This window comes from Micromesistius poutassou (assembly GCF_964030765.1).
Source record: "Micromesistius poutassou genome assembly, chromosome: 2".
Lineage (NCBI taxonomy): Eukaryota > Metazoa > Chordata > Actinopteri > Gadiformes > Gadidae > Micromesistius > Micromesistius poutassou.
The window spans coordinates 6,813,158-6,952,177 of NC_140272.1; the positions used below are offsets into that span (position 1 = coordinate 6,813,158).

General features: G+C 48.2%; 12 protein-coding genes across 16 annotated transcripts in view; 7 read left to right on the forward strand and 5 right to left on the reverse strand.

Annotated features, from left to right (window-relative positions):
• Positions 1 to 4,355, forward strand: part of mettl1 (methyltransferase 1, tRNA methylguanosine) — a 5,513-nt gene extending 1,158 nt beyond the window's left edge. The window contains exons 3-6 of the mRNA XM_084464699.1: positions 398 to 582; positions 1,728 to 1,841; positions 3,236 to 3,337; positions 3,848 to 4,355. Of these exons, the coding sequence (XP_084320825.1) occupies positions 398 to 582; positions 1,728 to 1,841; positions 3,236 to 3,337; positions 3,848 to 3,964 (518 nt within the window). The 3' untranslated portion in view covers positions 3,965 to 4,355. The remainder of the gene's footprint in view (positions 1 to 397; positions 583 to 1,727; positions 1,842 to 3,235; positions 3,338 to 3,847) is intronic.
• A 2,265-nt stretch (positions 4,356 to 6,620) lies between these two features.
• Positions 6,621 to 12,013, forward strand: cyp27b1 (cytochrome P450, family 27, subfamily B, polypeptide 1). The gene is made up of 9 exons (XM_084464050.1): positions 6,621 to 6,869; positions 6,971 to 7,161; positions 7,452 to 7,642; positions 7,882 to 8,082; positions 8,615 to 8,778; positions 9,024 to 9,190; positions 9,695 to 9,776; positions 9,965 to 10,162; positions 10,657 to 12,013. Exons 1-9 carry the CDS (start codon positions 6,660 to 6,662, stop codon positions 10,771 to 10,773), a joined length of 1,521 nt encoding a protein of 506 aa, XP_084320176.1. The 5' UTR covers positions 6,621 to 6,659; the 3' UTR covers positions 10,774 to 12,013.
• A 609-nt stretch (positions 12,014 to 12,622) lies between these two features.
• Positions 12,623 to 18,418, forward strand: mcrs1 (microspherule protein 1). Of its 2 annotated transcripts, none has more exons than XM_084464870.1 (14): positions 12,623 to 12,772; positions 13,301 to 13,461; positions 13,584 to 13,722; positions 13,834 to 13,998; positions 14,404 to 14,513; positions 14,620 to 14,728; positions 15,193 to 15,331; positions 15,625 to 15,700; positions 15,817 to 15,845; positions 16,600 to 16,692; positions 16,778 to 16,860; positions 17,189 to 17,276; positions 17,722 to 17,849; positions 17,932 to 18,418. In XM_084464870.1, exons 2-14 carry the CDS (start codon positions 13,310 to 13,312, stop codon positions 18,016 to 18,018), a joined length of 1,398 nt encoding a protein of 465 aa, XP_084320996.1. In that variant the 5' UTR covers positions 12,623 to 12,772; positions 13,301 to 13,309; the 3' UTR covers positions 18,019 to 18,418. The 2 variants fall into 2 exon arrangements, with proteins under 2 accessions (XP_084320996.1, XP_084320997.1); XM_084464871.1 differs by having other exon boundaries at positions 13,310 to 13,461.
• A 3,125-nt stretch (positions 18,419 to 21,543) lies between these two features.
• On the forward strand, positions 21,544 to 30,731 carry suox (sulfite oxidase). Of its 2 annotated transcripts, none has more exons than XM_084464357.1 (5): positions 21,544 to 21,909; positions 23,996 to 24,072; positions 24,600 to 24,777; positions 25,908 to 26,162; positions 28,522 to 30,731. In XM_084464357.1, the coding sequence occupies exons 2-5, from the start codon at positions 24,011 to 24,013 to the stop codon at positions 29,749 to 29,751; spliced, it is 1,725 nt and encodes a 574-aa protein (XP_084320483.1). In that variant the 5' UTR covers positions 21,544 to 21,909; positions 23,996 to 24,010; the 3' UTR covers positions 29,752 to 30,731. The 2 variants fall into 2 exon arrangements, with proteins under 2 accessions (XP_084320483.1, XP_084320482.1); XM_084464356.1 differs by having other exon boundaries at positions 21,545 to 21,909; positions 23,999 to 24,072.
• A 5,048-nt stretch (positions 30,732 to 35,779) lies between these two features.
• mmp19 (matrix metallopeptidase 19) lies at positions 35,780 to 40,680 on the forward strand. The gene is made up of 9 exons (XM_084464276.1): positions 35,780 to 35,987; positions 36,063 to 36,148; positions 36,331 to 36,461; positions 37,011 to 37,223; positions 37,564 to 37,809; positions 38,608 to 38,730; positions 39,270 to 39,434; positions 39,541 to 39,668; positions 39,934 to 40,680. The coding sequence occupies exons 1-9, from the start codon at positions 35,892 to 35,894 to the stop codon at positions 40,162 to 40,164; spliced, it is 1,419 nt and encodes a 472-aa protein (XP_084320402.1). The 5' UTR covers positions 35,780 to 35,891; the 3' UTR covers positions 40,165 to 40,680.
• A 1,262-nt stretch (positions 40,681 to 41,942) lies between these two features.
• On the reverse strand, positions 41,943 to 56,147 carry LOC311339306 (transmembrane protein 198-like). Of its 2 annotated transcripts, none has more exons than XM_084464687.1 (5): positions 55,854 to 56,147; positions 44,784 to 45,060; positions 43,099 to 43,674; positions 42,289 to 42,437; positions 41,943 to 42,147 (listed from the first exon to the last, which is right to left on the reverse strand). In XM_084464687.1, exons 2-5 carry the CDS (start codon positions 44,935 to 44,937, stop codon positions 41,998 to 42,000), a joined length of 1,029 nt encoding a protein of 342 aa, XP_084320813.1. In that variant the 5' UTR covers positions 44,938 to 45,060; positions 55,854 to 56,147; the 3' UTR covers positions 41,943 to 41,997. The 2 variants fall into 2 exon arrangements, with proteins under 2 accessions (XP_084320813.1, XP_084320814.1); XM_084464688.1 differs by having other exon boundaries at positions 41,977 to 42,147; positions 42,360 to 42,437.
• A 1,534-nt stretch (positions 56,148 to 57,681) lies between these two features.
• On the reverse strand, positions 57,682 to 73,669 carry timeless (timeless circadian clock). 2 transcript variants are annotated; one of them, XM_084464012.1, is made up of 29 exons: positions 73,610 to 73,669; positions 72,821 to 72,925; positions 72,253 to 72,406; positions 71,939 to 72,053; positions 71,767 to 71,829; positions 71,417 to 71,674; positions 70,953 to 71,086; positions 69,961 to 70,048; positions 69,431 to 69,607; positions 68,689 to 68,906; positions 68,119 to 68,222; positions 67,574 to 67,743; positions 67,021 to 67,143; positions 66,249 to 66,400; positions 65,795 to 65,892; positions 65,470 to 65,590; positions 64,678 to 64,879; positions 63,888 to 64,027; positions 63,545 to 63,630; positions 63,335 to 63,455; positions 62,807 to 62,889; positions 62,492 to 62,670; positions 61,854 to 62,064; positions 60,513 to 60,581; positions 59,872 to 59,990; positions 59,509 to 59,764; positions 59,337 to 59,394; positions 58,242 to 58,318; positions 57,682 to 58,158 (listed from the first exon to the last, which is right to left on the reverse strand). In XM_084464012.1, the coding sequence occupies exons 2-29, from the start codon at positions 72,900 to 72,902 to the stop codon at positions 58,040 to 58,042; spliced, it is 3,777 nt and encodes a 1,258-aa protein (XP_084320138.1). In that variant the 5' UTR covers positions 72,903 to 72,925; positions 73,610 to 73,669; the 3' UTR covers positions 57,682 to 58,039. The 2 variants fall into 2 exon arrangements, with proteins under 2 accessions (XP_084320138.1, XP_084320137.1); XM_084464011.1 differs by having other exon boundaries at positions 62,462 to 62,670.
• A 1,073-nt stretch (positions 73,670 to 74,742) lies between these two features.
• On the reverse strand, positions 74,743 to 80,016 carry prph (peripherin; the record flags this gene model as incomplete). Its single annotated transcript, XM_084464729.1, has 10 exons — positions 74,743 to 74,826; positions 75,075 to 75,148; positions 75,282 to 75,346; positions 75,548 to 75,768; positions 76,287 to 76,412; positions 76,680 to 76,847; positions 77,274 to 77,369; positions 77,663 to 77,723; positions 78,210 to 78,308; positions 79,436 to 80,016. 10 exons carry the CDS (start codon positions 80,014 to 80,016, stop codon positions 74,743 to 74,745), a joined length of 1,575 nt encoding a protein of 524 aa, XP_084320855.1.
• A 6,758-nt stretch (positions 80,017 to 86,774) lies between these two features.
• Positions 86,775 to 92,222, reverse strand: pmela (premelanosome protein a; the record flags this gene model as incomplete). The annotated part of the gene is made up of 12 exons (XM_084463702.1): positions 86,775 to 86,922; positions 87,078 to 87,168; positions 87,415 to 87,620; positions 87,764 to 87,866; positions 87,976 to 88,137; positions 88,259 to 89,209; positions 89,388 to 89,672; positions 89,777 to 89,938; positions 90,216 to 90,356; positions 90,676 to 90,822; positions 91,069 to 91,164; positions 92,165 to 92,222. The coding sequence occupies 12 exons, from the start codon at positions 92,220 to 92,222 to the stop codon at positions 86,775 to 86,777; spliced, it is 2,550 nt and encodes an 849-aa protein (XP_084319828.1).
• Positions 92,223 to 94,754: 2,532 nt separating this feature from the next.
• cdk2 (cyclin dependent kinase 2) lies at positions 94,755 to 98,231 on the forward strand. The gene is made up of 7 exons (XM_084463911.1): positions 94,755 to 95,142; positions 95,552 to 95,629; positions 95,718 to 95,835; positions 96,186 to 96,356; positions 96,563 to 96,664; positions 96,792 to 96,995; positions 97,417 to 98,231. The coding sequence occupies exons 1-7, from the start codon at positions 95,027 to 95,029 to the stop codon at positions 97,519 to 97,521; spliced, it is 894 nt and encodes a 297-aa protein (XP_084320037.1). The 5' UTR covers positions 94,755 to 95,026; the 3' UTR covers positions 97,522 to 98,231.
• A 15,516-nt stretch (positions 98,232 to 113,747) lies between these two features.
• On the reverse strand, positions 113,748 to 132,722 carry LOC311338809 (growth/differentiation factor 11-like; the record flags this gene model as incomplete). Its single annotated transcript, XM_084464133.1, has 3 exons — positions 113,748 to 114,128; positions 116,528 to 116,901; positions 132,305 to 132,722. 3 exons carry the CDS (start codon positions 132,720 to 132,722, stop codon positions 113,748 to 113,750), a joined length of 1,173 nt encoding a protein of 390 aa, XP_084320259.1.
• Positions 132,723 to 136,123: 3,401 nt separating this feature from the next.
• Positions 136,124 to 139,020, forward strand: part of LOC311338736 (uncharacterized protein) — a 7,136-nt gene continuing 4,239 nt past the window's right edge. Inside the window, exons 1-5 of the mRNA XM_084464051.1 lie at positions 136,124 to 136,320; positions 136,588 to 136,662; positions 136,754 to 136,792; positions 137,215 to 137,376; positions 138,543 to 138,626. Of these exons, the coding sequence (XP_084320177.1) occupies positions 136,222 to 136,320; positions 136,588 to 136,662; positions 136,754 to 136,792; positions 137,215 to 137,376; positions 138,543 to 138,626 (459 nt within the window). The 5' untranslated portion in view covers positions 136,124 to 136,221. The remainder of the gene's footprint in view (positions 136,321 to 136,587; positions 136,663 to 136,753; positions 136,793 to 137,214; positions 137,377 to 138,542; positions 138,627 to 139,020) is intronic.

Sequence of the window (139,020 nt, forward strand, 5' to 3'; positions counted from 1 at the left end):
CACACCTGATGACATAACATCCCCCATTTTAAGCAATAAAGGTGGCATATCATACCACCAGGTGTGAGTGTGATTAGCCATTACAAGCTGTTTGGAAAAATCTGCATCATAGGCGGGCATGTCCACCTAGATGTACACTGGCTAGATCAGTCTACCAGCCTACCCAGTGGAGTGTAGCAAACGTTGCTCATCTATCCGTCACACATCTAGGTGGACACGCCCACGTATGATGTCAGAAGAGGCATATTTTGAAACGGCTTGTAGCAGCTGATCACACACACACACACACACACCTGGTGACATAACATCCCCCATTTTAAGCAGTAACTTGGTCGATGGTCTGCTGGTGTTCTGTACTACGCGTGCCTCTGATGACGTCCCTCTCCCCTGTTCCCAGTGGAGCTGTCTCCACTCTTCCCAGACAAGCTGATCCTGGGTCTGGAGATCCGGGTCAAAGTGTCGGACTACGTCCAGGACCGCATCCGCTCGCTGCGCACCTCCGAGGACGGCGGCTACCAGAACGTGGCCTGTCTCCGTAGCAACGCCATGAAGTACCTGCCCAACTACTTCACCAAGGGACAGGTGCGTCTACAGTAGACTGGGTAGACTGGATCTGGATTTAATGGACTGGTTAGAATGGTTCTGGATGTAATGGACTGGTTAGAATGGTTCTGGCTTTAATGGACTGGTTAGACTGGTTCTGGATGTAATGGACTGGTTAGAATGGTTCTGGCTTTAATGGACTGGTTAGACTGGTTCTGGATGTAATGGACTGGTTAGAATGGTTCTGGCTTTAATGGACTGGTTAGACTGGTTCTGGATGTAATGGACTGGTTGGAATGGTTCTGGCTTTAATGGACTGGTTAGACTGGTTCTGGGTTTAATGGACTGGTTAGAATGGTTCTGGATTTAATGGACTGGTTAGACTGGTTCTGGATGTAATGGACTGGTTGAATTGATTGTGGTGTCACCCTGTAATCAGTCCCCTGTTCGTCCGTCTCCTCTGGCCTTAATTAATGGAACTAATGAAGGGTACCTGTCTGATGATTTAAATTCTTCAGACACTCAATTAACCATAGCTGTATTGTTGCGATTGTCTATCTCACAGCAGACACTGAAAAATGGTCTAACGTGAGCGTCGAGCTGTCCCTGAGCAAGGTGCCTCAGCCTCACTGCTCCTGACGAGCTGGCTGTCGCCTTGCGTGGTTGACACCGCTGTCGGTGTGTGAATGTGTGCATGAATGGGTGCATGAATGGGTGAATGTTGGTGGCCTGTGGCCACTGGTTAGAAAAGAGCTGTATAAATGCAGTCCACTACTATTTATTTACCATGACCTTCATCCATCTGAGGAGGTCTTTCCTCACCCCGTGGTGTTCCTCCCTCTGAGTGGTCTTCCTCACCCCGTAGTGGTCCTCCTCACCCCGTGGTCTTCCTCACCCCGTGGTGTTCCTCCCTCTGAGTGGTCTTCCTCCCTCTTAGTGGTCCTCCTCACCCCGTGGTCTTCCTCACCCCGTGGTCTTCCTCCCTCGGAGTGGTCTTCCTCACCCCGTGGTCTTCCTCACCCCGTGGTCTTCCTCACCCCGTGGTCTTCCTCACCCCGTGGTCTTCCTCCCTCTGAGTCGTCTTCCTCACCCCGTGGTCTTCCTCCCTCTGAGTGGTCTTCCTCACCCCATGGTCTTCCTCACCCCGTGGTCTTCCTCACCCTGTGCCGTCCGTCCCTCTGCAGCTCAGCAAGATGTTCTTCCTGTTCCCCGACCCTCACTTCAAGAAGACGAAGCACAAGTGGAGGATCATCAGCGCCACGCTGCTGGCCGAGTACGCCTACGCACTGCGGGTCGGGGTGAGTCCAACGCCGCTGTCACTCTCTCCGTGGTTCGTGTGTGATGCTGTCATTTGGCCGCTGAGGGGGAACTCCTGGTTCATCTGAGCAGAGGTCGGACCACATGGTCACATCCTCAAGGCTGTGGTTGAGTTTAGTGGAAGAGTTGACTCGTCGTTTACCAGTAATAATGAAGTCAGCTTAACCGTGTGTGTGTGTGTGTGTGTGTGTGTGTGTGTGTGTGTGTGTGTGTGTGTGTGTGTGTGTGTGTGTGTGTGTGTGTGTGTGTGTGTGTGTGTGTGTGTGTGTGTGTGTGTGTGTGTGTGTGTGTGTGTGTGTCACTTTGCCTAATGTGGGTGTAAGCTGACCCCTGGCTTGGAGCCCACCTTGTTCCCTGGATGGGGGGGTTGGTGGAGGAGTCAACTGGGGATTTGCTTTAGAAAACTTGGGTCAGACACTCCAACCTCTCAATCTAGGGCACATTTGTATCAGGGTCGTAGCTTTCTCTACATTGTGTCGATGTCTCTGGGCGGCGTGTGGCTCAGGAGGTAGAGTGGGTTGGCTGGTCACCGGAATGTTGCTAGTTCGATCCCCGACTCCTCATAGCTGAGTGTCGAGCTCTGTACCCTGAGCGAGACGCCCTCACCCTGACTACTCCAAACGAGCTGGCTGTCGCCTTGCATGGCTGACTCCGCCGTCGGTGTGTGACTAGGTGTATGAATGGGTGAATGTAAGGCCAGATCGTACAGCACTTTGAGTGGCCACTGATTAGAAAAGTGCTGTATAAATAAGTAGTCTGTTTATCTTCGCCGTTCACTCTCCTGGCTTCACAGAAAGGTAATGGACTTCAGAAGAGCCCCGTGGGATTCTGAGAGCCCTATCAGGTCTGGTCTAAAGTCAACGGAACACGTTGGGGTGACTAACCTCTGGTTTCTGCGGGTTATTTTAGTCTGCTCGATAACGACACCTGTGGCAAGATTAGTGGAATGGCTGCCCTGGAGTTGGCTGTTTAAAGTGTTAACAGTCCAGTTAACATGACATTTACATTTAGGGCATTCAGCAAACACTTCTATCCGAAGCGATTTACAATAAGTATATTTGTCAGAAGGAGAAACAACATTATATCGCTGTCGGTACAGTAAGATGTTGATAGAAACAAGAGCCAAGCACTAACAATCACTAGGTTAACCCATTCTCAGTGTACAACAAAGCTAGCTAGGATAAGATCGTACACTATGCTAAGTACTATTTTTAAGTGCAAGGACGTACAACATACAATAAGTGTATAATAAAATGTATATATCTCAGTGCAGTGCTTAACCTGCATCAGAATAATCACTGGATCCTAAATGTGTTTTCTCTCTGCTGTGTGGTAAATGTTGCTTCTTCACCTAAGCCATCTCCTGCGCCCCCAGGGTCTGGTGTACACCAACACGGACGTGGAGGAGGTCAACGTCTGGATGGTGAAGCACTTCACCGAGCACCCCCTGTTCACACGGGTTCCTGAGGACCAGCTGGTAGGAGGAACCGCACCTGCTAGAACAGTACAATACCAGCAGAACGACTCATGATGTGGTGTAATTTAACACTATTATATTGACACAATAGTCGTCCATATTTGCCCTGTAGTTTAGTTTAATTAGTCCAGTGTTATGCCGTAGTTCTGCATACTATTATTATATAAGAATACCAATTCCAGTCATTTGAGACTGGGTGCTTGGGAGCAAGCATGTGAATGGCTGGATGCATGTGTGTGTGTGTGTGTGTGTGTGTGTGTGTTAAAAGCTTGACCTGAGGTCTGTGTTAAAACATGACCGAGGTCTGTGTTTCCCTGGACATACTGGATACATGTGTGTTAAAGCCTGACCTGAGGTCTGTGTTTTCCTGGACGGACTGGATGCATGTGTGTGTTAAAGCCTGACCTGAGGTCTGTGTTTAAAGCCTGACCTGAGGTCTGTGTTTCCTTGGACGGACTGGATGCATGTGTGTGTTAAAGCCTGACCTGAGGTCTGTGTTTCCCCGGGCAGGTGGATGACGTGATTGTCGGCCGTCTGGGAACCTGTACGGAGGAGGGGAAGAAGGTGCAGAGGAACGGAGGGAAGAACTTCCTGGCGGTCTTCCGACGGATCGAGGAACCAAACTGACTTTGTGGTGGACCGTGTTATAGAAGTTATGTAGAGACGCTGCCAACAGGGGTCTGGTGAATCCAGGACGGGTCAGGGGTCTTCATGGTGGGGCTGCTGGGTGACTGCTGAACCTAACGTCTGAATGGTCATTTTGGAGTCGCATCATGACCAGAGATCTGGCTTCTGGTCCAATCAGATGTCTTGTTTGAAATCTAGCACTAGAGGATTATTTTATTCCCACTCTGTTTTGGAGCCCATTTTGTTTTGGTTTCTTACAGAAGGATGTGCATTTGCTCCAAATTATATTTCAAAATATTTTGTATATATGTTTTTCTTACAACCATATTGTGTGCCTTTTTTATTTTATTTGTGGACTGCAACTTATTCTTTGTAAATAAAGTGTCAGTACCAACCTGATTCAACACTTTCTCTGTATATCTTTGTGCTACTACAGGGTTGATCGGATGATGTTTGGGCATGGTCGGGTAGCCCTGAGTCCAAGCGTACATTAAGGGTTCAGGACTTGTGCTGGACGTTAGCATGTGCTGTACGGTACCTTCTGGAAGGGTGGGAAACACCCTAGCTCTTGCACTATCCAAGTGATAGACATGCATGTGGCCTAAATCAGAGTGGCAGATACTTCATGCATCTCCATAGCAACGTTTAACATGCCTAATGGCATGTGTGCAGGTAAAATTACACGTTTTCCAGGTGAACACAATGGAAAAGAGACAAATCATCTGGACCCTTCTTGTTATCGGTAATTCCCTTTAAAAAATCTATGCAGTCACAGTCCTTGTGTAATATTACCTCACCACTCGTCATCTTGAATACAGCGAAGCTTCTTTCTAGGTAAAGCTGCATACTTTCACATGGAGTTGGAACAGGAAGCCGGGATGTTTGCTGTGATGAGCATAGCTGTGCTGCTGCCCAGACAGATAGCAGCCATGACCTTTATCCCAGTCTGCAGGTGCATGCTCCCCTTGGCCACGGGCCAACGTGCTACAGAGACCTGCACTGTCCCCGTGCATCGTGCTGCCATCACGTCACACCCGCCGCAGAGCAGAGACCACACCCACTGTGGCAGGACGTGCGTGACATGTCTCCCGCCATTCTCTTTATACTCAACAATCAACGTGAATCATGGGATTCTTTTTGTTTCTTGGCAGTGTGGTTTCCCTATGTGCATGCAAACCTGCAGGACCAGAGTATGCAGGGAATCATGTCCACTATAAAACGTGAAGATAACCAGACATATAAAAAGCTATGACACTTCCATTAACAATATAGGGGATGAGCTGTCTATGCTAGCTAGCTATATGTTTACTTAACCCTAACATGTTGCAACTGACAGTGGTTGAGGGGCGATGGTTTTAGAGTTGTTGGTGTAGAGGGTCATTCGCTTCAGAGGTCGTCGTCTATCTCTCACACTTGGAGATAACTCCACATTGTCCATTGAGAGACAGAATGACCGACCCTCCTGCTGCTGTGGGAGGTCTTGTGACCTTGTCTCGTGCATTCAGCCAATCAGAGGTTATCAGTTCAGCTCTATGCTGACCTTTCCTTCTGTTATATAATTTAGAAGAGTTAGTGTGTGCAAGGTTTTACAGAGCTTTAGGAACCATGGAGATATAACCAAGCATTGTTGAGGTGGACTTGAGAATATTTGACTTGAAATGCAACACGTGTAAACATTAAGTTTGCATGAAAAGGTCTGCAGAAGTTTGAATTTCCTTCTATATTCAGGCTTCCTGGATTCCTGACTGTCCACGAGCTGTGAACCAGCTGGACACATGAGGATGCAGCAGGTGATTGGTGGAAACATTCGGGGGATATTAGATGTTGTGACTGTTGAACACTGAAAACACTCTCAACCATGATCCTAGTTTCTGACGTTTACTTCTCATCCTGCCGTGGACAAGTGGACAACCGGCCGAAACATTGACCTTTGGTCCTATGCTTTATTCATACATTTTTTACATTATATACATTACAATTATTATACATTTACATTTCGTTTTGGTTTGTAGGCCTTTTATACAATAGTCAACTCATTGTCATGTTTTAAGAAATTCAGTGACCACACAAATCATGTGAATCGAATCATAAACCATAAAAAAGAATGATGATGTTCTTTATCAGATTAGATTCAAGGTCTAAATAATAAGGCTGGTGGGCCTACTTAACAAAGCCTAGTTCATCGCACACTGAGAGCTACTCAATGCCGCACTTTGTCTCCAGAGCTCAAGTGATTATAAGGTCAGAAGATCGAGAGTCAGCTAAATATTTGAGATGACTACAGCCTAATTTTTGCAGTAAGCGGATTGCATTGAGCTCTAGTGGCCTCTATTGTCTGTTGCATTAACAGTCTGCACACAGACTATTTGCATGTCTCCATATGTGCTCTGATGTAAGCCGAGTTTCTCTGAACACCAGGGAGCAAAGTCTGGCGGTGGAATACTCTTTTGGGGATGATCCAACATCAGCCTCATGATTGGACACACCTTCCAAATAGTTCTCAGACTTCTGGTCCGTCTGTAGGCGGGACATTTTGTGGTACCACGCCGTGATTGGCTGAGCGTGAGAACTGCCATCCTTTCATAGTAGAGCAGAGTTGTGCATTATAAATGCGAGGGCCCCCCAGCAGACAAATGTACTCTGATACCAACGACCCTTGTTGAAGCCAGGGGCCAGCTACCCAGGAGCCGTCAGGATGTTGCAGCAAGCCCTCAAGGTGTCCACCCGCAGCGTTTCTCCTCTCATAAGGTGGATGGAGGGATGGGCGGAGATCACCTCCACGGCCATCAAGAGGCGCACTGAGCCGGTGGTGAAGACCCTCCGGGAGATGCCCGGCCCGTCGATCGCCAACTTTGCGTGGGACTTGTTTGCAAAGGGAGGACTGTCGCGACTCCACGAACTACAGGTGGGTTGAATTAATAACTTTGCATATTGCAAATTGCACAAATTTCAACGTTGTTTTACCGTTTTTACCGCATGCTAATGAATCTGTTCTCCCCCGGCCAGCTGGAGGGTCTGCGGCGCTACGGGCCCGTGTGGAAGGCGAGCTTCGGGCCCATCCTCACCGTGCATGTGGCCGAGCCCTCCCTGATCGAGCAGATCCTCAGGCAGGAGGGCCGTCACCCCATGCGCTCAGACCTGTCCTCCTGGAAGGACTACAGGAAGCTCAGGGACCACGACTACGGCCTGCTCACATCGTGAGTCAAGCGCCTCACACCTCATCGAGAGTCATCTCCTCTGACCACGCTGTAACCTGTTTTTATTTTGCATGTTTTGAACGTATAACTCTACTTTTGACTGTTACTATGCTGTGCACGGGTACAGATATCATATGCAGTATAATAAAAACGTTGTGATGCTGAGAAGTAGTATTTCCCATATGCATGGTTGTAACTTTTTTGTGTGCGTGTATCTGTGTGTGTGTGTGTGTGTGCGTGTGTGTGCGCGCGTGTGTGTGTGTGTGTGTGTGTGTGTGTGTGTGCTCCAGTGAGGGCGAGGAGTGGCAGGCCGTCAGGAGCCTCCTGGGGAAGCACATGCTGCGGCCGCGCGCCGTGGAGGCGTACGACGGCGCCCTGAACGCCGTGGTCAGCGACCTCGTCCTCAAGCTCCGGCACAGCCGCCGGCCGGACGGCCTGGTCCCCGACGTGGCCCAGGAGTTCTACCGCTTCGGCCTGGAGGGTAAGGGGGCACTACCCTCCCAGTTTACCATTACCCTCCCAGTCCTCCATTACCCTCCCAGTCCACCATTACCCTCCCAGTCCACCATTTCATTTCCCTCCCAGTCAACCGTAACCACCCCAGTTTACCCTTACTCCTTAATAATTTCTCTCTCTCTCTCTCCCTCTCTCTCTCTCTCCCTCTCCCTCTCTCTCTCTCTCTCTCCCTCCCTCTCCCTCTCCCTCTCTCTCTCCCTCCAGGTATCTCCTCAGTGCTGTTTAACTCCAGGCTGGGCTGTCTGGAGCCGGTGGTTCCTGAGGAGACGGAGCGCTTCATCCAGTCCATCAACACCATGTTCGTTATGACACTGCTCACCATGGCGATGCCCAATTGGCTGCACCGCCTCTTCCCCAAACCCTGGACCACCTTCTGCCAGTGCTGGGACTCCATGTTCGCCTTCGGTCAGTCAATTCAATTACATTGTATTTCTATAGCCCTTTATCAAAGGTACAGTCTCAAAGGGTCTAACAGGCCGTTTGTTGATGATACCCCCCACCTGACCCTAGCCCCCCAAAGGGCTAGGGTCAGGGATGGGCAGGAGTGCAATGGGGGCCATAATTTACATTCATACATGCAGGCAAAACATTTTAAATCACTGATGGGTTGCTGGCCGGTCAAACATAAGGAGAAAGACAACTGATAATTTTTGAATTTCTAGTTGGTTGTCCATTCTCAAAGATGATCATGTAAATACATTTTTGTTAAGTCCTTCTCCATTGCCATTGAGGCAACGCAATGGGGAATGAGCCTACAGCCCACTGAGGAATGCCCTTGCGTGTACAGTTTGATGAATGTTAGCAACTGGGTGTCGTACTGCTTATCACCAGAGGCGTCGCCAGAGAGAACAAAACAGAGATAATTAAGCTCACTCGTTTAAAAAAGACTCTGAAACTGACCGGGCCCCTTTTGTATGTTTTTTTTTTTTTGCTGTAGCTAAAGGTCACATCGACGAGCGTCTGCAGAAGGATGCAGCGAACATGGCTCGTGGCGAGAAGGTGGAGGGAAACTACCTGACCTACTACCTGACCCAGGCCGGCCTGCCCATGAAGACCGTCTACAGCAACGTCACAGAGCTCCTCCTGGCTGGAGTGGACACCGTAAGAACCCTGCAGCTCTCTCTCTATACTATTAGAACATCTCAATGTTCACCTAACTAGAAACCATCTAAATATAAACTAGAAACATCTAAATATTAACTAGAAACATCTAAACGTTCAGCTCACTAGAACCATCTAAATATTGACTAGAAACCTCTAAATATTCAGCTTACTAGAAACATCTGCCCCCTTCCCACTGATACCGTGGGTGGAGATGTTAATGTCTCCCTGGTCTTCCCTCCCAGATCTCCAGCACCCTGTCCTGGTCGCTGTACGAGCTGTCTCGGCACCCTGAGGTGCAGACGTCCCTCCGAGAGGAGGTGCTGTCCGTCCTCGGAGATCGTAAAACACCTGAGGCCGCGGACGTCGCTCGCATGCCCCTCCTGAAGGCCACCGTCAAGGAGGCCCACCGGTACGAAGAGCCCTGACTCAACCATAACCATAACCTTAGCGTAACCATAACCTAACCATAACCTAACCATAACCATAACCTAACCATAACCATAACCTAACCATAGCCATAACCATAACCTAACCATAACCTAACCATAACCATAACCATAACCTAACAATAGCCATAACCATAACCTAACCTCGACCAGCTCTGAGTTCACACTATAACCAACCAGTGATCGCTATTCAGCAGCTCTGAGTTCATACTGTCAAAATACTATAACTATTACACTGGTTTCTTCAGGCCGTTACTGTGTTTCTTCAGGCTGTACCCCCGATTGTGGTATAATGCAAATTGATTATTGTCATCGTTGCATGGGGGGCGCTGTGGTTATATAAGATGTGCTGATACTACTGGAGGGGGGTGAGGCAGAAAATAAAGAAACTGGCATGTTTTGAAACGCAGTGAGTGACTCACGCATATTTATTATCTTTTTTAACCATTACCCATGTGTTTCTTCAGGCTGTACCCGGTTATCCCCGCCAACGCCCGGGTCCTCACCGAGGGAGACATGGAGCTGGGAGGTTTCCTCATTCCCAAAAATGTAAGCTCATCTTTTGTTTTGTCCATGGGGATTTAAAATACTCCATCTGCTGGCTTCCATCCATTCTTCTTAAGACGTTAACCTGGTGCAGTGCAATGAATTAAATTAGACTTCACGCACCTCACGGGGTTGTTAAAATGGGATGTGTGTAATATGTAGATCACTAATCCTACGTCTGATCTTCCCAGACTTTGATCACGCTGTGCCATTTTGCGACGTCCCGGGATCCTGCGATATTCCCAAACCCGGATGAGTTCCAGCCCCGGCGCTGGCTGAGCCGGGATCAAAGCCACCACCCGTACGCCTCGGTGCCTTTCGGCGTGGGGAAACGCAGCTGTGTGGGGCGGCGCATCGCGGAGCTGGAGCTCTACCTCGCCCTCGCCCGGGTCAGTTGGGTTCACGCCTCTCTTTCTCTCTAAACGGATTCCAGAACATTTACTCATATCCCAGAACGTTCTTCCTGAAATGTATGAACAGTCTCTCAATAGTAATGTTAACTGTTTGTTGCTAATTGCTAAGTGGATATCACAATAACAGAACATGTTGGACCTATATCCATTGTATTCGGGGAATGGGTTAACGTAACAATTTTTTGTACTTGGTGCTTGGTTCTATGAACATCCTTACTGTAGTGACAGAGATATACTGTTGTTTCTCGTTCTTCTGACAAATGTACTCACTGTAAGTCGCTTTGGATAATAGCATCAACTAAATGCCCTCAATGTAATGGAAATGGACCTGGTTCAAATGTTTTTGTTGAACATGCTATAGTTCGCCCTTTAAATGGGTAATCCCCTTATTCAGAAATACAACAACAGTATCATCTGTGACGTTATATTGCTGACCATTAATGAGTAATTGTTGTTCCTGGTTCCTCCAGATTGTGATGGAGTTCGAGGTGAAGCCAGACCCAGCAGGAGGAGATGTGAAGCCCATGACCCGAACGCTCCTGGTCCCTGACCGGGAAGTCAACCTCCAGTTTGTTGACCTGTTCTAGTAGTTCTGACTGCTTCAGCTAAGGGGAAATCGATGAGACTAGACTAGTCCTACCAAGAGAAAGATACTGTGAAGAGGACTTCTCGTAGCTGATGCTAGTTCTAGTCTCATGATAATAACAAATAACCTGTGTTTTGACTCTCAACATGTGATTTGAGATGTTTCTTTGTGTCAGTTACGGGGAAATCGATAAGACTAGACTAGTCCTACCAAGAGAAAGATACTGTGAGGAGGACTTCTCCTAGCTGATGCTCGTTCTATTCTCATGATAATAATGAATAGCCTATGTTCCAACTCTCAACATGTGATTTGAGATGTTTCTTTGTGTCAGTTATGGGGAAATCGATTAGACTAGACTCGTCCTACCAAGAGAAGGATACTGTGATGATGCTCCCTTCAGACGTATACAATAGATTCAGGCCATGGGGCTCTTCTGATTTACTCGTTAAATCACTTGAAACGACGGAACGGGCCAAGGCATTCTGTAATTCCTTCAGGCCAGATGTAGCTGTGTGTGTTGTAATGTTTATTTTTTTAAGATGATCATGATGAATTATCAGAAATATTTTGTCTTTATGTGTCTAACTAGTATGTAAATACTGTATTACTAGCAATGGCAGCTGTTACTTGAAACAAATCCCTTTTAATGATACTTATTGCCACATTTCAAAAGTCCGGAAAACAGAACAGTGGACTTTCTGTATATATTATATTGTCTGTAAATGTATATATGTGCACACAGTGCAAGTGTTTATATGTATTTATCTACCTTAGAATCATTTTTAATGTCTAAAGCTAATGTGCAAAGTGACAGTGGGTGCTATTTTGTAAACATTTTTCGAACATTCTCGATCTGAAGTCTGTATTTAGTTTGATGTTACACATTATGGAAATGTGTGTATTCAATGGCCGTCCAATCAGTTTGTATAAACTTGTAGCATGATGGTAATTTACCAGACCTTTATCATCTTCTAAATAGTAATTTGTGTAAATAAGAGTTTGTGTTACTTTGAGGTGTACCTGTTAATATTAATTTTTAAAAAAGACTCTCTTTCCCCATGTTTACCTGGTTGCTCACCTTGAAAGTCTGATAAGCTCCTGTTTAGACACGTAGGCAGTTATTTCTAAGAAATAGTGCTGAGGTTTCTGGTTACTGTAGGGCACGGCCATGAGCCTGGACATTGTATTACAATGCACTCATTTGCAACTGCAAACCAATATCTTGCAATACATGTCTCGTTCTGTTCCACATTGTTTATAATAAAAACATATGCCCAGAAAATCACCATTGGTACTGTTCTTTATCTATTTGTTAATATACATGTCTTTTTGTCCGTCTGCGCTTCCTTCTTCCTCTTTGTAATACTGAAGAAAAATCATAACTTTGAAATAGACAGAGCATTGATGCAACCTCCATTTCTCTTCGCATGTTTACTGTATCATTCAAAGAATTAACCACCTCAAACCTAGAAATTCAAATAGCAAGTTGTTAGAAGTAGTAAAATAAGTCACAGTAGTATAGCAGTAGCAAAGATGCAAACACACACACATACATATATATATATATACACACACACACACACACACACACACACACACACACACACACACACACACACACACACACACACACACACACACACACACACACACACACACACACACACACACACACACACACACACACACACACACACACACACACACACACACCAGTGCTAACAAGTCTGAAGTATTCAGGTAGTATCTATAGGGTGAAGTCCCATATTTCTCCAGCAGGGGGCGAGAAGGATCTGTTGGCGGCACATCTCCTCCCAGTCACCAAATAAACCAAAAGCGGTAGAAGAAGAACACGTAGCTAACTGTAGCTAACAAAGCTAAATATTTTAGCTTACCTCCTCCTGTTGTTATATTAATGTAAAACAGACGTAGCTACTGCCTGTGATGCTACGACTCTAGGGGCACTGAAATCTGTCGGCTTACAAAAATATTTAACCGAGGTGAGTGATTTGGCGCGATTAATCAATATATATTCCAGCTAAGGGAGCTAGCTGATGCTAGTTCCAGTATCATGATAATAACGACAGTAGCGCCTGTAGCTAGCCTGTGTTCTGACTCAACATGTGATTCGAGATGTATCTTAGTGTATCTGATGCCAACATCACACTGCAGGCTCCGACGCTACGCGAACTAACGTTAACGATGAAGGTGTTTTTAGCTATGTAGCTACTAGCACCTGCTGTGTCTGTGTGTCAACAACAGCACCAGCCCAGACACACAGGCGTGCTCAATGTCGGTTGTGGGAGCACACACATGATATGTTTATTATGGGAGATCATGCATGTGTGTCTCCGGCCCACTTGACCGGCATTGTGCTGCTGGGGTTCTGGAGCAGAACCTGCTGCATGATCTCCGTCTCTTTAGTCAGTTCCGTGGGTCTCTAGGAACCTAAGAGTAAAGGTTTATTCAGGTCACAATAAGTCTGGCTTTCAGCCATGACATCTGACGTGTCCTCCTCCTCCTCCGAGTGGGACTAGATGCAGGCGGGGGGCCCTGCAGGCCCGCAGATGGCAGCGGCCGGAGCTCAGAGTCGGTCTGAGGACGAGGAGCCCGCAGGGAAGAAGGATCTGAAGAGGACAACTACTCAAGCCTTTGGCGGAGGGATTCCTAAACGGAGGAGTTCGTCCAGGTGTGATTGCATTTCCATATGTGTCGTATAATTAAATGAGCATAAAACCACAACATTGTCTGAGACAATCAAACCATGTCAGATTTACTTGTATGAATGCAAACCATTTTCACCTTTTGTAGGTCCATTAAGAGGAAGAAGTTTGACGATGAGCTGGTGGAGAGCAGCCTGGTGAAGTCCTCAACCAGAGTGAAAGGCCCTCCGGTCATAGAGCCAATCCGCTGCTCAGGGAGCGAGCCTTCGTCCAATGAGAAAAAGAAGGTAACTGCGATATCAACAACGCTCTAAATTATAAAACTACACTTTAAGAACAGACGTTTAGAGCTTTTGGATTGATTGTCTCTTCCCCCATTGTTAAACCCTTCATGTCAGGTGACAAAGTCCAGCACTACACTGACACCCCCCCTAACCATGGTGGTCACCCCCCCTCCCATCACCAAGAGGGTGAAGAAGAGCAAGCAGCCGCTGCAAATCACAAAAGACCTCGGCCGCTGGAAACCCACCGACGACCTCCTGCTCATCAACGCTGTCCTTCAGGTGAGTGGTTGCTGTCCTGCAGGTGAGACTAGGACCCAGTCCTCTGTGCTGCAGGTGAGACTGAGACCCAGTCCTCTGTGCTGCAGGTGAGACTGGGACCCAGTCCTCTGTGCTGCAGGTGAGACTGAGACCCAGTCCTCTGTGCTGCAGGTGAGACTGGGACCCAGTCCGCTGTCCTGCAGGCAAGGGCTTTGTAAGATGACTCTGGAGAAACGACATTTTCAACTAATAAGTGGAACTGTAGAATGTTTCCCTCTTATAAACCTAAATAAAAAATATGCATCTTATTTGAAAGGGTCTCTCTGATGCATATGGGTTCTTCTGCGTCTGATGTATATGGGTTCTTCTGAGTCTGATGCATATGGGTTCTTCTGAGTGTGATGTATGTTCTTCTGCGTCCACCAGACCACAGACCTCACCTCGGTCCACCTGGGGGTGAAGTTCAGCTGTCGCTTCACCTTCCGGGAGATAAAGGAGCGATGGTACGCTCTGCTCTACGACCCGGTCATCTCAAAGTAAGACGAGTCAAAACGGCTCACTGCATCTCTCTCTCCTTCCACATTTTTGTACTCCTGCTGGTCTCATCCTAACCCAATCCTTCCTCCTCTCCACCAACCCCAGGCTGGCGTGGCAGGCCATGCGGCAGCTGCACCCGGAGACCATCGCTGCCATCCAGAGCAAAGCCCTCTTCAGCCAGGCAGAGGAGGCCCTGATGGCCAAGATCGGCTCGGTAAATACCAGAAAGATCCGTGGATGGAATGATACTTCTGGATTTAATCATTTTTGTTTGATGCAGCGATGATCATAACGCTCTTCCCATCTTCATGTCAAACTCAGTATCTTATATGACATGTTGTACATGATCAACAAACTGTTTGGCTAACATTATAAACCTTACACTTGTTAAGGCGAATGGGAGGCTGATGACTTGCATGTACACCTTGAAAGTGCTTGTAACAACACTAAGGGGCGCCGTTGTCTCATATAAACCAACATGGCAGTTCACTGTGTGAACGTGGATGTGAATTTACAGTATGGATGGATCACCTCAACAGCACACTTGTGTTATAATTCTAATATTATGTTGTTATTTAGCGCATTTCATCAACTGTGATGAAATGCATATCGGTCTACATGTCTAAATTATATCCCAGAGTCAAAACATGAGATGACTTTGTCTCTCCAATCTCACAGACCAGTCAGCCGAAGCTGGAGGTGTTCCAGGAGCTTCTAAGCAAGTACCCCAGCGTGTTCCACCCCTCCAGGACCGCCAAGAGCCTGCTGGTCCACTGGCAGCTGCTCAAGCAGTACTACCTCCTGGAGGACCAGAGCGGTGGGTCTCCTCCTCAGTACTGGACTAGTATCACCTGGTCCTCAGTCTCTATGAGGATCTGGTTTCTGCTGCAGTTCCACTGTTGAGGTTTCAAAACCTGATTCATGTTTTGGATTTATAGTGTTGATGTATTTCACTAATTAGGGGAAATACAATTGATCAAATGTACTACATATTTAGAGAATTAATGGAATAGGACCTAAATTAGGCTGTCCAGTCAGGGCAGTGTGAGTGAATGAATGGAGCGACTCTAACAGCCTCATAATTTCATGTCTGATGGTGTTGTGTTACAGTCCAGCCCCTACCGAAGGGGGACCAGGTCCTGAACTTCTCGGATGCTGAGCAGATGGTCGATGAGGCCAAACTAAAGTAAGGGAGTCGACTCGTATTCTTTTAATCCCCTTAGTGTTGCTCTGGTGATACAGTTCAGTGTGAATATCATGCGTTCGGCTCACCAGTTTGTGTTCTCTGTGTGTTTCACCTAGGGACAGCAGGGACGAGGTGTTGGAGCACGGTAAGCGTTCATGTTCATAAGTAGAACATAGAAGGGTGTTATATTTCAGCTTATTTCTAAACTGTTCGTATAGACTCTGCGTTGTGTAGTTTTCCGTTGTAGTAGTAATTCTTAAAGTGGAGATCAAGGCAACTTGACAGGTTGGATCAGAGGGTCGAATAGATGGTTTATTCGAGGATGTAATTCAGCACAGATACAGACTTAGGTGGGATAGTCTTAGTATAGGTGGTGAGGAGCAGTCTCCAGGCGTGCTTCTTGGCTGTCGATCCCTCTTCTCACCGAACCAAAGGTTTGGGGTGAGTATTATAGGAAAGAAGGCGTGAATAACATAATCACAGATGCAGTGTCTCCTTTGATAAGGTATATGGCCTTGGCTATGTCCCAGACGGACAGGTTGGTTCGTCCTTGTTGGGGCACAAACAAATGGTGGATTGTTGGAAATAACACCTTGTATCAGTTGGAGAGGCACTGGCCTGTCCCCACACTAAGAATTGTGAACACAGAGAGACACAAAAAAATGTCAACATTCTACAAGGGGTTAAAACGTCTTGGGTAACCTTATTTTACTTTTTGTGAAATAGTCAAGGTGTCTTTCAGCTACATGTTCGGCTACATTGGCTACTGCCCTCTATACTGTGATGTTATCTTCCTGGATAAGCCTATGACGGGCTGTCTGGCAGCAGGCCTGTGGCCTGGCCAGGTGGGTCTCTGATGTTTTGGACGGGTTCATTCATGGCTCTGTTTGCTCCCTCAGAGCTGATGATCTCTGACCGGCACCAGAAGCGGGAGATCCGCCAGTTGGAGCAGGAGTTGCCCCGCTGGCAGGTCCTGGTGGACAGCATCACCGGTCAGTAGGCCTCTGTTTACCGCCTCTCTGGCCCCCGTTGGTTTGCCGTGGAGAGACTGTATCTTCATGCTGTGGTTCTCCTCAGGAATGAACGTCCCGGACTTCGATAACCAGACCCTGGCTGCTCTGAGGGGCCGCATGGTGCGCTACCTCATGAGGTCCAGAGAGGTAAACCCACTCGGCACACCATGCCTCAACAGCGTGGGCTAGAACATCAGTATGATTATGTAACAGGTAATGGGTCTGCTCAGCTCAGGAGGTAGAGAGGGTTGGCTGGTAACCGGAAGGTTGCTAGTTCGATCCCCGGCTCCCGGGTGTGTGTGTCAAGGTGTCCCTGAGCAAGACACGTCACCCTTACTGCTCCTGATGAGCTGGCTGTCGTCCTGCAACTGTGCCGTCGGTGTGTGAATGTGTGCATTAAACATTGCTTTGGATAAAAGCGTCTTCTAAATGCCCTAAATGTAAATGTAATGTCTCGTCTGTCTGTGTGGGCCAGATCACCCTGGGCAGAGCCACCAAGGACAAACAGATCGATGTGGACCTGTCGCTGGAGGGGCCCGCCTGGAAGATCTCCAGGAAGCAAGGTGGTCCTCCTGCTTCTGCTTCCTGTCATTTTATTAAATTGTATTGGTTTTCTTTATCTTTATTTTTTATTCCTTTTCCCATAAATATTCCCTGTTCTCATGCACTGTTTTTCTTCCTTATGCCATTTGATTTGTATTGAATTTCATTAGGCTCTTCGTATTACATCATGATGATCCTAGTTTTATATGACCTGTTTTTTATCCCCCATCCACACTATTATACGTCTTGTATAAGGCTGCTACATAAAATGTGTTTTATTTTCTTATTACATTGGACGGTCTGGAAAGCCTTCTGTGCTCATGCATAATAAATAATCATTGTTATTGGTTATTTATAAGTATATCACCCCGCTTATCAATTGGTTTCCCCAGGAATTTCCCTTTTTATTACCCACAATCTCTGACTTCCTTTCTGTATCTATATCTGAAATATTGACTTTTACAGGAATTATTAAGCTGAAGAATAATGGAGATTTCTTCATTGCCAACGAGGGTCGTCGTCCGATCTACATCGATGGCCGACCAGTTCTGTCCGGCAACAAGTGGAAACTTAACAACAACTCTGTGGTGGAGGTGGGAAACGCGCCTTTACCGTCTGAAACAAACACTAACCGTTATTCTGCGGTACCTTAAACCACGTGTTTGTCTTATTCAGATTGCAGGGCTGCGATTCGTCTTCCTCATCAACCTCGAACTTATTTCACTCATCAAAGCGGAGGCGGCCAAGATGACTCAGCAGTGACCCCTTCAGGTCGGGACTGGAACTACACGCTGAGGCTGTTTGGTCGCGGAGATGGAAGCGTGATTAACAGTAGCCTTGGTGAAGACCATCAAGAACTTGTATCTGCAGTGAGCATCTTATGGACCTAAGGCGGGCATCTTGGGCTGCTCATGTGTCTACACCTAACCTTCGGGAGCGAGAGAGAGACATGTTTCGTACTACCACGATTTAACTAGTCTTTTTTTCTGTATTGTTTTTTTTCTGGATATTAAATTGTATTTAAACTTGACACAACGTTGTGGTCTAGATTTGAACAACTTGCAAATAAATGTACTAGCTTGCCTTTTTTAAGTTCTGAATTAAATATGGCCAAGGAATAGAGCTGCAAAGCAGTTTGCTGGTGATAAATCAATGTAAAGTGCTTAAATGGTGGGAGTTTCATGAAATTATCCAGCTAAATATTACACTAATCATGTTCATCTTTTTGGCTGTGGCAGGGTTTGCAAGTGTTTCTAGTGTAAATATTCGTTTTTTTGATAAGCGTAGATGGCATTTAAACACTGAACAACACACAAAGTGATGAAGTTTCAAAGTAAACGGCCCCAAATGGTATTTGGAATGTAGGCCTATAGGACGTTTTTGGAAATCGTAAGAAAATCCAAATAGACTTATGTCTCCAAACATTTCCTATATTTATGTGCATGTTGAAGTGAACCACCTTAAGTTGAGCTGCTCTGGGCCCCGTTTCCCGAAAGCATCGTTAGCCTAACGACGTCGTTAACACCGTCGTACGATCATCGCAGAATTTTCGGACCGTTTCCCGAAAGCATAGTTACGTAACGACGTCGTTAAAACCCTCGTAGCTAACGACGCCTACAGGGGTACTCGTTAAGCACTAGGATGCATCGTTACTATAACCTCAGTGGAGTCACCAGCTGGACATTCCGTGTATTGGATGTGTTTTATTAAAACACGTCATCCAATACCACTGAATGTCCAGCTGGCGCTATTTCGCACTACCCCAAAAACAGTGGTTCCCGCATATATATTACACGTAGACTACTGTTAGATTTAAACAGCAAAGACAGAGACATAGAAGTCAACACAAATATAATTTATTGCAGCAATTTAAAATTCCAAAAATAAATGTAGGCCTACCGATGAAACGCCACGTCACAAGGCAACCCTATCACAAGGCATGTAATAAAGTCAAATGATTCCGTTGCTCGTGTGGGAGGTCGCTTGCGAGCGGCACTTGGTGTCTTCCTCTGACTTTAATTCAACCATCGTGGTTAAAATGTCCTCATATTGATCAATGACAGAAGACATACTGTAGCCTACATGAATCATGCTGAGACCAGCGGGTGTCGGATAATTTCGGCGTTTTTTGTTGCGATTGTTTGCCATAAAGCACTGTAGGCGCGTCGGTGAGGCTGTGATGAAGTTCACTATTTATTGGACTGTGTCTAGACAGTTACGAACATCCCTGACCTTAGTGGAGTGCACAATCGCCAAGTTGAGAGCGTGGTTTCTGCAGTGAACGTAGACTGCTGCGGGAAACTGTGCTGCGATGCGTGCCATTCCCGCTTACATTGCCCACATCATCATCATACCCCTGCCCAACAATGTGGGCAGGAATCGATCTAGACCAGCAAGAGCAATAGCCGTGTCAATGCCTCTGCGTTTGAATGATAATGAATGAATGGAACGTTGCATTTTTAATGTTGACACCAAAGTTTCTAGAGAGTGCGCGGCGCGTCAATCACTGAAATCAGAAATCAGCACATTTAAATAAATGCTATAGGCCTAGTTGTCACACAGACACATGCTATTTTTTATTTTTGTAATATGGAATTATTTCAGTGGAGAAAATGCCGTGAAACAATGTACGCACGGTGCGTTCGGGATTAGGACTGATATAGCATATGTCGGCCTAGACCAAATCAATTATGTTTTAATATTTGTAGCATTCATATTAGTCTATTCTTTTCGTAGGCTACTTTGCTGTTGGCCTTGATGGGGAGATATTTTTTTGCTGCCACAAAATATAGTTTAACCCAACAACATTCCTGCGTCTCCACCTCATACGGAGCCCATTTCAGCACCGTGTCAGTAGACAGCTACAATCCTACGACGTCGTAAGAGCAGAGCACATTTTTAAAATTTATATTTATATTTTATATTTATCAAAAAATTTTGGGGGATTTTTTTTTTCCAGATAAATTTTTTTTTTATATATATGGCCTTGCTTTTTCTTTGCAGAAAAATAAAAATTGCAAAAACACCAATGATGATTCATAATGTTTGTCAATCAGATGCTTAATAGTTTTCTGGGGAACAGCCTCCTATCAACTGTATCAATCATTAAAACAAAGTCCTCATCTTCAATCATTGGGACTGCTAATCCTGTGTGTACAATGCATTTTGCTCTGGCGTCCTCCTTGGTCTGTTGTTGTTCTGGGATGCACTAGCTTTATTTGCACTCAGTGGCCCATCCTTGTCGGAGGCCTTCGGTACCTGTGAGGTAGAATAGAATCGATTTTTCTGTCTCTCATCCACTCCCGTCTCTCACTCAAACATACGCGGACAAGTTGTCTCTATACTAAGCCTATATTTCTGCTCCTTTCTCCCGTCATAAGAACATTACTGTATGTAACCGTGGCTATCTGTTGCGTGGCTTTCCCACTAAGATAGCTTTCTTTATAAAACATTAGTATTCATTTTTAGTGTTTCTCATGTCACAGAAACCACAGTGAATCCTGTGTTTCTGTGCCCCGCTGTGGTGTCGACAGCACAGAGCTCCGGTACCGTTACAGGACAGCGGTGGTTTCTTTCAGCTTGTATTGTATTCCAATTTTAGCGAAAACACACATAACATTAGCTTGAAAGAAAAAAACTGTTTAAGTATGCTTATCTTTGCGTGGATTTTGGGATGACTCGTCTGCCAATGACTTCAAGTTGGTTGTGTTTTAATCGGTGATTGTTGCGCCAAACTGTTTACTTTTTAAGGGACACTTGCTTGCGACGCAGCAAGTGCCTGCTAGTTGACCTGCCGGGCGGGACGATCAGTACTTCCCCACATAAAGAGCTTAGTTCTGATTGGATCGCTTCCCAAATCGTCCCGCTTACATTTTCGTCTCGTTTTTATTCGTTGACGAAAGTGTCAAAAGATTTCGTCGTAGTTTTTTTCATCCTAAATTGATTTTTATTTAGTCTCGTTTTCGTCAGACTGTAGACTACCGTGACCAGATTTCTGAGACAAAATCCGGGGACATTTTGGGTTCTGCGGTGTAAAAGCCTCCAAACGTGTAGTGTTTTTGTCATAGAAAACTAAAACGGGGACACTGCCCTTAGGATTGTTGACGGGGGCTGCGGACAGGATTGTTGACCGGGGACGACGACGGGGGGGGGGGGATATGAACTGAAACGTGAATATCTGGATGTCTCAACAGTGATTCATGGTGTCCCACTTTGATATTGCAGATACAATAATCGTAATCGGGAAGTTAGTTCAAAATAGATGACGAGCAGAAACAGAAGGGTCATAATTGTGTACATATTGCGGCGCGACTGACCATAGAATTTCTGTCCAAAACATGAGCGTCGACCATGGACCTATAATGAAGGCGTCGACCTGTAGCGGTTGGTGTGATTGGGTACTGAATTGTAAACAGTAGCGTCGTAGCGGTTTTGAACGTCCTTTCAGTCCAGCTGCTCTTTGTGTGAGTGGGTAGTGAATTGTTTAACAGTAGCGTCGTGGCGCTCTTGAACGTGTTTGTCCACGTGTTTCAGCAGCTTCTGGTTCCCAGCAAGAGGCTGGGTGTTGTTAAACTCTCTGCTCTACTCTGTGCATCGTGGATAGCATCACTGGGTCCGACTTATCCTGTCACCACGCGTTTTTAGGAGATAAAGGTCAGTGATGTATTTCGTTTGGATGCAAAAAAGCTAATATTGAGTTGTGTTGAGTTGTTGTCACCATATAGGGTCATCGACCTGTCAGATGAGGTGTTGCACAACAGTAGCGGTAGCAGCACAACTCTGGGAATTAGCTGACAATGAAAGTGACTTATCACTAATACTGTGAGTGCATGAGCCAATACCCGCTCTGTTTATCTGCCCAGTTCCCAACTAGTTCAGTATTTGCACATATGTCTGCAGGAGCGATCTGGGCGCATGTTTTGTTCTCGTACAACGCAAATATGTTACCAGATTTGAAACCTATAAGTTAAGTTCGAAATAAATTACAGCTTCTGAAACCTCGTTGAGAAGATTTAGATGCATTAGAAAGTATGACCAAGTATGAAACTATGGCTGCCATGCATTCATTAAACCAAACCCTTTTCAAATGTCGACATACTGGGAGTTGAACGGACAGGACAGTCCGACAGAACAGTCCTACTGGGTGTTTAACGGACAGAAGAACAGTACTACTGGGAGTTAAATAGACGAACTATGAACAGGCCTCCACCCTCTTCACCAAATGGTTTTATCTGTTTACATTAAAGGGACTTCATATATATTGTTGGGAAAAACAGTCTGTCTAGTTACTTGAGCAGATAAAATGAGACGGAGAGGTAATAAAGTCTGTCAGCACGAGGGCCTCGGATTTATTGAGTAAAGTAGCAAAGGTAAAGGTAAAGTCCCTAACAGCGCTGAGGTCATCTGGAGCTTCGCCTCCGTGGAAGTTCTGCTTCAGAAGAGCATGAGGTGTTTCTGTGTGATGCAGTCTTATGCTGTATTTTCCCTCCCAACGAGGTGTGTGCGTTTCGAGGTGTGTGTGTTTCTGATTGTTTAGCTTGACCTTGAGCCTCCGGGCTCTGATGTCTTTAGGAGTGTCTTCTGTGTTTCTCCTAACCAGCTGCGAGGGCTTCTCGAGGGGTATCTTGACCCTGAGCTGTGGCCGAATGTTATCGGCAGACTGACTCCTGTTCTTGCGTATGTGTGGTGCATTGTATGAGTCTCCAACATCTCCCATAGTTGGGATATGCGGCCTCCGGCTCAGGCCTTGACCTGAAGAAATAGCTGACTATATTCGTAATGTACATGTGATGTGTTCGTTAGGTTAGAACAAGAGTTGACTATATTCGTAATGTACATGTCATGTGATGTGCTCGTTAGGCTGTTTTGCCCATCAATATTCCACTCAGTCGACTGCCTGTTCTTTTAAACACAACGAGCTGGTGGTATACATACATGTAGGTTATAATAATACAATAATGCAGTATAATATAGTAGCACTAGTCAAAACGAGTGCTTGTGAAACACTCCAGCAAATCAAGCAGGTGAAAGACTGTAAGGTCCAACCTGTAACCTAGCGCTTTGCATTTGGAAATCAAATTTACTTAAAATGATACCATACATGTTACCAAAATTATTTTTTGCATAATAAAATTACATATTAACATCTGCAGGACATCGACAGACGCCGACTGGATTATGAGACTCCCACCCCTCTGAAGGAACCACTAGAATCATAAAGGTGTATATTACCTAAGGACTGAGTTGGGAAGTCGTTATCCATTTACAGCTCCATTGACTGATTATTTGAAATCTGCTGATAATGGGGCTGTCATGCCAGCACTTCTGAAAATGCACTTTCGAATGCATCTCTGTCCCCAGCACATTTCAAACCACCACCGCAAGAAAACTAGAGCCTATTTACAAGACTTCGTCCCAGCTTGTTTCCACATACAACAACATGTCACTTTACCCTCTGTGGGACGTCCTGTCAGTACCCTCTGTGGGGCTGACTGGAGGTGGTCAAGGTGCTGTGGTGGTGTATAGCACCAACCTTTGGAATGTCTTAATGACAAATAAGCAAATAAGGCGTCCAGTAACTCCTCTGGAACCCTCTTCCTCCTCCTGATCCCCTCCCTGACCCACGGGCTGCTGGTCTGAAGATGAGACCACCGTGGATCTCCACAGAGGACCTGAGGGATGGGGATGACCTCTCTCTGCCTCCAGTGTGTGTTAACGTAGAACCGTCTTTATCTCTCAGCAGTACATCAATGCGATGCTGCTGCTGCGACGCTGCCGACGGCTGACTGCAGGGCTGACTCCTGCTCAGGCTCAAAGGTACGTGAGTCAAAGGTTGTCAAACATTTTAATGGTTTCTCATTCATTTGGCCGGTGACTCACACACCTTGTTCTCCGTTGATTTTTAGAATCACACAGGACCAATGATTTGTCAGAGGAATTCATGACATACACAGGTTTTTTTCTTCATCTCCAGCCTTTTTTAAGCTAACCTTTTCTAGTGAATTGATTCAGCCTTCTTTACAGGTAACTCATTATCTAGCATTAGCCAGCAGGAGCAGCAGCTTCTGTATGAGCTGGCTTCTGCTTCGTGGACTATCAGCCCGGCACTCGTCTGCTAAACCCTTCTTCCCCTGATAAGACTGTCTGGCAGTGGCAAAGCTACAGAGATAAGGTCTAGTCTGAGGAAGTCTTCTATCCTGAAGAGAGAGAGAGAGACTCTGAACCTTGTGTAGTAAACCAAAGCTACAGAGATAAGGTCTAGTCTGAGGAAGTCTTCTATCCTGGAGAGAGAGAGAGAGACTCTGAACCTTGTGTAGTAAACCATTTGTACTAATTAATCCCAGGGCCAGACCCTCGGCCTCCCCAGCCCCGTCATGGTCCGGGGTCGGGTGGGGCAGCCGGAGCAGCAGTGGTGGGGGTGAGGACCGGCAGACCTCTCAGGACCCCCGCTGGAGGCCCGCACTGGCCGGCCTGCTGGCTGGGACCGGGGCCGTCCTGGCCTACGGCCTCCACCACCACCAGGTCAGACGCCCTGTAGGACTCTCTGGACCCACAGTCGGCTGTAAACCGCAGCTTTGCATTTCCATTTCCGTTCAGGGCGTTTAGCAGACGCTTTTATCCAAAGCGACTTACAATAAGTACATTTGTTAGAAGAAAGAGAAACAACAATAAATTAAACAAAGTCAAAGTCAGCTTTATTGTCAATTCCAAAATATATGCAAGACAAATAGAGGTCAAGTGTTAAGCACTAACAATCGCTAGGTTAACCCATTCCCCCTATACAACAAAGCTAGCTAGGGTAAGATGCGACACGTTTCTAAGTACTATTTTTAAGTGCAAGGACGTACAACATACAACAAGTGCGTACATTAAGTGTCAAGACGTACAACATACAATAACTGCGTACATTAAATGCCAGGTACAACATAACGTACAACATACAATGAGTGCACAAGAGGGGGGTGGGGGGGTAAGGGGGGAGGCTATGCAGAGTCTAGGTGAACAACTGAGCCTTCCGTCAAAGATTGTCCCCAGTACAAACATGTACTTTGGGACCGGTCGAATGAGGCTGACAGGCGCATGACAAATGTTAATAGAAGAGAAAAATGTTAACGGCCCAGTCAGGCAGTAAACTGTACAAACAGAAGATGCAGTGGTGTATGTTTCATCACAACCACGGCCCGCGTTATGCTTCACAGGCGCTTTTCTAAGCGCTGCTCACTATTACCGGATCATGATTCACTATTACCAAGAATATGATGGCAATACGACTCCCTGACCCAGAGGAGATGTTCTTCTTCACTGGAGAGCCCGTGCGTTTTAAATAGAACTGCATTTATACAGCGCTTTTCTAACCAGTGGCCACTCAAAGTGCTTTACAATATTGCCTAACATTCACCCATTCATGTCCACACATTCACCGATGTGGTGACAGCCAGCTCATTAGGAGCAGTCAGGGTGAGGCGTCTTGCTCAGGGACACCTCCACACTCCGCTAGGAGGAGCCGGGGATTGAAACTAGCAACCTTCCGGTTACCAGCCAACCCGCTCTACCTCCTGAGCCACATGCCGCCCCTGCTTCAAACTGCAGCTTCCTGTCAATAGCTCCATAACCAAACATGAAGGGATTTAACCCTGCGTTCTGTTCCTCAGGCAGAGCGGCCGGCGGCCCCCATGGAGCCCGCGCTGCCCGTCTTCAGCCAGGATGAGGTGGCCAAGCACGGCTCACTGGAGGCCGGCGTCTGGGTCACCTTCCGGGGCAGCGTCTATGACATCACCGAGTTCGTGGCCATGCACCCCGGCGGGGACAAGATCCTGCTGGCAGCGGGAGGGGCCCTGGAGCCCTTCTGGGCACTCTACGCCGTCCACAGCCAGGACCACGTGCTGGACATCCTGTCGGAGTACAAGGTGGGCACAGAGGGGCTTAGTTCTAACCCCGGTCTCCGCAGGGCTGCTCCTTAGTCCTCTACCTTAAAGGTGCCATGACATGCCACCAGGTGTGAGCGTGATTAGCCGTTAGAAGCCGTTTTGGAAATCTGCCCCTTATGACATCACATCTAGGTGGACATGCCCACCTGTGATGTCATAAGGGGCAGATTTCCAAAACGGCTAGGTGGACATGCCCACCTGTGATGTCATAAGGGGCAGATTTTCAAAACAGCTTGTAACGGCTAATCACACCACACCTGTGCCCTGTACTACGAACCTCATTAGTGGGTTAGCGAGGTATGTTGCGCTCAAAGCCTGGGTTAGCTGGGACACGAAAGTCGATCTCTTTTAGCGTCGCTGTATCACCATGGTGACTTATGCTGTCAACCAAACCTGGTCAGGAGCAGGTTTTCAGTTAAGATAAGTGCAGCTTCCTCGCCCCTCCGTTGACAATGACGTCACCATTTGTGGGTTTCCCCGTAGACCTCGGAGCCCGTATCGTACAGGGGTCTCTCCGGAGACAGCTAGGGTCTTTTGGGACATATCCGATCCCTTGGCATTGCCTGAGAATATTCTTTATGAGAGATACGGGTTCTCATCAGAGGGTATTCACTACTTTATCGTCCTCGTTGGACCTTATGTAGACAATGCTTACTGTTGTGCAGTGTGTCTCTGTGAGAGAGTGGTAGAGTGGAGGTAGCGTGTCAGTCTTGAAGTTCTACGTGCAGGGTTCGTCTCCCAAGTGATGCGCATTTGTGTGAAGTTTAAAAAATCACAAGTCATATGGAAAACTAATATACTGAAGGTTATGGAATTATTTTTTTGTACTTATTTCAAACTTGAATCCATGTTCTCACGACTGTGCTGACACCACAAGTATGGGGGTAAAAGGCATGATGATGGACAGGCGAGATTTGAACCCCGGTCGCTGGCGTTCGGGTCTTATCCACTACGCCATCGCCGCTACCTCACAGTGGTCGAAAACATATGCAACAAGAACATATAGAACAAGGCAGGTTGGACGTTGCTCATGCATTTTGAAATCATCACTATATTGGGATTAATGGCAAACAATTCATAATTTGGCAGTTATTTTAGACTATATGCAGAATCCTTTCACTTATACGAATTTACACGATCAAATTGACACTATTTTTTGCCAGCACGCCTCCCTAGCCAGTATGTGCAATTGTGTTGCCCCTAGCTGTTATCAGATTTTTGAACTCCTCATAGGAGTTAATTATGACAATCTGTTCCTCTTTAGTGAAATAGACTGCTCTTGCTCTATCCATTTTGTAGGTGAGTAAAATGACGCGATAAATGCCCCTTTCACGTAATCGCGTGTTGAACCTAAAGCGGAAAACCTGGCTCGACTAATCGAATCCTAAGTGAGTGTCGTAGTACCATTTAACTCTGATCGTGAGTTGCGTCTCTGTCGATCCAGGTTTTCCCAAAAAAGCCTGGGTATGTTCAGCGAGGTTTGTAGTACAGGGCACTGGTGGCATGTCATGGGACCTTTAACACACCTAACACTTCCTTCGTTTAAACAGGCCCTCAAAACCCACCTTTTTAAGATTGCTTCCCTTCTCTCCCTACCTCCCTTTATCTTTTTACTTGTATGTGTTCTTATTAAATGATTCTACTACTTTGTGTTCACTCTGTAAAGCGTCTGAGTATTTAGAAAAGCACTATTTAAGTCTAATGTATTATTATTATTATTATTATTATTATTATTGTTATTACCTTGGGTCAGGAGTAAAGATTGTTCTGTGATGATCCACCCTGCTGTGGATCCTGAGGTTCTTTACTCTCACTGAGGATCCGGACTGACAGAGGGGGGTCTGGTTAGACTCATGGGGGAGTGGAGCTCCACTGCAGAATGGAAATATGTCACCTCCACTAGCTACAATTACGTAAATTAACAGAACATTCCAATACCCTGATGTTTCTGCATTAGTTACGATCTATTTCACATACATATAGTGGTCTTGTTATTGTTTCACGCTGTATATACAACTTACTTCCTTATTGAAGTGAAGGTGACATATTTCCGTTCTAGTGGAGCTCCACTCCCCCGTGACTCTGCAACCAGACACTCTTGAACTGACCCTCTACAGGAAGGTCAGGTTTATATCTGCGCTCTCTCTCTCTCTCTCTCTCTCTCTCTCTCTCTCTCTCTCTCTCTCTCTCTCTCTCTCTCTCTCTCTCTCTCTCTCTCTCTCTCTCTCTCTCTCTCTCTCTCTCTCTCTCTCTCTCTCTCTCTCTCTCTCTCTCTCTCTCTCTCTCTCTCTCTCTCTCTCTCTCTCTCTCTCTCTCTCCCCCCCCCCCCCCCCCGGAGGTGGGAGAGCTGGATCCTGAGGACCAGAAGCGCCAGCGGGCGGTGGAGCCGTCGGACCCCTACTCCGGGGACCCCCAGCGCCACCCCGTCCTGCGCGTCAACAGCGCAAAGCCCTTCAACGCCGAGCCTCCGCCCGAGCTGCTGGGCGACAGCTACATCACGCCCTCCGCCATCTTCTTCAAGCGGAACCACCTCCCCGTGCCACACGTGGACCCGGCGTCGTACCAGCTGCGCGTGGAGGGGCTGCCGCGGCCCCTGAGCCTCTCGCTGCAGGACCTCAAGAGCCGCTTCCCCAAGCACACCGTCACCGCCACGCTGCAGTGCGCCGGCAACCGCCGCTCGGAGATGAACGCCGTGAAGCAGGTCAAGGGGCTGAACTGGGGCATCGCTGCCATCAGCAACGCCACCTGGAGCGGCGCCCTGCTGAGGGACGTGCTGCTGGAGGCGGGCTGGGGCCCCGAGGCGGTGGTGGCGGGCGGGGCCCGCCACGTGCAGTTCGAGGGTCTGGACGCGGACGCGTCAGGGACCACCTACGGGGCGTCCATCCCCCTGAACAAGGCGCTGAGTGAGGAGGGCGACGTGCTGCTGGCGTACCAGATGAACGGCGAGGACCTGCCGGCCGACCACGGCTACCCACTGCGCGTGGTGGTGCCGGGCACCGTGGGCGCCCGCAACGTCAAGTGGCTGGGCAAGGTGATCGTGAGCAGGGAGGAGAGCGCCAGCCACTGGCAGCAGAACGACTACAAGGGCTTCTCCCCCGGCACGGACTGGGACACGGTGGACTTCCGGTCGGCCCCGGCCATCCAGGAGCTGCCGGTGCAGTCGGCCATCACGCAGCCCACCGAGGGGGCTGTGCTGGAGCGCGACGCTGGCGAGGTGACGGTGCGTGGCTACGCCTGGAGCGGCGGCGGGCGGGAGGTGGTGCGCGTGGACGTGTCTCTGGACGGGGGGAAGACATGGCAGGTGGCACGGCTGAGGGGCGGCGAGGAGGAGGAGGAGGAGCAGGGGGAGGCCCCGCTCCCGCCGCCGCTGCCGGGCCGCGCCTGGGCCTGGAAGCTGTGGGAGGTGGTGGTGCCGCTGCCCCCCGGGGAGCAGGAGGTGGAGATCGTGTGCAAGGCGGTGGACAACAGCTACAACATGCAGCCCGACTCCGTGGCGCCCATCTGGAACTTGAGAGGCGTGCTGAGCAACGCGTGGCACCGGGTGAGGGTGACGGTTAGGGAGGACTGAGCACCCAGACACCCTCAGCTCTGAAGACTGGGATGTTTGTGCAGGGCCCAACGGACTGCGGGGGGGGGGGGGGCCATGGGAAATTGAAAAAAAAAAAAAAAGGGCTCTGGCTCTCAAAAGGTGAAGGAAGACAAAATTGAGGAAGTCAGGTTCTGACTAACTTATTTTCTAAGAAAGCTGAGAACAAACGTTTAAACACACAAGATGAAACCCCATTCTTAACTCCGTTATCATTGCTAAAACAAACAGAGACAACCCAAAGCAAGAGCAGACAATTGGCTACATTTTCAAATGAGGCATTGGTTATTAAGGTAAAGGATAAATAAAGTGTACAGTAGGCTAATATTGCAACAGCAGGCTACTGATATAAAGTAACCTAATATAAAACAAATACTAAGCTGTTATTAGGCTACATGATAAATAATAACCTATGGCATATAGGCTAGTTAGCCGCAGACGTCATTGCATTACAAAATGGCTAAATGTGCTACACCCCTGTGTTTGTGCAGCAACAGCCCTGCTGTCCTCATCTGGATACATGAAGTGCTTCTAGAAGGCTGCTTATCATCAGATAGTCTTGAGGTTTAAACAAGGATATAGGTGGGATGAATGATGATGAAAGATCAGAATGTAATCAAAACAAGAAAGTATTATATACGACTTGAACAACTGATTTGTGTTTTTTTTAAGAAGTGTATTTTTCTAAGCCTGACTTGAGTCAGGTCCGTAAGCCAGCATCTGAACACTTTGAATCATTGTTTCTTAAATAAGCTTTTCAACTGCTGTGGGTCTTTTTCCCTTCCTTTGTCTTTTTTTAAATGTTAAAAGTAGACTTACTTAACTCTTAATATTTGACATGCTCAAGTAAATAATTTTCTGTTTTTCATGTTAATGTTTGATCTGTATATTCAGTTCTGTATTAGTACTAATTTATTTATTCAACTTCTAAGATGGTAAATAAAGTGAATGCTGATCACATGGTTTATGAGCGTTTTTGATCGCAGAATGGATGTTTCTCTGGTTGTTTTGATCCTAGCCAACCTAACTCATCCAATGTATCAAACAACACCTCTTGGCTTTCCTATGAGATATTCAGGAATTATTTGACTGATAAATGTTCCATAGAGAGAAATAGAAACATCCAAGTCCTCCACATGACACCAGGTCAGAAACGTTGATATTCAGTCATAGGAAAGTCTTTTAGCCACATCGTTTTAAATTGTTACATTTTCTAGGATATAGCCTACGTGTTTTGTTAAATGTCATAAGCCTAATAAGATACATTATGTACAAAGTTCTCAGTTATAGCGTAATATAGTTCAATGTAAGTTCAGTAGATGCCAAATAGATTACAAATTCTTCATTGGTAGGCCTACAAGCGGTAGTGAATCTAGGTCAGTAATCAAGAGGTTGCTAGCTCTCCTCAGTAAGATTTATTTTTGCTCTTTAATCAAACTTATGGACGGAATCGACCTCTTTCATTTTAACATTTTAGTATGATTTAGTAGGCCTACGATAGTATGATAATTATACGACGTAATGACGGGCTGCGACGCTTGGCTGGTGTCGGCTGGCTGGGCTGCGACGCTGGCCGCTGGCTACGGCTGGCCGACTAGGTCACGACCATAAAAGCGTCGCAACCCTTTTGGCGGCAAATAGGTCGCAACCAACCAGAGGTATGGCTGAATGAGCGACCCGGGGCTGTGGCAGCCAGCCGCTGCTTTCACAACCAAAAGCCTATGTTATCAGTTAACGTCTCATTTAACAGAATAAATATACATGCGTCAGAATAATAATAAAAACGTACATACAATCACATATAGATTAGATATTTAACTGATTAACAACCGTCCAGAGACTTTGAGCGACCAAGCTAGCCAGCGACCACAGCGATCAAAAGCAGGCAGACGAGCGACCAACACAGCGACCAATGTGACCTACGTCGCGACGCACGTCACTCACGGAGCTCGGCCCTACTGATGAAAAGGGCCAACTTTATGATAAGCTCTTGTAAAATAATTAAGATGATTTATTACAGATGACGAAAGAATAGTCCTTATCGCTGTGCTGTCCTTCGCATTATGTATATAAAAGGTATTGCAACGGAACAAAGGTCGCGAAGCAGTCCCACTCCATTCATGGAGCCACTGGTTCACTGGCAACCTTGTGTTTCTCTGTGGTAGAGGCTCACCAACGTGAGGAATGTCTCTCAGCTCGGCCCAGCAGATATCCTCAGACTAACTCTCAGCAGTCCATCTCTTAGTAAAATTAAGCCTCCAAAGACTGACCTTAGATCAGTGTAGGTGGGACCAGACAGCTTTAGCTGCAGACCACTCATCCCAGATACTTTGCACGATTACGGGATGGCTGAGTTGTTGGGGGGGGGGGGTAAAAAAAAAGTTTTAAAAAAAAAGTAAAGTAGGTAAAGTAAAAAGAAGTTAATGCTTTGAATTAAATCAGTTGTTTTAGGCCTTCTAAAGTAATACATTAATTAGGTACTCGTCAATACTTAATCATTATCCCGCCCTTCCAACCAGCTCACTGAGTTCATCAGTTCCCAGCGAGGGAAGGCCTTCTCTCCATAGACATCTTATAAGTGGTGTTGTGTTAGGTCTTAGTGGTGTATCCGGTTAGCCTGGTCGTTTTGTCATTTCTTTGTCGCCCCCTAGTGGTCATGGGACAGTAAGACAGAGGCCTCTTTACATTAGCAACACAGACCGGTTTTCTGTTCAGACACATTAGAGTGTTGCTACCAACTGTATTTTTGGATTAGCGTAGGATAGGACAGGTAACTAAACGTGTGGTCTATACAGTTACAAAGCTTTGCTCTCGTGTTGTTAGCTGCTAGCTTATCTCTGTGTTGTTTTGTTCTTTTATTTGGCAACACTTGATTCCTGAGACCCAGTTGCATGTCCTGTGGTGTCTAACTTGTTTTGCGTTTTATGTTCACTGATCCCCCAGTAAACCCCTTTTCATCATCTGTTGTTTCCAGTCCATTGTTAGTCACCAACAACATGCTCATAAAATTATCCATAACCCACACATTTCACATCCTTTACCAACCCCACCGCCCGAGACAGTGGAGTGGCAACATATTGGTAGATACTTGCATTCTACTGGTCACTACCTGCATTCTTAATAAAGTATTGGCCAATACCTGCATTCTTAATAAAGTACTGGTCGGTACCTACATTCTTAATTACGTACTGGTAAATACCTGCATTCTTAAAGGTGCCATAACATGCCAGGTGTGGTGTGATTAGCCGGTGTGATACAAGCCGTTTTGGAAATCAGCCCCTTAGGACATCACAGGTGTGTGTGTCCACCTAGATGTGTGACGGATAGATGAGTAACGTTTGCTACAGTCCACTGGGTAGGCTGATAGACTGATCTATCCAGCACACATCTAGGTGGACACGTCCACTTTCTGCCCCTGATGTAATAAGGTGCAGATTTCACACCTGGTGGCATGTCATGGCACCTTTAATTAAGTACTGGTAAATACCTTTGTGGGAGTGTGTGTGGCTGGCTGGTTGAAGCAGCCTCACCTGGCCCTGGTCAGGCTGATTGATTGGACTCTGGGGCTGGGTGAGGCTGCACACCCTGTTGCACATTGATTAATCAGTGTGCTCAGCAAGGGGGCAAAGGTCATCTATCACCTTTTACAATAAACCAGTCTACCAACACCACCACCCTGCGTCCTTGGTTGGATCAGCAGTTAAAGTCACCTAGATGGAGTGTAGCATGAGAATTGCTACAACCTGGTTTCTTCAAAAATTGAAAACAAATTTAAATTCTAAAATTGTAAAATATACACTAACACGATACATGAACTTTGGATGTTTTTTTCAGTCCCTCTGCCGCTGCAGTGCGTTTGTGTGTTTGTGTGAGAATGAGCTGTTTGACAACCCTGGGGGTCAGACAGCGCTCAGTCCCTGAGGAGTGGGATGTCCTAAGGTGGTCGGGGAACAGATGTGCTGCATGGGCTTTTCAGATCCTCCCAAAAAACTGAGTGGATGGATGGATAAATATGGTAGAGTGGACGGAGATAGATGATATGAACAGGGCCCTTATAAAGGCATCCATGTATGCATTTGATACCACCGCAGTCCACAACCTCATGATGCAGGCACTGCTAGAGCGATCAATGCAATACTTGTTGTTTTTTTGTATTGCAAGCTGTAAATGTCGCAAGTACCACTAAGAACACGGGTTCTATCGTAAGTCTGCAGTTTCTTCCCTGGATTATTCATTACTTAATAAATGTGGTGGGGATGACGTGATGGTGACGTATAAATACACCCAGCTGGCAGGAAAGGGGATGGGATGACCAATCAACAGTCACAAGCCAAGAAAAGGAAATCTGTGTTTAGCAGTCCAAATATAAAAGGAGGAATATCGGGGAGGGAGGATTCACACTTGACGGCATGGATTTAATGGAGCAATAATATGTTGGATCAGCATGTTTGCATTTGGCTACACGCAAACTAGTTCTGCTACTGCACTGACTCACCACCTGTTGCAATCAAAGCCAACGATAAACGCAATTCATCAATTCTCCAGTTCTTAAAAAAAAAAAAAAGAATAGATGAAATGCTGCCTCCATTTATTTATCCATTCATTTAGACTCAGAGTTGATGACTGTGTGTGTGTGTGTGTGTGTGTGTGTGTGTGTGTGTGTGTGTGTGTGTGTGTGTGTGTGTGTGTGTGTGTGTGTGTGTGTGTTCTTTGGTACTTGAGTCAATCTTAGTCCATGTATGTCAATCTTATCAAAGATATCTTATCAACGATAGAAGGAGGAGGAGGATCCAGGGTGGGCAGAGCAGTTTGAATCACCAGGAAATGGGTTCCTTCAGACCTTGTTGTTGAGCCAGATTGTTTGATCTTTGGTGTCATCTTGATCATGGTTCAGTAGTTTGATCATCTGATCAGATGGAAACCGCAGAAAGCTTCAGTTGTCTCACCATACGTCTACTGGACTGGTTCTAGACTGGTTCTGCCCTGTTTCTGGACTGGTTCTAACCTGCTGGTCTGGGCACATGAGGCTGGCATCCATACCTGTCTCAAATACCCCCCTGTAGTGAAAATACGATTTCATACAGTTACATAAACACCGCTTGTTTACAGATAAATTATATCTCAGAAACTCACTTCCACTTCACCAGAGTGGCCAGCAGGGGGCAGTAAAAACACGTTTCAAACGGATTATTGAAAGAAGACTAAAGATTATACAGGAATACTATATTATACAGGCTGTTTATTATGGAATACTATATTATACAGGCTGTTTATTATGGAATACTATAATACAGGCTTTTATTTTGGAGTACTATATTGTAAAGGCTGTTTATTATGGAAAACGATATGATAAAGGCTGTTTATTATGGATACTATAAAATAAACTCAAACTGTCCCTGACCATTCACTTGTTTTGGATTTGTTTGGCTATCAATGTCGATGTAGTTATTTTATTTTAGTGTCGTTATTGTTTTCATTTAATTGTATCTCGTTTCTGTTGTCTCTGCTGTTTGGTTTGGTCTAATTTGTGGATTTGTTTTACTTCTCTTTGTCTTGTTTTTTCTGTCAGTGTGTTTTGTGATTACTGTTGGTCTGTGTTCAAGGGTCTGGACCCTAGAGGACTAGGTGGTCGGTGTGTCAGCGGGCGGTTTTAATAGGCTAATTACACAGTTCTGAAGATTAACGTTTGCGTTTGTAAACGCAAAGCATGTCAAGTTCTGTCAGGTGGACTTGGTGGGAGAACTGTGGCTTGGCCAGCTAGATAAACTAATTCATCTGTAATAACCGCCAAAAACCATGTCGACCAACTTCTCTAAAAGCTCGTTATGGTTTCTAAAACACCGAAACACCGATGTTTACATCATCGTTTGTAGAGCGGAAGGAGGTCGACCAGCTGACGTTCCTCATTCCCCAAAAGTTCATCATGTTGACTCATCCTCTGGTAAACTCCAGGAACCACCAGGCGGACCTCAGAGCCTTCTGCTGCCTGCCAGGAGTACAAGAGGAACGATCTCCAGCTGTACTCACTATCACTCCAACCGAGGAGAACCGATCACCAGCTCCACTCACTAGAGCTCCAACCGAGGAGAACCGATCACCAGCTCTACTCACTAGAACTTCAGATGGAAACTTTACTGCCACTGGCGCTGCTGGTCGCTGCCGCGTTTTGCGCGAATTCGGCTTCAGTGGAGCGATGGCCTGAACTAGAAGAAGCGAAGGTAGGCTGACCCGGAGTGGACTCGCTGCAGGACTGCAGATCAAGCTTCATCTCATGTCTGCCTTTTACCTTCCAGGACTATCTATCCAAATACGGCTACTTGAGAAACGACACCGACCTCCTGGACGCGTCCCAACTCCGGGATGTGATCGAGGCTCTGCGGTAACGGGACCACATCGAACGAGACGCACATACGTTGTAAACAATCAGGCGAGAACACTGCGTGATGCTGTCCCACGGTTATTGAGGGAGTAGGACCAGCATCCAAACGGAGTATCCACAGGACTGTGTGTGCACCGTTTGCCTGAGCTTAATATTTTTTAACTTGTGAACGTCCCATGCAGAGTGTTCCAGCGGGTGAGCGACGTGCCCATCACAGGGGAGGTGGACCCCGCCACCCTGGACGCGATGAGGGCGCCCCGCTGTGGCAACGAGGACCCCTTCAACAAGAAGATGCTCAAATACAGGATCCTGAGTGAGACCTCATAGCTTCTTCGTCCGTCAGTCTGAATCATTGCTTCACTTCGATAAAAAAAATAATAATATTAAAGGATGAACTTATGACAGTGAACAAAAAAAAAGCAGTCCACTTAAATTAAATTAAAGAAATGATTTAATTGTGAAATAAATGACACGTGGGACAGGGTGCTGAGACCAGAGTTAAAGGGGTGATATTATGCCACCAGGGGTGGGTGTGATTAGCCATTACAAACATCCTTTCTCTGCGGTTTAGTGACATCATAAGTGGGCGTGTCCACCCAGATGTACCCTGGATAGATCAGCAACATTTGCTACAGTGCACTGGGTAGGCTGGTGGAATGTATCCAGCATGCATCTAGGTGTACACGCACACTTGTGATGTCACTAAAACCCAGAAAAATTATGTTTGTAATGGCTAATCACACCCACCCCTGGTGGCATAATTTCAAACCAACCACACTCACACCTGGTGATATAATATCCTCCCTTTAATAAACCAAACATGCTTCGTCTTTCTTCTGTTTGCTCGCATTCTCAACGTCAGGTCGCTGGCGCAAGAAGAGCCTTACGTACCACCTGTACAACTACACCCCCGACATGAAGAAGACCGCCGTCCAGACTGCCATCAAGGCCGCCTTCAAGTACTGGAGCGATGTGACCCCGCTGACCTTCAGGGAGGTCACGTACACCAGGGCCGACATCAGAATACTGTTCCACAGGAACGACAACTTGTGTGATATTCCGTTCGACGGCCGCGGTGAGTAGTCCGGCTACAAGCACTTGCACTTAAAAATAGTCACTTAGCATTCTTTAGCATCTTATTGTAGCTATCTTTGTTGTATACGGGGAATGGGTTAACCTAGTGATTGTTAGTGCTTGGTTCTATGAACATCCTTACTGTACCGATACCGTTACTGTTACTGTTTCTCTTTCTTCTGACAAATGTACTTATTGTCAGTTGCTTTGGATTAAAGCGTCTGCTTAAACTCCCTAAATATAAATGTACAAGCATCAGTGTCACATCATGGATATTGACATGGATATTGACAATAACTACACTAACAACACTTTCTTTGTGTTATCGATATCCCTCCCAGGCGGGGTGCTCGCTCACGCTAAAGAACCAGAATACGGCGTCGTCCATTTTGATGAGGATGAGTTCTGGACGGAGGGCAGATACTACGGCACCAACCTGCGTATCGTCGCCGCCCATGAGATAGGCCACGCCCTCGGCCTAGGCCACTCCCAGTACAGCCAGGCTCTGATGGGCGCTCGGTACAACGGCTACCGGCCCAACTTCAGACTGCACCATGACGACCTGAAGGGCATCCAGTTCCTGTACGGTGAGTGGGTTCAGCTGCCCTACTGTCCTACTGCCCTGCCTCTTTTTGAGAAAGAATGCACAATGGAGTTAGCCTGGAAATCCAGACCCACATCTAGAAAGCTAGATGGAATTGGATAACACTACGACCAATCAGAAGAATACAAGGGGTGACGTATCCAGACCAGCGGAGCTAACCAATAGAATAGAGACTTGCCATATCCGATCAGATGGGATAAAACAGCAACGCTTTTGGCCCGCCTATATCAGATACACCGATGTGATTGGTTAATGTTCTGGGTTTGGGCAATCGGGGAGTGAGTAAATTGCTCATTCCCAGAGTGACTCGCTGAGCAAATTCAAATTGTGCTCTCGCGAGAACTCTGGATTTCCAGGGTACAATTCAGTGAGAAACATGGGCCTGTGCTTCAAGCAACTGTTGGCTAATTTCTCCCCACAAAAGAAGCCCAACGCCAGGGGAGGGTCAGAGTGTGTAGAGGTGAACCCCATTCAAATATATTCCTCCTGAAACTGACCACATTTTCGTTGTTAGTAGGTGTTAGTTTAATGCAGGAGTACCTACTGCAGTACTCCACAGTACCCCTAGGGAATGCATACCCCTATATGAGAACCACTTTTCTAGAGTTTAAACCTACCCTGTCTCACTGAAGGGCATAATCCCAGCTGGGCTAGACTAGTATTTGTAGCCCTACTATTGCGAGGACAGAAACTCTTTAAATGTCTACGTCTGTCTTCTTAAAGCGGCGGTATGGTTCATGCTGTGGAGATGCATCCTAATATTTGACTCCTCTCTGTGAAGGTTCAAAGCCCCCAAATGGGTTGGGTTCAGCGGCCAATCATCTGCCACCCCCAGGGGGCCCCACCAGCGGCCCCGAGCAGGTTCCTGACCCCTGCACAGCCAGACTCGACGCCATGATGCTGGGTAAGACAGCAAAGATGTTAGCATAGTTTTAAACACCAGCCTCTTTCTTCACTTCAGTCACAACCACCGCCGCTGTAGCTCTGAAAGTAGCGATGTTCCGATACCATTTTTTCCTTCCCGATACCAATTCAGATTCCTGAATTATGAGTATCGGCCGATACCGAGTATATAATTAGCGCTAATAGCACTTCTTCTTATTGAAGGGTTCTCTTACGATGACAGCAATGTATATATTCGGATATTCACTTACTGTCTACATTTATTTTTTTCAGAACTAGATCATTTACATTTATAATCTATAATTATCTATGATTATCTCAAATGCACGTAGGTCAGAGTTGGTGTTTCCCATTCCGACTTCCCAGCTCCCACTCAGCTCTGCCTGTGTAGTAAATGAGTCACGTGATGTATCGGAGCGGTGCATAGACTTGCACACTCGCCGATATCCGATACTGCATTTTAGGCAGTATCGGAGAAATTATCGGTATCGAAACTCTGAAGCACCTCCAGACCCGTGAAGCTCCTGCTCTCGCCCTCAGGTCCCTGGAAGAAGACGTTTGCGTTCAGCGGGGAGTATGTATGGACCGTCTCCGACCTGGGCCACAACAAACCCCTGAGGATCCACACGCTGTGGAAGGAACTCCCGGGGAACCTGAGTGCTGCCGTGTATTCCCAGAGGACCAGGAAGGCCTACTTCCTCAAAGGTAGGACCTCAGGGACCCCCCCCCCCTAACGCAGCCTGTGTTTGGTCCAGACCCCACTGGTGTCCTGTGGGACCAACGCCCTAACGTGGTCTGTGTTTGTGTGCAGGCGGGACGGTGTGGAAGTACAGTGACTTTGTGCTCGACCGGGGGTACCCCAAACAGATGAGCCGTCTCCCCACGGATATAGACGCAGCGTTGTACCTGGAGAGGAACAAGAAGCTGGTCTTCATCAAGGTAGGGAGGCTGCACCATACACCATACACACCATCTGCTGCCCCGTACACCAATCAGTGGTATACTGGGTAAAATACTGTCTCTCTATCAGTCACAAAATACTGTCTCTCCGTCAGTCACAAAATACTGTATCAGTCACAAAATTCTGTCGCTCTATCAGTCACAAAATACTGACTTTATCAGTCACATACTGTGTAATGACAGTCTCTCTGTCAGTCACAAACTGTGTAAAATGACGGTCTCTCTTCCCCTTGCCTCCCTGCAGGGCTCCCAGTTCTGGCAGTGGGACGAGCTGCAGTACAACAACCTGACCTTCTACCCCAAGCCCCTCTCCATGCTCTTCAGCGGGGTGCCCGCCAGCCCAGACGCGGCCCTCACCTGGACCAGCGGGAAGGTGTTCTTATTCAAGGGCGACGACTACTGGCGGCTGAACGACAGCCTGAGTGTGGACAGAGGCTACCCCAAGAGCACAGCCAAGCACTGGATGCGTTGCTAGGGTTGACCAGCAGGTGGCAGCAAAGGCCGGAACGTTCCTCGACACTGTGCTGGTCGGACACCAAAATGGGGCATAGACAAATACAAGTCTTCCAACTTACACTGAAGCGTACTTCACTGAAGAACACATCGTGAGAAAGTATACTCTCAGCTGAAATTCCTGAAATAATGCTGGGAACTGTCTATCAACAACCATGCATAGAACATTGTACAACCCTCCACAAAATGCAGAATATTTTCATAGGTTACTTTTTCTAAACATGTGTGTATGTGCATCTGTATGTATGTGTGCGTGTGTATGTATATGTGTATGTATATGTGTATGCGTGAGTGTGTGTCTCCTCTAACGACCTCAGGGAGCCGTTGGAGTCTCAGGTCGGTCTGTGCAGCAGATGTTCTGCAGGGGACTCTAAGCTCCGCCCACTCTAAGCCCCGCCCACTCACTGAGCCGCTACGTTGGTGCTTCTTCATGTTCACTTTTTACTTTTCTACTGTTGTTCAATGAACGCCCTCTGGTGTTTTTCTTTTAATAAATACCCTAAAAATAAACTTGCCTACGTATTTAATATCTTTAAAAACATTATTTGAGTCATCGGCATTCTGTTCGTCATCACCTGCTGCGTGAAACTGTGTCTTGAGATCTTGAGATGCGCAACAGTTGATCCTCTAAAACCAGCTGATCCGACATTACACACGGTAAACAACCTTTAGTCTCCTCTTAGTCATGGGTCTATGTCTGCTAAATAACATCTCAGCCGCCATGGCAACAGCAACCAGGACCTCCTCCCTCCCTCTGGTCCTGGTCTGAGATAGACTGCTGAGGCCCACCAGACTTCGGCGTTGCTATAGGCAACCAGGGTAGAGAAACAGAGGCCGCTTCCTGGTCCAAGCTCTGACTCAAGTGTTTAGTTCTTTATCAAAGACATTTATTTGACTTTGACAAACTCTATCAACAATTCTGTACACAAGAATCTAACATGAGAGGGACTCACTCCTGCTCAATAACTCACACACACATGCACACAAAAGATGATTATCACAATGAATCTACGAATGAAGAGAAAAACATTTTCTGAGGTTGTCGTGTTTCTTCCTTTTTCCTTATTGCGTACGGTCGTTGGGTGTGATATGATTGAACGTTCTGAGTCCAGGGGTTTGGGTTCAAATGTTGTTCTGCCGGTTCAGCTGCAGCAGAACATTGATAACAGAGGACTTGTAACGGCCCCTCTGCTCAGACTTTAAGAACTAGTAAAACACAGCTACATTTACCTATTCATACTCACCTATTCCTCTCAATCTAGAAATATTTTAAAAAAAGATCCAACTCCCAGTAAGACAGGTTCAGAGAGACAGGTTGTCCACAACTTCCAGTAAGACAAGATCAGTGAGACGGGTTGTCCACAACTTCCAGTAAGACAGGGTCAATGAGACCGGGTCAGTGAGACAGGTTGTCCAGAGTGAGTAACTTGAGGAATCGGCTCCATAACGTTCGTCATCACCCCTCACTATAAAACATGTTCCATCATGAGATAATGAAAGATGTGAGCTGGGTTAGTATCTACCTCTAATGTCATGGCCCACGTAACTCCATCTCTCCCTCTCTCCTTCAGTGTCCCTCTCCCTCTCTCCCTCAGTGTCTCTCTCTCTCTCCTTCAGTGTCTCTCTTCCTCTCCCATTTAGTGGTTCTGATGTGTATCAAACGGACTCTCTCTCCCCTCCTGCCCTGTAGTCCAGGCGATGGGGGATGGGGGGCAGGGTTGCGGTGGGGGGGTCCTCAGACCCGGACCACGGGGGTGTTGGCGGTGGGGGGGGTAGGGTTGCGGTGGGGGGCTCCTCAGACCCGGACCACAGGGGTGGTGGCGGTGAGGGGGGCGGTGGAGCCCGTGTCGTAGTCCATGTCGATCATGCTGTGGTTGGTGGCCCCCAGGCTGCTAAGGGACGTCCCGGTACCGCTCTGCCGGTCCCGCAGACTTTGCAGGTAGCTCTGGAGGGGGGAGACAAGGGGGAGACAACAGGAACAAGGGTTAGGGCGCGTGGGATAGGACGCCGTGTGACATCATCAACGTGCTCTAGGGTCTACGGCACCGCGCAAGGGGGGGGGGGGGGGGGGGGGTCTGAGACTGACCGGCGCCAGCAGGTCCCCGGCGTAACGTTTGACCGGGGGGGCTTTGCGGCGGTACGTGCCTTCCTGCCCACCTGTCTGCTGCCGCTTTCTTGCCTCCTTCTCCCGGATCCTCATCAGCTGCACGCGCTTCTGCCGGCGGCTGATCACCACTAGGGGGCAGCAGAGAGAGGGAGGCACCGTGAGGCAGCGGGCATTATGTTCAGTAACGCTCACGTTTCACATCTACAGCTACATCATAAGGGCATGTAGCTTTTAATATAAAGCGACTTACAACCATCATGATTCATATGATTCATACACACGTTCACACATCGACGACTGTCAACCATGCAAGGCGACAGCCGGCTGGTAAGGGTGAGGGTGTCTCGCTCAGGGACACCTCGACACTCGAACTAGCAACCTTCCGGTTACAAGTCAAGTCAAGTAAAACATTTTTTATTTCTATAGCGCATTTGCAGACGGCTGAGCCGCACCAAAGTGCTTCACAAGAAAGTGCTTAAGCGCAATAAACAAAGAAATCAAAAAAAGTCAACCCGCTCTACCTCCTGAGCAAAGCAAACCCTTTCATTTCATCTCCTCTACTTATATTTATTGTAGTTCTTTCGTTTTCATTATTTAACACAGTGCAGTTCTGCTGCTGTGACTCCCGTTCCTGATGGGGATAATAAAGTCATCTTGTCTTGTATTTTCTAAATTAAATCCAATACTGGAACATATGAGCTGCACTCACAAACCAACAACGACGCCATCATCAAACCCCACACATCCAACCCCCCGACAGAGCCCGCCCCTTCCCGTTTGACCTCTGACCTTCGGTGTGGGAGTACCCCTCGTCGGTCAGCTTCCACTGCACCAGCACCCCCATGAGGCTGAGCACGGGCCAGACCCCCAGCACCACCCAGCTGTACCAGCAGAGCGGCGGGCCGGGCGCCAGCCGCAGCACGCCGTATGCGTGCAGCGTCAGCGTCAGCGTCTCCACAAAGTAGTCGGCGCACACCGTCATGATGGCGGCGCCGAACACCGCCGTGGACAGCACCGTCAGCGGCTTCTGCCACTGCAGCGTCAGCACCGAGAACAGCATGCCCGTGCCCAGCAGGGAGCCCAGGGGCACCCAGACCGTGGCGGGGGCGTAGAACTGCTGCGCCACCAGCAGGCCGGCCAGCGCCAGGAGCAGCCCCAGCAGCAGGCCGGTCATGAAGAGCCCCACACTGCGCACCAGCATGGTGACCAGGCCGCACAGCAGGCCGATGCCCAGGCCGATGCCCGCCGAGGCCTCCACGCTCAGCTGGGTGTCCAGCACCCGCTCCTTGTGGCACAGCAGGAAGATGATGACCGAGCCGAACATCAGGCCCGACAGGAACATGACCGCCTTGAAGCAGCGGTACCCTGGGAGGGGGGGGGGGGAGGAGGAGAGGACGAGGAGAGGGGAGGAGGGGAGGGGGAGAGGGGAGAGGAGGGGAGGAGGAGAGGAGGAGAGGGAAGAGAGTGGAGAGAAGAAAGGGAGGAGGAGAGGGGGAGAGGAGGAAGGGAGGGGGGAGGGGGGAGAGGAGGAGAGGGGGGAAAGGAGGGTGGGAGAGGAGGAGAGAGGAGGAGGGGGGGAGGAGGAGAGGAGAAGAGAGGAGGAGAGGAGGGTAGAGGGGGAGGAGAGGAGAGAGGAGGGGAGGGGGTGGTGGAGAGGAGAGGGAAGAGAGTGGAGAGAAGAAAGGGAGGAGGAGAGGGAGAGGAGGGGAGGAGGGGAGGAGAAGAGGTGAGATGGGACAGGGGAAGGGGAGGAGGAGACAGTGTTATGGTTTTGGCGAGGTGTGGGACGGGGGAGTCTTGAGAAGCTCTTGAGAGCATGAAGTGGTCAATGTACAAAGTCAACACAGCCTTGACAGACTGTATGTTTGTGTGTAGTTCGCAATATTAAAACACAAAAATATCAGTCGAACCAAGGATCGTTTCGCTGTGTTAAAACCAACATTGTACACTTCGCAATAATATATGCATTACAATGCATCTTACAGAAACCGATGCAGGCAAAAACATAATCTCTAAACAAGGATGTCTGGGCTCAATGTAGGTTTTGCTAGCTTTAAACAAGTCAAACACACAGTTCATTAAACATCTAGTGAGTCCAACCCAGGCTGCGTCCTTTAACAGAGACATCAGCCAACACTAGACCATCAGGTTGGTGTCTTTAACAGAGACACCAGCCCACACTAAACCATCAGTCCTTTAACAAAGACACCAGCCCACACTAAACCATCAGTCCTTTAACAAAGACACCAGCCCACACTAGACCATTAGTCCTTTAACAGAGACACCAACCCACACTAGACCATCAGGCTCAAATGGCCGCCCTGTAAGATGAGCTCATAGAGATGTTGTGTTTGTATGCTACGAATGGGCAGATGCTCTTTATGGGGCCTCATGTCCCCCGGTTCAGCGCTCCCCGGGCCCCCAGCCAGCGGGGAGTGTGTGTGGGGTGTGGGCGGGGGGGTTGTGGCCCTCACCGAAGAAGCAGTAGATGATCCCAAACAGGCAGCACATGGAACAGATGACCGCCGGGATGACCTCGTAGTTCCTCTCCAGCTCCAGGCTGCAGATGTCCACCTCGGCCACGCCTGCCCCAGACCCCTCCAGACCGAGCTCCGTGGGGTCCGCCATGCTGGGGCGTGGATCAGGGAAGGGGGGGGGGGGGGGGGGAGGGTGTGTTTAGGGGGAGGGGGGGGGAGGATGCGGCTCCAACTGGCGATGAGGGGTTTATCTGAAATCCATCCGGGTCACCGGCTGTGGAGACAGAGAGCGTTGGGACAGACGTCAGACGGATGCTTTGGTTTATGAATGTTTTTACGACGGTTTGGATTAAGTTTGAGCGCAAAACAAAAACGAGGTTCTCTGGTTACTGCTTCTTTTAGGAATGTCATTTTTCCCTCCTTCTTTCACACGGTCTTCCCAAAACAGGGCTAGGTGTTCCCGGACCAGGCCGCCCACCCTCCTCTCACACAGAACCGCCCTAAGAGGGTCGGGGTTCCTGAGACTGAGAGGGTGGTGTGAGATCTGCCTGTCAACTGTCTGGGACTTCTCCCTGGTTACACACACACACACACACACACACACACACACACACACACACACACACACACACACACACACACACACACACACACACACACACACACACACACACACACACACACACTTTCCATGGAGTATAGACATAGAAAACACTCCACATCTCAAGGATCCAACAAGGTGATTCTCATTTCTCAAACCCGTTCAGTCCAGTCCGACCCTCTCGTAGGTCACAGGTCATGACCCCACCTGGTAACCCCCCCTAACCTGTGACCCCAGGAGGCCGTGGCGGGGAGCGATAGCTCCTCCCCGCTGGGTCTTCCTGACAACTATTCAGTTTTCCGCCCGCAGCGGTTCAGCAGTTCAGCGGTGAAATTAGTTGTTTGTGCTTCCTAACCGACAGGCAGAACCTGTCCGGGCGGACTCCCTGTCAGACATGTTGGAAGAGGTTCAGAGAGGCCTCCCACAGACAGCCCCGGGGGGTCTGGGACGAGGCTGGGCTAGACTACTACGCTGGTCTACTACGCCATACTACTAGGCTGGACCGCTAGGCCGGACCATTAGGCTAGACCACTACACTGGAGTACTACCCTAGATTACTGCCCTGGAGTACCATGAGCTCCACGTCAGCTCTCGGCTCTCTCCTACATGAGCTCACCAGAAGCCTGGCTCAGATTACAGCCCCCTCCGCCCTGGTCCGGTCAACAACAGACTCTCCCCCCTTCTCCCCCTGTCCTCCTCACAGACCTCTCCGCGGGCCCTTCTCATGTATGGATGAACCCGTCCCCCATGTCTCCTGAGAGGAGAAGAGAAGCTTCCAGAGCCGCGTGCGAGCCTCTCGCTCCGCAACACGCGGACACGTCTCACAGGCAGCCCGCCTCCACATGGAAAGAGTGAGGAGGCACCACCGCCCTGCGCTGATAGTCTCCTTCCTCTGTCTGCTATCACTTCTTCTTCTGCTGCTGCTGGGGAACATGGAGAGCAGACACAAGTCTGGGGGGGTTCCCGGTAACCCTTTCACAATAAGGGGACATTAATCCACCATGGGTGCACATTAGTTAATGTAGTTATAAGCATTAAGTTACAATTAACTAACAGTGAATGAACGGTTAACTTATGTTCTAGTTACCATTATCCAACATAAGCTTGTTAGCGTAGGGGTTAGCGTTAACCCTAGCACTCTTATAATAATAATAATAATGTATATATGAACACCATTGGTAAACATACAACACCATCAGTAAACATGAACACCATTAGTAAATGACTACTCAACTATGTTGTTTAATGATGACTGCATTAACTGATGCTAATGAATGTACCCTTATTGTGCGTTACCGTGGTTTCACATTCAAAAGGGCTTTCAATGCCTCCTCTATGGAGCCACTCACAGGGAAGGATTGTGAAATAAAGCCCTTGGGTCTGCCCATAAACCTTACAGAACACTGGGGATTATTCTCATCTGAAGTCATGCTAATAACAGGTCTGAAAAACCTAAAACGGCACAACATGTCAAAGCTGAAAGTGCACAAAGTATCCTTAGAGCAAAAAAATCTTCTTTTTATGTCTAAACTCCGACCAGAAAATCAGCGAGGCCGGGGACATGTTTACACAATCAGGTCTACGGTATAATCTTCACGTGAGACTCGAACCAGCAGAAGAGGAGGAGGAGGAGGAAACGGCCGCTGTGGACAAAAACAGCCTGGCGTAATGGAGGAGTACGCCGGCTAACTTTAGAACTAAAGGGTTCCCTCCTCTCTCATCTGCCCTCTCTGCCCCCAGAACCCGACCACAGCTCCGGCTCCGGGTGGCCTCATGTTTGGGCCCTTCTATCCGGGGGCCACCTGGCGACCGGGCCCCGGCTCAAACACCTGTGCTGCCGGCCAGCTGGCCTGAGGTCATTTGCAAAAGCCGTCCGTGGGGAGATGGATGTGTTTTCACGGGGCGCAGTTCAGAGCAGAGTGCTCCTCTCGCCTCTTTATGGCAGTCAAATGACCCTTTGTTATTTAAATAATTTGTCAGGGCTCGTTTTCATTTCTCTGTGGTGGAAGCTGAGGACTCTAAGCACTGGCTACTTGTTAATGGCTTTAGACTTGTGCTGCCGCCTCGCATTGAGTTACAGCCTTCTCTTTGTGCTGCTAAACCGGGGCCACTGTCACAAGCAGGGTTGTCAACTACTGTATGTGTGTGTGTGTGTGTGTGTATATATATGTGTATATATGTGTATATATATATATATATATATATATATATAATGTTGTACTTCTACATGTGGCTAGGACTTCTCCAGTGATCGTTTCGTTGGGAGCATTAGGAGAGCAGCAAATCAAAGCCTCTCCCCCAACTCCACAACAGGATGGGAAGATCATGTTGCTAATCCTGCTCCATTGTTGCTGCAGTAGATCTACTGTACAGCGTGGGTCCTACTGTAGGGTAGTCTATAGGCCCGGTGAAGCAGCATTGTGATGAATAAACCTGTCCCAGCACAGGGAACGAGTCCATGCTCTGGTGTTCCCCACTGTTCACAACGTGTTGTGACCCAACAGCTCAATCTTCTCCTTAGGATCCATTAGGATCCATTCGGTCGAATGAGTCGTAACGTCACCACAGGAGATCAGAAACCCTTTCCTAAACAGAGGACCCAAGGAGGTTCAGAGATGATCGTTTCCAGGGCGCTGTGTGTGGGGCGGTCCTCAGTGAGTCACAGTGGTGTCCTCTGTCTGCGAGGACTGGAAGTCCGTGCCTCCCGAGGAGAATGGAGCCATTATGGGGCCGAACAAAGACTCAGGGGCCCGTGGCCTGACCTCCTCCCGGGCACCCAGAGCAGGCAGCGCTGGGGGAGAAACGGGCAGCGTAGAGAGAGGGACAGGGGCGCTAAAGGAGCCGACAGCTCCATGGGCCGCGGCCTGAGATGGACGCGGCGGCGCCGCCTCAGCGTGTTTGTGAGCGCTAGGGAACAGAGACGTCTGGATCGCAGCGCTGAACCCGCCGTCACGTCGGTTCCCAGCCCGACGCTAAGTAGGCTGATGTCGCCCTGGCAACACACACAATGCCTGCTGCGGACAAAGTCTGGCGAAAGGTCTTTGTTCCGCAATATGAACGGCGAGTTCAGCAGAGGAGCGAGAAGGTTGGGGCTTGGGGCACCAACGACATGTTTGGTTTAGCAAAAGCATTATCGTTGATCAAACGTGCTAACGATTATCAAACGTATTATCGTTGATCAAACACATTATCGTTGATCAAATCCATTATCAGCCATTATATATATTTATAACGGCTTGAGGGGCGTGAGAGATGAACACATCCAGTTCTCAGCTTTCAAGGAATAGAACTGGCCTGACGAGTTCCACATAGCTTGTTAAGGTCGGTGTGTGTGTGTGTGTGTGTGTGTGTGTTTTAGGACCCACACCAGCTGAACCAAGAAGCCTAAGACCTCACAGAGGGTATGTCCTGGCTGCGTGCTGCCGGCATGTTTGGAGGCAGCCGTGGCCTCACCCTGTTGTGAGGACACACACACACACACACACACACACACACACACACACACACACACACACACACACACACACACACACACACACACACACACACACACACACACACACACACACACACACACACCTTCTAAAAAAAATCATTTGTGTTCTCCCGTGGTGCTCAGCTGAACCTACAGAGGCTTCAGGCCGGACTCGTCTTGCTGTCACGCTTCAAACGCCATGGCCGCTCGCCACTTCCTCTGCAGCACCGCAGGGAAGCGGCGCCACAGGAAGTGGAGCTCATCAGGACCACGTGCTGCAGCGGGCACTTCCTGTCGGGCCGCAACGCCAACGCAGCAGCGACCTGGTGGCTTCCTGTTCTGCCCGACGACAATATACTAATATATATATATATATATAAATATATATCATACTCAGTGTTGTGCAAGTTCACACTTCACAAGAGCTAGCTCAGAGTTCAGTTCACACAGACTAAAATGAACTTAAAACACAATTTCGTCCCAGAAAATGAACTGTTCACGTTCATTTCTTCTTTTTTTATTCTATTCTTTATCAGTAGAACCTCCTCCTACCCGTCCACCACCAGCCCCCCAATCACAGCCACTGCCCAAACAAACGGAACTACTGTATACTACTATAGATTCAAGATTACTTTTAAAAGCCAAGAAAAACCATGCGAGTACATGTTTTAGCACTTAAACAATGCGTCATATAACGCAGAAAGTGATAAAACAAGGCAAGTAATTTGCTAAATGTTTGACTTGGAACCCCGCGGCTGTTGACTCAGCCTTGACTCGCGTACCCTTCTAACCCTTCTTCCCCTTCTGGTGATGATCGTCATTAAGTATTTATGCAAATATTTTCCCTGACTCATCAGATTCTTCAATTCGATACCTCTATTTTAATTAGTTGCCGATGACATTCAGGCTCGTTTCCTCAGACCCGGAGGGTTCCATTTGCATTTAAGCGTGTGGTTTTAACAGTTTTATTTAAATGCACTATTGGCTTCAGCGGTAGCTACGTTGTTGTTATTGTTTTTAGAAGCCATGCTGGCAGCCGGTTACAGTGAATTCTCGGGTGCCGGTAAACTGCGTGATTGTCGTTCACTATGGCGTGAGCCTCCGAGAGTGAACGACGCTCACCTACACGTTCAATAGCTGCAGACGGGTTCGTTCAGGTCACCGTTCAACAAATATATTCAATGAGTGACGCTCTTGTCGCGCGTTCATGCACAACACTGATCAACCATATATTATATATCCTACTATGATTTATTAGGAAAAGACAGTTACCTTCCCGGCTCTAATTATTACTTTGAAAACAAACCAAAGAAAGGACATAACCTGTCCAGGGGAAGGTTCTCAAGCTTCTGAACACAGACACAAAGCTCAGATCGGACCAACCTTCAGATGAAAGTCGCTCTCAAGTGAAGACATGCAAACAGGATGTTAACTAATGGCCCGACCAACTGCCGGTTTGATATTTGAATTCCCTCCATAATGCCCTCATTAGTGATGCAACAAAAACATGGCAGAGTGTGCAGACCGAATAACAACGACCCACAGCCTGGGAACCCTGACCTGAGAGAACCCTGTCCTGAGAGAAGTTCCTGACCTGAGAGAACCCTGACCGGAGAGAACCCTGTTCTGAGAGAACCAGTTCCTGACCCGAGAGAACCGGTTCCTGACCTGACAGAACCCTGTCCTGAGAGAACCCTGTCCTGAGAGAAGTTCCTGACCTGACAGAACCCTGACCTGAGAGAACCCTGATCTGACCCTCCACACCTGACCTTCCAGACGTACTTCCAGGTCCTGACCTGACCTCAGGACGTGGGCCCCTAAACGAGGTGAACCGCTCGATCCATAGCAGACTTTCCGTTCATTGGGTTTACTTTAATGCGTTTCAGAGCAAATCTGACTCTTTTGATACTAGTCTGTAATAACCCCCTTACCTAGAGTGATCATCATATTAAAAGGTGCCAAGTACTACTATAACTCAGGTTCTGTAGCAATGGTTAGTTGGATTAAATATTATTCACATTGTAAGCTGGTTTGAATTTGTGGCCTGGTGCATTGCATACGATTCCTGGAAAATATTAAAATACTGGGCAAGGCATGATGCGTTTCCAGCAATCAGGACAGATCCAGAAACAGAGAGGGCTTCTTTTACATGAATGCATTAGGCACCGTCAGTAAGACAGAGGATAGGCCTCCTACCTTAGGCCTTTCTGTATAAATACATGCAGACAGATTATAGGCTATAACAGGGTATCATACTGAATATTACCTTTCACGAGAACTAATCAGAACTGTGCCAGCTTGTTCGTTCTCTGGTCTAAACGGTGGATTTGTGTTGTTCTGAAACCTTCACAGACACTTATAAGGTCGACTGCTGTGGGCCGAGTTTGTGTTCCCACTCACAGATCCTTCAGACTTTTGGTTTCTTTAAATGGAAGTGTCAAACAGATATGTCAACACACACACACAACTTTTAAAATGTATATACGTCTCTGGTCTAAACCTGTGGTTCAAACCCTGAATATAGGTCACGCCAAATAAATGACCATATCAGGTAACACTATAGGGTATGGATTTCCTTCTGCATCTGTCACGATAAGCTTTGCCACTCTCTAAATGACACACACATTGTAATACAACACCCGGAACGTAGCTCCTCTCATCACCTCGTGTTAAACCTTCCTTCACCTGAGGGGGGAGTGGACACGTCCGTCTGTCCCTCATATGTTTGTCTGTCCGTGCCAGGACTCCAGCCATGTACATTTAAATTTACATTTAGGGCAGACGCTTTTATCCAAAGACAATAAAGTTCATTTGTCAGAAGAAAGAGAAACAACAATACATCGCTGTTGGTACAGTAAGGATGTTCATAGAACCAAGAGTCAAGCGCTAACAATCACTAGGTTAACCCATTCCCTGTACACAACAAAGACAGCTAGGATAAGATGCTACACAATGCTACTGTTTTTAAGTGCAAGGATGTACAACATACAATAAGTGCGTAACAGGGGTGTGCAGGGGTGTGGGGGGGAAGCTATGCAGAGTCTAGGTGAACTCTGAACTCGGCTCTTCCTAGCCGAGTGTCGAGGTGTCCCTGAGCAAGACACCTCAGCCTAACAGACAAGCTGGCTGTCGTCTTGCCTGGTTGACACAGCCGTCAGAGTGTGAATGAGCGCATGAATCGGTGAATGTATAAATGCAGTCCATTTACCATTTACCCTGACCGGTGAAGCTTTGGTTGACATTGAGGAAAGAACAGAGCAGAACAACAGAGTAGAACAGGGGAGGGTGGGGTCGTAGTTTGAGGCCACCAGGAACCAGGCAATGTGACCGGGCCTTGCAGTACCAGCACCAGAAATGTTACCAAACAGGTAAACCAGGAGTCTACAGGTGATCGGAAATACACGGCGGGTCCACCAACGCAAAATCTGTGGCCAACTAACTATTGTTGAAGAGATAGTTGTAATGGAGAAACTAACATACAAACTGAGAATTCAAGAAGCACAACACAAAAAATTTACTCTTTACAGGACTCAAAATGAAGACATTGAATTGCTATTTGTAGATATGGTATAAAGTTGTTGTTACTGCCATGTTAATGTGAAAAAACTGTCAATAAAGATCTAAGGGGAAAAATAAAGGCGAGAGATTCACACCATCAAGACCCGTTGTGGATCAAAACCCAAAGAAGCTGTAGGGTGAAACTGAATTCAGTAAACTCATGGCGACCGAAAAAGCCCTGAGCCGTTCGGTATTAGCAGTCGCCTCATAATCCCCTCGATCCATGATTAGAGAGTTGATGGGGAACAATAGGGCCCTTTCAATGCAGGGCCGTTGGGCGCTGCTCACAGAAAAAAAGGCAGAAAATTACAGTCCGTTAAAGACCAGCGGCACAATGAGCCTGTTTCAAGAGGGTCACATGCCTCATTCTGCATGCTGGGGTCGGACACACACGGGCACGCGCACGCACGCACACGCACACGCACACGCACACACACACATAGCTGTGGGTCTCAATAGCGGTGATCAGTATTCAGAACGCTGGGTGAGGCGCGTAAGTAAACTTAAAGTGTATGGGGGGGGTGGGGGGGGCAGGGTGAGCTGTGTGTGTGTGTGGGGGGGGGGGCAGGGGGAGATGCAGGGTGAGCTGTGTGTGTGTGTGTGTGGGGGGGGGCAGGGTGAGCTGTGTGTGTGTGTGTGGGGGGGGGCAGGGTGAGCTGTGTGTGTGTGTGTGTGTGGGGGGGGCAGGGGGAGATGCAGGGTGAGCTGTGTGTGTGGGGGGGGGCAGGGTGAGCTGTGTGTGTGTGTTGGGGGGGCAGGGTGAGCTGTGTGTGTGTGTTGGGGGGGGCAGGGGGAGATGCAGGGTGAGCTGTGTGTGTGGGGGGGGGCAGGGTGAGACGCAGGGTGAGCTGTGTGTGTGTGTGTGGGGGGGGGGCAGGGTGAGCTGTGTGTGTGTGTGTGGGGGGGGGGCAGGGGGAGATGCAGGGTGAGCTGTGTGTGTGGGGGGGGGGGCAGGGTGAGCTGTGTGTGTGTGTTGGGGGGGCAGGGTGAGCTGTGTGTGTGTGTTGGGGGGGTAGGGTGAGACGCAGGACGAGCTATGGCGGGAAAGCCACGGGGGGCATGGCGTTCAGCTCTGCCGGGGCGTCCTTAAGACCCCCTGGTCCGCACGGCTTTCCTGTGAGCTCGTGGTGAACGTGGAAGTCTGCCTTTGTGGCGCGGCTCTGGGTTGTGGATGAGGTCCCAGACAGCAGCCGTACTGACGCTCCTCAAACCCACGTCTGCTCTGCTGCTAGGGTGTGTCTGATCTGGGCTGAATCAGGACGGACCGCATGGACACACCCTGGTCCGAGTGTCAACTGAAATACGTGAGCTCATGCAAATATCCTCGACTGTAAGGAACTCTCAGTCTGCTCACTCGCTGAAGTGCAAAGCGTCGCCTCAAAGCGTCGAATCAAAGAAGGGAAAAAACATCTCGACTCAAAACATGAAGTGAAACGGGGAAGAGAGATGGGTCTTCATGCTACAGCGGGCCGTGTTGCATCGCAGGGCTCCAGTAATGGATCCCCCAAGTAGGCCAGAGAGTGATACCTCCTTGCATCAGCTTGGAGCCGTTCCATCTGTGACTAATGAAGCCTCCATCCTGTAGCAGACCAGCTTGAAGCACCACCCCCCCCCCCCCCCCCCCGCCCACCCTATGTTCTTCATCATCCAAGACATCTTCTCAACACAGCCGCCTCCTTCCTAAACAAACGTAACCAAACGCTTCAATGATGACCAGTTTGGTCTCCACCACTAGTTTGTCTAATTGCCAACTTCCCACTGTGTTCCATATATGGTCCCCTTCCTGGAGAGCAGCAGCAGCAGCGGCAGGTAACCCCTGACCTCTCTTGACGTGCAGCAATGTGCTGAGCTGGAACAGTTCAGATCGTCTTACGACTCGATTCCATCGGACTCTGAGGAACGATACCTTTTTTCCGGGTCAAAGTACAGGGCGTGGAGACGTGGAGCAACTTACTCATCACCGGTTGAATCTCGTTTGCTTTGGAAGAGTCCTCGTTACCAAGGAGACACGACTACACTTTTTAAATGATACGGCACGATACAAAAACTGTAACGCGTCATCGACATCGAACCGATGTGGAAACAACAGCCCTCGTGGTAAACGGACTGCATTTATACCGTGTTTTTCTATCCAATGGCCACTCAAAGCGCTTTACAATAATGCCTAACGTTCACCCATTCATGCCCACATACACACACCAAAGGCGGAGTCCACCATGCAAGGTGACAGCCAGCTCGTCGGGAGCAGTTACGGTGAGGCGTCTTGCTCAGGGACACCTCGACACTCAGCTAGGAGGAGCCGGGCATCGAACTAGCAACCTTCCTGTTACCAGCCAACCCCGCTCTACCTCCTGAGACACATGCCGCCTCTAATGTTCTGTTCATGGGACCAGACATATTTAAAAATGTCTGCATTTTACACATTTAATTGAATAGCATTGAATTGATGTTACACCACATCAGTTCAACCTTTTGAAAGTGACACACACACGTCACGATGAAGGTTAGATCCATTCATCCGTAGGGGTATACATGTGCGTACATGTGCGCACACGTACGTTCACTGAAGAATGCCGCAACACACACATGGATCAGTCAAAAAGGTGAGCCAACAGTTGCTCCTCCACATCTCACTTCCGTCCCCTCTCCCCCGGGCCTGGAGCAGGGCTGGGTTTCCTGGGCTGTTTCCCAGGGATAGCACATCTGGCTCCAGCTAGTAGACTAGCGTTTAGCTCCAGTGGATGGGGGGTGTAGGGGAGCAGAGTAACTACAGACTAGCAGGCCTATCATCACAACGGCCTGAACACAGAAATAGCCTGTCTCTCTCCACTCTGGAGCACAGCAGAGATCAGAGAAAGGATTTGGGGGTTTACTTCACAGTGATATACTGCAGAAGTCAAATACAGGACAAGAAATGTATAGGAAGTTAGTTAATGAGCCACATATGACCATCGACCACCACACATACTGTCTTCCTAAGTAAACTGTTAACTAGACTTTATGCATGAGGGGAATCCTTGCATGCTGCCAAGTCAGTAATCACTAGAATAACGCATGGTTGGGTGTCTGGTGGGAACCAACACGGTTCAGTGCATAAAGGAGTTGTTGATTTCAAACAGGGAGAGAGATGAGCTGCATTGTTTTCTCAATGAGGAGACTATGACATCACGCCACGCCGTGTGTAAGAGAAGTGTAACAGCAGAGATATTAGGTTATTCTCTCGACTTTGGGTGGGCCCGTACAATCAATTATCCACGTCAGTGAATGAAGAGAGTATTGCTGCATGTCTTGACAATGAAAAGCAGTCGATTCGCCACAAGGACTAGAAATTCCCAAAGTTTCTAGAGGGGGATAAAACGTCCTCGTTTTCTTGAGGACAGTCTGCAGACCACCACTACGAGAAAGTTGTGAGGTATGAATAAGTTTAACTCACCCGTGAGCCAAGGGTCGGCCGCGACCTACTGCAGAACGCACCGCGGTTCAGAGACACAAGCGCGGCGGTGGGCTCCAGGGAGGACCGGGTGGGCTCCAGCCGGACGAGCTCTCCTCTGTGGACTCGGGGGCCCCGACCGCTCATCTGACACGGTCCAAACCTCTAATCCAGAGTATTGATCCAGATCCCTCCAGCGCACAGCCCGTCTCTCCTCGCTGCAGGGCTGAGCTCGGCTCTAAACTCTTCTTCAAATCCAAGGAGCTCGAACCAACGATCCCGTTGTCAACAAGTACAGGCTCCTCTGTCTGTAGACTACCTCGCTAGACTGACGCGTCCCTTCCTTCATGAGGTAGAAGGCGGTGGGAGGCTGTGGGGTCGGCTATTAGATCAGCTATGGGAGGCTTCCCAACTTTTCTCTTCACTCCCCCTCCCCTCCGGAGGGGCCCCTCCTCCAGATGTCTGTGTCTCCACGTTACGACATCAGACTGCTTAGGTCATCACTGATGTGTTCAATTAAGTTGTATTCAAATAAATCAATCATGTATTTTTTTCCTTAAATAAAGTTGGATTTTTACCTTAAGTCCCCGAGTAGCCGCTTCCCAAGACAGATGAAATTGACGGTTTTTCTATGGCATTCATAATATTTACATTAATGAGCAAATATTTGACATCTTAAAATTATATTTTTATTTTCTGAATAATAATATGTGATGAATTGTAACTTTATGAATTGTAACTATGATTTTTTTTCAATTGTTAAATGCGACCAATCAGAGAGTTGTCTCAAATGTAATGTATCAAAGTGACATCACTATTGTTGTTGTTCAACGACACGCGTCTTCACAACGCTGATGGCGATGAAGAGGGCCAGAAACTTCACTTCAAATCCATCCCTAAAACTCAATCTTATTTATCTGGCCCTGGTCGATCATACCAATGAGTTAAAGACAAAGAGACTAATGTAACATGATCTCCATCTCCGTCTGCCAACGCCGTGCATTCTCAGCGGACGTCTGAGGGAACCACAATAACGTGCATCGACATGCTGCAGGTTCGAGTCTCCTTTTGTTTTCTTCATAATAAACTTACGTCTCTTAGAAAAGCATACATCACCACACATCTCCTCTACTCTGCTTGAACAAACGCTGTGACCGGAAGTTACTAACATGGTCCACATGTGAAGATCCCCCCCTAAACGGGACCTCACTAACATGGTCCTCATGTGAAGATTCCCCCCCCCCCCCAACAGGAAGTCACCAACATGGTCCTCATGTGTAGACCCCCCGCCCCCAAACAGGAAGTCACAAACATTGTCCACATGCGTAGACCCCCCAACAGGAAGTCACAAACATTGTCCACATGTGTAGACCCCCCAACAGGAATTCAGTAACATGGTCCACATGTGTAGACCCCCACCCCCCCCCCCCCCCACAAAGCTGGAGAGAGTGGGTTTGAGCGCAGTGATGAAAACATTAAGGACCCCAGAGCAGAACTGGGATTAAACCAAACAGCCAGTGTCTAGAGGTAAAGCCTATAAGATGTACCGTCCCGCAGCACTGGGACAATGCTCATTAAAATACACCCAAAGCCATTGAAATGCGTTTTAAATTGCCAATTTATACATGGGATGAATAGAGGTAAAGTTTTAAAACACCCGATGTAATAACCACTATCCCCAGTGACGCCATACGGGCTTATTACATTAGGACTGTTTGGTAAGGACAGAGAATGAAGCAGAATCTCAATTAAGGTTTAACCTTCTGCAGACAAGTGATACATGATTAAACTGACATGAAAACAATCCAGAAAGTACATTTCTTATGAAAACACTACCCGTTTATTAATCAATACATATTTGTTTTGGTCTCAAATTTTTTTTCCTATACAAATATAATGATTCAACAAGGACCTGTCATCCGTAATGACCTCATCGTAAGTGAAAGTGTAAGAATATATAGAAGGCATGCAGATGGACACACAACATAAGCATTAACAATGCCGGCCAAAAACAAAAATAACACAAAACACACCTAGCACAACTACAGGAAATGTAGAGATGACATGACCTTAATACAGTTATGTACAACTCGTCTTCACATGAAAACCACCAGTTGAGTTTAAGTCTTCCTCAGGCTTCATGTTGGACCTCCTCTTCACGAGGGACCCAGTCCAGGCCTGGAGCTCCCCTACTCATCCTCATCATCCTCATCGATGAGGGCCGCCTGTCTGCGTCTCTTGGCGGGGGCAGAGACCCTCTCTCCGTCAGAGTCTCCATCACTGTCGATCACCAAGGGGCCCGGGGCCCCTGCAGACATCAAGGGGTTAGACATTAACATTCCCAGAACAGACCAACATTAAAGTGAAGATCACAACAGCAGGGGAACATACCTGTGTCCTCGTCTTCATCTTCATCGTCCAGAACTCTGCTTCTTTTAACGGACGGCTTCTCCTGATTGGCCCTGCGGCTACAGGAGAGAACCACAAGACTGGTGTTAGACTGTCCAGGGTTCACTAGTGAACCACACAAGACTGCGGATAGACTGTACACTAGTGAACCACACAAGACTGGGGTTAGACTGTACAGCTTCACTAGTGACCAGCAGACAGGTACTAGTGGACATGCAGAACAGTTAGAATGAACAAGTACATGGGTGAACAAGCAGACAGGTATTAGTGAATGGGTACTAAAAGAGTACTATGCCGCTTTTCCACCGCCAGTACCAACTCGACTCGACTCGCCTCAACTCAACTCGGTTTGGCTGCGTTTCCATCTAAAAAAGTACCTCTTCAATGTGGGCGGGTCGTAGAAAAGAACCTCTCCACCATGGGCGGGTCGTCATTAGGTTTTAATCACGGGAGACGCGATTCCCGGGAAATCTGAATCTGATCAAGACTATTTCCTGATTCCCGGGAAAGGTTATGATGGGAAATAAAATAAAATAAAATAAAAAGCGCAATGACTGCACGTCTATTGTTGTCATACGGTAACGTTGATAGAGGCGAAACTCGAGCCCTAGGAAAGGAACGACACTGAAACGAAACAGCGAAACACCGGTCCGTGGACTCCAGCCACGCCGGACACACACAACCACGCCCGACACACATAACGACGCGCAGCCTAACTCTAGCCCCGGGAAAGGAGCGACACACACGGCGAAACGCTGATCAGTGTCCCCCTCGGGAGCGGGTTCGTGGACTCCAACCACGCCGGACACAACTTAACTTGAGTGAATATTCCCATTTACAGCCGCTGGCCAATCAGTTACCAGCAGCCTGTTTACGTCACACAAAAGTACCTACTCCGCTGGCATGGAACCTCGACGGAGGTAGTACTAAAAAAAAGTACCCGGTACTAGGTACCAGGTACTTTTTTTTGCCAATGGAAACGCAAATAAGGCGTGGCGAGTCGAGTCGAGTCGAGTCGAGTAGGTACTGGCGGTGGAAAAGCGGCACTAGAGACCAGAGGACGGGGGTCTGGCTCACCTTCTGAAAGGGCTCTGTGTGACTGCGGCCCCTACACCGTCATCCACTTGGGGGGAATCTATGAAAAACACAAAAACACATTAGGACATCTATTAACGAGCTGTGGCTGTGTGCATTATGCTTTGAGAAGGATGCTCATGGTTTAAACATGTGCAGGCATGTTTAAAACTACCGTCTGTCTCCTCGGAGCGAGGTTTCCTCTTGCGGGCGAGGAGCAGCGCCCGAATGGCCTCTGATCTCTGCTCATGTGAAGAGGCCCCCACCTCCACCTCCTCCTTCTTCTCCTTCTCCTGGGGCTCCTGCTGGGGGCTCCCAGGTCCCTGGGGCTCCTGGCCCCCAGCAGGGAGCTCCTCTCCTGGGGTGAGGGCTGCAGCCGCCCCCCTGAGCTGGGCGGGGCTCAGCCTCTCCGGGATCCTCCAGAAGGTCTCCTGACGGACGGCAGGACGGGAGGTTCAGTGAGGCTCTGACATGTGACATCTCTCCACTTCCTGTCCTATCGTGTAGGTGATTTGTTGTGAACTGTGTCAAATAGGACCTGCTCATTGGCTGGGGCTCGCAGGCCCAACTTGCGGAGAAGCTTCTGGAAGCTCCTCTTCTCCATGGCGTCCTCGTTGTCCTCCGAGAGGGGGACCAGAGGCACGGGCTGAGACAGACCTGGTGGAGAACATCACCAGGGTGAGTCAGACGTCCCCTGGTACCCCATCATCACATACATTTGGAACAACATCAAGGTTTTCAACTGAAGTACTACCGGCACTGGGCCCTTTATAATTTATGTTTATACAGTTTGTCCTTATTTTAGCATCTATTTTAGTTTTCCTTAGCATTACTTTGTTTTTATTGTATGGTATTATATCCTGTGTCTTAGGGTGCACTCACACTAGCCCATCTGTACAATTCCGTGGCCTCAGTACAACGCAACCTGTATGTACAAGAGGCAACCGTACAACCGTACAACCAGTTGAGATTGGCAATTGTACTTGAATAGGGTACAGGGCAACTTTGCCTAGTGTGAGTACGCCCTTACACTGCTGCTGTGCTGTAACACAGGAATGTCACCTCTGGGGGATTAGTAAAGTTTTATCCATCCATCCATCCAACATCAAGACCATTGCATTAAAACGTTGCACACAGGGGAACACAGATGAATATGTCCTTTGTTTCGGTGTCACGTACCGTCTTCCTCCCGGTCGTCTGCGGTCCTGTTCAGGCAGTTCTGCAGCCACAGCAGGGGTCCAGCCAGACCTGGACACAACCACAACCAGCCAGCATTGAGAAGTCTGGACATTAGTACTAACATGAAGAGGTTAACGGGTATGATAAAAGTAATGCATGTAAGTACATTGTGGTTAACTGTTAAGATTACAGATACATGTGTGCATTTCTCGAAAGAGGAAGTATATATATTTCCAGCGGACCGAACACTTGGACCGAAAAAGTAAAGGGCTGATTATGCTTCCACATCGACGCAAAGCAAGGGGGTTTCCGGACCCATTATGTCCTTGCGTCCACCGCAAGGGCCCAACGTGCGCCTCCCAAAAATTGTAACCTTGCGTCAAGGCAAGGGCTGTGATTGGTCCGCTAACTAAAACCCGACGCAGAAGCAAAACAAGTTCCCGACTGCGTCGAAGGGTCTGTTTGGTCCTTGCGTTGCGTCGACGTGGAACCATAATCAGCCCTTAAAGGGATAGTTCAGGATTTTGGACATCGGGTCTAATTTCCAAGTGAGCCAGTGTGTTATTTATCATTGGAGACCGTTTAACACTTTTCATTCAGTCCTTCTATTTGCAGAAATCGCTGGTGCTAGGCTAGCGCAACTCAAGGGGAACTGCTAGCCTGCCAATAAAAACAGTTTTACCCACTCCCGAGGCAAACCAATCATAATGCCTGACTATCGATGTAAATGTCTGTGTTGATAGAATAGTGTTAGAAATAAACTTACCCTTGCATCGCATTGCATTTAGTTTATAATCCCTGTAGTTGGAAGCAAGCTACGGCAGCGGCGGACTGATATTACCTGGAGTGTGCTTCTCTGTTTACCTTCTGCTGTAGTGAATTGGTTGCTACACCGGAGCAAAGTGAAATTCCGCCACTGCTGAGAGTAGTAGTCCCCCAAAATGTAATGTGATCATTGCGATACAAGGATAGTTTTATTTCTAATATTATTCTATCAACACAGACATTTACATCGATAGTTGGGCATTATAATCGGTTTGCATCGGGTGTACTTTGGAGTGGGTTTTTATTGGCAGGCTAGCAGTTCCCCTCGACTTGCGCTAGCCTAGCACCAGTGATTTCTGCAACTAGAAGGACTGAATGAAAAGTGTTGAAAACAGTCTCCAATGATATAAATCCTGAACTATCCCTTTAAGATTCACACGTCGAAACAAGAAGAATATAGTGAAAGAAAAAGAGAAAAGAAAACCGTTTGATTCAGGTTTAGTTGAGGGGTTTCTAAACAAAGTGCTTCACCTTGAAATTCCCCTTGGGGATCAATAAAAGTATCCATCTATCTACCTTCTTGTTGGAGCGAGTGCAGCATGTTTCCCACGTCCAGCCTGCTCCCCACGCTGGACTCCTGGGTTCTCCTCCTCGCTCCTCCAGCAGAGGAGGTGACCCTCTCCCGCCGCTCCTCAAACTCCTCCTCGTCACTCTCAGAAGAACCTTCGTCCTCTTCCTCTTGATCAGCAAAATCACCCCCTAGGTCGGCCAGGAAGTCCTCTTCAGTCTGCCACAGAGGAACAAGAATCAATTCACTCATTCATACACTGCGCTGATTCACTCATACACAGTGCTGAGGATTCACTCGTACACACCCAGCTGTGGATTCACTCATACACACCCAGCTGTGGATTCACTCATTCATACCCAGCTGAGGATTCACTCATTCATACCCAGCTGAGGATTCACTCATTCATACCCAGCTGAGGATTCACTCACACACAGCTGAGGGGATTCACTCATACACCCAGCTGAGGATTCACTCACTCACACACAGCACGGTGGATTCACTCACACTCACAGTGCTGAGGATTCACTCATACATAAGGGCATCCAAAGCTGTCATAGCTAAACGTGTGACAGTCTTTCAGAGAAGTCACAAAACCAAAACAAAAGGTCCTCACCATGCTGTTACCAAAACAAAAGGTCCTCACCATGCTGTTACCGGAGCTTTTACCGGCTCCTTTAGCGGAGGTCTTCCGGGGGCCGGCGCTGCTGCGCTTCTTGTAGAGCTGCCGTCTCTCCGACACCAGCCCCATGCTGAGCAGCTTGTCCACCACGCGGGCCCGCGAGCGCTTGGCCGTGGTCTTCTTCAGAATGTTCCCCAGCACGTCTGCACACCCAGAGGGAGAACCCGTTACCCCCCCCACACAGACCCTCTCACGGTGGGTCCGGACCGACGGTACCGAGCATGGAAGACCTCCGATCACTAGAGCTTGAACCGGTCTTAGGGAGGAGAACCGTCTCACCGTCTGAGTCTTTGAACTCCTCGTACAGCATCTCCAGCTCCTCCTCCTGCTGCTCCGTCCACAGAACGATCCCTGTGCCGATCCTGGGGGAGGAATCAGGGATCAAATCAGCATATCAGGAGCAGAACAACCGTTGAATTCAGGTACTGCGTGCAGCGCCTGAATATGAATTCAGGGGTTGAATAGAGTGATTATGAATTTGTGATTATGAATTAGGCGTTTCCTACAGTGGGTGATTATGAATTCAGGTGTTCATAGAGTGCTTGAATATGAATGCAAGCGTTTCCTACAGTGCATGAATAAGAATTCAGATGTTCATAAAGTGCCTGAATATGAATTCAGGCATTTCATAGAGTGCATGAATATGAATTCAGGAGTTTCAACGTGAATCTGAATTTGGGTGTTGACTATAGTCTGTGAATATGAACTCAGGTGCTTCCTACAGTGCACGAAACACAAATGCATCCACACAGGAAGGACCACACTGAGCCCGGCGCCCACCTGGCCTCTAGAGGGTGCAGGACCTACTTGTGTTTCTTGAGCTGCTTGGCGCTGTCCACCAGGCCCATGTGCACCAGCTGCACCACCACCTGTCGCCGCGACCGTGTGCTGCCCAGCAGCGGCAGCAGGGCCTCCACCGGGTCCGGCGCTGGGGAGAGAGAGAGAGAGAGAGAGGGGTCAGAGAGAGCCGAGCCACCCACCGCAACACCGAAGCACTGGAGCTAGAGAGACCGGCACCTTCTGAGTCACGCTGCTCCAGGAACAGGCTCCGCAGCTCCTCCTCCTCCTCCTCCGTCCAGGACACCTTCGTCTTGGAGCCGTTCCTGAGGGAGCACCGGGGAGAGACCAGGGGGGAGACAGGGAAGGGGAGACCGGGGGGGAGACCAGGTCAGATGGATGCAGGACATTCAGTGGTTCTGTTAATTGAGACGTACGTGCCGACAATGAAGACAAAGTTGTCAGTGTCCATTTTATTTTCACTTAACGCAAACTTAGTTTCTCAACAAGCATCTCAACAGTCATTACATATATACAAAATAATGATAATAAAATACTACATCAGACAATTAAGTGACCTCACCCCTCCTTGCCGTAGCCCTCGGTCATCTCGTGCACCGCTCCCACGTTCTTCCAGAACAGCAGCTCGATGAAGGCCTTGTCGTTCCTCGCCGCCACCACCAGGAAGCGGGAAACCACAAACTTAGCGAAGGTCCCGAGCTCCTGGGGAGAGAGACCGGGTCAGGGAGACAGAGACCAGGTCAGGGGGGAGAGAGACCAGGTGAGACAGAGACCAGGGGAGACAGAGACCCGGTCAGGGGGGAGAGAGACCAGGTCAGGGGAGAGAGAGAGACCAGGTGAGACAGAGACCAGGTCAGGGGGGAGAGAGACCAGGTCAGGGGAGAGAGAGAGACCAGGGGAGACAGAGACCCGGTCAGGGGGGAGAGAGACCAGGTCAGGGGAGAGAGAGAGACCAGGTGAGACAGAGACCAGGTCAGGGGGACAGAGACCGGGTCAGGGGGGAGAGAGACCGGGTCAGGGGGGAGAGAGACCGGGTCAGGGGGACAGAGACAAGGGGAGACAGAAACCAGGTCAGGAGACACAGACACCCAGTGAGGAGACAGACATTCATTTTTAAATAAAAAAAATACATTTTCTAAAAATTTTATAATCCTATTTATTAACCTATTTATTCTATATTCATAACCTATTTTTTTAGTCATATGCTAACCTGCCATATTGCTGGTCCTGGGAGGGAATTTCATTTTCCATGTGTCTAACATGCTGAATGGCAAATAAATGAAACTTGAACTTGAGTGAGGAGACACAGCCCCCCAGTGAGGCGGTCCCCCAGTGAGAAGTTCCTAGGGCACCTTGTAGGCAGCGGCGGCCGGGTCGCTCAGGATGCGGTTGAAGGCGCTGAACACGGACAGCTGGTAGAGCAGGGCGTCCATCTTGAGGTCCACGGCCAGCCGGTGCAGCATGCGTACGATGCAGTGGTTGGTGTGCGGCGAGTTGGTGGAGTAGGTCCTGAGCAGCAGCACGTAGGGCCGCACGATGGCGGGCTGGGCGAACCTACGAGCGCCCGGGGAGGGGATGAAGCAAAGGGGAGATGACGGAGGGGCATCGCTAAGAGCAGACAAGGTCCATCATCAAAGTCACAGCTCTTCTCTGTTTGGGGCACCGCAGTGGTGGAACGAGCTCCCTGCCGACATCAGGACCGCAGAGTTGCTCACCGGCTTCCGCAAGAGACTCAAGACTCACTTGTTCAGAGTTCACCTGGACTCTGCATAGCCTCCCCCCACACCTCCACACCCCTCTTACGCATTTATTGATTGTCCTGGCACTTAATGTATGTTGTACGTCCTGGCCCTTAAAAATAGTACAAAGCTTGGCACTTGGTTCTATGAACATCCTTACTGTACCAACAGGTATATTGTTTCTCTTTCTTCTGACAAATGTACTAATGTACTAATTATCCAAAGCGACTAAGTCGCTTTGGATAAAAGCGACTTAGATCTGCTATACACCCTGAATGTAAACAAAGGGATCCGACGACTACGTACTATTTAGGAGACTAATTGTACAAACGTAAAGATTACTGGAAATGTCTGTAGATTTGAAAATAAATTAGGTTATTCTACAGCAGGTGGTCACTCGCTTACCGCTTGATGAAGTCCAGGAAGTTGAAGTCCGTCTCAGACACCTGGACCGACTCCAGCTCCTCTTCCTCGTACTCCGGCCCGTCCTCGTCTTCCTCAGCCGGTACCTCTGGGTGGGCGGACCCTGGGGGGGGGGGGGAACAGACAACGTAGAAACGCCACGACTCAGATTACAGCTCTGCACTACACAGGCGAAGAACATCACAAACTCATGCAGTGTAATGCTGCGTTCGTTGATGGTTGGAGGTGGAAAGTGGGAATGGGAAACGCCTATCTGGAAGGAAAAATATTGTATTGGAACTGTAGTCAGAGCGGTCGCTCGACTCACGGGGCAACGTGGCGTGGAGGATCTGCCTCAGCAGCTCCAGCTCGTCCTCTGGCTCCACGTCGGCCGGCCCGAACACGTCCCCCTCCGGCCACACCTCCCTGGGGACACGGGGAGCAGTGGGGGGCCCGGTTAGAGCCACAGACAGACGGGGCCCCACAGGGCATAAGACTAGAGGCTGGGGGCCCGGTTAGAGCCACAGACAGACGGGGCCCCACAGGGCATAAGACTAGAGGCTGGGGGCCCGGTTAGAGCCACAGACCGGCGGGGCCTGAGACTCGGGGCTGGAGGCTCTGTTAGAGCCACAGACCGGCGGGGCCCCACTGTGCGAGAGAGAGAGAGTGGAGGCTGGGGCCCCGGTTAGAGCCACAGGCCGGCGGGGCCCCACAGGGCGAGAGAGAGAGAGAGAGAGAAGGCTGGGGCCCCGGTTAGAGCCACAGGCTGGAGGGCCACTGACCTGGCAGCCCGCAGCAGGCCCAGGGCTTCAGGGCCCAGCCGGGCCATCAGGGCGTCCTGCACGCGCACCATGGTCTGGCTCCGCTGCTCCTCCAGGGAGACCTCCGAGGCGGCGTCGAAGGGCACCACGGCCTCTGTCACCCCAGCGGACAGCTGAGGGGAGAGGGGAGAACGCAGCGGGTCAGCGGGATGAACGCCCAACCCAAAGGGTTCACATTCTAAAGTCAGAGGATACGGACAGATGGAAGGAACCGGACAGACGGAAGGACGGATGGAAGGAACCGGACAGACGGAAGGACAGATGGAAGGAACCATCCCAAACTGGTCCAGGCCGGTTCCTTCCATCTGTCCGCAGATCTTTTCTGTAGGGGTCATTACTGCTCACCTTCATGACATGAACCTGTTAAAGCCCAACATATTATACACTGAATTACATCAAATTAAACCATCAAGGCGACCATTTTAACTATTGGTCTACATTTGAGCATGTTACAGTCATTCACGTTAAGTAAAAGTAGACTCTACTTTAACTTAGAAGACCCTACTTGAACTTGTGTCTGACTCTAACATGCTCAAATGTAGATGTAGTACTTAGTAGAGAATATAATGGAGCAAATACTGCAAACAAACACAACACAGTCCTTTGGAGCTTCAGATAAACTTGAGGCCCTGTGAGGAAAAAATGTTGACGAATTGAACCGAGAATGCAGTCCCCAGTTAACACAGAGGCTGTGGCAGCAATGTGCCCCCTAGTGGCGACATGGTGGAACTACCTGGAAGCCAGCAGCTCTCAGCTCCTCAGACACTATCTTCCAGGTCTCCTCCAAGACCTCCGGGTCCGTCTCCGTGGTGGACTTCTTCTGGGGGCGGTTCCTTCTCTTCCTCACCTTCTTCTTCTGTGGTAGAAGAAACAACAGTTCAGAGTTCACCTAGACTCTGCATAGCCTCCCCCCCACACCCCTCTTACAAACTTATTGTATGTTGTACGTCCTAGCACTTACAGTACTTAGCATTGTGTAGCATCTTACCCTAGCTATCTTTGTTGTATACGGGGAATGGGTTAACCTAGTGATTGTTAGTGCTTGGGCCTTGGTTATATGTACATCCTTACTGTACAGACAGCGATATATTATTGTTTCTCTTTCTTCTGACAAATGTACTTATTGAAAGTCGCTTTGGATAAAAGCATCTGCAAACGCCCGCAATGTAAATGTAAGCTGTGACGTGTGTTAAAGTCCTCCAGAGAAATCCCCCACAGAGCCCTGATCCCCTGACCCCACATCAGTTAAGGTGTAGGAGGTGCTCCGTCTGGGCGTGGGGGCTCACCTGCACCATCAGGTTGTTGCGCCCCTTGCAGAAGCGCTCCAACATGCGCAGGAAGAGGTGTGTGGACTCCACCAGGTCTTTGAGGAACGACTGGGGCTGCTTGGTCTCGTCGTACTTCCTGAGCAGCGTGAGGAAGATCTCCCTGTACTCCATCATGTAGAAGATGTTACCTGGAGGAGGTGCGGATATGAAAGACATGAAACCACTACAGCTACCGCAGGGTATAACCTGACATTGGACGCTGGGCTTTGGTAATGTATATTAAAGAAATAAATAATATAGCAACTTAATTTCAAACTTTAAGGCACTTTATAGCACTTTTCATACCAGGGCTGTCTCAAAGTGCTTCACACACAATAAAATGAAATAATAAAATAAAATAGCAAAGTTAAGAAATGCATTGTAGAAAGTGCAATGTATTTAAGATTGAGCAGAAAGCTAAAGCAAACATAAAAGTCTTAATTTGATGTGAAAAGAAACTGCTTGATAACTGCTGCCTGATTAAAGAGTAATTTAGTAGTTTTTAGTTTTTTTTGACATGGTACTTTTGATGACGTTGGAGCTCTGTCGGATGGTGTCGTCACGGGAACGGTCCATCTCATTCACCGTCAGCAGCAGCTCCTGGTACGCCTTCAGCGCCAGGTGCATCCTAGAGGGGGTCAGGGACAATGGACCGGTCTCAGATCAGCATTCAGAGTTCATCTGGACTCTGCATAGCCTCCTCCCTTACCCCCTACTGCACCATATCCTCCCTTACTTTCTTAAAAACTCCCCTCTTACACATTTATTGTATGTTGTACGTCCTGGCACTTAAAAATAGTACTTAGCATGGTGTAGCATCTTATCCTAGCTATCTTTATTGTATACGTGGAATGAGTTAACCTTGTGATTATTAGTGCTTGGCACTTGGTTCTATGAACATCCTTTCTGTACCGACAGCGATATACTGTATTGTTGTTTCTCTTTCTTCTGACAAATGTACTTATTGTAAGTCGCTTTGGATAAAAGCCTCTTCCAAACTCCCCAACAACAGCGTCTCCCTGTAGTCATCTCTCTGGGGCTGGGGGCCCCACAGCGACCCTCTCAGGGGACCAGCTCCAGACCATGGACCTCACCTTCTGGACCAGGACGTGGCCTCCTTGCGGTCGGTAAGCATCATCTCGTAGTAGTTGGTGACGTTGCGCTCGATGAAGTGGAAGGCCCGGATGGACATGGTCTCCGACACCAGGTCGGCACGGAAACCGTTGCCGCGGTTGAAGGCCATGAAGAAGTTCAGGGCCCAGAGGAAGTAGGTCTCATCGTGCTGCTGCGCCTGCTCCCGGATCAGCCCCTCCTGGACAGAGCCACCGGTCGGGGTTAGGAGGGGGGTGGGGAGGTGGTAGTGATGTGGTAGAGCCTAGTGGTGTAATGATGGTGGTGTTGTGGTAGTGTGATGGTGGTGGTGTTATGATGGCGGTATCATGGTGCTGGTATCACGATGGTGCTGGTATCACGATGGTGGGGTTACAATGCTCAGAAGATGAAACTGATGCTCTACTACTAGGTGGTGTTATGAAGGTGATGGTATCATGGTGGTGATACGATGGTGGAGTTAGAATGGTGGAGTTACGATGGTGGAGTTAGAATGGTGGAGTTAGAATGGTGGAGTTACAATGGTGGTTTTGATGGTGCTGGTATGAAGGTGGTGTAACGATGGTGGTGTGGCGCACAAAATGCTCAGAAGATGGAACAGAGGCTGTAATACTAGCTACAATCTAATAATGCTTTGTTTAAAGTATGGCATGGTCAATTAAACAATTCCAACCAGCCTGTCTCACCTTCACTAGGTACACCAGAGGGGGCGTGGCCCTGGCTCACCTTCACTAGGTACATCAGGTGGTTGTAGCAGTTCTCCAGGAAGTCCACGCAGAACTCCCGCAGGAAGAGCCTGACGTTGAGGGCCGAGCGGCGCTGGCCCTCGCTGTCCCGTGCCCGGCGATTCTTCTTGGGGATGCGCCGCACCTCCTTGCCCGAGTCGTGGCTGTAGTTCTTGAACTGGACAGACAGCGGCCATTGGTTAGTGATTTCCCAGGTCTGCAGTCTGAAGGTCGGCTCAGCTCAGGAGGTACAGCGGGTTGGCTGGTCACCCGAAGGTTGTAACCCGAGTGTCGAGGAGTCCCTGAGCAAGACGCCTCACCTTAACTGCTCCCTGACGAGCTGGCTGTCGCCCTGCAGGGTTGACTCTGTCGTGGGTGTGTGAATGTGTGCATGAATGGCTGTAAGTGGCTTTGGATGACAGCTTCTGCTAAATGCCTTAAAAGTAAGTGTTTGACCCAGATGAGGGCGTGTTCATCGTGGGGGTTTACTGTGGATGAGCTAAAAGAACCGGGTCCTGCTGCTTGACTCACGTTGTGGATGCCTCTGTGGTAGATGACGTCCTGGTTTCCAACCGATTTGAGGCCCGTGATGACGTAGGATCCTCCGAAGCGCGAGTGTCTGAAAGAGACCGCAGGGGCCGAGTTCTTTAGAGGGGGTTGTTATATATATTATTATATGATAAATATTTAAGCAATAGATCACTTCAGTCAGTGGTATACGGTCATTATACCACAGTTAAGGGGGTCGCCGTCCCGACGCGCATACCACTGACTGAAGTGATCTATTGCTTTTATAAAACGGTTACGTAAGTATGGCGAAATGAAAGTCATAGACACCCTCAATTTTGAAAAAGCTAGAAAGTCGGAAAAGCATTTTTTTTTTACGAATACAAAAAAGTAGTTCCTCCTGGCTGCCGGCAAAGTGTACGGCGGTTGCTATGCAACACACTGTAGCGTCCTTCAGAGAGAAGGCTAGGCTAAAGACGGTAGCTTGGTTCTCCGGCAATTTAGCCTACTATCGAGTTCACTCACCGTGTGCCTATTGCTTTACAACATTTCCACCCTCTCCATCAATCAACATGTTTTTTAGGCTTCAGTGAACTATGCTATTGCTTTTATATATAAATAAACAACAGTTCAAGTTAGGCGCGGAGTGATACTGAACTCCATAAACTGAACGGGCGTCATAGCTGTGTGTATACGCTCAATATACAACAGTTGGGAACCAATCAGATCGCTTGATTTAAGCCACCCATTTTATAAAATAATATATATAACAATAACATAATAATAATAATAAATAATAAATATATATAAAATAATATATTTGTATAATACATATATAACAAAAACTTCTAATATATGTATAGTTATATATACGTTTAATAATATACAACAATAACATATAAACCATAATGATATGATATATTTTCGTGATGCACCACTGCAAAGATGGACTCCACACCCATTTGAAACCAGTCCTACTCCAACATAGACCCCAGAGGAACCAGCACTCGGCTCACCTGGTTCCTCTCTGCAGCGTGCGGCTGCGCTTCTCTGCCTGCTCCTTCTGCCGAAGCACCTCCAGCTCTGTCAGGTCGCGGCTCTTCTCCTGGGCCGAGCGGGCATGGCCGGCACTCACCAGGGCTTCTGGCGTCTGGAGGAGGAGGAGGGGAGGAGTTAGGGTCCGACCCATCAACGATGGGGACTGGGGGGTGACTTTGAGCAAGATGCACTAGGAGAGACGTCTATGATGGCTTTATCCCAGACTTTGGATGGAAGCGTCCACTAAAGTACTTAGCATTGTGTAGCATCTTACCCTAGCTGTTGTTGTTGTACACAGGGAATGGGTTAACCTAGTGATTGATAGTGTTTGGCACTTTAAAAGCAGTGCCAAGCACTGCTTTTAAACTGCTTAACGCCCTGAATGTAAATCCCTGCGTGCGGTTCTGCCTCAGGCCGCCCCGGACAGACGGGGGGTCCCCACCTGGTCCCGGAACAGCAGGGAGACCACCTCCAGCACGTGCATGCACCACTGCTGCTCGCTCTGGGCTGACGCCAGGAACTTGATGAGGTCGTCGAAGCCGCTCATGTGGACGGCCCACAGCAGCTTGTCGTGGACGCTGGCATCGTCATCCACGTTCTTCTCCTCGTAGGGGTCGGCCGGGACGTGGAGGACGTTCCTGACCAGCAGCAGGATCCTCTCCACCAGCAGGTTGTCCTCCTCCTGCCGCTGCTCCCAGTCCTGTGAGGAGGAGGAGGAGGAGTAGTCACTGGTGTCAGTCAGCCTATCAGGACTCAGAGTCGGAGTCCACACTACCATCAGCATGAGCTCACCAGCTGTAGCAGGTTGTACAAGGTCTCACTCAGAACACCGAACACCTTCTCACTGGCGAACGCCTGCAGGACGAGACATGAAGAAGGAGATGAGATGATGACAAAGACATCCATAATTTACAGTTTCCGTCCAGAGGATGTTTTCATGACTTTAGTGAGGACATCATATTACCTCTTTGTAGGCCTGCAGGTAGGAGGTAACCTGCAGGAAGTGATGTCTGAAGGCCGGGTCGTCTGGGACCTTCCCAAAGCAGAGCAGCGCCGGCTGAGTGAGGTTCACCATCAGCCTGGGGATCACATAACACACTCAGAGCCAAACAACACACAACACAGAGACTCAGAGATGCAAGCCTTCATCAATGCTCATGATCATAACCCCCACTGATCCAGCTTGTAATACATGTATGATGCTGGTCCAATAACACGCTTAACTAAATAACGGGAAGCATCATCATACTCATGGTGTTATGATTCAAGGTCCAGTACCTGATGCACGCGTCAAACAGGGGTTTGTCTCCACCATGCTGGGAGATGATTGGCAGCAGGTCATTCTGCAAGATATGTCCCGCCCCCAGCTGCTGGCGGATGTCCCGGGTGTCATCCTCATGTCTCAGGTACCTGATGAGGTCCTTCACGCTCTCTGCAACAGACCGGTCCAGAAAGTATCAGAAGTGTGGGAGATCCTTCTTAACTGGTAAATGCATTTGTACGTGTATTGTAATGGTGTCTTGTAAGCCCTTGTGGGCTGGGCATCACACAATAGTAAAAATTGCGCTTTTCTAACCAGTGGCCACTCAAAGCGTTGTACAATATTGCCTGACATTCACCCATTCATTCCACCGACGGTGGAGTCAACCATGAAGGGCGACAGCCAGCTCATCGGAAGCAGTCAGGGTGAGGTGCCTTGCTCAGGGACACCACGACACTCAGCTAGGAGGAGCCGGGGATTGAACTAACAACCTTCCAGTTACCAGCCAACCCGCTCTACCTCCTGAGACCCACGTGTTCTCCCTGATCGTCGTGTATCTGGGAGATGACATGTTGAGACACTCACCCAGACAGTCAGCCTCTTTGTGGTACGTCTCCCCCTCTAGGTATCCCAGGGCGCTGCACGTGGCCAGGACCTCGCAGTTCATCCTGCAGTCTAGATCAGCTACCGCTGGGGAACGCGCGGTGGGGATCAGGGGGTTCCAGAAGTTTCCATGGATGAACGGCAAACGAAAGCAAGTCAGACCCAGTAGCCACAACAGAACATACCCACAAGAAAGAAGGTATAAGGGTGTTTTAAATTCAGCACTCTAGTTATTGTATGTTGTTAACGTTGTGTTGTTTTATTAATACATGGGACTAACTGTCTGAGGTCATGTTATTTTACATGTGACAGTCATGTTTAGGCCAGCTGAGAAACCAAAGGAGGCATAATGTTGGTGAAATATGTCAACAGTTAGCGTAGACTCGGACTGGACTCGGGCTAGACTCAGCCTAGACCAGATCCAGCCGTAATCCACTTCTGTAGATAAGAACCCACCTCTTCCAGTGTTTCCTTTACTCTCTGAACATTCATTTCAGAGATATTAAACCGGGTTATGGAATCATAACAGTCTATATGATAATATTGATAACAGTAATCATACTGACGTTAGAAATAACCCCACACAACGCGATAATCAGAGTCTACTCTGCAGGGCGAAGACACCATCAACAACATAAAAGTCCTTCATACTATCATATAATCAGTCTACAATCACAGTGTTCAGGTCCGAACTACAGCCTGGAAATGTGTTGACTCCAATGCTTAGTTTATGACCAGCAGACTTTAAAATAACATTAAACAACGTCTTACCATGTAGTCTTACAGCTCAGCTGATGAGTATTCCGAACACTGGATCCAAACTCCCGCGGAAAGACGCGCACTTCCTTCCGGCTGCCACTCATGACGCACTACCCTTTTGTTCTTGTAGGGGGCGGTGTTCCTTCCCCTCCTGACGCAGTACCTATTTGTTCCTGAAGGGGCGGTGTTCCTTACAACTATTCTGATATAATTAACTTATAATTAACTAACTGAAACCCTCCGAACGATAATGATATGTGAAATATATATTGTCCTCCCTGTGTCTTGCAGATACAGGTTCAATCCTGTGTGCAAGATATTTCAGGAAACTACAATGATACACTAAACGAGTAACTTTGACTGATGCAAAATAACAGTGGCAGTATATTTAACATTGGAAAAAAAGTAAATAATAATAATCAATGCAGTTTTGTGACTGGTTGTTCCAAGACCCACACACTTAAGTCAATGTCAATGAGGAATTTCTAATTAATGACACAACACACATCTGCTCTTAATGACTTTATTTAAATCTCTGCTTCCGGTTGCTCAGTAGACATTGTTACACATAGTTTTTTATGTGAGGTGTGGTTATTGTTGTTCTGGTTATGGTTAACCAGGATGTATTTAAATGAGAGCTCTGCATGTCTAAAGAAAACGCAAACATGTTCACCATCGTGTGACGTCAGCCGTGACGTGGTGAACCTTTCACGGTCATGTCTTCAGTCACACAGACGTGTCTTTAACGACCACCTCAAAGCACCCTGCCCTTCACTGCCCCCTCACGCCTGGCCTTCTTTCATAATGTTATCTTTGTGAAAGAAATAGTACAGACCGGCAAATGTTTCAGGGTATGCACGTAAACAAGGCCCCGTGGCACGGTAGTGGTTCGGCTCGGTGGCTCAGGACTGTGGACTCGTTTCTGCAGCGAGCATGAGCGGTTATGACTAAGTAGCACCAAGGTGACCCTGCCTCAAGACACATTAATGTTTCTAATATTGCACCGTAAACAGTAAGCTCGACATTCACAAAAACAATGAGCGGAAAACGATGAGCTAACCTTCTACTGATTGTTTAACTTTTTAGGCAACCTTTTTTTTTAATACTATATTATTAGTGGAAGCTGGAGTGTGTGGAGTCATGAGCTACTCCTCGTTGGAGGAGTCCTTGTCCTTGGAGTTGTGTTGGTCGGCCTCTCTCTCCTTCTCTTTCCTGGACTCCTTGATCACCTGCAGAAAAAACAACCGGTCAGATATATTTGATCCACTTTACCAATACGTATTTCTACAGAAGAGGATTAGGGCCACACGTGAAGTTTTATGAGTTCCAGGTTTAAAGTCAGATTTCTGAAGTCAGAACTCCAAAAAAGTATGATTTTTTTAGTTGTGGCCCTAGTCCTCTACTGTATATTCCTATTGCTCCTGCAGAGCTCATCTCCTTGAGGCGAGGAGCAGCTCTGATCTGCAGGTGAACCCACCTCTCCATCGCGGGTCTCCACGGTCTTGATGACCACGGTCCGTTTGCTGGAGGCGTCCGGGATCATCTCATACTCTGTGGATAAAAGAAAAATGAATCGTCCAATGAAATACTTTTGGGTAAGTTTACCCTTTGATTGGTTTCCTGTTTCCTTCCTGTTTGGTCATTATGCTGGTGTAAAAGAGTATCCCTTTGAATCAGATCTCACCTCTGTCACTTGATTGGTTGCTCATGCTGAACTGATTGCTCATGTTGAACATGGGGATAGTGATCCTGTGGGGCAGAGGGTGATAGGTCAGTGACATGTGTCAATCAAAAGTCAAATATACTGGGACTTAAACCATGAACCATGGAAAACATCAGAAAGTAAAACTAAAAAAAAACTTTATTTGAAATAAAAAACAAAAGAATATATAGAGTGAGACAAATCCAATAAAAGCTCTATCTTCCTCTGAGGACTTGGCGGTCCCTCACCGGCTCTCCTCCCCCTCCAGCAGCTTGCGGTAGGTGGCGATCTCGATGTCCAGAGCCATCTTGACGTTGAGCAGGTCCTGGTACTCCCGCAGGTGGCGGGCCATCTCGTCCTTCAGGTGGCGGATCTCGTCCTCCAGCCGGCCAACGCTGTCCTGGTAGTTCCCCACCTCGTTCCCGAACTGGTCTTCCATCTCACGCATCTGCCTCAGCAAGGACTCGTTCTGACCACCGCACGGGAGGGGGAGAACGGGGTGAGTGTTGCATGTCATCTAGTATTATAGTGAACTACAGGCAGTATAGTATAGCAAGCAATCTAGCATTGTAGTGTAGTGTAGTATAGGTAGTATAGTAACACATGTCATCTAGTATTGTAGTGAACTACAAGCAGTACAGTATAGCATGTAATCTAGTATTATAGTGAACTACAAGCAGTATAGTATAGGAAGTAATCTAGCATTGTAATGTAGTGTAGTACAGGCAGTATAGTAATGCATTTCATCTAGTATTGTAGTGAAGTACAAGCAGTATAGTATAGCATGTAATATAGTATTGTAGTGTAGTGTAGTATAGGCAGTATACTGAAGCATGTAATATAATATTATAGTGTAGTGTAGTATAGACAGTAGAGTAAAGCATGTCATATAGTATAGTATTAGTAGTGTAGCACATTATAACAGTACAGTAGAAACAGTTAAATATACATGTAATCAGTACAGTGAGGCCCCTAGGTGTGTCTCACCGTGTTCTTCAGGGCGTCCACCTCACAGTTGAGGGACTGGATCTGCCTGCGGGACTCGTTGGCCTCCTGCTTGGCCTGTCTGATGGAGTCGTTGTTCTTCTTGGCCGACTCGGTGAGGTCGGTGAACTGCAGGACGGAACCACACGTCAACACAAGGAACCACAACGCTCACCACTCTAGAGTTATTCCGATAATGATACCATTATCGGAAATTCCTCCGATACTGCCTAAAATTATATTGGGTATCGGCGAGTATGTAAGTCTATGCGCCTGTTTGATACCATCACACAACCGTGAACCGATACTCAAGTTCGATCGATATCGGGAAGGAAAACTGGTTTGGGAACATCTCTACGCTGTATGTCTGGGGTCCGGCGCTAGGCTCCTCCCCACCTTGGACTTGTACCACTCCTCAGACTCCTGCATGTTCTTGCTGGCGATGGTCTCGTACTGGGCCCGGATGTCCCTCAGGGCGGCCGTGAGGTCGGGCCTGGTGGTCTGCTCCACCATCTCCATCTGCTGGTGCTGCGTCTGCACGTTCACGTGGACATCCTGGATCTCCTGGGGCCGCCACCGGGGAGGGGAGACACGCACACACATGCACATGGACATACATTCACACACAGAAACACGCACGCACACACACACACACACACATGCACACACAAAAAACCAACACACACATGCACACAGACACACACACACACACACACACACACACCAATTCAAACACGCACATACAAACACATACACACACATACGCGCACACACACACATGCACACAAACACGCACGCACAACCACACACACACACACACACACACACACACATACAAACCAATAACAGGTCAATAGGAGATGATCAAGGTCAATATTCTCTTATTTTCTATGCTGTGTCATTGAGGTGAAAAGCGACGCACTGATCCGAGTGTTTTGAACTATTGCACCAAGAGCAGACTATGGTCAGGGGTCCCTCCAGAGACGTTACCTCATCATGGAGCTTCTTCAGGAACTCAATCTCATCCATCAGAGACTCAATCTTTCTCTCCAGCTCCAGGCGGGCCAGCGTGGCGTCGTCCACATCCTGGGGGGCGGAGGAGGACATGTTGGGGGGGTTTAGTGTTATCGTCCTAAAGACACGACTCTTTAACCGTGGGGATGGAACATCATATAGAACAGTGGTTCTCAAACGTTCTCTACTAGTGTACCCCCCTCCCCCTCTAAGAGTACCCCATTCACCGGCAGAAATCTTCTTTGGGATAAAGTAAAATAAAATGAACATAAATAAGCAGTACTGCAGTACTTCAAAATACCCCTAGGGGTACGCCTATCTCCATTTTTGGACCACTGGTATAGAACAAGCATCTGGTTGTTTACCTTGCGGAAGATAATCAGGTTGCCTTCAGCTTCGGCCCTCTTCTGCGCCTCTTCGTCCAGCCTGTAGTGAGGACAGATGAAGGAGGAGGAAGAGGAAGGGGAGCAGCTTTAAAGTTTCACCTTTTTCAGGCACAGTAAAACCCTTCCTGACATGGAAAAGGTTTCACTGTGATTCTGCATCAGTCAAAGCATCAGCTGGCGAAAAGCCATCAATTTGATCAATTTGCGGAGGCCCTACTCCCGGAATTACGCAGGGTCCTTTGGGATCGCCGGCCGGCCTTTTCAGCTAATTTGGTTTGCTGATGGGGTCGTCTGTTCGGACACAACCTCTCCTCAGCACTTCCTCTCCCAGCGCACTTCCATCTCACTTTCTCACTTTTCTGCTTATTATAAAGGTTATCATCTCATAACGAAACAACGTGATGAGAGACGACCCAGATAGAAATTAAGTTTTATTTCATGCGTTTTTGGATTTAATAACTAGGTTTTCAGTCTACTAACTAAATCCCAGACTAACAGTGAAACCGTGGAGAACTGGAAATCCTACAGCGTAACCGGGGGAAACAGATATGGGTGGAAAGCATCTTGTCTCCTGGTGGTCCTCAGCAGGCACTGGGTGTGTCTCTGCACCGTGAGGCTGCTGCTGCTGTCGCGTGTCACCCAGCGAAGACGCAAGAGGACATAAACCAGATTAGTGGCATGACATCACCGGTGTGGTCAGGCCTCCTCATCTTTAATTCATGCCCCGTCCCGTGCAGGGTTGTTATTCCCTAATGGGGTCTCTGGCACAGTCCCACCGGAGAGGGGGAGATGAACGACCCCCCCCCCCACCCCCCCCGCCCTTAATGGAGCCATCAGACACATTGATTTTTCCACAAGCTATTTCTTCCCCCTGCTCTAAACCAACACCACATCTTGCTCCCTCGCCCATCCTTCATTCCCCCTCCCTCCCTCAACCACTCCCTCAACCACTCCCTCAACCACTCCCTTAACCCCTCCCTTAACCCCTCCCATAACCACTCCCTTTTCCTAAGGAGGCTCCGCCCACTCTCCAGTGTGTCCACTTTGCCATCAAGCCTTCAGAATGGACATAATAATATGGAAAAAAACGTTGCCTTTGCAGTGATAATCTTGCTGCTTTGCTACATTCTCAAATCTATTCAGTAATCATCCAATTATAACCCCTGTTATGTTTTCTTCCTAATCATTATTAAACTGAATCAATATTAGACACAATCCTATTAGTCTGTTGTACCCATTGTGTAATGCAATCAAGTAGGGTGGAACTATGACAAATCGTGGCCTGAATGCCATGTAGTGCTTTGTCATTCAGCTCCACCATCACACAGCCAATTACGTGAGAGTATCACCAGAGGTCCTACGGTGCTAAGTGCATTACAAGAGATCCCACAGAGCTCAGTGGATCTGTTGCATGTCCTCCCTCCGGGCCACGCCCTACACCACTGCGAAAAACCTCAATGTCGAATGTCACATCCCTGGATTACATGTTTACATTCGGGTCAATGTGCATCTGCTCTATCTGTCTGTCTGTCTGTCTGTCTGTCTGTCTTTCTGTCTGTCTGTCTGTCTGTCTGTCTGTCTGTCTGTCTGTCTGTCCATCTGTCTGCCGACCGGCCGGTGTGTCTTGTCTGTCGGCCGACTGGGCCGGTGTGTCTGTCTATCTCTCCGCCTGTCTGTCGCTGTACCCATTCAACCAGCAGCAGCAGCAGTGCATCACTCTCATCACACTTGACTCATCACTGGGTGGCCCACCTCTGGCGGAGCAGGCCCAGGTCCTCGGCCAGGTTGTCCCGCTCCACGTGGTACTGGTCACGCTCCTTGCCCACGTCGTCCAGCTGCCTCTTCAGCTCCCTCAGCTCCTCCTGGAAGAGGTCGGTGGCGCGGCTGGGCTGGCCCTGCTGCTGCTGGCCCTTGAAGGTGTTGAGCTCCTGCTGCAGGCTGCTGTTCTGCTGCTCCAGGTAGCGCACCTTGTCAATGAAGCTGGCGAAGCGGTCGTTGAGCTCCTGCAGCTCCTGCTTCTCGTTGCTGCGCGTGGCCAGGAACTCCTGGTTCACCGCCTCCGCCAGGGTGAAGTCCACCTTCTCGTAGGAGAGGCGCGGCTGGTGGTGGCTGCTGCTGCTCCGCCCGCGCTGGTAGGTGGTGGCAGAGCGGGAGGACACCGCGGGGGACATGGAGCGCATGTAGCGGCCGCCACTGCCTCCGCCACCGCCTCCGCTGGCGCCTCCGCCTGACATGCGGCTGGAGATGGGGGAGTAGGAGGACATGGAGATGAGGTTGGGTCCGCCGAAGGTGCGGTGGTACGAGGTGGAGGCGCGGCTGGAGGAGTGACTCATGGTGGATCCGGACGCGGCGGCTGGGGTCAGAACCTGGACGACTGGAGAACTCGGAGGTGCAGGCACGGAGCAGCGGGATGTCCGGCAGAGAAGCTCTGGGGTTTTATACCCTGGATGTATCCTGCTGCCTCACGCTTCCTCCTCCTCCTCCTCCTCCTCCTCCTCCTCTCTCCTCCCCTCCCTCGCTCTTTCGGCCCCACCCTCAGACCCGTCATCCTTCAGTCCCGTTCCCCGCTGCATGTCGGCCCCTCCCCTCGTCCTCTGGTGAGACCAGCCCCGACGGGCCGGTCTCTCTCTCTCGCTCTCTCTCTCTCTCTCTCTCTCTCTCTCTCTCTCTCTCTCTCTCTCTCTCTCTCTCTCCCTCTCTCTCTCTCTCTGCTGCTCTTTACCAGTTCCATCCTGTCTCCACCGCACTAGGACATGGAGACGGACAGATGGTCAGTGTGTCCTCCATGGGTTGCTCTGATACCTAAAGAGGTCTCCATGTCCTTATCACTTGGATGGATGCCTAATCAAATGCTTCCTCTAATGCTGAGTTGAGACTATTATCAATTCATGCTAAGGCCTTTCTCTGGGAGGTTTTGGGCCTTTTCATAGAGCCTAAATGCTACCGCAGATGAACGTGCTCTGTCATCTTTGTTCATTCCTCCTGAATTCTCCTTCCTACCTCCCTTTCCTTCTTTCTTTCCCTCTATCCTTTCCGTCTTTGTCTCCCCCACTCTCCGATAATGGAGCGCAGTATTGATGTTATGACGGGTAATGGCAGAACCATGACTGTGCAGTTATTCTATCCCTTAGAACCAGTGTGCATTACATCCAGTAATCCTGGGTGGCTTATTGATATTTAATAACTCATGCCTTTAATTAGCTTAGTTCAAGCGGTAGATGAAGAAACAATTATTGTATTTGACATTTATTTCACATTTATATTATCATGCCGGAGAATACTATTTTCTTTCTTTACTTTTAAGATAAATATTTCCCTATCTAGCTCCTAAGTAGGATAACTGCCCACACACAAGTCACAAGTACACTCCATGGACAGCTGTTGTACAAGAGTGGTAATAGTATTTAAAAAAAAAAGATGATTCATGAAATCTAATTCATGAATTTCTAATTATTAACATTGCTTATCTGGCTCCACATTGTGTAGCTTTTACATCAAAAGCAAAGAAATTAAGCAGCAACTTATTAAACCAGTCTATGTGAAGCATTGCAGCAAATATGATACATGTATGCACAGATGTACCACACTGTGTGTATGCTTGTGTGTGTGCTTGTGTGCCTGTGTGTGCGTGCCTGTGTGCGTGTGTGTGAGTGTGTGTGTGTGTGTGTGTGTGTGTGTGTGTGTGTGTGTGTGCGTGCCTGTGTGTGTGTGTGTGTGTGTGTGTGTGTGTGTGTGTGTGTGTGCATGCCTGTGTGTGTGTGTGTGTGTGTGTGTGTGTGTGTGTGTCCGTGTGTCCGTGTGTGCGTGCCTGTGTGTGTCTGTATGTGCGTGCGTGTGTGTGTGTGCGTGCCTGTGTGCGTGCGTGTGTGTGTGTGTATGTGTGTGCATGCCTTTGTGTTTGTGTGTGTGTGCGTCTGTGTGTGTGTGGCTCTATTTAAAACGCTGACAGGCTGCTGATCCGATATACAGTAATGGTAACGTACTTCTGTACATGCGCTCTGCTCACTGGGTGGGGTCCTTTCTTCCACTCCTCCACCCTTCGTGCCTCACATGCAGCACTTTCTCCATGCTTACTTTAATTAATTATAACGTCCACACATGTCGAATGAAGGTTTATTGATGGCCAGGCAATAGCCATGTTTCTCCACCATTAACCTGCTACTGCGGGCCCCACATTAGAGCCCTTAGTTTAATGAAAAAGCTTCACACACAAGTGGCCGGCTTCCTGGCCTCACCATCCCTCTGGGAGGAGCGCAGCCCACGTGACGCCAATAAAAGCTCTCCCTTTCTCCCCCTGGATCTCTTCCTCTTCATCTCTGTCTCCTCTCTCTCTCTCTCTCTCACTCTCTCTCTCTCTCCCCCCCTCTCTCTTATCTCTGTCGCTGTCTCTCTCTCTTTCTCCCCCTCTCTCTTATCTCTGTATCCTCTCTCTATCCTTCTCTTTCTATTCATCACTTCCTCCTCTTTCTCTCTCCCATCTCTCTCTCTTCCTCTTTCTCCTTTCTCCCTCTTTCTCTCTCTCTATTCTTTATTATCGCTCTATCTCACCTCTAACTGTCTCTGTGAATGTGGGAATTGATGTCTCTCTCCCTCTCTCTCTCTCACACACACACACACACACACACACACACACACACACACACACACACACACACACACACACACACATGCTCTCTCTATTCTTTCCTTTCTTCACTTTTAAATGTCTGTGTGTGTATTTGTATGTGTGCGTCTCTCTTTCTCCCGTAGTGTTAGTTTCTGTGTGTCTCTCTCTCACACACTACACGTACACACTAACGCACAGTCCCCGTTAGCGTTCTTGTGAAGCTGTTCAGGACGTCTGGTTCCTCATAACAAACGTCCTCTGGAGCTTTAATCATATCAGCCTCATGGCCAATAACTCTTCTAACGCTCCCACTCTGCGTCTCTCTCTCTGCCTGTCTGTCTGCTCTCTGCCTGTCTGTCTGCTCTCCGTCTGTCTGTCTGTCTGATCTATATCTGTCTGTCTGCTCTCTGCCTGTCTGTCTGCTCTACGTCTGTCTGTCTGCTCTACGTCTGTCTGTCTTCTCTCAGTCTGTCGTCTGCTCTATGTCTGTCTGTCTGCTCTCTGTTTGTCTGTCTACTCTCATCAGTCAATCGGTCTGCTCTCAGTATATCTGTCTGCTCTCAGTCTGTCTGTCTGCTCTCAGTCTGTCTGTCTGCTTTCTGTCTGTCGGCTCTCTGTCTCTCTGTCTGTGTTTGCCTACTGAGACAGGGCATCACGCGGTGTCTCACTTCTTTATATATCAATAAAGTTGTAGATCTTCATTATCAATGAGCCATTGTGGATGTTGGATTCTTGAACAGAGTTCAGGAAAGGTTAAGTGATTGTTCGTATTGCGCAAAAGGAAATCATAAGACACTCTAAAAACAACATCACTTAGAAATGCAATCCCCGAAAAGGCTTTTAACAGATTAAGATCAGATCACTTCATACTACCACACACTTTCCTGGTCTGAACCGAAGGACCTTTCCTGATCCTTCAGAATAACCTTTCCTGGTCTGAACCGAAGGACCTTTCCTGGTCCTTCAGAAGAACATTTCCTGGTCCTTCAGAAGAACCTTTCCTGGTCCGTTCAGAATAACCTTTCCTGGTCCGATCTGAAGAACCTTTCCTGGTCTGATCTGAAGAACCTTTCCTGGTCTGATCTGTAGAACCTTTCCTGGCCTGATCTGAAGAACATTTCCTGGTCTGATCTAAAGAACCTTTCCTGGTCTGATCAGAAGAACCTTTCCTGGTCCTTCTGAAGGACCTTTCCTGGTCTGATCAGAAGAAACTTTCCTGGTCTGATCTAAAGAACCTTTCCTGGTCCGTTCTCATCTGATCAGAAGAACCTTTCCTGGTCCGTTCAGATAGACCTTTCCTGGTCCGTTCTGGTCTGATCAGAAGGACCTTTCCTGGTCTGATCTGAAGGTCTGTTTGCTGCAGTGATCTCAGTCCTCTCTCTCTCTCGCTTGCACTGCACTGTGTCATGTGACCTGCATGTCACCTGCATGACCATGTGTTCTCAACACATGGCTAAAACACGTGTGCGAAATACATTGAAATGAACGTTGTGAAAAGCATTTGTGTTGGCTCTTATAGCCACAACCTTTATAAATACTGTTGTGTATCAAGCCTTCACAAACAGAGATGTACAGACGCTTATAGCCACGACTTTTATAAATACTGTTGTGTATCAAGCCTACACAAACAGAGATGTATCGACTCGTATAGCAACAACCTTGATAAATACTGTTGTGTATTAAGCTTTCACAATCAGAGATGTACAGACTTATAGCCACAACCTTTATAAAGGCTTTTGTGTGTCAACAATCACATATGGAGATGTGTGGACTCTTATGGCACACCCTTTTAAATGTGGGCGTCTCCCTACTGTTGCACTGCCACCATGTGGACACTTTTTGGAAATGTTGCAATCACACATATGCAGCGCTAATGTTGTGGAATGGTGAAATACCGCCAAACTCCATCCAAATCTGTAAGGCTTTCATTTTTAGCAATACGAAAAAGACTCTTTCCAATCACATCCTTTTCCTGGTTTTAAACAGCACTCATTAACTCATGGTACAACTCATTATTTTCCATCATCATGTCTCCACAGGTCTTCTGTCTCTACAACACACCCAGCAGGCTCACTCCTTCTCGTTGGTTCTTTCTTTAGCTGTTCAGATTTCACCTCCTTGCTGACTGAGCACTTATCTGTTAAATACGGCAGAATGCGTTGGGCTGGAGTTCTCATCTTACCAGGCTGCTCAGATGTCCACTGTAGTACGTGAGCCTTATCCCTACATCTGCCTCCTCGTGGAGCAACACACATGTCAGGGATATCTATGTCTCTCTATATTATACATTGTTCCTACCACCATCTTGTAAGAAGGATAAGAAGGATTCCTGGACTTCTGAAGGGAGGATCTATAATATCAAGGTTTCGCTGATGTACGTGATAGAGAGCTTGTTCTGACCCTTGGTCATAGTGGAAAGTTATACGTGTTTGTGTTAATATCCCTTACTGTGTACATGTTTCCTTGCATGCTAGTCTGTTGATACGTTTGTTTGAGGTAATTGGATGATGAGTTAATTGGTGTGCATGTTTAAGGTGTGGCTGTGATACTACCGCTTGGCAGCTAGGCTTGTGTTCATCTAAGTTTTTGACCTACTTAGTTTCATTCAACAAATGTCTTCTGTTCTGTCTTCTCTTTATTTGTGGGAATCTAAGCAGGGAGTGGAGAACTTCCGCTTTACTGGCCGTTTCCCTCGGCCGGCCGTACCAGGGCTGTTGGATTATGTGATGGTGCACTATGTATTGATCTGTCTGGGTTCCAGACAAGCTGAGTTGTGCTCAACTCATATCCTGTTCTCACTGGCTCTTGTGCCCAGTCATCTGGGCTGGGAGGACTCACCACAATGCTGCTCTTAATGGCTCAACTAAGAAACGCTTGTGTTAGACTAAAAATCGAACAATAAGTTTATGGCCTTCAGTTTGCTGATCAGGAGGGTGTGATCAGGGGCCGGAAATGTTTACGGTCTTTTGAATATATGAATGGTCAGTTGAAATATGTTAACGTTCTGTTCAAATATGTTAGTGGTTTGCCCAAAGCTAAATATCTGGTTTGTGGATCGATGCACTGGGATCAATGATGGCAATACACTACGATACACAAAACCAGCCGTCCACTAGTGATGGGTCGTTCATGACCGAATCAGTTCGAATGAACGACTCTTTAACAAGAAGAACCGACCTGATTCCCCATTTCAGTTTGTCTCATTCGTCTCGTTCGTTCTCCGAGACTCGACTCCCAGACCCACCCACTAGTCGCTGAGTCACTGACGTGCTGGCTTGCGAGTCGCTGTTTGTTCGCTGAATGTGTTGTGAAAGGAACTTAGTTAATGTTGTATTGTTGTGTTAATTGATGATAATTTGCACTATTGCACGACCGTGATTCGTTTGAGAATGAGAATGAGGGAGGAGCTGAGTCTGACTCAGCTGAGAACCGATTCACCGCTACCAGAAACGTGACTGAATGAACGATTCTTCTTGGTGCACTGACCGACGCGAACTGATTCAAGTAATCAAATCATGAAATCCATCACTACCGTCCACCTAGTACTGGAGTCCTGAGAATGATCCATACAGCTACATCCACACAGCACCAGGGCTCAGGCCCATCTGGACCGGATGCCTTGCCGTCAGAACCTGTGGCAGCCATGGAGAAGGATTGAGACGAGGTCAGGGATGACATCGTTAGGGTTGGGGTTGGGGTTGGGGTTAGGGTTTGGGTTAGTGTTAGGTTAAGGGATAGGGTTATGGTTAGGGTTAGGGTTAGGGTAGGTTAGGGTTAGGGTAAGGGTTGGGGTTGGGGTTAGAGGAGAAGCAGGAGAAGATAGAAAGGTAACCAACAGTAACTGGTTGAGCTTACTCATATTTTCTCCTTGCTGTGTGCTTGCTTCCTGATCATAATGTAAGTTAATAGATTCAGCCAATAATATAAGAATATTAGTTAGTAGAATGTTAGAATGGACAGAGGTCACTATTTAAATATGATCAAATTTATAGGAAATGAAGGAAATTTAAATAACAACAAGATGATGAAACACGATGATGTAAGTCTTAAAGTTTTATTAAGTACGGCAAACATGGAAAAGGGCAAATTATTTAAACTACATTGAAATAGGAATTGGAAAGAGGTTAACATTAATAATGGTGAATCTTCTCTAAGGACTTAGTACGTCACAAATAAGTTACAAAACAATCTATAAACTATTAGTGCCATTAAATAAAAAATAAGTGGAGTCAAAATAAATACACAATTTTCTCACAACGGAAGCATTTATTTATCAGACGCCCATCCGGGTTCCATGGAAATTATTTTATTTCATCTGCGAATGAAGTAATTCCATTTCTGCATCTGGTTTGTTCATCACGCTCACAGGGGATTCTGGGAAGGTGTGTTTCCGTATGGTTGTGTTAGAACAGGGGCCTACACGTTGGGCTATAGTGTGTGCATGTCCTCTGGGAAAGGGGTGGGGTTGTGATGGCTGGCCTGACCCTAGACGCCTCGGCCCTGGAGCAAGGGACGACTCTCTCCAGGAGACTGGCGGCTCAGCAGGTTCCACAGCAACAGGGGCACAGACGTGACGGTGGACACCCCACTGCCCTCACCCTCCTCCCGCAGGGGCTGGTACTGCTTCACCCGTCTGTGGAGTGGAGGGGAGGGATTGTCATTGGCTAAAGGATAGCTCACCTGTACATCAATCTCATTGGTCGAAAGATAGCTGACCTGTACATCAATCTCATTGGTTGAATAATAGCCTACCTTTACATCAATCTCATTGGTCGAAGGATAGCTCACCTGTACATCAGTCCAATAGTGCCCATGATGCCCACGATGACCATGACTCCCAGTACTGTAGCGGCGGTGCCAGCAGGAGAACCCGATGAACCTGCGGTTCGATTGCAGAGAGTGAGAGAACAATAACCCTGATGCTCTCAGCTTCCTGAGGGGACGCAGATGGGCACTCTCTCTTTTTATACGACTATTAAAAAATCAATCCCTCCCATACCCGTGGCACCTTACTGTACCATCAATATGATTTGTTGTGACGTATTGTATGACTGCACTTGATAAGGAAATATAAAATAAGTAAAAAAAGGTTTTGATTAAAAGTAAAAAAATCAACCCCACTTACCGACTGTCACGCTGACTCTGGCGCTGGTCACGGCGAGGCTCACGTCATTGGTGAGGGACACATTGACGCAGAACTCGCCCGAGCCGTTGAAGAACTGGCGGAGGACCAGCTGGCAGTCCGGGGACGGGAGCGCCACACCACACACCGTCTCCATGGGGGTCACACAGTCGGCGTCGGAGACCACGGTGCAGACCTCGCTGGGCAGGCTGCGGGAAGTCACATGACACAGTGGGAATACATCCCAACCAACCACAGTCCTTTATAGGACTAGGTACCTGTGCTGAGGGTAAACCATCAGCACTGAGTAGGAAGGGGAAGAAGGAGGAAAGTGAAGGTTGTGATTCCTCACCTTCCTTGACAGCTGATGGTCAGGTCCACAGCATTCTGCTCCAGCTCAGTAGTCAGAGACACTACGTTGGTAACTTGTAGGATCTCCACACTCTCAATCCCCTCTGTTGTGTAGAGAGGCCAAGAAGTCAACCATGAAGTCCTTCACATCCACTTATGACGATCCCAGTATCATGCATTGAATTCAGACCACAAACCCCTCGCTTCACTCACGGATGATCTCCACCGAGGTGGCCAGGGAGCCGTAGCGGTAGACGGTGCAGTCTGCGGGGGCTTCCGGGGCTTGTCTCTTAGTCAGGACCAGGGCCACCTGGGCAGGCTCGTTCTCCGCGGTGACCTCCACCTCAGCCGCCACCTCCACCGCCACTTCTCCAACTTGTTTGAGGGGAGAAAATGGAAGATCATTTTTAGGATTGTTTAGTGAGTTATGTGGCCTGAGATGCTTTCATGTTGATGAAATGTGAGTGATGTAATGGTATGAACATTAATTGGTCACCTGTTGGAACTGCGCCCTCATTGACCGCCTCTACTACTTCCGCCTCAGCATTGACCGCGGGTGCGACCTCCACGACCACCTCAGTGCTCTCAGTGACAGCAGGAACCAGGACGTTGTCAGCCTGGGCTGCCTCTGTTACCACGGTAACCGCCTCCACCTGCTCCACTGCCTCCACTGGAGCAGCAGTGGCAGCCTCCACCACCAGGGCTTCCTCTGCCTCAGCAACAGCGACCGCGACCGCAGCCGCATCGGTAGGTACTGCGGTTTCATCTACAGCGGCCACGGCGGCCTCAACAACCTCTTCTGCCTCAGGGGCCACGGCGGCCTCAACAACCTCTTCTGCCTCAGGGGCCACGGCGACCTCAACAGCCTCTTCTGCTGCAGGGGCCACAGCAACCTCAACAACCTCTTCACCTGCGGGGGCCACAGCTACCTCGACAACCTCTTCATCTCCTGGGGCCACGACGATCTCAACAGCCTCTCCTGCTGCAGGGACCACAGCTGCCTCCACAACGGCCTCAACAGCCTCTATGGTTGCAGGGGTCACAGCGGCCTCAACAACCTCTTCACCTGCAGGGGCCACAGCTGCCTCAACGGCCTCTTCATCTCCAGCGACAACGACAGCCTCCACAGCCTCTACGGTTTCAGGGGCCACAGCTGCCTCGACAACCTCTTCATCTCCAGGGGCCAAGACAACCTCAACAGCCTCTCCTGCTGCAGGGACGACAACGGCCTCTTCATCTCCAGGCACCACAACGGCCTCCACAGCCTCTACGGTTTCTGCCTCCCCCTCTGCTGCAGGGGCCACGCCAGCCTCAGCCTCTGTGTCCACAGCGAGGTCGGTTCCTGGCTGGACGGAGGCAGCGAGGGCCAGGTCGTCAGCTGGGATGGTGCTTGGGGTGGAGGCCACGACAACAACTACAGGGGCAGCTGAGGGAGCGACTGGGGCCACTGAAGAAGGTAAAAGGAGTTTTTTTACCTTCTTTATGTTTTAATGGGTGACAATACATATAATTACAAATATTTAATATTTAATATATGATTTAAAAGTAGCAAAGAGTGATAAAAAGAAGGATGAGTGGGAGGATAAACAAAGGAGGATTTGGATGTTGAGATCATGGCATTGTACCGGCAGTGGTCTCGGCACAGGCGTTGGGAATGGTGGCCATCAGAACCACCTTTGGTTTGTAGGCGCCTGGCAACAGGTAGGTGTGAGTCACACTCAGGTCCCTGGAGATGAGGGTCCCGGTCTGGTCCCCAAAGTCCCAGTTGAAGGTGATGTCGGAGGAGCCGAGGTACTGGCTGGGATCGTGGAGCCTGACGTTGAAGGCGATGGCTCGGTTCTGGATGAAGCTCTGGTCGTTCTGGTTGACGTCGTTGATCTGGTTGAGCGAGATGGTGAAGGGGATTTGATCTGATGGGGAATAAACAAGATGTTATGACACAACCATGAGAGGATTAAGGAGTTGCAGGGTGTTGATCATAGAGGAGTATAAAATGGCGGTACAGTAGGGTTACCGGTGATGGAGAACTGTGTGGAGGCGTAGCCGAGGGGGATGAACTGGTCGTCTCCACGGCTGTGGTAGATGACCACCTCCATTTTGTAGGAGCCCAGCGGGACCTTGTCGGTGTCAACGATGAGGGAGGAGGAGGGTCCGTCGGCCACCTGCCAGAAGCGTCCTTGGAGGAAACCAAACCGTCAGAACACTAGAAGCCTTTCCCTGAGCTGGTGCAGTCAGTTGAGCGACACTTCTGAATCTTTAACACCAGATGTCCATTTCTAAAGATTTCTAACAATGTTTACCAATTCATTTTGAACACAAAGATGATAGATTTGGGGAACAAAAAAATTTTTTCATTATGTTTCATTACTTCACTGGGGTGGATAAAACAATGGGCGAATCATAGAATAAGTTTTTTTTCTCCATTTGAACAGCGAGTTTTAGGTCATCTTTACCCCATGTTTTCCACACAAACACGTAGCGGGGCTTCCTGTCCTGAGTCCTGTTGAAGAGGGAACCATCTGGGAACACCCCGACTCCTCCGCTGCCCGAGGCCCGGTCAGCATACACCGCCTGCCCCTCCACATACTCCCTCCCTGGAAGGAACCAATCAGAAGAGTACAAAAGATGAACCAGAATACAACTCTAGGCCACAAGGCCCCGAACGCAAAGAATGATGACCTGCACTTGTACACACTTATTGTATGTTGTACGTCCTGGCACTTTAACATAGTACTTAGCATTGTCTAGCATCTTATCCTAGCTGTGTTTGTTGTATATGGGGAATGGATTCTATGAGCATCCTTACTGTACCGACAACGATATATTGTTTCTCCTTCTTCTGACAAATCTACTTATTGTAAGTCGCTTTGGATTAAAGAGCAAAAATGTCAAAGAAAGGAGAAAATGGCTGACCGTCGATGGTGCAGTTCCTGGCCCAGACCACCTGGCCGTCGGGGAGCACTGATTGGTTGGTGGGGAAGCGGAGGTCGATGTTGAAAGTTGCCTTGGCACCCGTCAGGGTGGGCGCGTCGTTTCGGACATCAAAGGACACGTTACCGCCTAGAACCCCGCGGAGCCACGAGGCGTTTAGGGGGAGGGAGATAAACGATGTCAACGTGGAACATTTAGGTAAACCTCTGTTCTAAACACACAGGAAATAACCCACAGGTTTATAATGTACATCGAGCTGGAGGAATATAAGGTTTTATAAGAATTAACATTTTATCAATTTGTAAAGGCCCATAGTCTCAGAACAGCGAGTGAAACCTTTTAGAGTTAAACATGTATTGGAATAAATGTTCTCACCAGTCCAACAGTTTCTGAATCTTGAGTCTCCATCTCTCCATACGGGGTACATTCTTGAGTTCCATGAACGAAACCGTGTGAACTGAACCTTAGACCCTGAAAGACAAAATACATGAGGCCTTCTGAATGCTCCCAAAGGCCTTTCTGACCTGAGTGGGTTTCGTTACTTAATTTATCTTTCCTTCCCTGCATTTTTGAAACTTATTATTTAGCCTATAACACAAAAATCACATGTTCTATTTGAAAATCCCTTCAGGCCCAATTTCCAAGCAATATGTTTATTCTTTCAAATGTTCCTCAGCAAACACACTTAAATGTTTCCATTTAAAATGTGGTGTTCTGTAAACTTGGCAGGCAGAGCACAATGGTAAATGGTGAAGGTATGACGTGTGTTCAGGTCTAGGGGCGCGAGTCACAAGACCGGGCTGAAACCCCCCAATCCTTTTCATGTGACCATCATCTGAGCAGCAGTAATCCCAGCGGTGGAGTGAGAGCTCAGACGTGCAGCCACCTTCCCTTCAACTTGACTGATGATCTGTGTGGGAAACCTCATCCACAACTCTATTCATTTGGTTTAACGCATTGGTTTAAAGTATCCAAATCAGAGTCAACTAATTAAAAGTATCCTGAATGTAAACTAATAGAAAGATTCAAAGTTTCATTTTTTAAATGATTGCGTTTCAATTTGTGAAGAGCGACGAATTGTGTGGCCATGAAATCAGTGTAAAATCTTAGACAAATTCACCACACAGTTCAATGAATAGTTTACTATAGTCTCAAAGAGATCACATTTAACCTAACAAGCGTGAGACCACTGGTTGACATGGACGTTGAGATGATTAGTTACAGTGGTCAAATCTAATTTATAGATTTGATTTATAGATATTTCCTCATATTGCCTTTGAGCAATATGAGGAAGCTCAAATTATCAAACCATTAACAAACAACAGTATCGTTTGTTGAGGAGGTGTTAATACCATTGTTTTTTAGTCACAGTAGCAAAACAAATCAATTACACGAATTGGGAACTTAATGAGCAAGACAAACAACCATGCAGCTATGAACCCTGCTATCTAGGAACAGGAGATGTACTCACTTGCCACAGTTGTAGATGTGAAAGCCAATACCAGAACCAAAAGAGTTACCGTCCCCATTTTAGCACGACCGTCTGAGCCTACTTCTCACCTGTTCTAAACCCCAACAACTTCCAGACTGAAGAAAGAGAGGACTTCTGAGCCTCTTTAAGAGAACCTCTGGTCCTGAATTACCATAAACATTCCTATCATCTCTGACATCATCGTCCAGGCTGCCCGTTGGCCCCACCCTCATTGATAAACTCTGGGTTCTGTTGTAACAGATCAGTTCTGTACTCCAATAGATGTTATTGATCACTGATCATTGACTAATCACATTTGTATTATTAGTTTAATCTTTTAATGATATATATATATATATATATATATATATATATATATATATATATAATTAATCTAAGACTCAAAATGTGATCAAAAACAGAACTAATAATACAAATGTGATTAGTCAATGATCTGTTTTTGATCACATTTTGAGTCTTTGATTAATTTATGTGATTTAATGTCTATTAGAATAAACGGTAAATAATGAGTTTAAAATCGAATTAAAATATATTTATTTTTTATTTAACTGGAATGCTTGACACTCAACACTTAACTTTGCGTTAATTTTCTTCCGAAAGATCACATGTCATCACATATTTACACACCCATGATTCAAGGAAATGTATGAGGATATATCAGAGGATTTGTATAAAGTTGACAGGATTGGCGTCTCGTGTGAATACAACAGCATACAGTAAATACACTGGGCCATGTCTGTGGCCCATCAAGGAGTTAATGGAGCTGTCTTAGTCATGCAAATCACATCTGACCTTTAAGTCTGCAAGAGGGTCACAAGATGAGGGTGAGCATAGCCAATCAATAGCTTCCTTTTGTTTCCCGAGCACAGGAGTGTCTGTCTGCAGGCCTTTCGTTGAGACGGGGGCACATCGCTGTGAGCCCCACACACCCGTGCTGCTTCAGTGAGCCTATGAGGCCGTCATCAGGCTAGCTCTATGCTCCTCATTCGCAGTTTTCTAAAGACTATGTTATTATGAATTAACGTCAATGTATTAAAGTCATTGTATATAAACAGCATGAAGCAGCCCCAATTAAAATGACTTACTCAATTACTATTTCTGGTCAATTTATGTTCATTTTAATAGTAAGAAAGTGTTGTTTTCATAATTGAATGATAATATTCCCAATGGTTAACGATAATCAAAGCCACAAAATAATAGAATTTTATTTTTATTTGTCATCTTGCGGAATATTGTTTTTTCTATGTTGTGGGTAGAAACCCATAGACATGTGATGAAATGAAGAGTAGGTTTTCCCATCTAATGAGAATCAATCATTGACCAATAATAATTAACCCAACACGTTACCTCTAACCCAGATCTCAATGAGTGCTACATTACGAGTGAACTCTAAATTAGTCCACTCCGGTATCTATATAATAGGTGGTGTGCTCTATAGGCCAGAAGAGAAGAGCAGTTCTCGTGAGCAGATGATCCGGAGCCTGGAGCGGCGCAGCCCTTGCTGGAGAGCAGAGCTCAATGGGAACTCTGTCCGCCGGTCTTCGAGACCAGGAGGCTGAGCGCTGTCTCATGTCTGGGAGACCGCTACAGCGGGCCTGCATGTGATCCCTCGTGTGCCTTGCTGACAACAGAGCTTACACTGGTAAGTCCTCCCCATAAATCACCTGACCTGAAATACCACGAATACCCAGGCTTCACCCCAGAGTGAAGTATTCACCACAAGACACGCTCAATTGGAACGGGTTGTTACATACTATATTACTTATTTATATTTGTTAATGTAGAATAACCTACATTTCTGGAATATTTTGGAAAGAATATTTCTAAAATATTTGAAATAATAAGAGCCCATCACGTTTTGTGGTGAAATTAGGTTTTTTTATGCTTGTATGTATGGAGCCATTAACCGTAACTAGGATAAAGTAGCATATAGCATTATTATATAATTATTAAATTACACACACACACACACACACACACACACACACACACACACACACACACACACACACATATATATATAAGAGAACGAAAAGATAGAACATGGGAGAGACTGTCATTGCTGACTCTCAAACTCGATAGGCTTCTTAAACACATTAATACAGCCTATACTAAGTTATTATTCACTTATTACAGTTTAATTATTGTTAATATTGTGGTCTGGGATCAGCCTCCCAGACCACTGTTGAAGGTGACGTCACGGGACAGCTGGTAAGTTTTCCAAAGGAGGCGGGGCCTTAAGTCACGTGAAAACCGCAGTTCCGTGAATGCTTGTTCTTAACTCCAGCTCTTGCCGCTCTAACTCCAACAATTCGGCTTTTTGCGGTTTTACAATGACTTACTATAGGTCTTACACTACGTTACTACTATAATTTCATTTATAGTATGTTTTATAGTCTAGCTATACTATAATTTATAGTTTATCAAACGAACAGAAAAGTGTAGCAATGCAGGGTTCGTCTCATTTCGGCCCCGCCCGGCTGGCATAGCCGTCCCGCCGCTAAAAAAAACGAACGCTTCCGGGAGAACGCGGGAACCGCTGATAGGTTCCGTCCCGTTCGGAGTTGACGCGCGCTTATCCGTTTCTTTCTTTATTATTGTTTCCCGTTAGTATTCACCCATGGCAAAGCTAACATACCTACCGACACTTTGAGTTTGTCCAACAAAAACTCATAAGAAGTGTCTTTCATAGAGGAACTACAGCCGTGGGTCGTATAGGTTAAACAAATAACAAATTAGCTGGGGGATTTGTCGGTGGTTGTGGTCGTGAGGTAACGCCGCCGTGTAGCTAGCGTCTGTCGAGGTGTTGACTCCCGGATAGCCGCGCCAGGAGCCTTCAGGATGGACTCGTTTCAGAAGGTGGAGAAGATTGGCGAGGGGACGTACGGCGTGGTATACAAAGCCAAGAACAAAGTCACGGGCGAGACTGTTGCCCTCAAGAAAATCCGACTAGACACGTAAGTCCCGACTGCTGCTGCTGGGGTAACACTACTGCTGCTGGTTGGGGTAACACTACTGCGGGGTAACACTACTGCTGGTTGGGGTAGCACTACTGCGGGGTAACACTACTGCTGGTTGGGGTAACACTACTGCTGGGTAACACTACTACTGGTTGGGGTAACACTACTGCTGGCTGGGGTAACACTACTAGCAGGGGTAACCCTACTGCGGAGTAACACTACTACTGGTTGGGGTAACACTACTGCTGCTGGTGTAACACTACTGCGGAGTAACACTACTGCTGGCTGGGGTAATCCCACTTCTGGGCTAACACTACTCCTGGTTGGGGCAACACTACTACTTATATCATAGCGCATCATTTGTCTCATAAGTCCAACATGTCGTTTTGTACTTTCTGGTTACCAGGGAAACAGAAGGGGTGCCAAGCACGGCCATCCGGGAAATCTCCCTCCTGAAGGAACTCAGTCACCCTAACATCGTCAAGTAGGTCTTCACCCACTACCGGTCAGCACCAGGTGTAACGCCAAGGTGACCTGCTGAGCTCACCCGTCTCTCCCTCTCTAACCCCTAGGCTGCTGGACGTCATCCACACAGAGAACAAGCTCTACCTTGTCTTTGAGTTCCTCCACCAGGACCTGAAGAAGTTCATGGACTCCTCCGTCACCGGCGTCCCTCTTCCCCTGGTGAAGGTAAACACGACCGTCATCCCATAAGTTCTCTAGAAGATGAGACGATGAGCTGGAACGTGTCGTTGGGGCTGAATGGAGCAGACTTATTGTATGTTGTACGTCCTGGCACTTAAAAATAGTACTTAGCATTGTGTAGCGTCTTATCCTAGCTATCTTTGTTGTCTACGGGGAATGGGTTAACCCAGTGATTGATAGTGCTTGGCACTTGGTTCTATGCACATCCTTACTGTACCGACAGAGATATATTGTTGTTTCTCTTTCTTCTGACAAATGTACTTATTGTAAGTTGGTTTGGATAAAAGCGTCTGCTTAATGTAAATGTAACTGTGCTCCCATGTCCCTCCTGGCAGAGTTACCTCTTCCAGCTGCTGCAGGGCCTGGCCTTCTGTCACTCCCACCGGGTCCTCCACCGAGACCTGAAGCCCCAGAACCTTCTCATCAACGCCCAGGGAGAGATCAAGCTGGCTGACTTTGGCCTGGCCAGGGCCTTCGGAGTGCCGGTCCGCACATACACGCATGAGGTCAGAGGGGTTGGGGATCACAGCAGCACCGTCCAGCTCCATTGTTATCTCCTAGGGTGGTTTAACGCCATACTGTTACTGTAATACGTTTTCCTGTGTTGCTGGAAAAAACTGTTGGATAAATTATATAATTCATCCTTTGGTCCACCCATCTTCTGTCTTGGTCCTGTTCCTAAACCTCACAGCTGTGATCTCTTCCCCTGCAGGTGGTTACTCTCTGGTACCGAGCTCCAGAGATCCTCCTGGGCTGTAAATACTACTCCACCGCCGTGGACCTGTGGAGCCTTGGCTGCATCTTCGCTGAGATGGTACGTCCTTCAGTGTGGACCGCAGCGCTGTCACCCCGTCTTGGCACGTTCTCCAAATGAGAAACGTTCCAACAGAAAGCTGAGCCGCACTCTCCCCCCTCTTCCCCCTCTCCCCCCTGTCCTCCAGATCACCAAGCGGGCCCTGTTCCCCGGGGACTCGGAGATCGACCAGCTGTTCCGGATCTTCCGGACGCTAGGAACGCCAGATGAGACAGTGTGGCCGGGCGTCACCAGCATGCCCGACTACAAGCCCTCCTTTCCCAAGTGGGCGCGGCAGGACATGAACAAGGTGGTTCCCCCGCTGGACGAGGACGGCCGCGAGCTGCTGGCGGTAAGCACCCGGGTCTCAACTTAAGCCTACGATCCTTAATGTAATGTAACCGCAAGGTTGCTGGTTTGATCCCCGGCTCCTCCTAGCTGGTGTCCCTGAGCAAGATGCCTCACCCTAATTGCTCCTGAAGAGCTGGCTGTCGCCCTGCGTGGTTGACTCCGCCATCGGTGTGTGAATGTGTGCATGAATGGGTGAATGTCAGTCAACACTGTAAAGCGCTTTGGATAAAAGCTCTATATGAATGAGGACCATTTACCATTTAATGCCGTGCACCACACCCTGGCTGAGTAGGGAACTACAACAACAGTAGCGAGCTGCTCACCCTCAGTGTCGCACACAGTGTTCCTAACGCATGCCCTGATCTCCAGTCTCACCCTCTCATGTTCATCCTCTCACGTTGTTCTCTTCTTTATCTTTGCAGCAAATGTTGAGTTACGACCCTAACAAGAGGATATCGGCCAAAAACGCTCTAGTCCATCGGTTCTTCCGTGACGTCACTATGCCCATCCCTCACCTGCGGCTCTGAGGGTGAAAACCTTGTTCTGGTTCCTACGACAACGGAGTGCTACGGACCGCGGCTCCACTTCGGTGCGTTCCCTCGGTCTCTCTCAAGCGGACATGGTGGGGGGGCATCACGATAGAACCAACCGGTGCCTTCACACTTCTCATTCCTACGATCCTTCTCATTCCGACGTTCCATCAGTGTTCCTCAAGTCAGTCCCGAGCTGGCGTGGTTTCGTCACCCTGATGTTGATGGCAGTAAAAATAACTTCAGAGTTCTCCAGACCGCGTGGTTGTGTTTGTGTGTTTGTGTGTGTCCTCTCCGCCCATTGGTGGATAACTTTGTTTGAGAAGTTTTACGGTACGGTTGCTGCTCCGTTCCTCGGTTGCGTTCTCCTGGGCGTTTCTGGATGAATGAGAATGTCAGCCTTCTGTTGGAACGTTTTCCGGAACGTTTTCCGAGAATGTGCCGAGTTCATCGTTTTATAATTATTGTTATTATAATTCAGCTTTCCGCATTGTGTAAAGGTTCTAGGTTTTATTTGTTAAGAGAATTTGTAAACTTTTAAAAATTGTGTCTTTTTACAAATGCTTAAAATAAACATGTTAAAAATACTCCGCTATTAATGTTTTTATATATTGGTAGATAAGTCTAGCTCAGTCTAATGGGACATATTTAATTTTGAACTTAACATCTTTCATGTATAGTCACATCTTTCACACAATAAAAGATTGTTTTAAGCATGGCTTGCATGCATTTTATTTTATATTTCAGAATGTTATGTAATCAAATCATAACTAACTTAAGCTATTTTAGTCTACCTCCCCAGTTTATCAAAGAAAGGATTTGTCATTTTGATGATAATTTATCAGATGAGATGAATCACAACCCACAAGAATCTCTTCCCAAGTTACTACGATTACTCTTGTGTGTGTTGAATATGTATGGATCAGGCATGCAAACTGGTAAAAATAATTTTTTTAAATATATATTTAAAAAATATATATTTAAAAAATAAATAAAAAAATTGACCTGTGCGCAAAAAAACAATTTTAAAAATATTTTTTTAGAATATAAAAAAATGTAATGTATATATAATTTGATATATTTATTTATTTATTTATTATTATTTTTTAACTCCCCAGAGTTTATTTTTATTTATTTTTATTTTTATTTTTTGGCGTCCTCCTTGGTCTGTTGTTGTTCTGGGATGCACTAGCTTTATTTGCACTCATTGGCCCATCCTTGTCAGAGGCCTTCTGTACCTGTGAGGTAGAATGGAGGGGGGTCCGATTTTTAGTGTTTCTCATGTCACAGAAACCACAGTGAATCCTGTGTTTCTGTGCCCCGCTGTGGTGTCGACAGCACAGAGCTCCGGTACCGTTACAGGACAGCGGTGGTTTCTTTCAGCTATTGTATTCCAATTTTAGCGAAAACACACATAACATTAGCTTGAAAGAAAAAAACTGTTTAAGGATGCTGATGCGATCAGTACTTCCCCACATAAAGAGCTTAGTTCTGATTGGATCGCTTCTCAAATCGTCCCGCTTACATTTTCGTCTCGTTTTTATTCGTTAACGAAAGTGTCAAAAGATTTCGTCGTTTTTGTCATCCTAAATAGATTTTTATTTAGTTATCGTCTCGTTTTCGTCAGACTGTAGACCCCCCCCGACCCCCAATGTTTTCTCAATGGATCTCCACGAATCACACAAGTGGCCAATTTGGTTTAAAAAGAAACCCGGCGAATTTCGCTGAAAGGTGATTAGTTTGCATGCTTGATGGATGCAGGAACATTGGAAACACTGCTTATTTGGTAAAATACAGCAATGCATATAATTGGTAGGCCTATATATTTTAGATTCTCAATGAACAATTCTACAATATTTCACAATTAACTAGTAGCCTATAGCTATACACCATAATCAACTGAAACTTAACTCTGCTTGAACTTGACCTTTTGAGCATCTGTTGTCATCCTCGACCTCTTGTAGTATCAGGGTAGGCCTACTCCTTGGTTTGAAGATGGAGGGGACAGAACATCTTACATGTACCCATGCAGTGTCTGGCTCAGACCAGCATATGGCGCCCAAGGTTTGCCGTCTAAAGTTTCTTACCAGAGCCTACATCTGGAGGAGGTTACTGAGATGGTGCTCTGCATTCTGCCGGATTAGATTCACAAAATAAGCCATATAGAGTCCACAATTTCCTGACCTTTTCGGGAAAGCATAACTAGGTGTTATATTAAACAGTCTGTCTTTGCGTAATCAAGTATTCAGCCACTTTCAAATAAACTGTGATAATGGTCGGTAAAAAATAGTAAAACCAGTGAATGAGCATGAGGTGCAGAGAAAGCTAAAGTAGTCTGTTTAGGAACTGTAAAGCTGGCCGTCAGAGGTGGGTCCCTCACTCCTGTGAGTGTGACCCCTTCTCAAGCCATGAAGTCACTGGGGACACTGCTGTTCCTGGTGTGTGGGGCAGCGAGGAAACCCTGGCCGCCATGGTAACAGGAGAAGGACACTTTGGTGGTGGTGGTGGTGACCGCCTCCTTGAGAGGGAGAATGAAATACACGGAGAAACTCAGCCCGTTCTGAGCTCCGAGGTTGGGCCGCTCCGGCGAGAACACTGACCCGCTCTGTGCGGAGCTCGCCGTCACGAAAGCAGAGCCCGAATGAATGAGTTCCCCGCGGGACGCTCGCTCCGCCGGTCGGCTTTGTGCCCGGTCCCGGGTGTCCTTTACTCCCGGTGTCACGGTGATGTACAGCGTAAACCCGTCACGCCAGGGTGTCCGCGTCGGGTAGGCCATTGTGGTGGTGGACATAAACACTTACTCGTGCTCGGCTGTACCCCACCAACGGTTTAATTACGGCCTCTGCATTCTTGCCGCTTCGTCAAAGGAACGCTACATTCCTGGGGCGGGAATAAGTGAGGTCTCTCCGCTCGCTCCCGGAGGAGACGTGAAAGCCCCCTGAATGGAGAGACTCCTCAATAGGAGAAAGATAAACAATTGGATTGGTCCAGGGGTGCGATGGGTGGAGGGGGGAGAGAGGGCGAGGGAGCGTGCACACTGCACAGGGGACAGGGGAGAGAAAAGGCTCTCTGACGCGCTGAGATCCCCATGGAGATACTCTCTCCGTGTATAGGAGCATCTCGTAAAGTTCTTCAACAGGGGATGATTTCTCTTCCCCTTTCTCGTACAGTTTTTTTTATTTGGGCAGAGGGAGGAGGGACTGGGTGGAGGGGATTGTTGGACATGGGGAGAGAGTGGTGGTGGTGGAGAGGTGGTGGTTGAGGGGATTGTTGGACATGGGGAGAGAGTGGTGGTGGTGGAGGAGGTGGAGAGGTGGTGGTTGAGGGGATTGTTGGACATGGGGAGAGAGAGGTGGAGGGGAGGGGGTGGTGGTGATGGAGGAGGAGGAGGCGGTGGTGGTGGTGGAGGAGGAGGTGGTGGTGATGGTGGTGGTGGAGGAGGAGGTGGAGAGGCGGTCGTGGTGGTGGTGGAGGAGGAGGAGGTGGTGGAGGGGTGATGGTGGAGAGGTGGGAGTGGTGGTGCTGCTGGTGGTGCTGCTGGTGCTGGTGGAAGGGTGGTGGTGGTGAGAGAGAAAGGGGTCACGTGCACACACATGCACACTCAAATCGACTCACTATTTGCTCCTAGATTGTCCAGCGTTCACTGTGGGGAAAGCGCTCCATTGTATGGGAGTGAACAGTTCTTGTTTCGCTGTGTGTCTAAATCAAGAGCTGCTTTTACACAAAGGCCTGCCTGCCCCCCCAGTCTCCTGAGCGGCCTCACCTCTCTGCCTCCTTCTATCAAACTGCTCTCACAACTCCAGCCAGCCAGGCCATATTTGAACATGGAAAACCTCTCATATTTTTCCATGTTAGTTGTATGGAAGTTTTCTTTTCAAACTTCCGTACAACTATCGTGATCTAAGGCTCAGATCACGAGTTGTATGGACGTTTGAAAAGCCCTTCTCTAAAGTATCCCAGCCTTTAAGGGATGAGTAGAGGTTATAAATATGATAGGTTTTCCATGTTAGTTGTATGGACGTTTTCTTTCCCAACTTCCATACAAGTTGTGATCTAAGGCTCAGATCACGAGTTGTATGGACGTTTGAAAAGCCCTTCCCCAAAGTATCCCAGCCCCACGGCCAGAGTTGTGCCCTCATTAGCCAGTTCTGTTCCTGTCTTGTGTCTCCAGTTTAGTCCTGTGTCAACACTTCATTATCAGCCCAATGCATAAGCAGTCCCTCCATAATCCCTCAATCACTCAGCACAAAGCATTTGCTTTGTTATGTTTCTGAGTACTTCAGGCCGGCTTAGTCTCAGGTGTTGAGCGCACCGCGGTCACCATGGTGACCTCACAAATGGCTGCCTGGCATGGACGTAAACAAGGTAGCGGTTATAGTGGCGCTCATAATCATAATAATAAGTATAATAAGTAATAATCCATCCATCCATCCATCCAGCCCATCCATCCAAGGGCATGCACTGCACCAGTTCAGTCTCCCTGAACGTGTTCAGGTCTCAGACCAGTTGGTCTCCTTACTGCCTTAAGTCTCACCTGCTTGAGCACAACAGAGCTGAACAGAGCAGAGTAGAGCTGAACAGAGCAGAACAGAGCAGAGTAGAGCTGAACAGAGCAGAACAGAGCAGAGTAGAGCTGAACAGAGCAGAACAGAGCTCAACAGAGCAGAACCAGGAAGAACAGAGCAGAGTAGAGCTGAACAGAGCAGAACAGAGCAGAACCAGGAAGAACAGAGCAGAACAGAGCAGAGTAGAGCTGAACAGAGCTGAACAGAGCTGAACAAAGCAGAACAGAGCAGAACCAGGAAGAACAGAGCAGAACAGAACAGAGTACAGCTGAACAGAGCTGAACAGAGAAGAACAGAGCTCAACAGAGCAGAGCAGAACAGAGCAGAGTAGAGGTGAACAGAGCAGAACAGAGCTGAACCAGGAAGAACAGAGCAGAACAGAGCAGAACCAGGAAGAACAGAGCAGAGTAGAGCTGAACAGAGCTGAACAGAGCTGAACAAAGCAGAACAGAGCAGAACCAGGAAGAACAGAGCAGAACAGAACAGAGTACAGCTGAACAGAGCTGAACAGAGAAGAACAGAGCTCAACAGAGCAGAGCAGAACAGAGCAGAGTAGAGGTGAACAGAGCAGAACAGAGCTGAACCAGGAAGAACAGAGCAGAACAGAGCAGAACCAGGAAGAACAGAGCAGAACCGGGATGACGTGCAGACTAAGGGCCGCCTGGTTCTTGTTCAGCGTGGCGCTAGCCAGGCATGTTGGTTTTGCAGAGCGCTTGTGTTGTGGAGCAGAAAGAGGGGTGGGATTCAAGGGGGTGGAGTTGATGAATGTGTTGATGGTGGCGTTTTGATGGGGGTAATTCTGACCTGACAGGACCCAGGCTCCCATGAATCAAAATGTGTCCGGCAGGCCCTGGAGACGGAGCGCGTCTCATTGTGGCCCCCGACACCCGTGTGAGGGGCCGAGGTGGCTGGGGGTCAAGTGTGACACCTCATTAGAACGCTGTTGATTTAGTGGGGGCTGCAGCTCACCAGCCCGTCCCCGGGGGCACCCAGAGGTGTGGCGCGCTGGGGGGGGGGCCAGGCCTCGACCCCGAGGTGGAGCCCCAGGGCTGCTCTTCCTCCAGGGCAGCTGCCCGTCTGACTGCGTGCAAATCCCAGGGCTTCCCCGAGTCTAAGGGCCAAACACAGCAGCCTCTTGAGCAACGGATTTGAACCCGTGTGTGAGTTCTTGAAGATGCATTTCTTTATGGAGATGTAAAGGTGTTGCTGTGTCCTGTCTCTCTGGGGCCGGTGTAGGGGTCGGGCCCCTGTCCTCCTCTTCCTCCTCCTCCTCCTCCTCCTCCTCCACCTCCTCCTCCATGATCGCAATCTCCCTGTCAGAATAATGCCGACCTTTCACCTTTGATCTCTGGGTTGGAACCCTTCCCTCCAATGTCAAGATTACTTTGGACGATCTGCAGTCTTTTTCCACCTCATGTTTCGTATCGTGTCCGAACATGAGACTACACAGACCTGTTTTTGTAGATATGTTCTATTTGGGGAGGGGGGAGTGCTTCGTATGATTGTGCTTTTCTTATTGCTATATAGCAATATATTGCCATATAGATTTTTTTTTTTGCCTTGTTGTAGAAGGGAGTCAGACTAAAAACAAATATTTTTATTCACAGAAAATGCAATAATGCAATAATAATTAATCCAGCATATGTTACACAAGTAAAATAGCTGTGACCAAATATGCCCATAAATCCTAAAAATCTCACTACTTTATAAAATCGGTAAAAATTCAAATAAATTAATATGTAATTTTTAGCATAATCATTTCACTTCATAACCTAATTATGTAAAAAAAAAAAATTTTTATTATTCTGATGATGTCTCCAGTTACCGATATTCCTACTTTTCCTTTGAGGACCATCGCCCCATTGGAAATGTAAATTCTCATCCGTGCCTTCATTCATTGATTCCTAAGTATAACATTATATAACCATTTATAACTCTAGTATCTCCTCTTATAAAAACTATGTGTCTGAGAAAAAAAAAAAAAAAAGATGCAGTTGAAGATTTGCACTCAAAATGAATCATCATAAAAAATTATTCAAAGTGCATTGTCAACCGGTCCGTTCCCATCCATCTTCTTAAAGACCCCATATATCCCGTCAGCTGAGGCAATCCGTCAATCTAACCCAGGGGTCGGCAACCCAAAATGTTGAAAGAGCCATATTGGACCAAAAAAACAAAAACAAATATGTCTGGAGCCGCAAAAAATTAAAAGCCTTATATAACCCTTATAATGAAGGCAACGCATGCTGTATGTATCTATAGTAGCTATATTAGCTTATCAAAATGACTAAATTAACTACAAATACATAATGAGCCTTCATGATTTAGGCCAAGTCCACACGTACCAAAACGATCTTTTTTTTCTCCGTTTTCCCTGGCATTGTTTCAAGAACATTTGCGTCCACACGGATCCATCTCAATACGACTCAACACGCTACTTCATGTTCCAGGCGTATAGGTGGCGCTGTTTTAACCCTTTTGATCGTCTCAATTGGCGCACGCATGGCTGTTGTTTGTTTGTAAAATGTGGCTTATGTGGTTGTCCATCAGTCTTTTTTTCTCAGCGTGGTGGCACAGGAGCATAATATTTTGCGTAGTGGTGGGCCGTTATCGGCGTTAACGTGCTGCGTTAACGCGAGACTCTTATCGGGCGATAAAAAAAATATCGCCGTTAATCTATTCTCAAAATTGAACTAACCAGAAGCTGAGTGTTTAATAAAATATACTGTCCATAATCGCGCCATATGCTGGAGACAATGTAGCAATGATAATAGAAACAACTTGGGTGAGCGATGACACGTTTTGGGTTGATCGTGACATCAGAGCGTCGAAATAGTTGGTGTTGTTGTTGTTGTAATAATCCAAATCTTCCTCCGAGCTACCCGCCTTGGTACGGCGGTAGGCGGACGCGTACCAGCCGTCTGCCGTCAACGCCGCCGCCCCGGCTGCCGCGACGCGCACCGGAGACGAGCGTGCCGTGGACCTGTAGCGAGAGCACGTCCCGGCGCCGTTATATTTTCCCGCGTTTGAGTTTGTGATAGTAAGCGTGTAGTAAATTATACTAGAGTTTGTGATGCATTTTGGAAACAGGAGATGAGCCCCTGGTCTAATGCGCCACCTGGCTTGAGAAACCCCATCTTTTTCCATTTTCAAACATTTTTGAAAAAGCTCCAGGGAGCCACTAGGCGGCGTTAAAGAGCCGCATGCGGCTCTAGAGCCGCGGGTTGCCGACCCCTGATCTAACCGAACACAATGCCATCCGCCGCCGCACAGACCGGCTGTAGTTACACTCCCCGGCCACACCGTGTCACTGGCGGACCACGAGCGGCCGCTCGGCGGGGTTGTCGTCATGGAGGGTGAGAGATGCTGCTCTGGGATCGCTTGAATGGGATGGCCCTGGCCGATTCCAGTCCCCAAACCTAGCTTATCATGAGCTCCTGCCCCCACACAAAGGGCGTGGGGTGACCCCCTCTGATTCACGCTATCAAGCACACGCACGTCTGCGATGATGGACAGCGCTGAGCAGAATGGGTGAGAGGATGCAGGAATAATGAATGAATTTCGATCATACTTGCTCCGGTCATTTGTCACACACTAAGTATCAAGATCAAGCTTTTGCACTCGCAGAACGTGTCATTGTTTTGTAGAGAAGGATACACAGTTAGGGTAAAATAAAACACCGATTTATTGTTTAATCAAATACACTTTATTTTGTTTTAAATAATATATTAATAATACTTTTCATTTGACCAGGCTAATTCTTTATCTCTGTTTTTGATACTTTGACACATGCACACACGAACGCACACATATAGGCACGCACGCACGCACACACACAAAGGTGCCTCATGCCATCTGTCTGTTCTGACACTGCATGTATTTCCAGAGAAGAAGGCTGCATGACGTTTCAGATGCTTTTCCTCTATGGCTGAAACGCATGGATCATGTTTTGTGTTTGTGTCCATTGTTCCCCCGGTGGCCGGGGGGTTAGAAGTAACAATTAATTTTCCAGGTTTGTTTTTAGAAACATCCGATTTTGTCCAATCCACCTCTATCGGGGGATGAATGATTTATGAACGCTGTTTTATGTCACAGTCCACTTTTGTTGCCTTTGAGTTTTTACTCATTAGTCTGAATAATAACTGTCACTAATTCAAGCTGTTCTCCAATGGCTTTTTGAATAGAAAGAGAGGGAGAGTACGAAAGACCGAGAGAGGGGAGAGAGAGAGGAGAGAGAGAGAGAGAGAGAGAGAGAGAGAGAGAGAGAGAGAGAGAGAGAGAGAGAGAGAGAGGAGAGCGAGAGGGGAGAGAGAGAGAGAGAGAGCAATAGAAAGAGAAAGAGCAAGAGAGAGAGAGGAGAGAGAGAGAGGGGAGAGAGAGGGAGAGAGCAATAGAGAGAGGGGAGAGAGAGAGAGAAGGGGCTGAGAGATTAACTCCAGTGAGCTCACTCTGAGAGGCCCAGGAACGGCTGAATATTGTTCTAGTGGGGGAGAGATGGGGGAGACGGGGGGAGACGGGGGAAGAGGGGGGCAGAAAGGGAAAAAAAGAGAAAGGGCCCGTGTGCAGCCAGAGAAATGAACTTGATGATCTCAGCCGGGCGGGGGGATCACCATTCCTTGCTCCTGACAATCAAAATTAGATTGGCCAGCACTGTGTCAACACTGGCCTCAGTTAAGGCATGACAGGGAGGGAGGAGGGGGGGCGGGGGTGGGCGGGGGAGGGCGGGGGAGGGGGCCTTACCCCCCGTGGGTTCTTGAGAGCCTGCCATGTGAACTATAGAGACACCACGGTGCCTTTCACTGACTGCTCAGGCCTCAAAGAAACACAAGCCCTCTTTTTTTTCAGCCGGGTTCCCGGGCGCCGTGGCCCCGCGCGGCCCGTCCCCTCTGTCCCTCCCGTCCCCTCCGTCCCTCCCTCCCCTCCCTCCCTCCCACTCGCACGCCGTCCCTTCCTCCCTCCCTCCCTCCCGCACGCCGTCCCTCCCTCCCGCCCAGGCATTTGTTGCCATGTTTTGGGGGAGTTTAAAGCTAACAACTTCCGGGGTTGGAAGGTGGGTGTTAATAAGGCGTGAACGGTAACTGTCCTCCTCTAAGGGAGGCTCAGGGGCCTTTGTCCCCGGTGCACACGACGTGGGACGCCCTCGCTGAGGTGGACCCCTCGTTAAGGCCATCGCTCGGCCAATCACACTCAATGTGGAGTCATTGTAATGAACTGGACTTTAGAAATTCACTGGCAGAGCAAAAGGGCAGGAATAATATTCTGTATTAGAATGTTATTATGTATACTAATAAAAGTATGAAATATGTCAGAAACCCAGACAATAACATAGAAATATATACAGTTTATAGTTTCAACAACACTAAGATGCCTTTATTTTTTAAGACAAACCCTAACCCACTGAACTACTAATAAACATAACAAAAAAACACAACCAAAAATTATAACCAGAAGAAAACAGAAAATGTCCCTCATTAACAGAATCAGAGATTCCTACGTCAGGTAGGAGTCTGATTCTGCATCTGAGGGACTTGTCTCCTCACTGTTCCTCCTGTTCTACTGCGTGGTCTTTGTGTTCTGAGCTGGTGTGTCGGTGTTGTTAGACGACAGTACATCTGTTGAGGAGGGTTGGGGCTGTCAGAGCTGGTGTTGTGTTTTTGGGGAAGTTTGTGAGCAGTGACCTGGAATATTTCAGTTTGTTCCTATCAGGCGGGAGCACAGCTGTGTCCTCGTGTAACCCTCAGCTTGAAGATACACACCTCACCAGGCCTTTTATTACGCGTACGGCAAGCGCAAAGGGACAAACCGCTCTGTAGCTGAATGAGATTAGTACCTTCTGATTTGAAATTGTTTATTTGTGCACTGGCTGAAAAGGTTGGATTTTTATTTATCTTTTTATTGTTGAGTCTTTAAAAAAAAGAGAGGATCAGAGAGCTGTTTCAAGCTCTCGGGTCGGTTCTTGCAGTAGAGAGATGTTTGAACTGGTTTGAACGGACCACAGACTGAACCATTGACAAGCAGTGGGACTGATTTGTATTGTTTTTGGTGTTTTAAAGTTTAGTATTATGAAGATGAGAATACAAATTTCAAATAGATCCTCAAAATCCCAGTAACTTTTTTTGAATTATTTTAATATCAAAAAGGCAAAAAGCTAAATCCTAAAACCATACGTTTGTTATAGAACAGTTTAGTGTGAAAACAAGCTAAATCATGAAACCATACGTTTGTTATAGAACAGTTTAATATCACAAGTTAAATCATAACACCATACATACAATTTTATAGAACAGTTTAGCTTGTATCACATCAAGTTAAATCACAACACAATACGTTTGTTATAGAACCGTTTAATATCACAATAGCATTAAGCTAAATCGTAACACTATGTTTGTTGTGGAGCAGTTCAGTATCACAACAAGCTAATCATAACACCGTACATAACGTGATCCTGGACCTACGAGGAATCCTTGATACTGAATAGCAGCGACAGTGGAGGGGCCGTGTGGTTTCCTGTAAAGAGGCGTTACGTAGGACCCAGGGAGAGGAACTCCTCAAGGCTAGGGCTGTTCTGGTCCACGTCCTGGGGCAGACCGACGTGCTGAGGCAGGGCTCTCCGGCCAGACCCCACCGGCGCCGGCTCCTACCGGTCTCCACAATGTAACCACGGTCGTGGTTTCACCCTGAGGCCCGTGGGGAGCGTGTTGGCGGGAACAGCAGTCTCTGCACGTGAAACCCGTCATTTGAAGACACCTTGAGCCAGCGCTGCCTGGAGGTCCTCTGAGGTGCTGGGGGCTCTGTGGCGGGGTGTCCGTCCTGGGCTGGAGCGAGGTTCTGCTGCTCAGAGTTATGTCATTAAGGATGGATGTGTACCGGCCTGCAGGGCATGCAGCTGCTTTGGTTTGTTAAGTTACTCTTATTTTGGACTTGCAGTTGCTTCATTATTGATTCTTATTTAAGTTTGTCCAAAACAATAATCAATATTATTATAACAATTGTTTATGTGGCTCTTCTGGGATAAGGAAAAAATACAATCTAATCTAATCTATACTATAGGTTAAATAACTATAATATATTATTATACAACAATAAGCACTCTGCTATGACAGAATACAACTAAACGCTATCTACTGTAAAGTGTAAAGCCAACTGAAAACGATGACGAAAGAAGGTAGTTCATAAACGGGGGCCCTAATGTCAGGGGCCCCTTGTTTAATCACTTAGTTAAGAAACCCAATTACAGCCTGAATCTCCCCTCCCCTCCTCTGTACTTTATGATCCTGTGAGATTCTTCCTCCCCATTAGGGAGTGTGTGATCTCCGCGGAGCAGTGCCCCTCTCTAAACACTGTGCAGTGAGCCAGACAAAAAGGTGTTACTGATTACTGTGTCCAGCAATTCAAGCTATTGAGTGCTGACCCCAATTTACCTTCTCTCTTAACTTTACGGCCGTACTTGCTGCCGTTGTAAAGGCAGCCTCCCATCCTCTGGCCCCCTGGTCCCCAGGGGCCTCCTGTTCTGCCCTGGGTACCTCCTCACCCGTCCCCATACTGGGACTGTTCCCAGTTCTCTGTGTGTTCATGTATTACTGACTCCCAGTTCGCCTAGCCTTAGCTTGTTTAGGGCTTCTACAGCAGCAGCTAACCAAAACCCTCCAGTCCCCATCTCCCTCCCTCCTGCCCTGGCCGGAGAGGCCGAGAACAGGGCAAATGTTTACGTCCGCTGAGAAGGCTTCCGGAGTTCATTGCTAGCGTCAGCCTCCTAGGAGCAAGGCACTGGGTGGTCCTCAGCCATTTCTATTCATACAAGCCTCATTCTGACTCCCGTTTTCACGCAATGATGCTCTAAATTAGGTTGATGAGGGGCCCTCCTATCAGGTGACATGTTAATTGGGTCAGGCCGCATCTCATATGAAATCCCAATAATGACTACCCAAGGCAACACTAAAGCTCTGTGTTCAGAGCTCTCTCTCTCTCTTTCAGCAATTAGGCTCTGAGTAAATATGGCACCTCCAATTGCCTGTCCAGGACAAGCCAATCACAGCAGTGCATTAAGTGTGCGTGTGCGAGTGTGCGTGAAAGTATAAGCTGTGCCACGCGGATCCGGCCATGAAAAGTGCAACATGTCGCGAGATGAGAAATAAACACTGCGTTACGTAAGCTAAATAAATGATTTATTGTACAAAAGAAAAAAGACAGCAAATAAACAACAAATGGTCAAAAATAACAATTGAACAGTTATTCATACGCACAACCATTACAACTACAAGGTTGGGGTGAATTTCCTTTACTACACAATGAGGAGGGATGAAGAGGGGCGTGAGCGAGACATTAGAAGCAGCGAACCTGTCCAAAACTGCATAAATGCCAACATTTGGGTAATTATTTACATAGAGATTTCTAACGCTCATATATTTATATATGAAAACACTCTCACACATACCGGTATACAAACAACTAAATCCCAATGCGACGTATCCACCGCTGACTGTAACTCTAGTGATGCAGGCTCTAGTCCTGGGCTCTTCTGTTGGTGGGCCAGAGCGTGGTGAACCTCAGTCATTCCTCCAACACAGCCATCCCTCACTCCACCCGGAGACACAGGCCCTGCGTGTTCAGACCTCCTTCCTGTTCGGGGTGTTCCTTCTGCCTCTGGGTGACGTGCGTGATTCACAGATTTATAATGAGATTTCAAATTAAAAACGAGGGTTTTAGATTGCTAGAGTGAGGTAGACATACTTTGAAACGCATTATAATATTAATAAATAGACAATTGACCAGCTGAATGGTTTCCAACCACCGTTCCTACTACCGTTGTTTCTCTCTCCCTTTGAAATATTCTAGTATATTCTTGCTATTACAAAAGTTACATCACACAACATGTCATCCTCTACTTTGGCTAACAGTCCCTGGATAGTCCCATGCTTACATGGATGCTTTCACTTAAAATACACACAAAGGCAAAAACACGTCTTTGTAAAAAAAACGCTCGACATGCTGTTCCATCAGAGGACGTCGTTTCTACGGTAACAGATTGATGCTGTGGGGGAGGGCTGTTGACTTCTCTCTTCCGGTTAAAGCATTCTATATTCAAGGAGCCCGACCCCTTCACTCCACACACCGCCTGTCACCCCACCGGGGCTCGGTGGAGATGGGGGGGGGGGGGGGAGCTGGCCTCTCCCGGAACCCCGCCCAGACGGGGGGCGTGTGAGCATATGGACGGGCCCCCCCGCTTCGGACACAAGTCGGGGCGGCGCGGTGGATTGAGGCGGTTTCTCCTCGTGGTTCCTCCTCCCCAGAAGCTTTCAGAGGTCTTCCTCCCAGACTAGTACGAGCTCTCTTGTGCTCGGCCACACAAACACCGCCCCTCCCGTCGTCAGACGTCCCCATAGTGCAAAATTTATTGTTGGTAAGGTAGAGGACCCCCCCAAAAAAGGTGGTTGTACCTCTTCTTTTTCTTCTTTTTTAAATATATACATATATCATTTATATATAACGTCAGAAGGCTCTTCCTTTATCCAACAGTATAGTGCTTTCGTTTTCAACAAAGGAATATCTCGCTGTGATATCCAGGTGACAAGACCGGCCTTTCCGTGGAGCTAATCTACGCTCTGCCGGCTCTTCCATGAGTTCTCTGTGGAACACACAGCTCAGGACGGCTTTGGGGCGCAGGGCAGGACCAGATGTTTCCGAAACATCTGCTTTTTGTTTTTGTTCACTTCCTTTCACTTTGCAACTGGTAACGTTGTTCTACACAATCTATATAGTGATATATTTAAACCATAAGCATCTCTTTTTTGTTCCAATGTACAGTTCCACAGTGACAGGATTTGAAATGTTATTGTTCCTCTGATTCTACCTGTGATTTTATCTTCTAACGCCTAGAGTCTAGGATGAGAGGCCATAGAGCAACAGATGGATTGCTGTGACAGAACGGATATAGATAAACGCTAGATTCACAGTCAACCTTTAAACATGTTATTAGCTGTAAATTTTAGAATCTATTGTTATTGTATTGAATTACATTATTGTATTGAGCTGAGTAAAAGTATTGTATTGTATTGAGTTAAACTATTGTATTGTATTGTACTGAACTAAAGTATTGTATTGTATTGCGTTAAAGTATTGTATTGTATTGAGTTAAAGTATTGTATTGTATTGTACTGAGTTAAAGTATTGTATTGTATTGAGTTATAGTATTGTATTGTATTGAGTTAAAGTATTGTATTGTATTGAGTTAGTATTGTATTGTGTTATTGTATGTATTGTATTGTGTTATTGTATGCATTGTAGAGTATTGTGCCCTTTGGATCAGCACTTCTGAGCTACTGAAATCATTGAAACATGTTGATAATGTGATGATTCTGACACCTGTGGTGAAGTGTTGATGAAGGCAAATGTGTGTAACATTTGTAACGAGTTTATACCAGCCAGGCATACGACAAGCCCTTCCATAATCTAATCCAAACTCTGCCCTGTTCCTCTGAGCTCCAGAACAATGCCTCTGGTTCTGAAGCGCGTACGGAGGCTTCCAGGCTCTCCGTGATGACGGAGGGATGGGCGCCGGGTGCTGGGAGCCTCTGGTATTGTAGGAGAACTTCACGCTGAGAGCCGAACAATAGCCCTTCCTCTCCGGGGGAAAGAGACCCCAAGGCTCGCAGAGTTTCGTCTGCGGAAACTCTCCGTTCTCACGTCAGAACTCGTGTGTACGTGTGAACGTCGGATCCGACCTTTAAGTTTTTTGCGCAGTGTTCCGTACAATTGTCGAGTGTCTGGAGAGAAGGGTTTTGTGGAGTTTTTGTGTTACTTGCTCGGTTGTAATGATGGAGTAGAGCAGCGTAAGATGGTTGTCTTTGTGTCACGAGACGCCAAATGAAGGAGATGAAAGTGAGTGCTGAGCGGACATGGAGAATGGCCCCCTGGGGTGGGACGCATAAATAGAGGGCGAAGGTTTGGTTTGTTCTTATCTTTAAAACTCTCTTCTCTAAACAAGACAAACAAGCAAAACGTAACAAAAAAACATTTGGGATTCATTCAAATTGCGTTCTTCTTCAGCTCGACTAGGGTTTGCTCAAGGGCTGAGCTTTTGCGGTAGGGGGAACTTTGAATAAGACTCGCCCCTTTTTTGTAACACTTTAGTGGTTTGAAACCCACATCTGTTAATGATGAAACCTTTCCAAAAATGTAAAATACTAATTTACCAAAACTAATTGACTGCAAATGTTGTTTTGTATCTTTCTGTCTCGATCCACTGTCCTGGATATCTCCCAAATAGGACGGTTGTTTCAAATATCTTGATGAGAACAACACCAGAACTAACACATATAACATCATTTTGTCTTGTTTACCATTTTCTGAAGCGGCTTCACAATCCCACTCCCGTTGTAATTCATTATGCACTCCTATTTCAGTCTTTTGATGCTTTACATCTCATCTTAAACTTTTTTAAATACTTTTCACGTAAAAATAAACTCATCCACTGGCAAAAGAAAAAACATGGAAAAGTCCAGCAGGATGTTCCTCTTTCTGCGTCAGAATCAAAGAGTGGAGACATGTGGTGGGGAGAGGAGGGGGCTGGGGAGAGCTTCCAAAGGGTGTTTCTGCGTGGTATGATGCGATGGTGGCGGTACATGTGTGTGTCTCCCTCCTGACGGCCCCCTGGGGAGCCTAGGAGCAGCCGCACCGGTCCACCACCATGCCCGGGATCTTGCCGTGGATGATCTGCTGCTTGTCGTTGAAGTACAGCATGTTGATGGGGGACATCTTGGTGGGTGTGCAGCAGGGCCCGGCCGAGCCCCGTGGGTTGGCGTGCTGCACCAGGTGGGTGTGCGGGTACTTCTGCATGAACATGTACTCGCACTGGCCCGAGCAGTAGTTGGCCTTGTAGCGCTTGGGGGCGATGATCCAGTCCCAGCCGAAGGCCTCGAAGTCCACCGTCAGCGGGTAGCGGCAGCACCTGGACTCGGTGGAGTGCTCGTCGCAGTCTAGACCCAGGTTCCTCCGGGAGCGCTTGGTCGTCTCCAGAACCTTCACCTCCAGGAACGGCTGCTGGAATCAGGGGGCGAGGGAGGTGGGAAGAGGTGGTTATAAAACAATACTGGGGAAATTGTCTTTATCTTTGTGGCACACTGTAACATGGGTGCAAGTTCAGGCCTGCTCAGTAGTTTGAGACAGGCCTGTTCAATAGTTTGGGTCAGGTCTGTTCAGTAGTTTGGGTCAGGTCAGTTCAGTAGTTTGGGTCAGGTCTGTTCAATAGTTTGGGTCAGGTCTGTTCAGTAGTTTGGGTCAGGTCAGTTCAGTAGTTTGGGTCAGGTCTGTTCAGTAGTTTGGGTCAGGTCTGCTCAGTAGTTTGGGTCAGGCCTGCTCAGTAGTTTGAGTCAGGCCTGCTCAGTAGTTTGAGTCAGGCCTGCTCAGTAGTTTGGGTCAGGCCTGCTTTGGATCATCTTGATATGAGCAGCATTACTCCATTCTACTTTGATCAGTGGAGGCAAAGGCGGAGCACTGAAACTAGAAGAAGCATTGATGCTCTCTGTGAAGTATTATCAGCTTCCTTACTTTCCTGCTATACTGTACTACTACTGTAGCCTTTGAAAGTATCATAGGTATGTTTTGCAGAAAACATTCAGGTGATTCAGAACAGAGATGAACTGATATGTTATCTTCTCTTCCCTACATGAATATTTATCTCATAGACTAACTTATCTAACGGTATGGTAACGGTCACCGAAACAGTACACAGTATACTCTGTACGGCCCATTAGACCCAAAAGCCTTGTGGTCCCCCTGACCTGGACCTGTGACTGAGAGCCACGGTCCTCCCCCCCCCCCCCCCCCAGAGCGGATCAGCAGGGCCCCAGCACAACAGATTTTTGGGGGTTTGTTTGTGACTCATTCAGAAGAGGAAGATGAAAGCCTAGAGGGTTACAACCCATCACCCTGGGCTCGGGGGCTGATGTTTGTTTCCAAAAAGCAAAAAAAGGAAGAGAAAAACAGAGCAGAGCAGAGCTGATGGCTGAGAAGAGGGCTGGCCCGGCCGCTCCGTGCTTGTTGTGCTTGGTTTTATTTTGGTACTCATGGTACTCGTGGTGTTTGATCTCCTCTCTAAAGGATAACATCTCCCACTGCCGGGGGTCAGAGGTCAGCGGTCCGCAGGGCCCGGGCTCCACAGCTGACCTCTGCTACGTGGTGTGAGGATCTGACCCCCCTGACCGCTTTGTGAACGGTCACTACAAAGCTGACCTACATAACTAACACTGCAGTCACTGGGCTGGATGTACAGGCTGGGGGGACACGATGTAAAGATCAGATGATCTGGATCTGATGACCTCCTCTCAGTTCACATGAAGCTCAGAGTTAGGCTCCTCTAGGTGAAACACCTTATTTGGTATGATGATGACATGTAGGACAATAGGACTACATCACTATGTTTTGGTAGGACGATAGAACTACATTTAATATTGGTAGGACTATAGGACTACGTCATTATGAGGTGTTAAGTGAGCCTGCTCTGATGTCAATAAAGGATAGTCCTACTCTGTTCCTCCTCTAGACCTGGTTCACAACCATCTCAATTACGGATCATTTGAGTCATTGGTTGATTTTGGTGGGATGTTCTTGAACAACTTACAGTTCTAAAACTCATATATGGTCGGGTTGGCTTAAAATATTCAAAGATCCATACATATCCATCTTCATGTCATGTTTGCTTGTTGTTTGGTGGTTTGGTGATGGAAGGAGGGGTTGTGGATGGTGGACATGGCCTCCAGACATGGCCTTACTTAGCTGGGGTAGAATTGTATAATTGATCCTTCTGCCTCTAATCCCTCCCTACACCGTGGGCCAGTTCTGAGGTCCAGCCCAGACCTTTTCCCCTACACCCTGGGCCACGTCTGAGGTCCAGACCAGACCCTACCCCCCCCTACACCCTGGACCAGGTCTGAGGTCCAGACCAGACCCTACCCCTCCTACACCCTGGACCAGGTCTGAGGTCCGGCCCCTACCCCCCTACACCCTGGGCCAGGTCTGAGGTCCTTACCAGTCCCTCCCCCCCTACACCCTGGGCCAGGTCTGAGGTCCTTACCAGTCCCTCCCCCCCTACAACCTGGACCAGGTCTGAGGTCCTTACCAGTCCCTCCCCCCCTACAACCTGGACCAGGTCTGAGGTCCTTACCAGTCCCTCCCCCCCCTACACCCTGGGCCAGGTCTGAGGTCCTTACCAGTCCCTACCCCCCCCTACACCCTGGGCCAGGTCTGAGGTCCTTACCAGTCCCTCCCCCCCCTACACCCTGGACCAGGTCTGAGGTCCTTACCAGTCCCTCCCCCCCCTACACCCTGGGCCAGGTCTGAGGTCCTTACCAGTCCCTCCCCCCCCTACACCCTGGACCAGGTCTGAGGTCCTTACCAGTCCCTCCCCCCCCTACACCCTGGGCCAGGTCTGAGGTCCTTACCAGTCCCTCCTCGCCGGGCCTCAGCGAGGTGACGGCCAGGTCGTGTCCGCTCTCATCGAAGGCGTTGATGTCAATCCCCCAGTTGGTGTGCGGCTGCTTGAACCAGTTCTGCAGGACGTGCTTGAAGTCGATGCTCTTCCAGTGGCCCACGCGGGAGTTTAGCTCGATCTTTTGCGAGCGGATGCGGATGTGCCGGCTGCCCTGCTCCGTGACGGGCTTCAGCCGCAGGATCTGCAGGTACACGGTGGAGGTCTGCTGCAGCGGTCGCAGGTACACCCACAGCTGGGCCTTCAGCACCTTGGTGAACATCAGCTTGGGGCTGAACTTGAAGAAGCAGCAGCTGGGCTTCCCATCCACCTGGACCAGCGGCTCAGCTGCAGACACACACACACACACACAGGAAATGTGTTACTGCACTGTGCTGCACTATACAAAGCACTGATTACTGGTCAAAGGTATTACAGTTTTTACTAGAGCTGTTCTGATACCGATACCAGTATCGGAAATTTCTCAGATGATTCCTACAATGCAGTATCGGGTGTCAGCGAGAACGCAAGTCTATGCGCCAATCCAATACCATCACGTTGCTCATTTACTACACAGGCAAAGAACATCACAAACACAATACTAGATGCTGTATCTGTATGGACTCTGTATCGGCCGATACTCAAGTTCAGGAATCTAATCTGTATGGGAAGGAAAAAATGGTATCAGAACATCTCTACTTTTTGCAAATTTTTACTCCAATTCAGTGACAACGATGGATGCCTCTAAGATGTGTGAATACTCTGTTCTGTGCTGATCAATAGTTTAGCTCTTTGTCACCAAGCCTAGTATTGGTTTCATCACACTGGTTCTTCCTTGAGTCTCTCTGCTTTCGTGATTGGTCACATCTTGGTCCTTCTACCTAAAGATCTCATCACATATTGGTTCTAAAAGCATTAATGAATTTAATTATATTCATTATATTTTTCAAATTTGAAGGGTGTCTGTATTAAGATTATATCAATCTAAATAGGAATATTCTTGTTGAATAAGTAATTTGAAGATTATCTAATCCTCAAATACGATTTGAACTGATCTGAGATCTGAGTTGAACTGAGAATCGATTATTTGGAATGATTATATGTCCTTTTAATTCCGAAACCTTTTAAAAATTACCACTCAGCTCAACATCCTATTCAGATACTCTTTAATAGGTTGAAGTCAAGACAAAGAATAGTTTGCTTACAAACTATGTACAAGTCCGTAAGCAAAAACAATTCTGCTCATTTTAAATATACACATGCTCCAATTTCCACAAGGGGAATGTTTTTCAATTTTAAAGAAATACTTTTATATATCTAGTATTGTGTCTCTCCTCGACATTGTTGTGATCCTCAATCCACTTAAATCAGTGATTCCATCAGGGCCCTGCGCCTGGGAGCATTTGCATGTTCAAACAAGGTTTAGTAATGGTTACCAGTAGCCAGATGGTCACCTTTGATTCCCATGGGTCAATCACAATGAAATGCTCCAGTCCACCTTCAGATAAGCACGTCTAAACCCCAAACTGATCCTGGCAGCCCCACAGAGGAAGGACAAGTATCATTTCTGGATGAATGCATGGGCTGAAAAAAAGTGACCCACAATATCTTTATTTATTTGTGTTTCTTTGGCAGCATATGTCCAATCTGCACAGTTGTTCATTTACATAGACTTCAGTGGGAAATAACCACATCCATCTTTGGCATTCATAGATTAATTTCCATGTAAAAGCATTCATTTATGAAGGCAAATTTATTCTGCCCCTATCTGGCATAATAATGTGGCTCGGAGCACAATAGGACTTTGTGAACCCCCATTCTCACTCGCTATGTTTAATTTGTCTCCTGTTCAAAGTTGACTACATTAATAATGTTGGGATCTTTCTCCTGGTTTGTTGTTGTTGTGGTGCTGCTGTTGCTGTTGTTGTTTTAATACAAGGAACTATATGGACTAACTATATGGACCCGTCAATCATTGCCAAATCTGAGGTTGCTCAGGCAACCTGCAAATGCTTCCTGGGTCAAAAGGTCATTTGGAACCCCGGCCTAGTTAAGAAATGGGATCAGGGGTCAAAACCGTCAGCCCTTTTACATCTCCGGGATGCTGTGGGGCGGGGGCGGGGGGGGGGGGGGGCTAATAGCTAGATTGAGTTTGAAGGTCAAGGGCGATGGGAACATGTCTTCCCTCACAACAGACCCCAGAAAATAATTACAATCTGGGAGAATAGAGCCAGGCCGGCGCATTGTTTACTCTGATCCTCCCGTCTCTTACTCCTTCACTTCGGTAAAGGAGTACTTTACTTTGGTTTGTTTTTGTTTTTGTTTTGTTGTCTCCATGGCGGTGGGAGCACCTCCAGCCAATGGGAGCCTGTCCCTGAGAGCTCCACCGGGCCACAGAGAACAGCGGGCAGGCCTGGTTGACACCAAACAAGAGTTGTAATTGAATCATGGGGCAGGCCCGGAGAGAGGTATGAATCCCCTGGTGTTCGGGGAACCGTCCGTTAGCGGGCTCCAAGGAACGTTGAGCCGGGGCCAAGCGGTGACGCCTGGGCCCTTCAGCGCCATCATTAGTGAGTGTAAATTATACAGTGTCTCACGCTGGACAAACAATATGTCAATGTTCCTCCTGACGGGTTGCTGGGGTCACGGCAATTAAGGAGGCGGGCGTTGTGTTTGCTCATCAGCCACCGAACTCCAGGGCAATGATTCTGCAGTTTATGTGCAGCTACTATTTGTTGTTGTTTTTATCGGTGTGTGGGTCCCGGTGGACGGCCTTTACCAAACCCAGAACCCCCGAGACAAAGCCAGGAAGACGATCCAGCGGGAGAGGAGGAGGACTGGGATGTTGTTAAATACACACAAACAAACGTGTGTTCCTCATCACGCTCAACAAAGAGCACATTGATCGCTTTGGGAAATCAATGTGTGCATCTATAGATCTATAGATCCGGTACGTGGATGAGTGATGGGGAAACGATGGAGCGCTGAGCGCCCCCGAAGCCTAATCATGCTCCACAGCGATGGCAGTACGTTTAAAAGGAACAATGGCACCTTGTCATTAACTGACCGAAAGCACAGTGGACACTTGAACCCCACCTGAACTTGCTCTCGCTGCCCGCTGCCCGCTCTGATTAATAACAGAACTGCTCTGACCGCGAGCGAGTGGAGCCCTGCCGTGTGCACAGCTTCAGGTCCTGCTCTGCTCACTTCATCATTTGAAGTGAGCTCTTGCTCTCTCTCTCTCTCTCTCTCTCTCTCTCTCAAGGAGAAGGTGGAGGAACCCCTCCCAGAACCACCGCCCACCACCCTCTCCCCCAACCACAACCCCGTACTGCAGTGTTACATCCCGCTTGAGCAGGACCTCCACCTCATCACAAGCGCCGGCACACAGCCAATGCACGCGGCCGGTGGTTTCATCCAATGCAAACAGTCGCTGGCTTCCATCGAGCATCGTTATTGGTGCAGCTTATTTCCCTGCGGTCTAATTGCGGCGTTGATCTGCAGGTGAGGTCTGACGGAGTGCGCGGGGGGGGGGGGGCGTCCCCAGGTACCTGTGATCAGGTGAGCCCTGCCCTCCCACGCGCTGATGGAGGGGAAACATACCAGGGAGGTTCTCATCTTTAATATCCCACGTGTGTAACACGGTTTTATAACCTTTAATAACCAGGAGCGCTGAGGTTGTCCTGGAGCCGGGAGGACGGCGGAGGAAACGGGGGAAGATGTGGAAAACATCCTCTTACCGCCACCGCATGTAAACGCTGTATGAGAACAAGATGGTGGAATCTCTTCTGGTTCTCACATCAGATACGCCTAAAGGAGGGTTAATCCCACTGCTGAACAGCAGTCCTTCAAGTACACATGGTGTCATCTGGATATATTCCTCTCAGTGTATTCCAACATGTCCTGCATCATCACTATAAAGGTAGCCCTACTAACGTCAAATAAAGCCGGTACCTCAGCTAAGACCAACCCCCGTCAGGCACTCAGCTCAAACAGTTTGACCGACAGACCGGTTTGACTGAATGATAAACTTAAACCGGTGAGCTCTCAGAGTCCCGCTCGGCCGCTCAACACTAACTTTCCTCGCCACCATCTCGAGCAGCAACTCAATCTGCTCCGAACCGGTTCTCCAGGTGAGAACCCGCTCCATAAACACCGCGGCGGCGGCGGTGGCGGCGGCGGCAACCTGCTGGTCATCTATTGTCAACGCCCAGCTCTGAGAACGCGTGAGGCACAGACCTAGATAGGGATTCCATTTGCATATATATCTATATTTTTCGTTTCCTAATGGGAAATGCAAATGGGCCATTTTGTGGTTGGGGAGTGTGTCGGGGAGTCCTGGTGCTGAATAAATGTGGCTCTGGAGTATCCCCACGCACCTCGGCCTATTAATCATGGTGACACCTTCACGACCCTTCTAATAAGACAGGGGCCGCGGTGCACCCCCAAACATCCCGGCCCACCCCAGCCCCACTCCCTCTTTGTCTCCGGGCCGTCCCATGGGAGCAGGCTGGGGGGGGGGGGGGGGGCGGGGTAGGCCGGGGAGGCAGGAGGAGGCAGGAGGAGGCAGGAGGAGGCAGGACTCGGGGTTGGGGGGCGGGGTGGGGGTGAAGTTAGATCCCCCTCATTCAGGACCCCTCCCCTGGGACAACGGCAGGCCCAAAACTCCTATTAGGACTTAGCACAGTAGACCCCCCCCGGGGCAACAAAAGACACCTCCTAATGCTGCCTGTTCTATCCCAGTGAGCACACACACACACACACACACACACACTCACTCACACACACGCCCCAACCCCCCCCCCCCCCCACCGCCAGCCCTGGGAGGAAGCTTGCTCTCCTATATTGTCACTATATTTGCACATGTGAGCAATCTGTGGGAGCTGATATAATAAGTGCTGAACACGATCCATACCATCCAGCCTGGCCTCCACACAGACCTACAGGCCTGTATGGAAGCATGACTAAAACATAAAACATGCGCTCTGGGATACGCCGGGCTATATTTATGTGTGTTTGTTTATGTGCCAGCACATATTCAGGAGGTTAACGGCAAAGGGAAGGTTCTCTAGCATCAGCTTTCCCTCCTCTCTTTCCCTCCTCTGCGTTTTATCCAACCCAGAAAGGGGCTTCAGGATTTCACTTCAAAACAAACTGAATTTGGTTTTGGTTTGCCCGTATCTCAACAGATTAGCGAGGGCAGATCCGGCCTTTCACGGATCAGCCAGTGACATTGACAGAGTATGAAAATGAATATGCAATGTTAAAGAACTGCTGTCCGACTGAAGCTGTTGAATGGCTTTGCGCTGAAAGCCCCTTAAGCTTGTTCTCAACCACAGGAACCATCATTCCTTCTGTTAAATCACAACACTATGATCGCTGTAGGGAGACTTGAGACTAATGTGTTGCATACTGTTGAAATATGACAACTCTGCTGCTACCCACCGTGTGTGTAGCATTTGTACGCAACAACTGACAACAAATAGGTGCCAAGATCTGAATGGCGTTCGTAAATAATTAATAACAAGCTAATTGATGCATGCACATCAGGGATTGACCCAAAAGCATCGCAGTGCAACCGAAAAACCAGAGGTAGAACCACACTGCTCAGCTCTATACAAGATACAAACATGGGATTCATGTCCTAATATGAAACTATAACCCACAACCCAATGACCAGTGACTCATTCCATCTTGTCCTTCTCACTACTGATACATACAAGACCAAAGGCTGCAATCCAAATGCAGATGTGATGAACTTCTGCTGAAACAGATTAACCAGTAAGCTATCTGCAATGTGAACTTCACTAACTGGGAAACACAACTAGAGTAAAGAATGCTCTGTGATGACACAGACAGCCCAGGGCTTCACCCAAATGGGTATGTGAACTGAGAAGATTCTTCTCACCCTCACAGACCTGGCAAGTAGTGCCAAAGTGAAAGCAGTGGCCTGGCTTTAGGTGAGCCATTAAGACACAGCCTGACTCATTCCTAATACTCTACTTCATAAGCCATCATAACATGTACCTTGTGCTAAAATAGCTCATTATATGGTGTGGCTTTTGAGATAATCCTCTGCAAGTTTTAATACGTCTGTTATGAATAAAGGAGAATCCCGCTGCAATGACTGCAGTCTCTACTGTAAAGTTCACCCATCTGCGCCTAATAGAAAATAAAGCCATTAAAAGCATATTAGCCCCTTCCCCAGTACCTAATAGAAACAACCCATTAAAGCCACTTCCTGTGGGTTTAATGGCGGCCCCTGATTTGCCACCATTTAAAGCAGCTTTTTAATGAGACGGTTTTTATGAGACAAGTAACCAGCCATGACTTGACCTCTGATATTATGTACTTCCTCCATTGTGCCCAAATCAGGAGTACATTTTGTGCATAACAAAAGACAATTGTGTTCGCAAGACAAAAAACAAAACAACAAACTCCTGATCCAGCAGGACTTGTTGTGCCCGCGGTGGAGCTGAGGAATCCGCAGGAACAAAACAGCTGCCAGGTGCAGGTCTGCGTGCGATAGCAGTAATGAGCAGGGCTAGGGTGACACGCTGGTATCTGATGTGGCACCAGCAGCCCTCCCCACGGTGCGCTGCTTCCAGGGGGCCTGTCCCTGACTCAGCCCCTCGGTACCACCCGCCAGCAGGACTTGGACCAAGGACTTGGCCTCTGAGCCTCTGAGTCGGCCCGATTCTGGCTCTGAGGACCGACCTGTGTGTTTGTCTTGTGTTCTTGTGTCTGTTTGTTTTGAACTGAAACCCTGTTTTTGCCAAAATGTCGTATTTTTTAAAAAGACACACAGACCGTTCTAAGGAGACACGACAATTAGCCTGATTCAGCGATACGCCACAATGTCAGAGCAACACTGTGTGATTGGCAGTGCCCACTACAGCCTCGCTGGTGAGTGGTCGTCTAAAAAGCACCAAAACACTCTCAAGCCGCATGCCGCTGTGGGGCATGGAGTACTGGTGCCTCCGGAGGGGCTGGACATCCTCTTGCACATGTCACTTTATTTTATTACTCTGGATTAACCCTGGATTCTTTGCCCAATACATACAAACAATAACTATCCACACACAAACATGTTGATGTTGCTCTGCTGAATTGCACTCAATGTCAGAAGTATTCTTGATATTTCTTATTCATTGTGCGTGCAGCCGTGCACACACACACACACACACACACACCTGCAAGTACGTACGCCCACACACACACACACACGCACACACATGCACACACAGCGTAAGTGTATCAAAGCTGTGCTGTGCTGCGAGTCTGTGTGCTCGTGTTCCTCTGTGCGCTATAAAGCCGTAGTGAACCGTTCAACCCCACAGGATCCGTCCCAGAAAGCGGGCTCAGGTTCCTCTGATCTAGATCACACATGTTAGGGGTCTGAACACAAGTCTGTTCTGTTCTCTCCACAAGCGATCAACACACCTAGGGAGGGTCTGCACTCGCTCTCTTCAAACTAACTAATGGGCCTCAGTCATTCCCAAAGTGTTCTGCATAAATCAAAGTTTGGCTTGGTCCCTGAAGAACATTTAGACCTTGTGCGATGTGCTTCCCCTAATGAGCTTCCTGGGGTTACTGAGGTACGAGGCGGAGGGAAAATGCAACCACAGGTGATTTATACGGCAGAGTGCAGATCCCATCTCTATAGAAAAGACAGCTAATTAAATTTTCATGTGGATAATCAGTAGGTTATCCCCCCGTTAACTGTGCATCTTCACAGAGCACAGCCCGGGGGAACCATATTATGAACCATAAACCTGCATTATGAACCTGTATGAACCTGCATTATGAACCCTAAACCTGCATTATGAACCTGTATGAACCTGCATTATGAACCTGCATTATGATCCCTAAACCTGCATTATGAACCATAAACCTGCATTATGAACCATAAACCTGCATTATGAACCTGTATGAACCTGCATTATGAACCATAAACCTGCATTATGAACCATAAACTTGCATTATGAACCTGTATGAACCTGCATTATGAACCATAAACCTGCATTATGAACCTGCATTATGAACCATAAACCTGCATTATGAACCTGTATGAACCTGCATTATGAACCTGTATTATGAACCTGTATGAACCTGTATTATGAACCATAAACCTGCATTATAAACTTACATTATGAACCATGAACCTGCATTATGAACCATAAACCTGCATTATGAACCCTAAACCTGCATTATGAACCTGTATGAACCTGCATTATGAACCATAAACCTGCATTATGAACCATAAAACTGCATTATGAACCATAAACCTGCATTAAGAACCATAAACCTGCATTATGAACCTGTATGAACCTGCATTATGAACCATAAACCTGCATTATGAACCATAAAACTGCATTATGAACCTGTATGAACCTGCATTATGAACCATAAACCTGCATTATGAACCATAAACCTGCATTATGAACCTGTATGAACCTGCATTATGAACCATAAACCTGCATTATGAACCTGTATGAACCTGTATTATGCCAATGCTGCATTTTCTATGCTTATATAATGGACTCTAACACAGGCACACACACACAACAACACAGGCACACACGCGCACAGAAGCACACCAGGCACACACACACACACAGCTCACTCGTGTTCCTACACAGGGCTTAATTACTGCTGTGAAGTAATTATGTCTTTTATTAGTGAAACATAACATCTGTTTCGGGTCTTTTTTAATTGTGGCTATAAAACCTCTTAATGATTTCTGCCCCTTTAGGACAGGACTGCATCTCTCGCTACTCCCTGTGGACCCACAGTCATTCCCCTACAACTAGCCCTACACCACCACCACCTCCACCACCACCACCACCACCACCTTCACAACCACCACCTCCACCACATCCCCACCTCCACCACCACCACCATCACTCCCTCCACCACCACCACCACTACCACCACCTCCACCACATCCCCACCACCACCACCACCATCACTCCCTCCACCACCACCACCACTACCACCACCTCCACCACATCCCCACCACCATTACCACCATCACTCCCTCCACATCCACAACCACCATCCCTCCTACAAGCACCAGCACCACCCCCACATCACCTCGACCACCACCAGCACCACCTCCACCACCACCCCCACCCCCTCCTCCTCCACCCCCCCCCTCCTCCCCTCCGCTCCCCTCCCCTCCGCTCTAGCCTCCAGCCCGGCCGGCTCCGGCCCCACATTGAGGGACCGGAGCCCCAGCACGCCGTCTTCCTTGCCTTCTGAATAATGCCTCGTTTGGGGGCTGACACAAGCAGCCTACTGTACTGTCTCTGTGCCTCCCTGCCTCCCTTCAGGAGGAGCTTGTGAGAGGCCGTGAGAGAGGCTGTATGAGCGGCCGTATGAGAGGCCGTGTGAGAGAACGTATGAGGCTGAGAGGCTGTATGAGAGGCTGTGTGAGAGGCCGTATGAGAGGCTGTGTGAGGCTGTATGAGAGGCCGTGAGAGGCTGTATGAGAGGCCGTGTGAGGCTATATGAGAGGCCGTATGAGAGGCCTTGTGAGGCTGTATGAGAGGCCATGTGAGAGGCCTTGTGAGGCTGTATGAGAGGCCATGTGAGAGGCCGTATGAGAGGCCTTGTGAGGCCATGTGAGAGGCCGTGTGAGAGGCCTTGTGAGGCCGTGTGAGAGGCTGTGTGAGAGGCCTTATGAGGCCGTATGAGAGGCTGTGTGAGAGGCCGCATGAGAGGCTGTGAGAGGCCGTGTGTCACTGTAGTCTGGGTTCTGTTTTGGTACAGTGTAGATTAAAAAAAAAAGTCACAAGAATGAAATATTCCCCAAATTCCTTGAATTGAAAAAGCAAGATGGCGGCGGTGAGGTCCGGAGCGTGGGAACAGGGGAGGGGGGGAGGAGTGAGATTCCTGAGTCCAGGGGACATTTTGCTGCCTTATTAATAGACTTTGGTGCCTTTGAAATTTTATTAGCCATAAAGTTGACAGCGTGTTGTGCATTTTCCTCAGTCCCTCGGAACAAACGCGCCAAGTTTTTCACCCCTTTAAAAACAACCAACACAGGCTGATTGTCCAAACAAATGATCACAGGACCCGCCCCCCTCCGCCCCCCCCTCGGTGAATTCCCACAACTCCTACAAGCCGACGGACTGAAGGAACAGGTGCTGTCGTCAAACAGACCTCCGTGGAATGAATCAATCTGTAAAAACCTCACATAGTCATCGACTTTCAGCAAACACTAACAAGTGGTTGGAAGGCAGGGGCGCTGTGTGTCCTTTCAGCACTCTGCGTCGGCTTTTATGGTTCCTGCACCTCAGGAAATGAGCCTTTTATAGGGTCAGCACTATAAAGCCTGGTTTGGGTGGGAGTGGTTAGTGGATGACTCGGCATGTGTGTGTGTGTGTGTGTGTGTGTGTGTGTGTGTGTGTGTGTGTGTGTGTGTGTGTGTGTGTGTGCGTGTGTTTGTGTGCATTTGTATGTGTGTTTGTGTGTGTGTGTGTGTGTGTGTGTGTGTGTGTGTGTGTGTGTACATGCTTGTGTGTGTGTGTGTGTGTGTGTGTTTGTGTGCACGCTCGCACGCAACCACACGTGTGTGTGTGTGTGTGTGTGTGTGTGGGGGGGGGGGGTAAGTGTTCAAGTTACTACCGGTCCGCCATGCCGCTGAAGAAAGAGCCGGGAGGTTAATAGTCTCACCTAGATGTGAACTCGCTGACCCTTTGTGTCAATAGGAGAACTCTGCTGCCGAGTGCCTCTGTTTGTGTGTGTGTGGCTCCATTCTTCTGTGTGTGTGTGTGTGTGTGTGTGTGTGTGTGCACGTATTTGTGTAATAGTTTGCATTTATGCCTGCTGAGACGGCAGGATTACATAACAATAGCGGCATAGTTGTCAACAAATAAACATGAAGGAGTTTTGATCCCTGATACACTGCAGATAATATGCTGAGGAATATCTATCTCCTCCCGTGTGCTGTAGCCCCCTAAAGGAGCATGTCACATTCTGGGGTCTCTCCATCACCTACGGGCCGCCGGAGATCCATGCTGGCAGGGCCTGTGAGTCAGTGCTGCTCTCTGCTGGAGTCTTTCTTCCTGGGCGATTCATAACTCATCTGAACAACACATGTAATATCAAAACACAAACATAATCTCTTCCATTTCCGAATCGTGATGGTGGCATCATTCAAAGTTTCAGCATAGTAATAGTCGGTCTTCAAGACAGAATGTGTGTTGGTGCGTGTATGTGAGTGTGGTATACTATACTATGCATACATAGATACATACATATATACATACGTACATACACAGATCTGTACATTATACACATATGTACATACATAAGCACACACATACATACATACATACATACACACATAAAAACATACATACAAACATGCATATGTACATACGTACGTTCATACACTCCCACTCACACACAGGCGATGGTACAAAGTGTACAAACTGCACAGCTAATCAGCAAACTGCCGGCAAATTGCACATTTCCCCTGCATGAGGAGAGCAGCGAACCCACTTGACTTTGCAACACATTGTATGTGTTGGGTGTTGGGGGGGTGTCTTAGTACATAAAGTGCCGCAATATGATATAAATAGCTCCACTTTTCCATGAGATTTCATAGTAATTAGAGAGCAGAACGTACGCATGGACCCTGTCAACCCACTGCAGCGCTCACGAAGCCTGGGTGAATACTAAGGAGACGCTGGCATGGGGCCAGCTCCCCACGTACCGCCTGAACCCACAGCACCATCAAACATCAGCATCAAGCACCACCTTCACACCGCACCATCACACCGCACCATCATCAAACACCAGCATCAAGCACCACCTTCACACCGCACCATCACACCGCACCATCATCAAACACCAGCATCAAGCACCACCTTCACACCGCACCATCACACACCACCATCACACACCACCCTCAGACACCACCATCAAACAGCACCAAACACCACACCACCAAACACCAGCATCAAGCACTACCTTCACACCGCACCATCACACACCACCATCATCAAACACTACCTTCAAACTGCACCATCAAACCGCACCCTCAGACACCACCATCACACACCACCATCAAACACCACCCTCAGACACCACCATCAAACATCACCATCATACAGCACCTTCACACCACACCATCACACACCACCCTCAAACACCACCCTCAAACACCAGCATCAAACATCAGCATCAAACACCACTATCAGACACCACCATGAGACACCATCATCAAACACCACGGATTGCACGCCATGGGGATGGAAGAGGGGGAGATATAGGGAGCGGGAGAGAGAGAGATAGGGATATGGAGAGAGAGAGATGGGTAGAGGGAGAGAGAGAGAGATAGGGAGAGGGATAAAGAGAGAGTGAGATAGGTAGAAGGAGAGAGAGAGATAGAGAGAGGAATAGAGAAATAGGTAGAGGGAGATAGAGAGATATGAGAGAGAGAGAGAGAGAGATAGGGAGAGGAATAGAGATATAGGTAGAGGGAGAGAGAAGGATATAGCGAGAGGGAGAGGGATAGAGAGAGATAGGGAGAGGGAGAATATATAAAGGGAGAGGGAGAAGAGGTTAAGATAGAGGGAGAGGGAGATATAGGTAGAGAGAGATATAGGAAGAGGGAGAGGGAGAAAGGGAGGGAGCAAAAGAGGGGGAGAGAGGGAGGCTGTAGCGGCTCTATGACTCTGTAGATCACTGAGACTCCACAGCCAAGAGAGAGATGCACTCTTCCTCTTTCCTCCATTCTCCTCCTCATCCTCACCAGGGAAGAGAGGGAGGAAGACAGCAGGAGCTCTGTGTGTGTGTCTTAGTATGTGCGTGTGTTTGTGTCTTAATTAAGTACGTGTGTCTTAGAACGGATACATGTGTGTGTGTGTGTGTGTGTGTGTGTGTGTGTGTGTGTGTGTGTGTGTGGGTGTGTGTGTTAAGAAGTTCATGCGTTGCGTCTCTTAGTATGAATATGTGTGTGTTTGTGTGTGTGTGTGTTTCTATGTGTTAATAAGTGCATGTGTTGCGTTTCCTAGAACGAGTATGTGTATGTGTGTACCTGTGTGTTTGTGTGTGTGTGTGTGTGTGTGTGTGTGTGTGTGTGTGTGTGTGTGTGTGTGTGTGTGTGTGTGTGTGTGTGTGTGTGTGTGTGTGTTTATCTGTATCTCAGGGGTTACAACAGGGACTTAAACCAGGTAACATGTGATGGTGCCTAATGGAGGCTGAGCACTTTGACAACACATTACTTTTCTCATAATTCTCATAGACGCGATGTGATTGGTTGTCAGGAGCCGTCACCATCTGCAGTGAGGGGTTGGGGAAGTGATGGAAGCTAAGAGGGAGAGTAGTGTGTGTGTGTGTGTGTGTGTGTGTGTGTGTGTGTGTGTGTGTGTGTTTGTATGTACGTGTGTGTATGTGTTTGTGCATGCATGTGTGTGTGCATACGTGTGCACATGGGAGAGAGAGAGAGAGAAAGAGAGAGAGAGAATGAAAAAGAGAGCAATGGTGGGGGGCTGGAAGCTGTTATGTGTGTGTGTGTGTGTGTGTGTGTGTGTGTGTGTGTGTGTGTGTGTGTGTGTGTGTGTGTGTGTGTGTGTGTGTGTGTGTGTGTGTGTGTGTGTGTGCATGCATGCATGCGTGCGTGCGTGCGTGCGTGCGTGCGTGTGTGTGTGTGTGTGTGTGTGCATGCGTGTGTGTGCGTGCGTGCGTGCGTGTGAGAGGCCTGTGAATCATTCTAATTTATCCTTCCTCATATGGACAGGTGCAGAGGGAGGAGTAGGACAACCCAAAGCAGAAGGATGACATTAGCTTAATGAACTAAACGCCCGCGCCGTCAACTGCTCTTAAACAGTGCTTATGTTTTAATGGAATCTGCAGAGATCCAGTATATCTATCTATCTATCTATCTATCTATCTATCTATCTATATATATATATATATATATATATATATATATATAACTTACGAATACTAAGAATTAGATATACAGTACATAGAATCCATGCCATATTCCTATGAAATGGAAACATTATGATCCATCCATTCTTAACTCCATGGACCAACGCGTTGGTCAACATCCTAACTTCATCACCGCGTCTCTGCACTTCACGTCGTCATCAATACAGAACGAGGAACACGTGAATAAAGCGGATAAAGCTCTAACGTCCAGGACCGGTCACGGTGCGTCATATTTTGCACTCAATTCGAATTAAAAGCAGAAAAGTTCATTCTGATCCGCATGATCACGCATCGAGAAACCACGAGCATCGAACCCGCACACGCACATCTCCCCCTCGAGAGGAAACCAGATTATTTGGAGGCGATTTAATGCGCCTTGTGCGGAATATATTATGTGTGTAAATGTTGTTGGAGAGGTCACACACTCCCCTCGACCCGGAGTGCTCTCCTCTTTGTGTCCCCGTGGAGAAGAAACGAGCCTCGCTATAAACTTCGCATTTAAAAGGCAAGTGCGGCCGGGGGGGCGGGGGGGTGGGGGCCGCGAACAATGGCAGCTTTTTGGACACACTTTTTCTCACTGCGATGAACAGCAGGGAGTCCGGTAGAGCCCCTTATAAAAGAGCGATAGAGCACAGCTGCCAGGGTTCAACAGCAATTTTGTGAGATGTCTTTGAGAGCTGCGCAGTGTGCGTGTGTGCGTGTGTGTGTGTGTGTGTGTGTGTGTGTGCGTCAAGCCGAATCACACGACAAGGGAAGGCGCATGATTGCGGTAATTAAAGCGCTCGGTGACGTGGTAACCTACTGGATCCCTACTGGATCCACTGGATCCAGCCTACTGGATCCAGTGCCAGATTTTCTCTATCGATGGCGGGCTTTCTGACGTCCTCCTTCTTGCTCTCCAGGTCACAATATGACACAAACAGCGCAAGTGAATCTAAAACTCCAAACTCAGGAGAGCCTTCAGAGGTTCAGAACAGAACACGTCCCTTTGAGCATGAGGACACAAGGACATGAGGACAAGAGGACAAGAGGACATCAGGACATCAGGACATGGGCTCCAATGAAGTTACATCTGGACTTCTGAGGACTTTGCATGAATGTTTGGTTGGTGACAAGTCAAGACCGAGAACCCAGAACTGTAAACCAGAACCCTGACAGAGAGACCTCAGAGGTCCTCACCCACATCAGGTCCAGGGGGGACTCGTCTTCAGTCCACAGACCCCATCATACTATCTGTTATTGATTTATCAAGTTCAAACGGGATCCATAGATTGACAGGCGTGGCCAGCAGCTGACATAAAGCTGGTTCAGACTCCAGATGTCTCCAGCCCGGGGAGAGACCCGGGTTCACCCCTCCACAAAAGGACCCCGGTTCACCCCTCCACAAGCAGACCCGGGTTCACCCCACTACAAGAGGTCCCGGGTTCACCCCTCCACAAGCAGACCAGGGTTCACCCCTCTACAAGCAGGACCCGGGTTCACCCCTCCACAAGCAGGACCCGGGTTCACCCCTCCACAAGCAGGACCCGGGTTCACCCCTCCACAAGCAGGATCCGGGTTCACCCCTCCAACAGCAGACCAGGGTTCACCCCACCACAAGCAGGACCCGGGTTCACCCCTCCAACAGCAGACCCAGGTTCACCCCTCCACAAGCAGACCCGGGTTCACCCCTCCACAAGGGTTCACCCCTCCACAAGAGGACCCAGGTTCACCCCTCCACAAGCAGCGACCGCCGGTGGTTCCCGGTGACAAGTACCCTGCGTCCTCCCTCATTCACCTTCCCATCACTGGGTCTACTCACGCTCCGAGGCCATGGTGATGACGGACTCCGTGGTGGCGTGGTACTCGTCCTCCTCCATGAACTCGTCCTGGGACGACGCGTCGCCCTGGAAGTCGTGGTGGTCCAGCAGCTGCTGGAGCGGCGGCGCCTTGGGCAGCAGCTGGTTCACCACCTCGCGGCTGATGTTGGGTGCGTGCTTCAGCCGCAGCTTGCTGAGGATCTGCGACTTGATGGTCTCCAGCCGCAACACTTTGCTTTGTTCCCGCCACACGCACGCGGAACACTCGTGGGAGCCCGCGTCCTCGTCCAGCAGTGACAGCCCGGGGTCCGTGGGCGCCTCGCCGGCCGGCAGCAGCGGGAGATGGGGCGGGTCGCTGCCGGACAGTCCCGGGGAGAGCAGCACAGTCAGGCACAGGAGGAGGGTGGAGGAGCTCGGCATGACGATCCGCTCGGTGCCCGCGATGCAACTTTACGCGGCGGGGGTGTCGTGCTGTCCTCGCGAGCCTTCTGGGTCTCCGCTAGACCGGCCTCAAGACGAGCATTCGGGGAAGAGGAGGAGGAGGAGGAGGAGGAGGAGGAGGAGGATGAGGAGCTGGTCCCAGCCGGTCGCCCTGCCCGGACTGCGCGGCGCTTTCGGCGACAAATGAACACGAAAAGAAAAGTGCGTTTCAGCCTTCAGCGCGTCAAGGCAGTTCAGAGGGAAAGTGGGAGATAAGTGTTCCTCGTGGACGTGTACCCCGCGCACATGTACTGGTTGTTGTGGTTCCCGGTTCAACACCAGTGAGTCCACGGAGGTGTGAGTGTTCAGAATTGAGAAATGTGCAAGTGCGGTCAATAAGGGCGCTTTATATATCTGCACTGCCCGCTGTCGTCATCCGTCTCCATTGGCTAAGATTGCAACAAAAGGCTTTTAGGTCTGTCACCAAATCCAGAGGGATGGAGCGATGGAAGGTGAAGCCTCTAGGACTGATCCTACCGTGTGGACCCGGGATTAAAACCCGAGACGGGGGACTGGGGGACCCAGCCTGCTCTCCTGACGTCCCTGAACTATGAACTCCGCGCTATCTGGAGAAGTCGTTCTGTAATTACTCCATGTCGTTTTAATTGGCGGATCAATTAATCGTCAACTTGTTAGAAGTGTAGTTTTGGTCTTAACTTCTCTTAAGGACAGGGTCAGAATAGTTCCATAAGGTTACAGATCCACCTGATTATAGGCAGAGACTGAATCATTAATTCAGTTTTTTTGCATTACTGCGCCAATAAAAATGCAGCTTTTGATGAATTAATCGGCTAATTCAGCCTGGTCATTATGGTGAATTTTAAAATTAAGCTCGTTGCCTTCCTACCGTTTTAAATATACCTATATATTCTCCAGAGTAATATTTTTCTATCAAATCAATCGAATGTATTCTAATGTCCATTGAATATTTACCAGACAAGTCCCTGTAGGATTAATAAGTTCATTTTACGCACAACCCCATAATTTCCAGCAGCATTACATTGAGTGAGGAGTTATATATAAGAAAGGAGAGCGCAAGTGTTCCGCCCACCGGCTCCCCATTGGTTCAGAACGTGTTCAAAATGGTCGCGAAGCCAAGATTTCTCTGCGCCAATTAGATGAGAGGAGGGTATTGGTGGGCGTGGCCCAAGGACCAAATTTCTCATGCATGCGCTCGGATGGTGCGACGTGGCTGGGAACCAGCTGGACAGCGGCTAATCCTACTTAGGCTGCCTACTGACAGTAGCTAGGCCTACCCAGATCACAGGACCTACCTACTGACCATAGCTAGGCCTACCCAGAGCCTACCTACTGACAGTGGCTAGGCCTACCCAGAGCCACAGGGCATACCTACTGACAGTATGTAGGCCTACCATGAAGTCTACCTACTGACAGTGGCTAGGCTTACCCAGAGCCTACCTACTGACAGTAGCTAGGCCTACCCAGAGCCACAGGGCATACAGTATGTAGGCCTACCATATTGACAGTGGCTAGGTCTACCCAGAGCCTACCTACTTATAGTAGCTAGTCCTACCGAGAGCCACAGGCCCTACCTACTGACAGTAGCTAGGCCTACCGAGAGCCTACCTACTGACAGTAGCTAGGCCTACCCTATAGCCTACCTAGTGACAGTGGCTAGGCCTACCCAGAGCCTACCTACTGACAGTAGCTAGGCCTACTGAGAGCCTACCTACTGACAATAGCTAGGTCTATCAAGAGCCTACCTACTGTCAGTAGCTAGGCCTACCCTAGAGCCATAGGACCTACCTACTGACAGTAGCTAGGTCTACCCTATAGCCTACCTACTGACAGTAGCTAAGCCTACCGAGAGCCTACCTACTGACAGTAGCTAGGCCTACCCTATAGTCTACCTACTGACAGTTGCTAGGCCTACCCAGAGCCACAGAGCCTACCTACTGACAGTAGCTAGGGCTACCCTGAGCCTACCTACTGACAGTAGCTAGGGCTACCCTGAGCCTACCTACTGACAGTAGCTAGGGCTACCCTGAGCCTACCTACTGACAGTAGCTAGGGCTACCCTGAGCCTACCTACTGACAGTAGCTAGGGCTACCCTGAGCCTACCTACTGACAGTAGCTAGGTCTACCCTGAGCCTACCTACTGTCAGTAGCTAGGGCTACCCTGAGCCTACCTACTGTCAGTAGCTAGGCCTAACCAGAACCATAGGACCTACATACTGACAGTAGCTAGGCCTACCCAGAGCCATAGGACCTACATACTGACAGTAGCTAGGCCTACCCAGAGCCATAGGACCTACATACTGACAGTAGCTAGGCCTACCCAGAGCCATAGGACCTACATACTGACAGTAGCTAGGCCTACCCAGAGCCATAGGACCTACCTACTGACCATTACCTACTGGAACATTTTAACAGAACTCTCATCAAAGCTTTAATGACTTCTAATTAAATCATATGAGTAATTAGAAGTAAAAGTTTTAATTGCACATGATTGTATCCTTCAATACAAGGCTAATTAAGTTTTGAACTCTCCAGTAGGCCTACCATTAAATTCAATTTAGTAGGTCTGATTGGGCGGTTGGCATATTGGGTATACAATTTGATTCACATTTTTATTGCATTTTGGACATTCTTGGAAGAGCCTAATTGTGAGTTATTTTGGGTAGGTCGACATGACTCAAACTAATTCTAAGTGCGAGTCCTGGACACTGGAATAGCCTATAGGCTCGTGGGTTTTATTAATACACCTATAGGTCTACGGATTAAACAGCGGAACCAAGGTCAGACCGCACGCCTGCTACAAGCACCTGGGCCTAACTAAGCAACAAGCACACGGTCCCTCGACATTGAAACGCAGGATAGAAGAGCATGGTTTGTGAATGAGGCAGCTATAGCCTGCCTGCTCTTCACTGTGTTGGGAATGTGTTATTACTGACTCCTATTACATAAGACCGACACGGCACGTGTTTATGCTAAGCGCACAGAGGCGCACGTCACTGTCCAAACTTTCAAGTGTGTAACATCAAGTCGGGGTGTTAAAAACCCATCTCTGCCGGCGGTCACTTGCGCTCTTGCTACTTCTGTGTTCTGCTGCAACCGGTCGGCGTCGCGACCCTCTGCTGCCCTCTAGTGGACGAACACAGCACTGCAGTCAAACGCGTTTTAAATTGTGACCCTTATGAATACGTTTTTTTGCGTAAATATTTGAATATCTGATATAAAATGTAAAGTAATTCCAAACTATATTTTGCCCACTCCTACAGTGTAGAAACAAATAATAAGTTAACTTGCGTTTGAGTTTGAGCGTTCGGCTTTCCGTAGTCGACGGCCAGGGCGTAGTCGTGTCATCACAGTTGTCGTCATCCTCGTCAATTTTTACCAAACAAGCGAACAAGCGTTGGTTGATAAACTGCACTCTCTCTTTTCGGATATATCTTGAGCATCTTAAGAGCGTTTAAGATGCAGTCCGGGGTCGCGGACCGACACGGGTCCCCCAGCAAGAGGACCTTGTCCCGGGGGATGAGCGAGGACGAGTCCCTGCGCATCATCATCACGGAGGTGAGCCGATCCCTCGGGACTGGTCTCGTCTTTTAACCACAGACTCATTAACACTGCTTACTGCTTCTGTTCGCTGGCGGCTTTAAGTTGAACCTCAAGTTTGTTTATTTAAACCCGTTCTTAAACCCCCCACTGGCCCGACCCCCAGTGCGTCCAGGATAGGAATGGGAACAGCTATGATACCGTAAAGTTGTTGATGATCGATTTTAGGCCCATATCACGTTTCACTCCACTAATCGATCGTCATGTGATTGCCCCTCCGGTCAGACGGAGACCCCGTCCCGACGGCTCGCCCGCAGCGACAGCCGAGGCGGAACTCTGAAGAGGAAGAGTGGAAGTCAGGTAGGAGGAGACTGCTGCTGGCGCTAACGTTTTAAATATACACCACTATTTAGCTTTGATTTGTGTCTTTCTGTCTGTGTTGTACTTCCAGCAGTGTGATCAGGACATATTCAAGACCCTCCCTGACGTGGTAGGTAGCCCTCACCTACACACTACACCTGCAGTAGAGACCGCTGCTGCAGTCACGATTTACAGAAGTCCTTATCGTTCTCTTCCTACTGACCCATGTGACGAACTACGTGCTTAGATTGTGTCTTGGCTTGTTATTCAAATGGAGTCTATTGTAAGGTCTTTCTGTAATCAAGACTCGAGGAAGTGGATAAATCATAACAGCATCTCCGCCCTGTCGATATTTCACTCAGAGAAAAGATGATGAACAATGGAGCCGGTTGACTCACACACCAAACCGGTCTAGGTGAAGCCATTAAGACGCATCCAGACACACACTGATGTAACGTGTGTGTGTGTGTGTGTGTGTGTGTGTGTGTGTGTGTGTGTGTGTGTGTGTGTGTGTGTGTGTGTGTGTGTGTGTGTGTGTGTGTGTGTCCCCAGATGGAGCTGCAGGCCAGCTACGAGGAGGTGGTGCAGGAGCTGCACGGTGTGGAGCTGGAGCGCGAGGCGCTGCTGTTCCAGGTGGACGTGCTGCAGGACTCCCTGGAGAGCGTGGAGGAGCTGCTGGCAGAGGCCCACAGGGAGGCCGGCCAGGCCCGCACGGTGAGCCCATGTCCTCACACACACACACACACACACACACACACACACACACACACACACACACACACACACACACACACACACACACACACACACACACACAGGTCACAGAGATCTCTCTCACTGACCCTGACTGACCCTGGATCAGATCACCTGACCAGGTGTCAGTTTGTGTTGTTTTCCCAGTGGCTTTGTGTTGTTTTCCCAGTGGCTTTGTGTTGTTTTCCCAGTGGCTTTGTGTTGTTTCCCAATGGTTTTGTGTCCGGTTTGTTCACCAGTGCCTCGCTGGTGTTCCCAGTCTTTGCCATGTTGTTGTGATGCGTTGGTTCTGAACAAAGAATTAATTCTGACAGAACCACATTACAGTGGTAATTCAGATGTCCTCTAGTGTCTCTGTCTGTTTGTCTGTCTGTCTGTCTCTCTCTCTTTCTGTCTCTGTGTCTCTCACGCTCAATTAAATGATATTTGAATGTATAGCCCTTTATCACATTGAGTCTCAAAAGACTTAAAAGGCCCTATATATTTACCCCCCCCCCCCCCTCCTTCCAGGGATGGTGAGGAGAGCAATGGGTGCCATCTTTGACGTACTGTACATACAAGCAAATATTTTAGATAATTTAGTCAATAAAATTAAACCAGGCATCCAGTCACCACAAGAGACCAGGCATCCAGTCACTGCAATAGACCAGGCATCCAGTCACCACAACAGACCAGTGATCCAGTCACAGTCACGCTAAAACAGACGGAATAATGAATTAGTCGGGGCAATGTGGAGACAAAACATGTAGGCAACCGCTAATCTGGTGCCTATCAGCAGCAGCAATATCTGTAAACAGGAACAGCAGCTAAGGTCACCCCTGGGTGCCAAACGAAGGACGAAAGACGCATGAGAGGCGACTGTAGGTAGGAGAACGCTCTGGTTCATGCTGATTTCTTCCTCGCCTTTGGTCTTGAAATAAGGCTCAATCTGTCTCACTCTCACTCCCATTCAATTCAAAAAAGCTTTAATGGTACAGGAAACAAATTGTTAACGCTGCCAAAGCAGGTGAAAATTTAAGTCAAAATATCAAGTAAAATTCACTCTCTCACTCTTTCTCACTCTCTCTCGCTCTCGCTCTCACAACGTGTTGCATGTGTAAACTGAGTGTGTTGTGATTCATCTCCAGGAGGCGGAGCTGGAGAGGATGACCAACAGGACGCTGGAGAACAAAGTCAGAGCGCTGATGGGTGAAGTGGAGCGACTGAACGAGGTGAGAGAGAGAGAGAGAGAGAGAGAGAGAGAGAGAGAGAGAGAGAGAGAGAGAGAGAGAGAGAGAGAGAGAGAGAGAGAGAGAGAGAGAGAGAGAGAGAGAGAGAGAGAGAGAGAGAGAGAGAGAGAGAGAGAGAGAGAGAGAGAGATTACATCACACAGAGGGAGGCGCTGGGCTTCCTGTATTTCTGAACATAGAAGGCTGACTAATGGCTTGTTACAGCATGCCAGGGGTTGTGTAACAGCTCTGGTGACGAGAGAGAGAGAGAGGGAGGGAGGGAGGGAGGGAGGGGGGGGGGAGGAGAGAGAGAGAGAGAGAGACCTGGGCGTTGTCAATAGCAACACTGGGCCATGTAAACAAAACACACGGTTGTTATGTATTTAAAGGGTTTCCA

What these genes read in the sequence shown, in the direction of transcription:
- cyp27b1 (XM_084464050.1), top strand. Translation starts at nt 6,660, where the DNA reads ATGTTGCAGCAAGCCCTCAAGGTGTCCACCCGCAGCGTTTCTCCTCTC. An exon ending in TCCTGGCTGGAGTGGACACC is followed by an intron (nt 8,779 to 9,023) that starts GTAAGAACCCTG and finishes CTTCCCTCCCAG; the next exon opens with ATCTCCAGCACCCTGTCCTG. An exon ending in ACCGTCAAGGAGGCCCACCG is followed by an intron (nt 9,191 to 9,694) that starts GTACGAAGAGCC and finishes GTGTTTCTTCAG; the next exon opens with GCTGTACCCGGTTATCCCCG.
- mcrs1 (XM_084464870.1), top strand. Translation starts at nt 13,310, where the DNA reads ATGCAGGCGGGGGGCCCTGCAGGCCCGCAGATGGCAGCGGCCGGAGCT. An exon ending in AAACGGAGGAGTTCGTCCAG is followed by an intron (nt 13,462 to 13,583) that starts GTGTGATTGCAT and finishes CACCTTTTGTAG; the next exon opens with GTCCATTAAGAGGAAGAAGT. An exon ending in TGATGGCCAAGATCGGCTCG is followed by an intron (nt 14,729 to 15,192) that starts GTAAATACCAGA and finishes CCAATCTCACAG; the next exon opens with ACCAGTCAGCCGAAGCTGGA.
- suox (XM_084464357.1), top strand. Translation starts at nt 24,011, where the DNA reads ATGCTGCTGCTGCGACGCTGCCGACGGCTGACTGCAGGGCTGACTCCT. An exon ending in ACGGCCTCCACCACCACCAG is followed by an intron (nt 24,778 to 25,907) that starts GTCAGACGCCCT and finishes TCTGTTCCTCAG; the next exon opens with GCAGAGCGGCCGGCGGCCCC. An exon ending in ACATCCTGTCGGAGTACAAG is followed by an intron (nt 26,163 to 28,521) that starts GTGGGCACAGAG and finishes CCCCCCCCGGAG; the next exon opens with GTGGGAGAGCTGGATCCTGA.
- mmp19 (XM_084464276.1), top strand. Translation starts at nt 35,892, where the DNA reads ATGGAAACTTTACTGCCACTGGCGCTGCTGGTCGCTGCCGCGTTTTGC. An exon ending in CTGAACTAGAAGAAGCGAAG is followed by an intron (nt 35,988 to 36,062) that starts GTAGGCTGACCC and finishes TTTACCTTCCAG; the next exon opens with GACTATCTATCCAAATACGG. An exon ending in ACTCGACGCCATGATGCTGG is followed by an intron (nt 38,731 to 39,269) that starts GTAAGACAGCAA and finishes TCTCGCCCTCAG; the next exon opens with GTCCCTGGAAGAAGACGTTT.
- LOC311339306 (XM_084464687.1), bottom strand. Translation starts at nt 44,937, where the DNA reads ATGGCGGACCCCACGGAGCTCGGTCTGGAGGGGTCTGGGGCAGGCGTG. An exon ending in GATCATCTACTGCTTCTTCG is followed by an intron (nt 43,675 to 44,783) that starts GTGAGGGCCACA and finishes CCCCCCTCCCAG; the next exon opens with GGTACCGCTGCTTCAAGGCG. An exon ending in CCGGGGACCTGCTGGCGCCG is followed by an intron (nt 42,148 to 42,288) that starts GTCAGTCTCAGA and finishes TCCCCCCTCCAG; the next exon opens with AGCTACCTGCAAAGTCTGCG.
- timeless (XM_084464011.1), bottom strand. Translation starts at nt 72,902, where the DNA reads ATGAACTGCGAGGTCCTGGCCACGTGCAGCGCCCTGGGATACCTAGAG. An exon ending in GAGCTCCAACGTCATCAAAA is followed by an intron (nt 67,744 to 68,118) that starts GTACCATGTCAA and finishes CACCTCCTCCAG; the next exon opens with GTAACATCTTCTACATGATG. An exon ending in GCAACAACCTGATGGTGCAG is followed by an intron (nt 67,144 to 67,573) that starts GTGAGCCCCCAC and finishes CTTCTACCACAG; the next exon opens with AAGAAGAAGGTGAGGAAGAG.
- cdk2 (XM_084463911.1), top strand. Translation starts at nt 95,027, where the DNA reads ATGGACTCGTTTCAGAAGGTGGAGAAGATTGGCGAGGGGACGTACGGC. An exon ending in TCCGCACATACACGCATGAG is followed by an intron (nt 96,357 to 96,562) that starts GTCAGAGGGGTT and finishes CTTCCCCTGCAG; the next exon opens with GTGGTTACTCTCTGGTACCG. An exon ending in GCTGCATCTTCGCTGAGATG is followed by an intron (nt 96,665 to 96,791) that starts GTACGTCCTTCA and finishes CCTGTCCTCCAG; the next exon opens with ATCACCAAGCGGGCCCTGTT.